Source organism: Pongo abelii, chromosome X (genome assembly GCF_028885655.2).
Source record: "Pongo abelii isolate AG06213 chromosome X, NHGRI_mPonAbe1-v2.0_pri, whole genome shotgun sequence".
NCBI lineage: Eukaryota > Metazoa > Chordata > Mammalia > Primates > Hominidae > Pongo > Pongo abelii.
This window is the reverse complement of record NC_072008.2, coordinates 83,198,851-83,343,029: the sequence shown is the minus strand read 5'-3', so window position 1 is coordinate 83,343,029 and position 144,179 is coordinate 83,198,851. Positions and strand designations below refer to the sequence as shown.

General features: G+C 38.3%; 1 protein-coding gene across 1 annotated transcript; it reads left to right on the top strand.

Annotated features, from left to right (window-relative positions):
- Positions 1-47,338: 47,338 nt before the first annotated feature.
- CYSLTR1 (cysteinyl leukotriene receptor 1) lies at positions 47,339-99,503 on the top strand. The gene is made up of 3 exons (XM_024240816.3): positions 47,339-47,707; positions 87,464-87,550; positions 97,091-99,503. Exon 3 carries the CDS (start codon positions 97,118-97,120, stop codon positions 98,129-98,131), a length of 1,014 nt encoding a protein of 337 aa, XP_024096584.1. The 5' UTR covers positions 47,339-47,707; positions 87,464-87,550; positions 97,091-97,117; the 3' UTR covers positions 98,132-99,503.
- The last annotated feature ends 44,676 nt before the right edge of the window (positions 99,504-144,179 follow it).

Here is a 144,179-nt window from a genome sequence, read left to right as displayed (position 1 = left end):
TCATGGAGATTATATTCCAATGTGAGGAAAGCTATAACTAGCAAGTAAACAAATTAAAAGATAATTAGAAACCGTGGTGTGTACTACGAAGGAAATATAGAATGATGACACAGAGCATAACTGTTTAAGGCACTTTGGATATTATAACATAGAATCAAGTTATGATAATCAAAAGAGGGTGGTACAGAGTAGACTAATTAAGACAAATATAAAGTTCAAGAAGAGAGACTCAGAGTGAAATCAGCAAAATGTTAAAGTAGACGGCTCCAAATGCACGGTATCTTTACAAAAACATCCCCCCCCAACAAAAAAAAAAGACAGAAACTGTCAGAAACAACTTCATTAGACCTCTGGACACTAGTTAAAACTACAGCAAACAAATGAATGCTAAAGCAAGAAATAGATAAAAAGAGTAGGAAAAAAACCTTTGCATTTTTTACTTGCCCTTGCTCCACCCAGTCTCCAACTAAATTACAGTCTTAAAGATGGATGTATTATCCTGTGTATGGGACCCTGTTATCTGACTCTGGAAGAAACATAGCAGACCTTAATCATAAATTATTTCTCTCTTCTAACCTACTTGTGAACTATCTTAAAGACTGACAAAAGATATTCATCTTTATTTTTTTAAACATTTTCTTGAATTATTTTAATTACCTTCTATGGTTTTTGGAGCTTATATTAGGAGACTGCTGGAATTCCTTAAGTGATAGTATAATATTCTTTTTTTATTTTATTGTTATTATACTTTAAGTTTTAGGGTACATGTGCACAATGAGCAGGTTAGTTACATATGTATACATGTGCCATGCTGGTGTGCTGCACCCATTAACTCGTCATTTAGCATTGGGTATATCTCCGAATGCTATCCCTCCCCTCTCCCCCCACCCCACAACAGTCCCCAGAGTGTGATGTTCCCCTTACTGTGTCCATGTGTCCTCATTGTTCAATTCCCACCTATAAGTGAGAATATACAGTGTTTGGTTCTTTGTTCTTATGATAGTTGACTGAGAATGATGATTTCCAATTTCATCCATGTCCCTACAAAGGACATGAACTCTTCATTTTTTATGACTGCATAGTATTCCATGGTGTATATGTGCCACATTTTCTTAATCCAGTCTATCATTGTTGGACATTTGGCTTGGATCCAAGTCTTTGCTATTGTGAATAGTGCCACAATAAACATACTTGTGCATGTGTCTTTATAGCAGCATGATTTATAATCCCTTGGGTATATACCCAGTAATGGGATGGCTGGGTCAAATGGTATTTCTAGTTCTAGATCCCAGAGGAATCGCCACACTGACTTCCACAATCGTTGAACTAGTTTACAGTCCCACCAACAGTGTAAAAGTGTTCCTATTTCTCCACATCCTCTCCAGCACCTGTTGTTTCCTGACTTTTTAATGATTGCCATTCTAACTGGTGTGAGATGGTATCTCATTGTAGTTTTCATTTGCATTTCTCTGATGGCCAGTGATGGTGAGCATTTTTTCATGTGTCTTCTGGCTGCATAAATGTCTTCTTTTGAGAAGTGTCTGTTCATGTTCTTTGCCCACTTTTTGATGGGGTTGTTTGTTTTTTTCTTGTAAATTTGTTTGAGTTCATTGTAGATTCTGGATGTTAGCCCTTTGTCAGATGAGTAGGTTGCGAATATTTTCTCCCATTTTGTAGGTTGCCTGTTCACTCTGATGGTAGTTTCTTTTGCTGTGCAGAAGCTCTTGGGTTTAATTAGATCCCATTTGTCAATTTTGGCTTTTGTTGCCATTGCTTTTGGTGTTTTAGACATGAAGAACTTGCCCATGCCTATGTCCTGAATGGTAATGCCTACGTTTTCTTCTAGGGTTTTTATGGTTTTAGGTCTAACGTTTAAGTCTTTAATCCATCTTGAATTAATTTTTTGTATAAGGTGTAAGGAAGGGATCCAGTTTCAGCTTTTTACATATGGCTAGCCAGTTTTCCCAGCACCATTTATTAAATAGGGAATCCTATCCCCATTGCTTGTTTTTCTCAGGTTTGTCAAAGATCAGATAGTTGCAGATATATGGCGTTATTTCTGAGGGCTCTATTCTGTTCCATTGATCTATATCTCCGTTTTGGTACCAGTACCATGCTGTTTTCGTGACTGTATCCTTGTAGTATAGTTTGAAGTCAGGTAGCATGATGCCTCCAGCTTTGTTCTTTTGGCTTAGGATTGACTTGGCGATGCGGGCTCTTTTTTGGTTCCATATGAACTTTAAAGTAGTTTTTTCCAATTCTGTGAAGAAAGTCATTGGTAGCTTGATGGGGATGGCATTGAATCTATAAATTACCTTGGGCAATATGGCCATTTTCACGATATTGATTCTTCCTACCCATGAGCATGGAATGTTCTTTCATTTCTTTGTATCCTCTTTTATTTCATTGAGCAGTGGTTTGTAGTTCTCCTTGAAGAGGTCCTTCACTTCCCTTGTAAGTTGGATTCCTAGGTATTTTATTCTCTTTGAAGCAATTGTGAATGGGAGTTCACTCATGATTTGGCTCTCTGTTTGTCTGTTATTGGTGCATAAGAATGCTTGTGATTTTTGTACATTGATTTTGTATCCTGAGATTTGCTGAAGTTGCTTATCAGCTTAAGGAGATTTTGAGCTGAGACAATGGGGTTTTCTAGATATACAATGATATCATCTGCAAACAGGGACAATTTGACTTCCTCTTTACCTAATTGAATACCCTTTATTTCCTTCTCCTGCCTAATTGCCCTGGCCAGAACTTCCAACACTAAGTTGAATAGGAGTGGTGAGAGAGGGCATCCCTGTCTTGTGCCAGTTTTCAAAGGGAAGGCTTCCAGTTTTCGCTCATTCAGTATGATATTGGCTGTGGGTTTGTCATAGATAGCTCTTATTATTTTGAGATACGTCCCATCAATACCTAATTTATTGAGAGTTTTTAGCATGGAGCGTTCTTGAATTTTGTCAAAGGCCTCTTCTACATCTATTGAGATAATCATGTGGTTTTTGTCTTTGGTTCTGTTTATATGCTGGATTACATTTATTGATTTGCATATATTGAACCAGCCTTGCATCCCAGGGATGAAGCCCACTTGATCATCGTGAATAAGCTTTTTGATGTGCTGCTAAATTCGGTTTGCCAGTATTTTATTGAGGATTTTTGCATCAATGTTCATCAAGGATATTGGTCTAAAATTCTCTTTTTTGGTTGTGTCTCTGCCCAGCTTTGGTATCAGGGTGATGCTGGCCTCATAAAATGAGTTAGGGAGGATTCCCTCTTTTTCTATTGCTTGGAATAGATTCAGAAGGAATGGTACCAGTTCCTCCTTGTACCTCTGGTAGAATTCAGCTGTGAATCCATCTGGTCCTGGACTCCTTTTGGTTAGTAAGCTATTGATTATTGCCACAATTTCAGCTCCTGTTATTGGTCTATTCAGAGATTCAACTTCTTGCTGGTTTAGTCTTGTGAGGGTGTATGTGTCGAGGAATTTATCTACTTCTTCTAGATTTTCTAGTTTATTTGTGTGGAGGTGTTTGTAGTATTCTCTGATGGTAGTTTGTATTTCTTTGGGATTGGTGGTGATATCCCCTTTATCATCTTTCATTGCATCTATTTGAGTCTTCTCTCTTTTCTTCTTTATTAGTCTCGCTAGTGGTCTATCAATTTTGTTGATCCTTTCAAAAAACCAGCTCCTGGATTCATTAATTTTTTGAAGGGTTTTTTGTGTCTCTATTTCCTTCAGTTCTGCTCTGGTTTTAGCTATTTCTTGTCTTCTGCTAGCTTTTGAATGTGTTTGCTATTGGTTTTCTAGTTCTTTTAATTATGATATTAGGGTGTCAATTTTGGATGTTTCCTGCTTTCTGTTGTGGGCATTTAGTGCTATAAATTTCCCTCCACACACTGCTTTGAATGTGTCCCAGAGATTCTAGTATGTTGTGTCTTTGTTCTCATTGGTTTCAAAGAACATCTTTATTTCTGCCTTCATTTTGTTCTGTACCCAGTAGTCATTCAGGAGCAGGTTGCTCAGTTTCTATGTTGTTGAGTGGTTTTGAGTGAGTTTCTTAATCCTGAGTTCTAGTTTGATTTTACTGTGGTCTGAGAGACAGTTTGTTATAATTTCTGATCTTTTACATTTGCTGAGGAGAGCTTTACTTCCAACTATGTGGTCAATATTGGAGTAGGTGTGGTGTGGTGCTGAAAAAATGTATATTCTGTTGATTTGGGGTGGAGAGTTCTGTAGATGTCTATTACATCCACTTGGTGCAGAGCTGAGTTCAATTCCTGGATATCCTTGTTGACTTTCTGTCTCATTGATCTGTCTAATGTTGACAGTGGGGTGTTAAAATCTCCCATTATTATTGTGTGGGAGTCTAAGTCTCTTTGTAGGTCACTCAGGACTTGCTTTATGAATCTGGGTGCTCCTGTATTGGATGCATATATGTTTAGGATAGTTAGCTGTTCTTGTTGAATTGATCCCTTTACCATTATATAATGGCCTTGTTTGTCTCTTTTGATCTTTGTTGGTTTAAAGTCTGTTTTATCAGAAACTAGGATTGCAACCCCTGCCTTTTTTTGTTTTCCATTTGCTTGGTAGATCTTCCTCCATCCCTTTATTTTGAGCCTATGTGTGTCTCTGCACATGAGATGGGTTTCCTGAATACAGCATACTGATGGGTCTTGACTCTTTATCCAATTTGCCAGTCTGTGTCTTTTAATTGGAGCATTTAGCCCATTTACATTTAAAGTTAATATTAATATGTGTGAATTTGATCCTGTCATTAAGATGTTAGCTGGTTATTTTGCTCCTTAGTTGATGCAGTTTCTTCCTAGCCTTGATGGTCTTTACAATTTGGCATGATTTTGCAGGGGTTGGAACCAGTTGTTCCTTTCCATGTTTAGTGCTTCCTTCAGGAGCTCCTTTAGGGCAGGCCTGGTGGTGACAAAATCTCTCAGCATTTGCTTGTCTGTAAAGTATTTTATTTCTCCTTCACTTATGAAGCTTAATTTGGCTGGATATGAAATTCTGGGTTGAAAATTCTTTTCTTTAAGAATGTTGAATATTGGCCCCCACTCTCCTCTGGCTTGTAGAGTTTCTGTCAAGAGATCCGCTGTTAGTCTGATCGGCTTCCTTTTGTGGGTAATGCGACCTTTCTCTCTGGCTGCCCTTAACATTTTTTCCTTCATTTCAACTTTGGTGAATCTGACATTTATGTGTCTTGGAGTTGCTCTTCTCGAGGAGTATCTTTGTGACTTTCTCCGTATTTCCTGAATCTGAATGTTGGCCTGCCTTGCTAGATTGGGGAAGTTGTCCTGGATAATATCCTACGGGGTGTTTTCCAACTTGTTTCCATTCTCCCCGTCACTTTCAGGTACACCAATCAGACGTAGACTTGGTCTTTTCACATAGTCCCATATTTCTTGGAGGCTTTGTTCATTTCTTTTTATTCTTTTTTCTCTAAACTTCCCTTCTCACTTCATTTCATTCATTTCATCTTCCATCACTGATACCCTTTCTTCCAGTTGATCGCATTGGCTCCTGAGGCTTCTGCATTCTTCATGTAGTTCTCGAGCCTTGGCTTTCAGCTCCATCAGCTCCTTTAAGCACTTCTCTGTATTGGTTGTTCTAGTTATAAATTCGTCTAAATTTTTTTCAAAGTTTTCAACTTCTTTGCCTTTGGTTTGAATTTCCTCCTGTAGTTCAGAGTAGTTTCGTCATCTGAGGCCTTCTTCTCTCAACTCGTCAAAGTCATTCTCCATCCAGCTTTGTTCCATTGCTGGTGAGGAGCTGTGTTCCTTTGGAGGAGGAGAGGTGCTCTGCTTTTTAGAGTTTCCAGTTTTTCTGCTCTGTTTTCTCCCCATCTTTGTGATTTTATCTAGTTTTGGTCTTTGATGATGGTGGTGTACAGATGGGTTTTTGGTGTGGTTGTCCTTTCTTTTTGTTAGTTTTCCTTCTAACAGACAGGACCCTCAGCTGCAGGTCTGTTGGAGTTTGCTAGAGGTCCAATCCAGACCCTGTTTGCCTGGTATCAGCAGTGGTGTCTACAGAACCGCAGATATTCATGAACCGCAAATGCTGCTGTCTGATCGTTCCTCTGGAAGTTTTGTCTCAGAGGAGTACCCGGCCATGTGAGGTGCCAGTCTGCCCCTACGCGGGGGTGCCTCCCAGTTAGGCTGCTCGGGGGTCAGGGGTCAGTGACCCACTTGAGGCAGCAGTCTGCCCGTTCTCAGATCTCCAGCTGTGTGCTGGGAGAACCACTGCTCTCTTCAAAGCTGTCAGACAGGGACATTTAAGTCTGCAGAGGTTACTGCTGTCTTTTTGTTTGTCTGTGCCCTGCTCCCAGAGGTGGAGCCTACAGAGGCAGGCAGGCCTCCTTGAGCTGTGGTGAGCTCCACCCAGTTCAAGCTTCCTGCCTGCTTTGTTTACCTAAGCAAGCCTGGGCAATGGCGGGCACCCATCCCCAAGCCTCGCTACCGCCTTACAGTTTGATCTCAGACTGCCGTGCTAGCAATCAGTGAGACTCCGTGGGCGTAGGACCCTCCAAGCCAGGTGCGGGATATAATATCCTGGTGCACCATTTGTTAAGCCCATCGGAATAACACAGTATTGGGGTGGGAGTAACCCGATTTTCCAGGTACCATCTGTCACCCCTTTCTATGACTAGGAAAGGGAACTCCCTGAGCCCTTGCACTTCCCGAGTTAGCCAATGCCTGGCCCTGCTTCAGCTCACGCACAGTGCACTGCACCCACTGTCCTGTGCCCACCGTCTGGCACTCCCCAGTGAGATGAACCCAGTACCTCAGATGGAATTGCAGAAATCACCTGTCTTCTTCATCACTCATGCGGGGTGCTGTATACTGGAACTGTTCCTATTCGGCCATCATTATTTTACCTAATTCAGAATTTTCTCAGGACAGAAAAGAAGCATACATCTATAGAATAAAAGGCAAATAAAACCTGAAACTACCTGGTGAAAAATAATGCCATTAAGACATATAATAGACATGAAGTCCTTGCCCATGCCTATGTCCTGAATGGTAATGCCTAGGTTTTCTTCTAGGGTTTTTATGGTTTTAGGTCTAACATTTAAGTCTTTAATCCATCTTGAATTGATTTTTGTATAAGGTGTAAGGAAGGGATCCAGTTTCAGCTTTCTACATATGGCTAGCCAGTTTTCCCAGCACCATTTATTAAATAGGGAATCCTTTCCCCATTGCTTGTTTTTGTCAGGTTTGTCAAAGATCAGATACTTGTAGATATGTGGCATTATTTCTGACAGCTCTGTTCTGTTCCATTGATCTATATCTCTGTTTTGGTACCAGTACCATGCTGTTTTGGTTACTGTAGCCTTGTAGTATAGTTTGAAGTCAGGTAGTGTGATGCCTCCAGCTTTGTTCTTTTGGCTTAGGATTGACTTGGCAATGCAGGCTCTTTTTTGGTTCCATATGAACTTTAAAGTAGTTTTTTCCAATTCTGTGAAGAAAGTCATTGGTAGCTTGATGGGGATGGCATTGAATCTGTAAATTACCTTGGGAAGGATGGCCATTTTCATGATATTGATTCTTCCTACCCATGAGCATGGAATATTCTTCCATTTGTTTGTATCCTCTTTTATTTCCTTGAGCAGTGGTTTGTAGTTCTCCTTGAAGAGGTCTTTCACATCCCTTGTAAGTTGGATTCCTAGGTATTTTATTCTCTTTGAAGCAATTGTGAATGGGAGTTCACTCATGATTTCGCTCTCTGTTTGTCTGTTATTGATGTATAAGAATGCTTGTGATTTTTGCACATTGATTTTGTATCCTGAGACTTTGCTGAAGTTGCTTATCAGCTTAAGGAGATTTTGGGCTGAGACAATGGGGTTTTCTAGATATACTATCATGTCATCTGCAAACAGGGACAATTTCATGTCTAAAACACCAAAAGCAATGGCAACAAAAGCCAAAATTGACAAATGGGATCTAATTAAACTAAAGAGCTTCTGCACAGCAAAAGAAACTACCATCAGAGTGAACAGGCAACCTACAAAATGGGAGAACATTTTCGCAACCTACTCATCTGACAAAGGGCTAATATCCAGAATCTACAATGAACTCCAACAAATTTACAAGAAAAAAACAAACAACCCCATCAAAAAGTGGGTGAAGGACATGAACAGACACTTCTCAAAAGAAGACATTTATGCAGCCAAAAAACACATGAAAAAATGCTCACCATCACTGGCCATTAGAGAAATGCAAATCAAAACCACAATGAGATACCATCTCACACCAGTTAGAATGGCAATCATTAAAAAGTCAGGAAACAACAGGCGCTGGAGAGGATGTGGAGAAATAGGAACACTTTTACACTGTTGGTGGGACTGGAAACTTGTTCAACCCTTGTGGAAGTCAGTGTGGTGATTCCTCAGGGATCTAGAACTAGAAATTCCATTCGACCCAGCCATCCCATTACTGGGTATATACCCAAAGGACTATAAATCAAGCTGCTATAAAGACACATGCACACGTATGTTTATTGCGGCATTATTCACAATAGCAAAGACTTGGAACCAATCCAAATGTCCAACAATGATAGACTGGATTAAGAAAATGTGGCACATATACACCATGGAATACTATGCAGCCATAAAAAATGATGAGTTCACGTCCTTTGTAGGGACATGGATGAAATTGGAAATCATCATTCTCAGTAAACTATCGCAAGAACAAAAAACCAAACACCGCATATTCTCACTCATAGGTGGGAATTGAACAATGAGAACACATGGACACAGGAAGGGGAACATCACACTCTGGGGACTGTTGTGGGGTGGGGGGAGGGGGGAGGGATAGCATTGGGAGATATACCTAATGCTAGATGACGAGTTGGTGGGTGCAGCGCACCAGCATGGCACATGTATACATATGTAACTTACCTGCACATTGCGCACATGTACCATAAAACCTAAAGTATAATAATAATAATAATAATAATAATAAAAGAAAAAAAAAATAAAAATAAAAAAAAAAAGACATATAATAGAGCACATAAAACATAGAAGGAAAAGCTGAAAAGAGCTTCACTGGGAAATTATAGTATTCAAAAGTGCCCTGAATACTAAGGATTTTAGAAAGCCATGTATGTGCCCAAGGTTTAATATATAATCAGAAAAGCCCCAAGAAGACCCTAAGTTTTCACTGCTTGCTGATTTCTTTACTCATCTGCAAACAGAAAGTAAAGTATAAGGGATAGCTGTAAACACTTTAGCTACGTGTTAAACAAGTGTCTGAACAACATGGAAAGCCTGAGAGAGAAATTTTTGTTGTGTTTTATTTTGCTTTTGTCATTCAAGGATGTCTATAAAAACACTAACTGAACATAACTTAAAGGAATAGAAACTTCAATGATCTCAGGGAAGACAATCTCTACAAAATGAGTTGGAAAAAGTCATAAACAAGTGGATGATTGCAGACTTTAACAATTTAAAATAGAAAATCTTGGGGAGAATAATCTGATTTCCAGAGTCACCATATTATAATATTGAAATGGCCACTTCTCAACAAAAAGAATCACAAAGTATACAAAGAAAAAGGAAAGTATAATCTATTCAAAGAAAAAAATAAATTAATGAAAGCTATTACTAAGGAAGCCCAGACATTGGCTTACTCTACAAAGATCTTAATTCTATTGTCTTAAGACAATATATATCAAAGAATTGAAGCAAACTGTGGAGAAAGAACAAAAGAAAACCAGGAAAGCAATGTATGACAATTAAGAATATAAATAAAGGAATATAAATTACTTTTTTGAATAAAATAAAAATTCTGAAATTTTGAAATAAGAAATTCACTACAGAAGTTTAACAGAGGGTTTCCACAGCAGATTTGACCAAGTAGAGGAATCGGGGAACTTGGTAAGACAATGGAAATTATGCAGTCTGAGAAGCAGAAAGAAAAATGAATTTAAAAAATAAACAGAGACTAAAAGACTTGTGGCACACCATCAAGCAGAGCAGCTTAGGAGATCGAGACCATCCTGGCTAACATGGTGAAATCCCATCTCTACTAAAAAATACAAAAAATTATTCAGGCATGGTGGTGGGTGCCTGTAGTCCCAGCTACGTGAGAGGCTGAGGCAGGAGAATGGCATGAACCTGGGAGACGTTGCTTGCAGTGAGCCAAGATCATGCCACTGCACTCCAGCCTGGGTGACAGAGTGAAGACTCCATCTCAGAAAAAAAAAAAGAATATAACTTACACATTACACACCAGAAGGAGAAGAGATAGAGAAAGGAACAGAGAGATTATGTTAAAAAAAAAAAAAGACTGAAACTTTCCTAAATTTATGAAACACATGAATCTACACATTCAAGAAGCTTGATTAACTCCAAGTAGAATAAACACAAAGAGATTAACCTGAAGAAACATTATAATCAAACTGCCAAAAGAAAAAGACAAAAAACCTTGGAAGCAGCAAGAGAGGAGTGAATTGTCCCATCCGTGGAATCCTCAGTGAGGCAAACTGCTAATTTATCATCAGTAACCCTGGAAGCCAGAGGCAATGAAATGACACCTTTAAAATTCTGAAAGAAAAAAAAACTGTCAACCAAGAATTCTGTATCTGTAAAAATTATTCTTCAAGAATAAAGGATAAATTAAGACTTTCTCAGATAAACAAAAGTTGAGAGATTTGGGTTAACCAGAGCCTTACAGATTGAACTGAAAGGACACTAGACTTAACTCAAAGCTATTCAAATGTATAAATATCACTAATAAAGATACTACATAAATAAATAACAAAAGCCTATATTATCATATTTGGGGTTGGCAAAATCACTTTTTATTTCCTACATAATTTAAAAGACAAGTGCATAAGGACCATTTACAAATATATTTTATTGGGCACACAGTATGTAAAGATGCAAATAACGACAATAACTTAAAGGGGATAATGGAGATGTATAGGTGCAGAGTTATTGTATTCTATTGATGATAAGTTGGTGTCTATTCAAACTAGGTTGTAATAAATTTAGGATGTAAAATATAATCCCCATGTAACAACTAAAATATTGACAAAATATTTACATAATAAAGTGAGAAGAAAAATTTTAAAGTACAGTAAAAAGTCAACTAAATACAAAAAGGGCAGTGATAAAAAATGACCAAAAATTATGAGAGATCATAAAAACAAATAGCAAAATGAGAGAAATCTTTTCTTATCAGTAAATGGAAGTAAATTACACTCTCCAATTAAAATGTATAGATGGGCAGAATGGATACAAAGAAATAATCCAAATATATCTTATCTAAAAGTGATTTACTAATCCATAAATATATACACCTACTATGTACTCAAAAAAATTAAAAATATTTTTTTAAATTTAAAAAATACAAATAATGTGATTTACTTTATAGATCCAAACACACAAACAGGTTGAAATTGAAAGGTTGGAAAAAAAGACATTTCATTCAAATAGCAGCCAATTAGAAAACCCAGAAATAAATTCATACGTTTACAGGCAGCTAATTTTCAACAAAGGCACCAAGAACATAATTTTGGAAAAGGACAGTCTCTTCAATGAATGATTCTGAGAAAACTGGATATCCATATGCAGAAGAATAAAATTATACCCCTTATTACTCATCATTCCAATGTTAAACTCAAAATTTATTAAAAACCTCAAACATAAGACCCAAAAGTATAAAACTACTAAAAGAAAACATGGGAGAAATGCTTCACTTCATTGGTCTGGGCAAAAGTTTATGGATACAACCTTAAAAGTGCAGGCAACAGGGCAACCCCCTTTGGGTCCCCTCCCATTTTATGGGAGCTCTGTTTTCATTCTGTTAAATCTTGCAACTGCGCACTGTTCTGGTCTGTGTTTGTTACAGCTCGAGCTGACCTTTAGCTCACCATCCACCACTGCTGTTTGCTGCCATTGCAGACCCGCTGCTGACTTCCACCCCTCCGGATCCTGCAGGGTGTCTGCTGTGCTCCTGATCCAGGGAGGTGCCCATTGCCACTTCTGATCAGGCTAAAGGGTCGCCATTGTTCCTGCACAGCTAAGTGCCTGGGTTCATCCTAATCAAGCTGAACACTAGTCTCTGGGTTCCACAGTTGTCTTCTGTGACCCATGTCTTCTAAGAGAGCTATAACACTCACCACATGGCCCAAGATTCCATTCCTTGGAATCTGTGAGGCCAAGAACCCCAGGTCAGAGAACAAGAGGCTTGCCGCCATCTTGGAAGTGGCCCACCACAATCTTGGGAGCCCTAAGAACAAGACCCCCCACCCGGTAACATTTTGGCAACCACAAAGGGACCTCCAAAGCAGTGAGTAATATTGGACCACTTTTGCTTGCTATTCTGTCCTATCCTTCCTTAGAACTGGAGGAAAATACTAGGCACCTGTCAGCCAGTTAAAAATGATTAGCGTGGCCACTGGACTTAAGACTCAGGTGTGAGGCTGTCTGGGAAAGGGCTTTCTAACAATCCCCAACCCTTCTGGGTTGGGAGCATTGGTCTGCCTGGAACCAGCTTCTGCTTTCAGTTTTCCTGGGGAAGCTGAGGGCTGACTAGAGGCAGAAAGCTGTCATTCGGAACTCCCAGCATTAGCCAGTTGAGATCATGTCACAGCCAGAAGTCTCTACTCAACAGTCACCCATGTGTGTGCCCCTACCTTTCCTTCTGACCCATACCTCCTTGGTCCTGACCATGAACTTCTTGAAAGTATAGCCCCAAAATTCTCCTGACCTCTGAACCTGCTTCCTGAGATCCCTGTCTCCTAGATACTAATGCTTCAGACTTTCACTTCCTCTCCCAAGTATTAGAGCAGTTTGTATCGCCAAAGGGATCTAAGGAAGCTCTATGCTGTGTCCTTAGGCCCCTAGGCTATGAACCCAGGGAGTCTTGTCCCTGGTGTCCCTCCCACTTTAGGCATACAGCTCTCAAAATGGGCAGTTATGTGGGACCCAAGCCCCACCACCATTGCCAGGGCCTTAGAACGGATAGCCCAGTACTTTAACAACTGGAACTGGGTCTACAACAACATAATAGATCAGGATGAAAGCAAATTGAGTAAATAAAAGGGAGGTGCATATTCCTATAGTGGCAAATGGGGGCAACGAGCAAACATCCTTCTACTGTGTTTCCAAAATCCATCTACAAAGACAGAAAGGAGAAAGAAAGAGAGAAAGAGAAAGATAGAAGTGGTAAAGAAAAAACAGTGTACCCTATTTATTTAGAAGCCAGGGTAAATTTGAAACCTATAATTGATAACTGAAAGTTTTCTCCATGACCCTATAACACTCCAATACCACTTTGTTATCAGTGTAAATAAGGGCATAGCCCGAAAACACTGAGGCCACTGACAACCAGTAGCCTTCCTATCAAAAATCCTTAACCCAGGAACCCACAGATGGCCCAAATGCATTAAATCTGTAGTGGCAACTGCTTTGCTAATGGAAGAAATTAGAAAATTAGCCTTTAGAGGAAACCTGTTTGTAAGCACACCTCACCAGTTCAGAATTATCCTAAGTCAAAAAAGCAAAAGGTAGCTTACTAACTCAAAAATCTTAAAGTATGGGGCTATTCTGTTAGAAAAGGATAATTTAACATTAACCACTGAAAATTCCCTTAACCCAGCAGATTTCCTAACAGGGGATTTAAATCTTAAATACCTCACAAAGGTCCGAGCAGACCTAGGAGGAACTCCCTTCAGGACAGGACAATAGATGGCTCCTCCCAGGTGATTGACAGAAAAACAAAATGGGTATTCAATAATTGAGGGAAACTTGTAGAAACAGTTAAGAAAATTGCCTAATAAATTGGTCTGCTCAAACGTGTGAGCTGTTTGCACACAGCCGAGCCTCAAAGTACTCACAGTATCAAAAAAATTTATCTCAATCCTGACTCAAAAGGTTACCTACACCCTCTCTGAAATGAATTTGCATAAGAACTGTTGTTTGTAGGAATGCATCTTGATGGGGCAACTGGGTTATTATGAAATACTCAGGAACACAGCCCAGCTCTATAACTCACCCTGAGGCAAAGGCAATGTTGGGCACGCTGGTAAAGGACCACTAGAATCCAGCAGCCTAGATCCCTTTCTTTGTGGTGAAGAAAGGCGGGAAAACAGGCACAGGACTGCTACATCAGTGAGCGTGACTAATCTGATAAGCAGAGGTCCATGGGTGGTTACACACCCTGGAAAGGAATAAGCATTAGGACCATAGAGGATGCTCTAGGACTAATGCTCATTGGAAAATGACTAGGGGTGCTGGCATCCCTATGTTATTTTTTTTTCCAGATAGGAAACATTCCCCCAAGGCAAAAACACCCCTAAGATGTATTCTGGAGCATTCAGCCCAGTCAGAGTGTATGTGCCTTTTTCCCTGTCAGACTTGAAGCAAATTAAAATAGACCTAGGTAAATTTTCAGATAACCGTTATGGCTATATTGATGTTTTACAAGGGTTAGGACAATCCTTTGATCTGACATGGAGAGATATAATGTTATTGCTAAATCAGACACTAACCCCAAATGAGAGAAGTGCCGCCATAACTGCAGCCTGAGAGTTTGGCGATCTCTGGTATCTCAGTCGGGTCAATGATAGGATGACAACAGAGGAAAGAGAACAATTCCCCACAAGCCAGCAGGCAGTTCCCAGTGTAGACCCTCACTGGGACACAGAATCAGAACATGCAGATTGGTGCCACAGACATTTGCTAACTTGTGTGCTAGAAGGACTAAGGAAAACTGGGAAGAAGACTATGAATTATTCCGTGATGTCCACTATAACAGGGAAAGGAAAAAAATCCTACTGCCTTTCTCGAGAGACTAAGGGAGGCATTGAAGAAGCATACATCTCTGTCACCTGACTCTGTTGAAGGCCAACTAATCTTAAAGGATAAGTTTATCACTCAGTCAGCTGCGGACGTTAGAAAAAACTTCAAAAGTCCACCTTAGGTCTAGAGTAAAACTTAGAAATCCTATTGAACTTGACAACCTCGGTTTTTTATAATAGAGATCAGGAGGAGCAGACGGAATGGGACAAACGATATAAGAAAAAGGCCACTGCTTTAGTCATGGCTCTCAGGCAGCAGACTTTGGAGGCTCTGGAACACAGAAAGCCTGGGCAAATCGATTGCCTAAAAGGGCTTGCTTCCAGTGCTGTCTACAAGGACACATTTAAAAAGATTGTCCAAATAGAAATAAGCTGCCCTCTCGTCTATGCCCCTTATGTCAAGAGAATCACTGGAAGGCCCACAGCCCCAGGGGATGAAGGTCCTCTGAGTCAGAAGCCACTAACAAGATGATCCAGCAGCAGGACTGAGGGTGCCCAGGGCAAGTGCCAGCCCATGCCATCACCCTCATAGAGCCCAGGGTATGCTTGACCATTGAGGGCCAGGAAGTTAATTGTCTCCTGGACACTGGCATGAGCTTCTCAGTCTTACTCTCCTGTCCCGGAAAACTGTCCTCCAGGTCTGTCACTATCCGAGGGGTCCTAGGACAGCCAGTCACTAGATACTTCTCACAACCACTAAGTTGTGACTGGGGAACTTCACTCTTTTCACATGCTTTTCTAATTATGCCTGAAAACCCCGCTCCCTTGTTAGGGAGAAACATTCTAGCAAAAGCAGGGGCCATTATAAACCTGAACACAGGAGAAGGAACACCCATTTGTTGTCCCCTGCTTCAGGAAGGAATTAATGTGCATTAATGCTCACCATTCTAACTGGCATGAGATGTATCTCATTGTGGTTTTGATTTGCATTTCTCTGATGACCAGTGATGATGAGCTTTTTTTCATATGTTTGTTGGCCGCATAAATGTCTTCTTTTGAGAAGTGTCTGCTCATATCCTTTGCCCACATTTTGATGGGGTTTTTTTTTGTAAACTTGTTTACAAGTTCCTTGGAGATTCTGGATATTAGCCCTTTGCCAGATGGGGAGATTGAAAAAATTTTCTCCCATTCTGTAGGTTGCCTGTTCACTCTGATGAAAGTTTCCTTTGCTCTGCAGAAATTCTTTAGTTTAATTAGATCCCATTTGTCAATTTTGGCTTTTGTTGCTATTGCCTTTGGTGTTTTAGTCATGAAGTCTTTGCCCATGCCTATATCCTGAATGGTATTGCCTAGGTTTTCTTATGGTTTTAGGTCTACATTTAAGTCTTTAATCATCTTAAGTTAATTCTTGTATATAGTGTAAGAAGGGGTCCAGTTTCAGTTTTCTGAATATGGCTAGCCAGTTTTCCCAACAACTTTTATTGAATAGGGAATCCTTTCCCCATTGTTTGTTTTTGCCAGGCTTGTCAAAGATCAGATGGTTGTAGATGTGTGGTGTTATTTCTGAGGCCTCTCTTCTGTTCCATTGGTCTATGTATCAGTTTTTGTACAAGTACCATGCTGTTTTGGTTACTGTAGCCTTGTAGCATAGTTTGAAGTCAGGTAGCATGATGCCTTCAGCTTTGTTCTTTTTGCTTAGGATTGTCTTGGCTATGCGGGATATTTTTTGGTTCCATATGAAATTTAAAGTAATTTTTTTAATTCTGTGAAGAAAGTCAATAGTAGTTTCATGGGGATAGCATTGAATCTATAAATTACTTTGGACAGTATGACCATTTTCACGATATTGATTCTTCCTATCCATGCACGTGAAATGTTTTTCCAATTGTTTGTTTCCTCTCTTATTTCCTTGGGCAGTGGTTTGTAGTTCTCCATGAAGAGGTCCTTCACATCCCTTGGAGGTTATATTCCTAGTTATTTTATTGTCTTTGTAGCAATTGTGAATGGGAGTTCACTCATGATTTGGCTCTCTGATTATCTATTATTTGTGCATAGGAATGCTTGTGATTTTTGCAAATTGATTTTGTATCCTGAGATTTTGCGGAAGTTGCTTGTCAGCTTAACTAGATTTGGGGCTGAGATGATGGGGTTTTCCAAATATACAATCATGTCATCTGCAAACAGAGAAAATTTGACTTCCTCTCTTCCTATTTGAATGCATTCTATTTCATTCTATTCCTGATTGCCCTGGCCAGAAATTCCAATACTATGTTGAATAAGAGTGGTGAGAGAGGGCATCCTTGTCTTGTGCCGGTTTTCAAAGGGAATGCTTCCAGCTTTTGCCCAATCAGTATGATATTGGCTGTGGGTCTGTCATAAATAGCTGTTATTATTTTGAGATATGTTCCACCAATACCTAGTTTATTGAGAGTTTTTAGCATGAAGTGGTGTTAACCTTTATCAAAAGGTTTTTCTGCATCTATTGAGATAATCATGTGGTTTTTGTGATTGGTTCTGTTTATTTCATGGATTACATTTATTGATTTGCATATGTTGAGCCAACCTTGCATCCCAAGGATAAAGCCAGCTTGATCGTGGTGGATAAGCTTTCTGATATGCTGCTGGGTTCGGTTTGCCAGTATTTTATTAAGGATTTTCGCATCAATGTTCATCAGGGATATTGGCCTGAAATGGTCTTTATTTTCTTGTGTTTCTGCCAGGTTTTGGTATCAGGATAATGCTGGCCTCATAGAATGAGTAGGGAGGACTCCCTGTTTGTCTATTTTTTGGAATAGTTTCAGAAGGAATGGTACCAGCTCGTCTTTGTACCTCTCGTACAATTCGGCTGTGAATCCGTCTGGTCCTGGGCTTTTTTCGTTCGTAGGCTATTAATTACTGCCTCAATTTCAGAACTTGTTATTGGTCTATTCGGGGATTCGACTTCTTTCTGGTTCAGTCTTTGGAGGGTCTATGTGTCCAGGAATTTATCCATTTCTTCTAGATTTTTTAGTTTATTTGTGTAGAGGTGTTTATAGTATTCTCTGATGGTAGTTTGTATTTCTGTGGGATCAGTAGTGATATCCCCTTTATCATTTGTTATTGTGTCTATTTGATTCTTCTCTCTTTTCTTCTTTATTAGTCTGGCTAGTGGTCTATTTTGTTAATCTTTTCATAAAACCAGGAGGTGTCCTGGATTAATTAATTTTTGAAGGGTTTTTCATGTCTCTATCTCCTTCAATTCAACTCTGATCTTAGTTATTTCTTGTCTTCTGCTAGCTTTTGAATTTGTTTGCTCTTGCTTCTCTAGTTTCTTTAATTCTAATGTTAGTGTGTCAAATTTAGATCTTTCCTGATTTCTTTTGGGCATTTAGTGTTCTAAATTTCCTTCTAAACACTGCTTTAGCTGTGTCCCAGAGATTCTGGTACATTGTGTCTTTGTTCTCATTGGTTTCAAAGAACATCTTTAATTCTGCCTCCATTTAGATATTTACCCAGTAGTCATTAAGGCACAGGTTGTTCAGTTTCCAGGTAGTTGTGTGGTTTTGGGTGAGTTTCTTAATCCTAAGTTCTAATTTGATTTCACTGTGGTCTGAGAGACTGTTTGTTATGATTTCCGTTCTTTTGCATTTGCTTAGAAGTGTTTTACTTCCAATTATGAGGTCAATTTTAGAATAAGTATGATATGGTGCTAAGAAGAATGAGTATTCTGTTGATTTGGGGTGGAGAGTTCTGTAGATGTCTGTTAGGTCCACTTGATCCAGACCTGAGTTCAAACTCTGAATATCCTTGTTAATTTTTTGTCTCATTGATCTGTCTAATATTGACAGTGGGGTGTTAAACTCTCCCAGTATTATTGTGTGGGATTCTAAGTCTCTTTGTAGGTCTCTAAGAACTTGTTTTATGAATCTGGGTGCTCCTGTATTGGGTGTATATATGTTTAGGATAATTAGCTCTTCTTGTTTCATTGATCCCTTTACTATTATGTAATGCCCTTATTTGTCTTTTTTGATCCTTGTTGGTTTAAAGTCTGTTTTATTAAAGACTAGAATTGCAACCCCTGCTTTTTTTTTTTTTTTTTTTGCTTTCCATTTGCTTGTTAAATATTGCTCGATTCCTTTATTTTGAGCCTATATGTGTCTTTGCATGTGAGATGCATCTCCTGAAGACAACACACGGATGGGTTTTGACTCTATCCAATTTGCCAGTCTGTGTCTTTTAATTGGAGTATTTAGCCCATTTACATTTAAGGTTAATATTGTTATGTGTGAATTTGATCCTGTCATTATGATGCTAGCTGGTAATTTTGCCCATTAGTTGATGTAGTTTCTTCATAGTGTCAATGGTCTTTACAATTTGGTAGGTTTTTACAGTGGCTGGTGCCATTTTTCTTTTCCATATTTAGTGCTTCCTTCAGGAGCTCTTGTAAAGCAGGCCTAGCAGTGATAAAATCTCTCAGCATTTGCTTGTCTGTACTGGATTTTATTTCTCCTTCACTTATGAAGCTTAGTTTGGCTGGATATGAAATTCTGGGTTAAAAAAATTTTTTAAAGAATATTGAATATTGGTCCCCACTCTCTTCTGGCTTGTAGGGTTTCTGCTGAGAGATCTGCTGTTAGTATGATGGGCTTTTCTTTGTGTGTAACCCGGCCTTTCTTTCTGGCTGCCCTTAACATTTTTTCCTTCATTTCAACCTTGGTGAATCTGACAATTATGTGTCTTGGGGTTGTTCTTCTTAAGTAGGCTGTGCGTACTTGCAGAGGGCATTATTAATATAGAAATTACAAGGAATCTTAAAAGGTCCTAGAACTAATAAGTGAGCTTATCAAGTCCATAGGATACAAGGTCAACATATAAAAATCAACCATATTTTTATACTAACAATGAACTCATGAAACAAAATTTTAAAATACAATCACATTTACAATTACTCCAAACAGAATTAAATACTTAGTTATGAATCAAAAAACACATATGCAGGACTATTATGCTAAAAATTACAAGTGTTGACCAAAGAAGAACAAAGAAATTGATGAAGCGACAAATTATATTCATGGAGTAAATGATTAAACATAGTAAAGATGTCATTTTTCTGCAAATTAATCTATAGGTATAACACAATATCAAAATCTCAGCAAGGGTTTTTGTAGACAGAGAAAAGTTTATTCTAAAATTTATGTGGAAACACATGAGACTTAGAATATCTAAGACAATATTGAAAAGGAAAATAAAGTGGAACAATCACTCTACCCAATTTTATGAATTTATAAATTGCTAGATTAATAATCACAATGTGCTATTGGCATATGTATAGACATGTGGATCACTGAAAATAAACAGAAACTTCTAGTAGATCCATACACTTATACCCACCTGATCTTTGACAAAGGTACAAAAGCCAGTCAGTGAAGGAAGATAGCCTTTTCAACAAATGATACCAAAACAATTAGAATCCACAGACAAAATAACAATAATAATCTCCATCAGTGCCTCATACCTTATACAAATATATATATATATATATATATATATTTTTGAGATGGAGTCTTGCTCTGTCACCAGGCTGGAGTGCAGTGACATGATATCGGCTCACAGCAACCTCCGCCTCCCAGGTTCAAGCAATTCTACTGCCTCAGCCTACCAGGTAGCTGGAATTACAGGCACACACCACCACGCCCAGCTAATTGTTGTATTTTTAGTAGAGACAGGGTTTCACCATGTTGGCCAGGATGGTCTCAATCTCTTGACCTCATGATCTACCCACCTCGGCCTCCCAAAGTGCTGGGATTACAGGTGTGAGCCACCACGCCCGGCCACCTTATACAAATATTAACTCAAAATGGGTCACAGAGTTAAATATAAAACATAGAACTATAAAATCTTTAGAAAAAAGCACAGGAAATCTTCAGGATCCAGGATCCTGGATCTTCAGGATCTTCAGGATCTTCAGGATCCAGGGCTGAGCAAAAATGTCTTAAAGTTGACATCAAAAGCATAAGCCATAGGAGAAAAAATTGATAAATTGGACCTCATTAAATTAAAAATGTTTGTTCTGCAAAATAGCCTGTTGAGAATAAGAAAAGACAAGCTACAGATTTAGAGAAAATATTTGCCAAGACATATCTGACAAAGGACAGGTGTCAAAAATATATAAAGGATCCTCCAAATGCAATAATAATAATAGCAATCCAATTAGAAAATGGACAATAGGGGAGAAGCCAAGATGGCCGAATAGGAACAGCTCCGGTCTACAGCTCCCAGCGTGAGCGACGCAGAAGACGGGGGATTTCTGCATTTCCATCTGAGGTACCGTGTTCATCTCACTAGGGAGTGCCAGACAGTGGGCGCAGGTCAGTGGGTGAGCGCACTGTGCGCCAGCCGAAGCAGGGGCGAGGCATTGCCTCACTCGGGAAGCACAAGGGGTCAGGGAGTTCCCCTTCCAGGGGTGACAGACGGCACCTGGAAAATCGGGCCATTCCCACCCGAATACTGTGCTTTTCCGACGGGCTTAGGAACCGGTGCCCCAGGAGAGTATAGCCCGCACCTGGCTCAGAGGGTCCTACGCCCACGGAGTCTCGCTGATTGCTAGCACAGCAGTCTGAGATCAAACAGCAAGTCGGAAGCCAGGCTGGGGGAGGGGCGCCCGCCATTGCCCAGGCTCGCTTATGTAAACAAAGCAGCCTGGAAGCTTGAACTGGGTGGAGCCCACCACAGCTCAAGGAGGCCTGCCTGCCTCTGTAGGCTCCACCTCTGGGGGCAGGGCACAGACAAACAAAAAGACAGCAGTAACCTCTGCAGACTTAAATGTCCCTGTCTGACAGCTGTGAGGAGAGCAGTGGTTCTCCCAGCACGCAGCTGGAGATCTGAGAACCGGCTGACTGCCTCCTCAAGTGGGTCCCTGACCCCTGACCCGTGAGCAGCCTAAGTGGGAGGCACCCCCCAGCAGGGGCAGACTGACACCTCACAGGGCCGGCCAGGTACTCCAACAGACCTGCAGCTGAGGGTCCTGTCTGTTAGAAGGAAAACTAACAGAAAGGACATCCACACCAAAAACCCATCTGTACATCACCATCATCAAAGACCAAAAGTAGATAAAACCACAAAGATGGGGAAAAAACAGAGCAGAAAAACTGGAAACTCTAAAAACCAGAGTACCTCTCCTCCTGCAAAGGAACGCAGTTCCTCACCAGCAACGGAACAAAGCTGGACGGAGAATGACTTTGACGAGCTGAGAGAAGAAGGCTTCAGACGATCAAATTACTCCGAGCTACGGGAGGATATTCAAACCAAAGGCAAAGAAGTTGAAAACTTTGAAAAAAATTTAGAAGAATGTATAACTAGAATAACCAATACAGATAAGTGCTTAAAGGAGCTGGTGGAGCTGAAAACCAAGGCTCGAGAACTACGTGAAGAATGCAGAAGCCTCAGGAGCCGATGCGATCAAATGGAAGAAAGGGTATCAGCCCTGGAAGATGAAATGAATGAAATGAAGCGAGAAGGGAAGTTTAGAGAAAAAAGAATAAAAAGAAACGAGCAAAGCCTCCAAGAAATGTGGGACTATGTGAAAAGAACAAATCTACGTCTGATTGGTGTACCTGAAAGTGACGGGGAGAATGGAAACAAGTTGGAAAACACTCTGCAGGATATTATCCAGGAGAACTTCCCCAATCTAGCAAGGCAGGCCAACATTCAGATTCAGGAAATACAGAGAACGCCACAAAGATACTCCTCGAGAAGAGCAACTCCAAGACACATAATTGTCAGATTCACCAAAGTTGAAATGAAGGAAAAAATGTTAAGGGCAGCCAGAGAGAAAGGTCGGGTTACCATCAAAGGGAAGCCCATCAGACTAACAGCAGATCTCTCGGCAGAAACCCTACAAGCCAGAAGAGAGTGGGGGCCAATATTCAACATTCTTAAAGAAAAGAATTTTCAACCCAGAATTTCATATCCTGCCAAACTAAGCTTCATAAGTGAAGGAGAAATAAAATACTTTACAGACAAGCAAATGCTGAGAGATTTTGTCACCACCAGGCCTGCCCTAAAAGAGCTCCTGAAGGAAGCGCTAAACATGGAAAGGCACAACCGGTACCAGCCACTGCAAAATCATACTGAAATGTAAAGACCATCGAGACTAGGAAGAGACTGCATCAACTAACGAGAAAAATATCCAGCTAACATCATAATGGCAGGATCAGATTCACACATAACAATATTAACTTTAAATGTAAATGGACTAAATGCTCCAATTAAAAGACACAGACTGGCAAATTGGATAAAGACTCAAGACCCATCAGTGTGCTGTATTCAGGAAACCCATCTCACGTGCAGAGACACACATAGGCTCAAAATAAAAGGATGGAGGAAGATCTACCAAGCAAATGGAAAACAAAAAAAGGCAGGGGTTGCAATCCTAGTCTCTGATAAAACAGACTTTAAACCAACAAAGATCAAAAGAGACAAAGAAGGCCATTACATAATGGTAAAGGGATTAATTCAACAAGAAGAGCTAACTATCCTAAATATATATGCACCCAATACAGGAGCACCCAGATTCATAAAGCAAGTCCTGAGTGACCTACAAAGAGACTTAGACTCCCACACATTAATAATGGGAGACTTTAACACACCACTGTCAACATTAGACAGATCAACGAGACAGAAAGTCAACAAGGATACCCAGGAATTGAACTCAGCTCTGCACCAAGCGGACCTAATAGACATCTCCAGAACTCTCCACCCCAAATCAACAGAATATACATTTTTTTCAGCACCACACCACACCTATTCCAAAATTGACCATATACTTGGAAGTAAAGCTCTCCTCAATAAATGTAAAAGAACAGAAATTGTAACAAACTGTCTCTCAGATCACAGTGCAATCAAGCTAGAACTGAGGATTAAGAATCTCACTCAAAACCACTCAACTACGTGGAAACTGAACAACCTGCTCCTGAATGACTACTGGGTACATCACGAAATGAAGGCAGAAATAAAGATGTTCTTTGAAACCAACGAGAACCAAGACACAACATACCAGAATCTCTGGGACGCATTCAAAGCAGTGTGTAGAGGGAAATTTATAGCACTAAATGCCCACAAGAGAAAGCAGGAAAGATCCAAAATTGACACCCTAACATCACAATTAAAAGAACTAGAAAAGGAAGAGCAAACACATTCAAAAGCTAGCAGAAGGCAAGAAATAACTAAAATCAGAGCAGAACTGAAGGAAATAGAGACACAAAAAACCCTTCAAAAAATCAATGAATCCAGGAGCTGGTTTTTTGAAAGGATCAACAAAATTGATAGACTGCTAGCAAGATTAATAAAGAAAAAAAGAGAGAAGAATCAAATAGATGCAATAAAAAATGATAAAGGGGATATCACCACCGATCCCACAGAAATACAAACTACCATCAGAGAATATTACAAACACCTCTATGCAAATAAACTAGAAAATCTAGAGGAAATGGATAAATTCCTCAACACATACACCCTCCCAAGACTAAACCAGGAAGAAGTTGAATCTCTGAATAGACCAATAACAGGAGCTGAAATTGTGGCAATAATCAATAGCTTACCAACCAAAAAAAGTCCAGGACCAGATGGGTTCACAGCCGAATTCTACCAGAGGTACAAGGAGGAGCTGGTACCATTCCTTCTGAAACTATTCCAATCAATAGAAAAAGAGGGAATCCTCCCTAACTCATTTTATGAGGCCAGCATCATCCTGATACCAAAGCCTGGCAGAGACACAACAAAAAAAGAGAATTTTAGACCAATATCCTTGATGAACATTGATGCAAAAATCCTCAATAAGATACTGGCAAACAGAATCCAGCAGCACATCAAAAAGCTTATCCACCATGATCAAGTGGGCTTCATCCCTGGGATGCAAGGCTGGTTCAATATACGCAAATCAATAAATGTAATCCAGCATATAAACAGAACCAAAGACAAAAACCACATGATTATCTCAATAGATGCAGAAAAGGCCTTTGACAAAATTCAACAACCCTTCATGCTAAAAACTCTCAATAAATTAGGAATTGATGGGACGTATCTCAAAATAATAAGAGCTATTTATGACAAACGCACAGCCAATATCGTACTGAATGGGCAAAAACTGGAAGCATTCCCTTTGAAAACTGGCACAAGACAGGGATGCCCTCTCTCGCCACTTCTATTCAACATAGTGTTGGAAGTTCTGGCCAGGGCAATTAGGCAGGAGAAGGAAATCAAGGGTATTCAATTAGGAAAAGAGGAAGTCAAATTGTCCTTGTTTGCAGATGACATGATAGTATATCTAGAAAACCCCATTGTCTCAGCCCAAAATCTCCTTAAGCTGATAAGCAACTTCAGCAAAGTCTCAGGATACAAAATCAATGTGCAAAAATCACAAGCATTCTTATACATCAATAACAGACAAACAGAGAGCCAAATCATGAGTGAACTCCCATTCACAATTGCTTCAAAGAGAATAAAATACCTAGGAATCCAACTTACAAGGGATGTGAAAGACCTCTTCAAGGAGAACTACAAACCACTGCTCAAGGAAATAAAAGAGGATACAAACAAATGGAAGAACATTCCATGCTCATGGGTAGGAAGAATCAATATCATGAAAATGGCCATCCTTCCCAAGGTAATTTACAGATTCAATGCCATCCCCATCAAGCTACCAATGACTTTCTTCACAGAATTGGAAAAAACTACTTTAAAGTTCATATGGAACCAAAAAAGAGCCCGCATCACCAAGTCAATCCTAAGCCAAAAGAACAAAGCTGGAGGCATCACACTACCTGACTTCAAACTATACTACAAGGCTACAGTAACCAAAACAGCATGGTACTGGTACCAAAACAGAGATATAGATCAATGGAACAGAACAGAGCCGTCAGAAATAATGCCACATATCTACAACTATCTGATCTTTGACAAACCTGACAAAAACAAGAAATGGGGAAAGGATTCCCTATTTAATAAATGGTGCTGGGAAAACTGGCTAGCCATATGTAGAAAGCTGAAACTGGATCCCTTCCTTACACCTTATACAAAAATCAATTCAAGATGGATTAAAGACTTAAATGTTAGACCTAAAACCATAAAAACCCTAGAAGAAAACCTAGGCATTACCATTCAGGACATAGGCATGGGCAAGGACTTCATGTCTAAAACACCAAAAGCAATGGCAACAAAAGCCAAAATTGACAAATGGGATCTAATTAAACTAAAGAGCTTCTGCACAGCAAAGGAAACTACCATCAGAGTGAACAGGCAACCTACAAAATGGGAGAAAATTTTCGCAACCTACTCATCTGACAAAGGGCTAATATCCAGAATCTACAATGAACTCCAACAAATTTACAAGAAAAAAACAAACAACACCATCAAAAAGTGGGCGAAGGACATGAACAGACACTTCTCAAAAGAAGACATTTATGCAGCCAAAAAACACATGAAAAAATGCTCACCATCACTGGCCATCAGAGAAATGCAAATCAAAACCACAATGAGATACCATCTCACACCAGTTAGAATGGCAATCATTAAAAAGTCAGGAAACAACAGGTGCTGGAGAGGATGTGGAGAAATAGGAACACTTTTACACTGTTGGTGGGACTGTAAACTAGTTCAACCCTTGTGGAAGTCAGTGTGGCGATTCCTCAGGGATCTAGAACTAGAAATTCCATTCGACCCAGCCATCCCATTACTGGGTATATACCCAAAGGACTATAAATCATGCTGCTATAAAGACACATGCACACGTATGTTTATTGCCGCATTATTCACAATAGCAAAGACTTGGAACCAACCCAAATGTCCAACAATGATAGACTGGATTAAGAAAATGTGGCACATATACACCATGGAATACTATGCAGCCATAAAAAATGATGAGTTCACGTCCTTTGTAGGGACATGGATGAAATTGGAAATCATCATTCTCAGTAAACTATCGCAAGAACAAAAAACCAAACACCGCATATTCTCACTCATAGGTGGGAATTGAACAATGAGAACACATGGACACAGGAAGGGGAACATCACACTTCGGGGACTGTTGTGGGGTGGGGGGAGGGGGGAGGGATAGCATTGGGAGATATACCTAATGCTAGATGACAAGTTGGTGGGTGCAGCGCACCAGCATGGCACATGTATACATATGTAACTTACCTGCACATTGCGCACATGTACCATAAAACCTAAAGTATAATAATGATGATAATAATAATAATAATAAAAGAAAAAAATATATATAAAAAAAAAATAGAAAATGGACAATAAAATTATAAATGAAAAAGGAGTCATTATAACTGTTACCACATAAACAGAAAGAACCATAAGAGATTACTATAAATAATTATATGCCAACAAATTGTATAACCTACAAGAAATGGATCAATTCCTAGAAACATACAACCTATGAAGGCTAAATAATAAAGAAATAGAAAATGTGAACATACCAATATGGAGTAATGAAATTGAATTGCTAATCAAAAACTTCCCAATAAAGAAAACTTTAGGACTAAATAGCTTTACTGGTAAATTCTATCAAACGTTTAAAGATTAATTTTTAACAATCTTTCTCAAGTTATTCCAAAAAAATTGAAGAAGAGGAAATCTTTTTAAACTAATTTTACAAGGCCAGAATTGCCCTCATACCCAAACCAGGTAAGAATGCTGCAATAAAAGAAAATTCTTTTTTCAAAGAAAAAAATCCAAAAGACAGAAACTTCAAAAACAAGGAACATAAGCCCATACAGGTGAGGAAAACAAAATATGCAAGAACTTTGGCAACTCAAGAAGCTACAGTGTCTTCTTACCTCCAAGCAACTGCACTAGTTTCCCAGCAATGGTTCTTATCCAGGCTGAAATGGCTGAAATGTCAGAATTCATAATATGGATAGGAACAAATGTAATTGATATTCAGGAGAAAGTTGAAACCCAATCCAAAGAACCTAAGAAATAAAAACAAAAAAATACTGGAAATAAAAGATGAGATGATCATTTTAAGAAAAAAAAACACAGATGATAGAGATGAAATATTCACCTCAATAATTTTATTATATACTAGCAAGTATTAACAGAAGAATCAATCAAGCCAAGGAAACAATATCAGAACTTGGAGAACAGTTTTTCAAATAAACGCAATCAGAAAAAAATAAAGAAAAACCAAAAAGAAGAATAAAGAGAACTTCTAAGAAACATGGGATTATGTAGAGAGACAAAATCTATGACTCACTGGCATCTCTGAAAGAGAGGGAGAAAAACCAAGCAACTTGGGAAATATACTTGAGGATACTATCGACAAAAATTTCCCCAACCTCACTAGGGAGGCCAACATTTAAATCTAGGAAATGCAGAGAACCCCAGCAAGATACTATACAAGATAACCATTCCCAAGACACATTGTCATTAGATTCTCCAAGGTCAATATGAAAGAAAAAATATTAAAAGCAGCTAGAGAGAAGGAGCAGCTTACCTACAAAGGGAACCTTATCAGGTTAACAGTGGACTTCTCAGCAGAAACTCTATAAGCCAGAAGAGATTTGGGGCCCATATTCAGCATTCTTAAAGAAAAGAAATTCCAATCAAGAATTTTCTATTTTTTTTTTATTTTATTATTATTATTATTATACTTTAGGTTTTATGGTACATGTATGCAATGAGCAGGTAAGTTACATATGTATACATGTGCCATGCTGGTGTGCTGCACCCACTAACTCGTCATCTAGCATTAGGTATATCTCCCAATGCTATCCCTTCCCCCTCCCCCCACCCCACAACAGTCCCCAAAGTGTGATGTTCCCCTTCCTGTGTCCATGTGTTCTCATTGTTCAATTCCCACCTATGAGTGAGAATATGCGGTGTTTGGTTTTTTGTTCTTGCGATAGTTTACTGAGAATGATGATTTCCAATTTCATCCATGTCCCTACAAAGGACATGAACTCATCATTTTTTATGGCTGCATAGTATTCCATGGTGTATATGTGCCACATTTTCTTAATCCAGTCTATCATTGTTGGACATTTGGGTTGGTTCCAAGTCTTTGCTATTGTGAATAATGCCACAATAAACATATGTGTGCATGTGTCTTTATAGCAGCATGATTTATAGTCCTTTGGGTATATACCCAGTAATGGGATGGCTGGGTTGAATGGAATTTCTAGTTCTAGATCCCTGAGGAATCGCCACACTGACTTCCACAATGGTTGAACTAGTTTACAGTCCCACCAACAGTGTAAAAGTGTTCCTATTTCTCCACATCCTCTCCAGCACCTGTTGTTTCCTGACTTTTTAATGATTGCCATTCTAACTGGTGTGAGATGGTATCTCATTGTGGTTTTGATTTGCATTTCTCTGATGGCCAGTGATGGTGAGCATTTTTTCATGTTTTTTGGCTGCATAAATGTCTTGTTTTGAGAAGTGTCTGTTCATGTCCTTCGCCCGCTTTTTGATGGTGTTGTTTGTTTTTTTCTTGTAAATTTGTTGGAGTTCATTGTAGATTCTGGATATTAGCCCTTTGTCAGATGAGTAGGTTGCGAAAATTTTCTCCCATTTTGTAGGTTGCCTGTTCACTCTGATGATAGTATGGTAGTTTCTTTTGCTGTGCAGAAGCTCAGCAAAATTAGAGTTGAATTAGATCCCATTTGTCAATTTTGGCTTTTGTTGCATTGCTTTTGGTGTTTTAGACATGAAGTCCTTGCCCATGCCTATGTCCTGAATGGTAATGCTTAGGTTTTCTTCTAGGGTTTTCATGGTTCTTCTCCTTCACTTATGATTCTTAGCTTGGCTTGATAGAAAATTCTTGATTGGAAAAGAACTTCCAATCAAGAATTTTCTATCAAGCCAAGCTAAGAATCATAAGTGAAGGAGAAGTAAGATCCTTTTCAGACAAGCAAATGCTAAATGCATTCATTATCATCAGACCTGCCTTATAAGAAGTCCTTCAGGGAGTGCTAAATATGGAAAGGAAACACGGCTACTTGCCACCACAAAAATATACTTAAGTATGAAGACAATGGACACTATAAAGGAACCACACAATCAAGTCTGTATAATAACCAGCTAACAATACAATAACAGGATCAAGCCTATACATATAAATATTAACCTTGAATTTAAATGGGCTAAATATCCCAATTAAAAGGCATAGAGTGGCAAGCTGAATAAAGAGGCAGGATCCAACTGTATGTTATCTACAAGAGACCTGTCTCACGTGCAGTGACATCCATAGGCTCAAAGTAAAGGGATGGAGAAAAATCTACCAAGCAAATTGAAAACAGAAAATAGCTGGAGTTCCTATTCTAATTTCAAAAAAGTCAGACTTAAGACCAACAATGATCTAAAAAGACAAAGAAGGGCATTACATAATGATAAAGGATTCAATTGAATAAGAACACCCAACTATCTTAAATATATATGTACCCAATACAAGAGCACCCAGATTCATTAAGCAAGTTCTTAGAGACCAACAAAGACACTCAGATAACCATACAATAATTGTGGGAGATCTGAACACCCCACTGATGGTATTAGATCATTGAGGTGGAAAACTAACAAAGATATTCAAGATCTGAACTCAACATTTGACCAAATGAACATCTACAGAAGAGACCAAGTAGACATCTACAGAACTCTCCACCTCAAAACAACAGAATGTACATTCTCTTCATCTGCACAGGGCATCTACTCTAAAACTGACCACACAATTGGCCATAAAACAATCCTCAGCAAATTCAAAAAACAAAACCAAACAAAATCATACCAAACACATTCTCATACCACAGTGCAATAAAAATAGAAATCAATACTAAGAAAATTGTTCAAAACCATACAATTACATAAAAATTAAACAACCTACTCCAGAATGACTTTTGGGTAAACATTGAAATTAAGACAGAAATCAAGACACTCTTTGAAATTAATGAGAACAAAGATATAATACATCAGAATCTCTGGGACACAGACAAAGCAGTAAGAGGGAACTTTATAGCACTAAATGCTCACATCAAAAAGTTAGAAATATCTCAAATTAACAACCTAACATCACACATAGAAGAACCGGGGAAGCAAGAGCAAACCAACCCCAAAGCTAAAAGAAGACAAGAAATAACCAAAATTAGAGCTGAACTGAAGGAAATTAAAATGCAAAAAAAAAAAAAAACCATTTAAAAGATCAATGAATCCAGGGGTTGCTTCCTTGAAACAATTAATAAGATTTTTAGATTACAGAATGCTGGCTAGATTAATGAAGCATAAAGAGAGAAGATCTAAATAAACATAATCAGAAATGACAAAAGAGACATTATCACCAACCCTACAATAATACAGAAAACCCTCAGAGACTGCTACAAACACCTCTATGCACTAAAATAGAAAACTTAGAAGAAATGGATAAATTCTTCAAAAGATACAAGATCTCAAGATTGAACCAGGAGGAAATTATATACCTGAATAGACCATAAAAGAGTTCTAAAATTGAGTCAGTAATAAAAAGCCTGCCAACCAGAAAATGCCCAGGACCATATGGATTTACAGCTGAATTCTACCAGATGTATAAAGAAGAGTTGGTACCATTCCTACTGGAACTATTCTAAAAAGTTGAGAAGGAGGGATTCCTTTCTTAATTCATTCTGTGAGGCCAGCCTCATCCTGATACCAAAATCTGGCAGAGACACAACAACAAAATAAAACTTCAGGCCAATATTCTTGATGAACATATATGTAAAAATACTAAAAAAAAAAAAAAAAAAATACAAGGAAACCAAATCCACCAGCACATCAAAAAGCTAGTCTACCATGACCAAGTAGGTTTTATCCCTGGAATTCAAGATTGGTTCAATGTACGCAAATCAAAAAAAGTGATTCACCACATAAACAATGAAAAACAAAAGCCGCATTATCATATCAATAGATGCAGAAAAAGCTTTTGATAAAATTCAACATCCCTTCATGTTAAAAACCCTCTACAAAGGAGGCATTGAAGAAACATACCTCAAAATAATAAGAGCCAACTATGACAAACCCATAGCCAACATCATACTGAATGGGCAAAACCTAGAAGCATTCCCTTTGAGAACCAGCACAAGACAGGGATACCCACTGTCACCACTCCTATTCAACATAATACTGGAAGTCCTGCACAGAGCAATCAGGCAAGAGAAAGAAATAAAAGGTAACCAAATAGGAAGAGAGGAAGTCAAGCTAGCTCTCTTTGCAGATTATATAATTTTATACCAAGAAAACCCTATAGTCTCTCCCCCACAGCTCCTAGCTCTGATAAACTTCAGGAAAGTTTCAGGATACAAAATCAATGTACAAAAATCAGTAACATCCAAGCTGAGAGTCAAATCAGAATGCAATCCCATTTACAATAGCCACAAAAAGAATAAAATACCTAGGAATAAAGTTAACAAGGAAGATGAAGGATCTCTACAATGAGAATTACAAAACACTGCTGAAAGAAATCAGAGATGACACAAACGGAAAAACATCTCAAGCTCATGGATAAAAAGAATAAATATTGTTAAAATGACAATACTGCCCAAAGCAATTAACAGTTTCAATGCTATCCATATCAAATTCCCAGTGGCATTCTTCACAAAATTAAGAAAAAAAAATTTTTTAATTCATATTGAAATGAAACAGAGCCCAAAACCCAAGGCAATCCTAGGCAAGAAGAACAAAGCTGGAGGCATCAGATTACCAACTTCAAACTATACTTCAAGACTACAGTGACCAAAAAAGGATGGTACTGGTACAAAAATAGACACATAGAACAATGGAGCAGAAAAGAAAGCCCAGAAATAAAGCCACACACCTACAACTATCTGATCTTCAACAAAGTCGAGAAAAACAAGCAATGGGAAAAGGAGTCCCTATTCAACAAATTGTGCCAGGATAACTGGCTACCCATATGCAGAAGAATGAAACTGGATCCCTTCCTTAATCCATATACAAAAATCAATTCAATATGGATTAAAGACTTAAACCTAAGACCTAAAACTATAAAAGCCCTGAAAGATACCTAGGAAATATCATTCTGGACATAGGCCTGGAAAAATTTCATGATGAAGATGCCAAAAGTAATTGCAACAAAAAGAACAATAGACAAATGGGACCTAATTAAACTAAAGAGCTCCTGCACAACAAAAGGAACTATCAACAGAGTAAACAGCCAGTCTACAGAATGGGAGAAAATATGCATTTGACAAAGGTCTAACATCCAGAATCTATGAGAAACTCAAACGAATTTACAAGCAAAAAACAAACAACTTCATTAAAAGGTGGACAAATGACATGAATAGACATTTCAAAAGAAGACATATGTATGACCAACAAGCATATTAAAAAATGCTCAACATCACTAATCATCAGAGAAATGCAAATCAAAACTACAATGAGATACCATCTCACACCAGTCAGAATGGCTGTCATTAAAGAGTCAAAAAATAACAGATGTTGGTGAGGTTGTGAGGAAGGGGGAATGTTTATATGCTGTTGGTGGGAATAAAAATTAGTTTAGCCATTGTGGAAAGCAATGTAGAGATTTCCCAAAGAACTTAAAATAGAACTACCATTTGACCCAGCAATCCCATTACTGGGTATATGCCCAAAGGAATGTAAACCATTCTTCCATAAAGAATATAAACCATTCTTCCATACACATATGAATGCCTATGTTCGTCACAGCACTAGTCACAATAGCAGAGTCATGGAATCAATGTAAATGCCCATCAACAGTAAACTGGATAACAAAAATGTGGTGCATATATGCCATGGCAGCTGTAAAAAAGAATGAGATGATGTCCTTTGCAGCAATATGGATGGACCTGGAGGTCATAATCCTAAGCGAACTAAGGTAGAAACAGAAAACCAAATACTGCATATTCTCACTTGTAAGTGGGAGTTAAAAATTGAGTACACATGGACAGAAAGAAGAGAACAACAGACACTGGGGCCTCCATGACTGTGGAGGGTGGGAGGAGGGAGAGGATCATAAAACAACCTATCTGGTACCATGAATATCACCTGAGTGATGAAATAATGTATACATCAATTCCCCATGACACATAATTTACCTATATAACAAACCTGCAAATGTACTCCTGAACCAAAAATCAAAGTTAAAAATACAAGAAAATTTCTGAAAAGGAAACCATAAATAGTCCATGAAAAAAAAACTGTTAAAACTAATAAACAAATTCAGTAAAGTTGTAGAATACAAAATCAACATACAAAAATCAGTTGTATTTCTATATACTAACAATGAACCCTCTGAAAAAGAAATTAAGAAAACTGTCCTGTTCATGACAGCATCAAAAAAATAAAATACTAAGGAATAGATTTAACAAAGGAGGTGAAAGATCTATATAGTGCAATCTATACAACATTGATGAAAGAAATCAAAAAGACAATTAAATGGAAAGATAGCCTATTTTCATGGATTGAAAGAATTAATATTGTGAAAATATCCATAATACCCAAGTGATCTACAGATTCAGTGCAATCCCTATCAAAATCTCAATGGTATATTCACAAAAATATTTTTAAAATTCTAAAATTTGTATGGAACCACAAAAGACCCTAACAGCCACATTCTGAGAAAGAAGAAAAAGGCTGGAAGGATTCCACTTCCTAATTTCAGACTATATTACAAAGCTATAGTAATCCAAACAATATAACATGGGCACCAAAACAGACACATAGGCCAATGGAACAAAATAGAGTGCCCAGAAATAAACCCAAGCATATAAAGTCAACTAATTTTTGACAATGTTGCTATGAATACACAAAAGGGAAAACAAATTCTCTTCAATACATAGGGCTTGAAAAACTGGACACCCACATGCAAAATAATTAAATTGGACCCTTGCCTTACATCATATACCAAAATTAATTCAAAATGAACTACAGACTTAAATATAAGACCCTGAAACTGTAAAAATCCTAGAAGAAAACATTAGTCTTATAATTATTTTTTAAATATGACATCAAAAGCACAGGCAACAAAAGCAAAAATAAATGAGTGAAACTACACCAAATGAACATTTCTGCACTGGAAGGGAGATTAATCCCTTATTGGATATATGGTTTGCACATATTTTCTATCTTCTTTCTCAGGATGTGGCTATTAGGGGTCTTTTGTGGTTCCATACAAATTTTAGAATTTTAAAAATATTTTTGTGAATATACCATTGAGATTTTGATAGGGATTGCACTGAATCTGTAGATCACTTGGGTATTATGGATATTTTCACAATATTAATTCTTTCAATTATAAAAAATTAATAAAAAATTATAAAATGAAGTCATACAACTCAATAGCAAAAAAAAAATAACTTGACTAAAATATGGGCAGAGAGCCTAAATAAACATTTTTCCTAAGACATAAAATGGCCTCCAGGTATATGAAAATGTACTGAACATCACTAATCATTAGAGAAGTACAAATCAAAACCATAATGAAATATCATGTCACAACTATTAGGATGGCTATTTATTGAAAAGACAAGAGATAATAAGTGTTGGTCAGGATGCAGAAATAAGCAAACCCTTGTACACTGTTGCTGGGAATGTAAATTGGTACAGCCATTATGTAAAACATTATGGGTGTTCCTCAAAACATTAAAAATAGAACTATTATACAATCCAGCAATTCTACTTCTGGGGATATATCCAAAGGAAATAAAATCAGTATCTCAAAGAGATACCTGCCTGCCCCCATTTTCACTGAAGCACTATTCACAATAGCCAAAATATGGAAACAACCTAAATGTTAACCACAGTGGATAAAGAAAATGCAATATATGTATATACAATATATTTATCCATATATATTGTATGTGTATATATACCATATACTACATAGTATATGCTATATACTATACTATATACACTATATAGTATACAGTGTACACACACACACACACACACACACACAATGGGATACTATTCAGCCATAAAAAGAAGGATATCCTGTCATTTGCAATGACATGGATGAACCTGGAGGACATCATGCTACTGAAATAATCCAGACAGAGAAAGGTGTATAATGTGTGATCTCACTTGTATTTGCCATCTAAAACAGTAGAACTCATACAGAGTAGAAGAGTGGTTGCCAGGGGCTGGGGGGGTTAGGGAGATAGGGAAATGTTAATCAAACGATACAAACTTTCAGTTATAAGAAGAACAAGTTCTGGGGACCTAATGTACTGCATGGATGATGATGGCTGTGTTAACTAATTTGATTACAATAATCATTACACAATATATATGCATTGTGTAATGCATATACACAATTTAAGTTAAATGATCGTGTTGTATACATTGAATATATATAATCTTTATTTGTCAATTAAATACTTTAAAATAAAAAGAGAAAAAAGAAAATGAGCAAAGGAGATGAACAGACATTGCACTAAAGAAGACATACAGATGACAAGTAAGCACATAAAATGTTCAACTTTATTAGCCTTTAGGAAAATGCAAATTTAAACAATAAAATGTCACTAAACACCTGTCAGAATAGCTAACATAAAAATAGTGACAACACCAAATGCTGGTTAGCATGCACAGAAATATTGCTGGTGGTAATGTAAAATGATATAACCACCCTGGAAAGCACTTTGACAATTTCTTACAAATCTAAACATGCAACTGGTATACAACCAAACAACTAGACTCTAGGGCATTTATCTCAGAGAAATGAAAACTTATGTCCACACAAAAATCTGTACACAAGTGTTCATACAGACTTGTATATAATAACCCCAAACTGGTTACAACTAAAATGTCTTTCAACGGCTGATTAATTAAACAAACTGTGGCATATCAGTATCATGGAGTAGTACTCATAAATAAAAAGATTCAAACTGTTGATCCACGTGACTTGAATGAAGTTCCAGGGAATTATGCTGAGTGGGAAAAAAAAGACAATCCCAAAAGGCTATATACTGTATTATTCCATTTATATAACATTCTTGAAATGATAAAATTATCAAAGCAGAGAAGAGATTAATGGTTGCCTGGAATTAAGGAGGGATAGGGTGAGAAACAAGTGGATATGGCTTTACAGGGCAACACAGATCTGTGTAGTGATGAAAATCTTCTGTATCTGATTGCGTCAATGTGAATATCCTGGTTGTCTTACTGTGCTCTAGTTTTGCCAGATGTTATCATTAAGGGAAACTTGGTAAAGGGCACACAGCATCTGTCTGTATTATTTCTTAAAACTGCATGAGAATCTTCAATTATCTCAACATAACATTTTAATTTTAAAAATTTTAGTGAAAAGAAACTGAGACAGAGAAAATATATTTAATGTTATAGAAATAAATTTATAATGTATTGTTAAATAAAAATAGGTTGCAGGCCGGCCGCGGTGGCTCATGCCTGTAATCCCAGCACTTTGGGAGGCCAAGGCAGGTGTATCACCTGCGCTCGGGAGTTTGAGACCAGCCTGACCAACATGGAGAAACCCCGTCTCTACTAAAAATACAAAATTAGCCGAGCATGGTGGTGCATGCCTGTAATCCCAGCTACTCGTGAGTCTGAGGCAGGAGAACTGCTTGAACCCGTGAGTCGGAGATTGCGGTGAGCCGAGATCACTGCACCCCAGCCTGGGCAACAAGAGTGAATCTCCATCTCAAAAAAAAAAAAAAGGTTGCAAAACAATATATATAAAATAACTCATTTTGATGAATATTTTATGTATATATGTGAAGAAATAAAGCATAAAAGGCTATACACATAAACATTAAGAATGGGTGGTATCATGGATAATTTATTTCATGTAACTAAAATAAAGTCATTTTAGAAAAAATTTTAATTTATTTACACTGAATCATTAGTGACTTCTCAAATCCACTTCCTTCAGTTGGAATCTCAGTTAGCATAAGAATAGAAGCACTGGTTATAAAAATAGGACAAGTTTTTTGAAAGGTATAAAGTCCATCTTTTGAAAATTAAACATATGGCAGTTATGAAGCAGCATATCATGCACAGAACAAAATAAAAGCAATGTTGGTCTAGGTTTTGAAAAATTATAGTGACCTGTTATTTTAGAAACATAGTATGGATAGAAATAGCACAATAACTTAAATCAAAAAAGGAAAATGGACTTAAAATTTTTTCTTAGTTTCATTTTATTGTATTTCATAAAAAATGTTTACAATGATGATATTTTAAATGGATAAGACAAAGCATACTTTATTTATGTAGGGTATATTTTTAGTTATAATTTAAAGAGTATGACATGAAATCTAAAATAAGGACTATAAGGCAGAATTATTCTCAGGTGCAAGTATAGTAAACATAATTAAGTAAACAACTGTACTTTTCAATTTGTAGACTGGACATTTTCTTTTAACTAAAATGATCTTTACGTGATTGCCTCATATTCTTTTTGATTTGCATTTGGAGGATGTAAAGCCACCAGATGACCAGTAGTTCTAGATGGTATTTTCAGTACTTCATATGCAGCTGTATATAAGATTATATTTTAAAGAAATGGATGTAGTATAGATTCTAGAAACATTAACTGTAATGAACATTTAAATAATAATCATAGAGATAAGATACAGTATTAATTTTCTAAAGAAAATAAATTTCACAGATTGAAGTTAATGAATGTATTTTTGTTGGTATACCAAAATAAGTTTCCAATTAAAAAGTAGAAAATACATGTGAATGAAGTATAATGTGATTAATCAATTGAAATTATTGGAAAAATATTTTTTTACCTCAGTATGTGTAAAGCAAGCACTAAAAGTGATGTTGTAATAAATATCTCATGCTGAGGGAGTGTGATGGTTGAGTGTCGATTTGATTGAAAGATGCAAAGTAGTGTTCTTAGGTGTGTCTGTGAGGGTGTTGCCAAAGGAAATTAACATTTAAATCAGTGGACTGGGAAAGGCAAACCCATCCTCAATTTGGGTGGGCACCATCTAGTCAGCTGCCAGCATGGCTAGAGTAAAGCAGGCAGAAGAACGTGGAAGGACTTCACTTGCTGAGTCTTCCGGCCTTAATCATTCTCTCATGCAGGATGCTCCCTGCCCTCTAACATCAGAGCCCTAGTTCTGCAGCTTTTGGACTCTTGGACTTACACCAATGGTTTGCCAGGGGCTCTTGGGCCTTTGGCCACAGACTGAAGACTGTCCGCTTCTCTACTTTTGAGGTTTGGGGACTCAGACTGGTTTCTCTGCTCCTCAGCTTGCAGATGCCTGTTGTGGGACTTCACCATATGATCCTGTGAGTCAATACTCCTTAATAAACTCCCTTTCATACACACATCTAGCCTATTAGTTCTGTTCCTTTAGAGAACCCTGACTAATACAAAAAGACAAATAGAAAATGAGTAGAGGCACTGGATGCCTGGGCAGCAGAAGATATAAAAGGGAGAAAAAATAGCTATTAATAAAAGAGAAGTCAGGAAGAACTCATTTCAATTATTTTCTAATTTTCTTCAGGGTGGACTCTGTTGGACTGACAAGTTTAGAGTTAATGTCACACATTTAGCAGACAAACCATACTTTCAAGAAGACATACACAGGATGGAGGAGATATTTCTAGCCCTTTTTCTTCATTTACAAAAACCTTCTGACTGGCTCTTGTGAGAACCTATTATGTGCAACAAGACTATCTGAGGCAGTCTTCAAAGTCTGAAAGGAGACAACCGTTATGCAACATGGAGTACTTATATAGAATGCTATCAGCACTTCCTGCTTAAAACAGGAAGAGAAGAACTGACAGTTATAAACCCAAAATGAGTAAAATGAGGCCTTTTAATCTCAGGAACAAAAAGACAGACTCTTACAGCTACCATTTTGACTACTCATGACTGCAGCTTGTTTGTTAGTTTGTTTAAATTATATTGGACTCAAGACAGCCTGGAGATTGAATAATTGTCAGATTCAAGAATGTGCTTCATTTAGAAATCAAAGTGAGTGTTAGAACCATTTCAGAGGAGAAAGAATGCCAATAATATCTTGCTGCAAAAAAAAAGTTCAATGTTACCTAACAAGAGCATTCCATAACTGACACTAAGCTGATAAATGATAGTCTTAGAATTTTATAATGCATTCCCATTTTCAAAGTGCTTTCACAGACCTCATTTGATCAATAGTGAGAAACATAAAAGCAATAGTTGAGGCTCTATGTTAAGAGATGTGACAAAAGTTATCAGTTTGAGTGCCTGAACACCATAATCTTTCACTCCTCATCCTATTAAGTGTGTTTTCCTATTCTCCTGGTTTTATTATTTCTATAAAGGAAAATGTTCAACCAACCAGTAACCACATATTTGCCCCCCGACCCAGCACACAACACACAATTTGGCCCACAGTTTTTCTGTATGGGTGAGAAATAAATTGTTAGGCACAACTTCATGGAACAAAAGGCAATCTACAAACTGACAAAACGAATCTGAGGTTGATCCACAGATGCATGACCCAAATCAAAAATGATGAAACTAAACAAGCTGAGCCCTTGTTCTATAACCATAGCTATTATACTTCTAGGGATCCAGCTCAGCCCGATGAGACACATATTTTTTATGTGTTCTCTGAAGTCCAGGAAAAAATATCTTCATTTTTGTTTGTTTTAGTCAAGGTCAAAGCCTTGACCAGGCAATACAGACTCCAACTGGCCAGTTGTGAAGAGCCCCTGGACAGAACAGGGATGCACATATTTATTAGGAAATAATCGACATCAGGAAAAGCACTTCTGATCATCTGTAAGCAAAACCAAAAGAAAAATCACCAAACAAGGATAAAATGAAAGGCCTGTGGAAATATTATCCCTCCCAAAACATCAAGATTATGTTTTGTATTCAAATTTGTAACCAATGTTCCCTGAAGACTCACCTGTACAAACTACCAAGTCAGCAGAGTTAAAATGTAAGTTCTTAATGCTCCAAACCAGAAATCATTCTTTCAGACAGTGTCTAATTCCAGTCTGGCAACTTTAAAATATAAATAACTCTGAGAGAGCAAAACCATAGTGTAAATAAAAATAAAGCTACATTTACTGGAAACATAATTTGTGCCAGGCACTGTTACATTTAAGGCTTTTAACCACCCCATAACATAGTCAAATTATTGGCCCCGTTTTACAGACAAGGAATCTGGGGAACCAAGAGCTGGAAGTTGGATAACTTGTCCAAAATCACAACCAGTAAATGGTGAAACAAAGATTCCGCCCAAATCTATTTACCTCCAAAGCATAAGCTATTAACAACTAAGGCATACTACCTCTCAGAATGCTGTTTCTTCTGCAGCACTCTACCTCCTGTAGGGGAGCAGATGCTGAAATGAAAAAAGAAAAAGAGGGAGTAGTGAAAATATATTTGATTTGCTTCAAAAATTTTGCCCAAGCTAGTACTGTTGGTATTTTTTGAAAGCCAGGATGTTTCATCAAGAGAGGTGAAGCTAGGTTAAGGGCTGGGCCCTAAAATCAAATATTTAAATCAATTTCCCTTGGCTAGAGGGTTAGCTGGTCCCTGCTGAGGTAAAGGAAATATGCCAAAGACAACTTCAGAGCATGTCTCTGGGGAATATCCCCTGTTACTAGGAAACAACCGAGAGGTTGTTTTTACAGCTATTTACAGTTCACAAGCACTTTCATGTGCATTAGCTCACTGTTCCCAGTGCAGTACAGGGTGGATAGCATTATCCCTTTAGTCTTATTAATTACAAACGAGAAAACTGAGACTCATAAGATGTAAGTGACTTGCTGTGCCCCAGGTCATACCAAAAGTGATGGAGCCAAAATAAACCTAGGTCTTGGGATTCCAATTTCAAGCCAAGTGAATGTTTTCCATTTACCTTCAGAGAACTTCAACAGCTAAGGCAGTTTTACAAATAGTACTTCAGTTGTCCCTAAGCCTTGTTCTTACACCACTCCCTAACACACAAAAACAAGCAGGAAATACATACAAATAACGCTTGGCAGATGCTGCCATTGTGGTAAACATAGCTCCATATGTAAAAGTGGTCCTTTGCAACTAGGTACTCAATGGCAATAATTCCCTGCCCTGGGAGGATAACACCCTTCAAGACCCCAAGTTATCTCAAAGTTACCCAAATATGTCTCTCCAAGAAAATGTTTATAAGAAGGCATGCAGTATTTTGGGTGAGAGAAGGCATTGGGTAGGAGAGGAGGATGAAGACATAGGCAATAAAATAATTTTATCTGCATAATACCTTACAGTTTATAAAGCCCTTTCATGTCTTTCATATTATTTGATTTTTAAATTCTGTGAAATAAACAGAGCCGAGATTATTGTGATTATTTTTTCTAATAAGAATACTAAGACTCAGAATGATGGAATAATCTATCCAAGGATGGAAAAAAAATCATCTTGAGGGAGCCTCAAGGCTTTTGAGGGATCCTCTCTGGATTCAGTTTCCTCATCTATAATATGAAAGGGTGGGACTAGATTTATTTATTCAACAAATTGAACAAAACAACACTACAACTAATTTGCATCATAAGTTTCCTCATGTGTAGAATAAGAGGAAGACATGGATGCTCTCCCTGGTTCTCTTCAGCGCCAACATTCTATGGAAATAGAATCTGCAGGACTCTAGAACTCACCCAGATTTGCAGGGCATGCTGAAATTTGGCCCAGGCTCTCTGTCTCCCCAACCTGCCTGGTGAGTAAGAGTGGGGGGGTTGACTCTATAATCTAAACATCCTCTCTCTATCCTTCCCATGTCCACCAACCCAGGGCGTTAAAGTTACCATTACCTCCATCTTCTCATTGTATAGTCTATGGTATGTTTTTCACATCCAATTCTCCCCATCGATAGTGGATGATCTCTCCTATGACAGTCAGTCTTTGGGCCAAATCTCGTTAATGAATCTGAATTTTTTCACAATTTTTTTTATTTTTACTTTTATATTTAGGTTCAGGGGTACATGTACAGGTTTGTTACATGGGTAAATTATGTGTTGCTGAGGCTTGGTGTACAAATGATTTTGTCACCCAGGTAGTAAGCATAGCACCTGATAGGTAGTTTTTTTACCCTTTTCCCCTCCCAAACTCCCCCCTCAAGTAGTACCCAGTGTCTATTTTTCCTATCTTTATGTCCATGTGTGTTCAATGTTTAGCTCCCACTTATAAGTGAGAACATGCATTATTTCTAAACTTAACACATTTTTAAGTGATTGTAGACAATCTCCCTAATTAAGGAAAGGCCTAGCTCTCACTGAAGGTCTTTGTCTAATTCCTCCATTACTGTTCCTCTCTTGTAGCAAAAGTTGAGGTAAGAGCAAGTCTAACTGGCTCCAGTTCCTAGGCTTGGAGACCATGAAGCAGGTTTCCTGACCACACACACCCGCAGACTCTCTGTCACCTCAGCTGCCAAAATTTCCTCCAACCCAGCCCACTTCCCCATCCATACTTATCTCCAGCTGAACTCAGGGGCAAACACTAAGCAGCAGGAAATAAAGCTGGAGCTCATCATAATCATGACAACTTTCATTTGTATAACTTTTTTGTTTTTTTGTTTTTTTTCATTGAACCTTTATGAATATTTTCTCTTTTGGTCCTGTCAGGAGAGAAAGGCAAGAACTGCAAAACTTTATGTAAAGGAGCTCTCTCATCCATGCTAACCAGATCCCATGCCCCCCAAAACACTTTAAAGCCCACAAATAGAGTCACACACACTCAATGTGCTTGAATCATGCTCAGAGATCCACACTGAATATAAATAAATATGCAGAGGTAGAAACAAATCTGCTTCCTCTTCATTAGATGCCCAAAAACCTGGGTTCTTTTTCCCAGCTTTGGCACTTAATTATATGAACTTGTACTGATATTCTTTACCCCAAGCTAGGTATTAATTTTAACATCTGTCCTAACTTTGTGCTGTTCAATGCAGTAGCCACATTCACATGTGGCTATACTACTGAGTGCCTGAAATGTGGCTAGTGTAATTAAAATACAGAACTATTTATTTATTTTATTAATTTACATTTAAATCTAAATAACCAGGTGTGGCTAGTGGTTACTGCATGGCTAGTGGTGACAGCACAGAATAATGTACATAGTAATGTAACATTACTTAGATGATCTGTACCATCTTTCCTAGGTGGTCTGTGCTGTTCTGTTAACAGGGTTCATTCAACCTCATCCAGCACTCTCAGTTAGAGGGTCCTTGCCTCACTAAAAATGACATTCCAGGGTTGTTTTATACCCATGGAATAGGCCCTGGGGCAAGAAAAAGGAAAGTTGTAATAGCCATATTTCCACAGCCAGCCTGATTTTTTTCATTGTCTCCGTGTTTCTATAAGCTGGAACTAAAAGGTGAATCATGGCTATTCTAGACTCTATGAATGAATGTGATAAAAGAAAAGCCTTAGACAAATTAAAGTTAACAGAGTTTAATTGAGCAAAGATCCAATTTGTGAATCAGGCAGTCTCTGAACCAGAAAAGGTTCAGAGAGGCTCCAGTGCTGAGGTATGGTTGAAGATTTATAGATAGAAAAAGGAAAGTGATGTGCAGCAAGTCAAAGTGAAATACAGAAACAGCTGGATTGGTTACAGCTTGGCGTTTTCCTTATTTGAACATAGTTGGAACAGGTGGTTACCTTCATTTGGTCAACCTTGATGACTGGTACAAGAGTAGGTTACAGTCTGTTTATACTTCTAGTTAGGTTATAGTTCACTATGTACAGAGAAACCTTTAGGCCGAACTTAAAATATTTCCAGGAGACAGCTTCAGGCTAAACTTAATTTAACAAGCATATATGTCTATATAGAGCTGGGCTTTGAGTATAGTCATGCTCTTTACCCTTCCAAAGTGCAATTAGTATTGGCTGTGAAAAAATTTCAGTCCTGGAGAAAGAGAAATTTCTATTTTTGATTTTGTGGTAAAATAACGGCATCTTGAGAGAGCCTCTTTCTAGCCTGCTTATTCATCTATAATATGAAAGGGTTGGACTAGATTTATTTATTCAACAAACCAAACAAGGCAATGAGCTAAGAGCTGAGGACACAATGATGAATCAGACATGTCATAACCTCAGGAATTCAATTTAATATAAAGTCTGAACCAGATGATGATTTTTCATTACCTCTTTCAGCTCTGAGTCCACATAATCTATGAATCCTGTCACTTACGTGTGAACGCTGTTGTGACTGAAAATTCTTTATCTTTCTACCCAAGTCTTACTTCATTGAGACAGATTTCCCATCCAACTGCATGTTATCCCCCCTCTCCCTCACCACTCCCTATTTGGTCTTCCCTACCTCAATAAGAAAGTAAGAACTGAAGGAGTCTGGGAAAATGAGCAAGAGTAGAGAGACAGCAGCAGACAGGTATCATTCTGGGCATTTCAACCTTTCCTAAAGTGAAGGAGAATGTGAGAGTAGATATGTAATGAAGACGGATGGATGGGAAGAGAAAAGATAAAGAGATGAAGAAAGGAGACAAGGAGTCTGATGTCATTTATAGCAAATGTGGTGTAAATTGATCCAGCTGTACAAGGCGAAGACCCATTTGGGAATGGGTGAATCACTGCCTTTCCCATTGCTCAAGAACAGAAAATTAGCTAATGAAAGAAACAAGTAGGGGAGCACAAAGAAGAACCACAAGAAACACCCTCTCTGCCACAGCTATTTTGGTACCAACTTGAAGCTCAAGGATTGAAGGGGGCCTGCCCCTCCACACCTGTGGGTATTTCTCATCAGGTGGTATGAGAGACAGAAAAGAAATAAGAAACAGAGACAAAGTATAGAGAAAGAATAGTGGGCCCAGGGGACCGGCAGCCTCAGCATGTGAGGACCTGCACCAGCGCTGGTCTCTGAGTACTCTCAGTATTTATTGATCATTATTTTTACTATCTTGGCAAGGGGAGTGTAGCAGGGCAACAGGTGGGGAGAAGGTCAGCAGAAAAACATGTGAGCAAAGGATCTGTATCATGCATAAGTTCAAGGAAAGGTACTGTGCCTGGATGTGAATGTAGGCCAGATTTATGTTTCACTTTATACAAATACCTCAGTGTAGCAAAGAGAAACAGAGCAGTATTTCTGCCAGCATATCTCGCCTCTAGCCACAGGGCAGTTTTCTCCTATCTCAGAATAGAAAGAATGGGAATGGTTGGCTTTACAGGAGACATTCCATTCCCAGGGAGGAGCAGGAGACAGAAGCCTTCCTCTTATCTCAACTGCAAAGAGGCACTACTCCTCCTCAGCAGAGACCCTTTATGGGTGTCGTGCTGGGGGATAGTATCAAAGCAGAAACAATTTTTCTTGGTACAGATCAAAATGGAATTTCTTATGTCTTCCTTTTCTACACAGACACAGTAACAATCTGATCTGCCTTTCTTATCCCCACAAAGGATCTAGCTCCTTTCTCTTTTCTTCATTTCCTGAGTATGAATTGCGCTTCCACTGTAGCTCAAAATGGCTGTAACATTTCAGACTGGAGGAAAAGTGATAATTCACTCTTTGTCTCACTTATAAACTTTCCTGTAGATATTTGGGGATCCAAACCCAGTTGAAGAAATACTAGTTTGAATGTCAGTTTAGTTACTAAAACTCCCTAGGAGAAGATTAGAAAGTCTAGTCTTGAATCCAAATGTTAACATCCTTTCAAATGTGGTTGGATAGCCTTTTCCTCCAACTATCACCATCACCACCACAATCCAGAACTCTGTGAAAAGCGATAAAGATTCAAGGGGCCTTAGAGCGATTGCCCCAGGTTGATTGTGAGGTAATTCTTGTACCTAAAGATACAAAATTTGAGTAAATGACTTTGTTCCTACAGCAGGTAGCAAGCCAGAAGGCTACTGCTGGGCTCACATTTTACAAGTACATAAAACTAGTTGTTAGTTATGGGGCATGTTTACAAAGTGTTAAAATCAACATATTTATGCCCATCTCCATATAGAATCTTCTTAATATAACTCAAGATAATTGATCTTATCAATTTGGTTTTTAACATCAAAGTGCTGCCCCAGGCTTCAATCAGCACATACCAGACTGCTATGTCCCTATTCTCCAGAAGCCATATTGAGCACCCCACAGCTCTAACACCTCAGAGCCTAGCCAAAGGCCAAGAACACTTGCCTGATCCCCCAAATTTCCAACACAGGACCATTGACAGCAAGCCCAGTCATTCCAGATCATCTTCAGTGGGACAAAAAAAGAAAAAAACAGTTTTAATCCAATGGAGGCAATTCATTGTTATGAAGATTTCAGGAAACAAAGCTCAAAAAGGAACCAGAAAGGAAAAGGCTTTTTAGAATGTGGATAGAGCCACAAGTGTCATTAAGGAGAGAGAGAGAGAGAAACAGAGAGATGAAATTTATGTTGCTTAAGATCAAGTTTCACATAATGTCAGTTATATTAGCATATACTGGCAGGATTATCTTTCCCCACCTACAAATAGCCTAATGACCTCACAGTCACAGAAATCACAGAGAACGAAGCTGAAGAGAGAACACTCCTCCCTGCTTCCCATCTTAGAGCAGCTGAATAATTTCCTGAGAATTCTATTCCTGAAGCTAGGAAGAAAAGTTTATTTATACATACACGCAACCTGCAAGTCTCCAGTTTCTATTCTTCCTTCCTCTCTGGCCCTTTCCCTCCCCCACTTTGCACCAGAGAAGTCAGACTCCGGGAGTGCTTTAACAGTTTGAAGGCTAATCTGAAAGAGGAAGAAGAATCTGTATATCTGTATATACTGGCTAGCAAATGTGCCCTGCTCTCTCCCCTCTTAAAAATAGCAGCAACCCATCTTTGCAAAGAAGCTTGCCTATAGAGCAGGCACTCTGTGAATGGACTGTGCTTTTATGACCCTACAGGGTATCAAGATACTGTGCAGCTCACCAACAAGGATTAGTTGCAAGGACTGGTAGATCGAATTTACTGAAGACTTGGAGTTTGCTTCTGAGAACAAACGCAAAAGGACAGTAAACTGTGGACCTTGAAGTTAGCAGGTAAGGAGACTCAGTATTCAGTACTAAGACCAGAACAGTATGTAGTAAAATGTTGCTGACGGTAAATTTTAGCAAATTCCCAGGAGTTTGGGGATAAGTTATCTGCCTTACCTGCTTTAACTTTGGGTGCTAGTATGAATTCTTTCTGCTTTATTTCTTAGCCAGAAATCTGATAATATGATCAGTCTGTCAACAAATATTGCTCAGTGCTTCTGCTAGGGCTCAACATGGCAAAATACAGAGGAGACACACTCTGCAAGCCTCCAGTGCCTTTGTAATTAAGCCAGAAATGTAAGATATATTTTCAAATCCCCATTTTGAGGGTTCAGTGGAGTTTCTCTAACGTAGTGGCATTTTCTTTCAATATGGAAAATAAATATGTAGTGATTACTGAAGGTAAACCAGTGGAGAGTAAAATTTTCACAAGATAATTTCACATTTGTTATCCCACCTGAACCTTTCAACATCCTATAATTTAGACAAGGTAAGTGTTACTGTCCATGTTTATGAATGAGAAAATAGACTCAGAGAGGCCAAAAAATTTTCTTGCAACACACTGTACAACTAGAAAGTGGCCAGTTCTGGCCAGAGACTGTAAAAATAAAGCTCTCTCAACTATAAATGAATAGAAGAAAATTGCATGATCTATTTAGTAACTCAGACACATCTGGTGTAGACTAAGTTTACACAGAGCCAAAAATTTCATACATTTTAATAAAATCTTTAGCCAGGAACATTTTTCTACTTAGCAACAAAAAAAGCTGTTTTCAAGAGGAAACAAATGGGTTGGTGAGTTCCACCTACTGAACTCAGTGGTTCTGCTTTCCAGTATTCTGATTATTTTGAAACCTAGAGAGAAGCTATGATACCATATGTCTAACAAATGATTATTTTAAAAGAAATTGTAACTAAATCTGAACTAGATTGTACACTATTTTAAAAACAAAAATATTTATATTTTTACAATGCATTATAAAATACAAAGGACTGCATTACATTTAAAATACATTAGGAAAATTTGTTGCAAGACAATTTTAACTTTATTACAGAAGTCTTAATCATTCAGAAATGTTTTCTGTTGTTCTTTTACTATTAATGGCTCAATTAGAAATAAAAGCTATCAGTTTTTACATCATAAACAACCTCAATGCTATATTTACATTCATCCATGATAAAAAATTGTTCCCCAGTTCCCCTAAGTATTGACTACACCAGCCAGTCAGGGTTCCTCCAAATAAAATAAGTCAGTTTGGGAGCCAGTAAGCACACAGACAATGGTAGGTTAAGAAAAGTTTGCTATTTGCTTTTAGACTTAATCTAGCATGTTAGTGTATTCCTAACCCAGAATCATCAATTCTCATTTTCTACTACCTCCCCTTAATGAAATTTTGATGCATTTAGAAACTATTTATCTGTCATGAAAGCAAGATTCTTCCACAGTATAGAAAATTATAAATTTGTATTTTCAGTATAATTGGCCAATAATAAAGGATAATAAAGGGAAGGTGCTGATTCTTAAGGTACATACCCAACCTTGTGAATTCAATACTATGAATGGTAACTATTATAATCTCCCAAATAACATTGCCCTGTATGGACCGCTACTTTGGTCCATTTTGTTATTCTCATATTCCTAACACCTAACAGTGGCTGCTCTAAACTATCTTGCTGCATGGATTTCAATGGGAGAGAAATGGGGTAACTGGGATAACTGGGAGTTCACCCTTGCTTTGACATGTAAACAACTGGATGTTCTCTGGCAAGTTAACAGCCATTAGTATTTCTTGGTTCGTTTGTATATCTAATGCAGTAATGAGCCGATAGGAATATTTTCTAAATCTCTTAAAATGATAAATACAAAATCTGAAAGCAACTTGAAAATACAAACCACCATCAGAAGGATTTTCTTTAAATTCCATTCATTCCAGGAGGATAAAACATATAACAAAACTGATTGCATGGGGAGACAGTAGGACTAGCTACACTCTACTCCCTAGACTATATTGCTAGGTCAGGGACATCACTCTAAGTCTCAGCAACCTCATCCTACTCTTAGGACCTGTCAGTAGCATCAAACGCTCTGGATTATAGTTGTCACTAGCCCTACAATAATTATGCACACCTCAATGTGAACTCTAAAAGGAATAAAATATTTAAGAGTAGTATTTAAGAAGTATTTCTGTGAAAGCACTGTCCACCTTTTGTTGTTACTACTTTAACCAAGCCCATTGATTCTTAGGATTATATGCTAAGGATTAAAATAGTTTTTTGCAGCAAGTTTTGAATGCAACACAATATCCCACTACTCTTTCATAAAACCACTTGTTCAATCACAGATTTGGATATAATACAAATCACGTTTTTAAAATATATATGTATGTATAGTTGTGTGTGTGTGTGTGTGTGTGTGTGTGTGTGTGTGTGTAAAATAGAAAGACCTAAAGTCACTTTTATCTCTCACTCCAGTGTTATTTGCATTTCAGGCCACATGAATATCTATGTGGTATGATTTAAGGGTCAGTGAGAAAAGCTTTCCCAGTTCAATCAGATATGAACAAACTGTTGAAAGATATATTTATATTAGTCAACCCTACAAAAGATAGATTAGTCAGTATGCCAATTTGTTGCTTTGCAGTGCAGAAATAAAACTGTTGGCTGGGTGTGGTGGCTCATGCCTGTAATCCCAACACTTTGGGAGGCTGAGGTGGGCAGATCATGAGGCCAAGAGATTGAGGCCATCCTGGCCAATATGGTGAAACCCCATCTCTACTAAAAATACAAAAATTAGCTGGGTGTGATGACGCATGCCTGTAGTCCCAGCTACTCAAGAGGCTGAGGCAGGAGAATCACTTGAACCCAGGTGGTGGAGGTTGCAGTGAGCTGAGCCGAGATCGCACCACTGCACTCGAGCCTGGTGACAGAGCGAGACTCTGTCTCAAAAAAAAAAAAAAAAAAACTGCTAAGAAGTCTAATAGACTCAGCAAGAAGTATATATCCTCATCCCTACAGAAAAGGCAATAAAGAAAGTCATTCCTTTATCTAATTTGATTAGATAAATACAGACATCTTAGGTCCATTAATTCATGTTACAATCAAGGTGCTAAAACACCCTCAGATGGCAATTACTTTTGCCTTTAATTAAGAATTCTTTATGGATTAGTAGAAAAAGCAACTGCATAAATTCTTCTATTCTGCTGCTTCATTCTGTCTCATTCCACTCCATCTCATCATGACCTCACCTTTCTCTGTGCCCCACAGTCCTTCTTCCAGATTGGGGGGGTGGGTACATATGGAAGAAAAGAGAAAGAAAAATACTTTAAATTTGGGGGATAAGTTAGGAAGAGGTCCTTATAGAAATAGAGGAAAAGAGATAGAAGAGTAAACATAAGCCCTTGGACATTTAACACACAGCTGATTTTCTTTTTGATGAATAAAATGTCATTTTATTGTTTAGAGTACTTTCAGAATCAATACAACCCAGACATTTGAGCTCCCACATACGTGTAACTGATAGAAAAGAAACAGGAGTTCAGATCTAGACTTAAGGTCCTTGAGCTAAAGAAAAAAGAGGAGACATTTCGGCATTCTTTTATTTTTCATCAATCCCTTTTCCCTAAAAGGGAAAGAAAAATCCAGTTTTGAATAGCATTTCAAGATGTCTAAAGTATATGACTTGTTAAGATTTCCCATAAATTTCAGATTAACAGTGTTTGTTTCTACAAAGGGTTGTCTTTGTGTTGTCATGAATTCACCAAGCTAAGTAGAATTGAGCTAATAATAACACCACTCAAACATCTCAGATGTGTCTTACATACTTATTCCAAAGTTCCTAGGAAATGTTCAGGCCTCAGAAGGTAATAAAGCTTCTTTTCATTCCAAATTGGTTACCATTTGTGTTTGATCTGAATTTGAATTCTTACTTAAGACAAAGGGCCTTAAATAAAAAGAAATCTCCTAGAGAACAATTATTTTGCAAGAGCCAGACATCTAAATGCCCAGATGATAGAAGCAGGCCTCAGAGTTAGCTGTGAGCAATGACCTCAGAACATCAGACGATTCCAAGCTGCTGGTAATTAGGTAGAGAGTTATAGAGGTATTCCTGGAAAAAGGCCCTCTAGTTAGTGCTTTACAAAAAGTTCAAAAGTATGTGTGTAGGTTGCAACACATTTCTATCACCCAAAATAGGGGTGAAAATATCCTCCACTATACACTGTCACCCACACTCATGCACTCCTCAAGATCTCTACTGCCTTTTGTTAACTTTCATTTCCCTTAAGTTCTGGTCTTATGCATCCTTTTAATCTGATTACACAGGATAAAGCATTTTTGGCACAGTACAATGGAAAGGGACACATTGTCATTAGTTCTGAATGCCACAGTCCAAGGTCCTTTTCGGTTTGATAGTGTCATGTGTTTAGATTCCAACTGTCTGACAACAGAATGGCCTGAATTAATAGGTTTGATGTTCTCCTCTTAAGGAGAATAAGAGACTACAGAAGAAACACCTGAGAGCTGTCAGCAACGAAGTATCAGTTCCCCCATAGTTTTTAATACCAATGAGAATACATATCCTTGGAAATGTACTCCCAAAAAGCATATCCCTGTGGGCAGCACATCCCTGGAAATACGAAGTAAGAAAGCTACTTATCGTAATGATAGGGCTAAAGTGATCACAGATGGAAGGATCATTCTGCCCTCCTCCCTGAAATCTTTTACTACGATGAAAGAAAGTCATTGGGATCATTAGTATAGCCTGATGGTTTGTAGATTAAATCTCCATAGAGGATGAGTAGCTTTACTCTAGTCAATCAATAAACAATCACTCAATAAACATCAAATACACATTTTCCTATGTGCAAAGAGAGATATGATTGTGGGGTGGTGTGGTCAAAGTAGGTGAGCCTTATATGAATAAGAAAGAGAATAATAAAAATTTACACTTTAAAGAGCTTTGTAATTTACAAAACACTCATATTTGTTGACTCTCCTATTCATTCAGAAATTGATTCAACAAACATTAATGAGTGCCTACTGTATCAAAAGATTAATACAGCATTGTCCCTAACCTCCCTGAGCTCAGAATTACAGGATGGCACAACCAACTTTTTTTTCATTTGACAGTAATAGGCTACATGGAGAGGAGGAAAGAGGGCACTTGGGAGTTGGTCAATTAAAAACAGGTCTCCACTGAGCTGCACCCTCTTTAAATATGTTTTCTGCATCCTGCCACTGCTCAGCAGCAGAAGAGGAAGTATTGGTTTTAGGAGCCCTGAGTCCCAGCCTCCCCACTTCCTCTTCTGCTTTGGCCCTGCCTTCATCACCCCATGCCTGTTGGCAGTCCTCCAACACATACAGACTATCCAGTGTATGCTAGTATTTACTAGAAAGGTAAAGGAAATCTTGGCAGGCATATAACTTAATAGAATCATAAAAGTACATCCAGATACTGATTTAATCTTTTTGTCTCTGCTGTTGGTTCAATCCAAAAACACCCATCAGTCTCATTCAGACCCTATAATCAAACACATCCTTAAGTCTTTGAATTTCCATTAGTCTCTGGCATATGGCACTTTTGAACTCTCCTCCAGCCCCACCAGACTACATATGCCTTTTTTTTTTTTGAAATGGGGTTTCACTCTTGTTGCCCAAGCTGGAGTGGAAAGGCAAAATCTCAGCTCACCACAGCCTCTGCCTCCCGGGTTCAAGCAATTCTCCTGCCTCAGCCTCCTGATTACAGCTGGGATTACAGGCATTTGCCACCACACCCAGCTAATTTTGTATTTTTAGTAGAGATGGGGTTTCTCCATGTTGGTCAGACTGGTCTCAAACTCCCGACCTCAGGTGATTCATCCACCTTGGTCTCCCAAAGCGCTGGGATTACAGGCATAAGCCACCACTATGCCTTCTTTGTTTTAAGATCTTTGCCTCCCTTTCTGCCCAAATGTGTAAATTCAATCTGCTTCACCCCCTTTCCTTTCTTCTCTGGTGATTTGTAAAGTGCCCATCCATGAGTCATGATCCCCTGCACTCTGTGAATTTTCAGGTTTCTTTTAAATAGATTCTACCCTACTAGATGTATCCACATTTTACTATCACTTTACAGCATTATTTAGATTATTGCATAACAGCATCTGCACTTACACACACACACACACACACACAGACAAACAGACACACACACGCTCTTTCCTCTGATCCTAGACATCCACCCTGGGAAATTAGATACTCTACTACTCAAAAGCTCTTAAAACCACACAGTTACTCTTCAAAGTAGCCCAATTAGGAGAGGAAAAGAGCAAAACATGAATAAAGCAACTCGCTGCTACTAATGAGCTATGAGCTTACTGTCTAAATGGGTGTGACAGACATGTAAGCAAAAAGAGTAATTACAGCAATAACAGAAAAACAGAGAGCCAAATCATGAGTGAACTCCCATTCACAATTGCTTCAAAGAGAATAAAATACCTAGGAATCCAACTTACAAGGGATGCGAAGGACCTCTTCAAAGAGAACTACAATCCGCGGCTCAATGAAATAAAAGGTACAAACAAATGGAAGAACATTCCATGCTCATGGGTAGGAAGAATCAATATTGAGAAAATGGCCAAACTGCCCAAGGTCATTTATAGATTCAATGCCATCCCCATCAAGCTACCAATGACTTTCTTCACAGAATTGGAAAAAACTATTTTAAAGTTCATATGGAACCAAAAAAGAGCCTGCATTGCCAAGTCAATCCTAAGCCAAAAGGACAAAGCTGGAGGCATCATGCTACCCGACTTCAAACTATACTACAAGGCTATAGTAAACAAAACAACATGGTACTGGCAGCAAAGCAGAGATATAGACCAATGGAACAGAACAGAGCCCTCAGAAATAATGCCGCATATCTACAACCATCTGATCTTTGACAAACCTGAGAAAAACAAGAAATGGGGAAAGGATTCCCTATTTAATAAATGGTGCTGGGAAAACTGGCTAGCCATATGTAGAAAGCTGAAACTGGATCCCTTCCTTACATCTTATACAAAAATTAATTCAAGATGGATTAAAGACTTAAACATTAGACCTAAAACCATAAAAACCCTAGAAGAAATCATAGGCAATACCATTCAGGACATAGGCATGAGCAAGGACTTCATGTCTAAAACATCAAAAGCAATGGCAACAAAAGCCAAAATTGACAAATCGGATCTAATTAAACTAAAGAGCTTCTGCACAGCAAAAGAAACTACCATCAGAGTGAACAGGCAACCTACAGAATGGGAGAAAATTTTTGCAATGCACTCATCTGACAAAGGGCTAATATCCAGAATCTACAATGAACTCAAACAAATTTACAAGAAAAAAACAAACAACCCCATCAAAAAGTGGGCAAAGGATATGAACAGACACTTCTCAAAAGAAGACATTTATGCGGCCAAAAGACACATGAAAAAATGCTCATCATCACTGGCCATCAGAGAAATGCAAATCAAAACCACAATGAGATACCATCTCACACCAGTTAGAATGGTGATCATTAAAAAGTCAGGAAACAACAGGTGCTGGAGAGGATGTGGAGAAATAGGAACACTTTTACACTGTTGGTGGGGTTGTAAAGCAGTTCAACCATTGTGGAAGTCTGGCCATTCCTCAGGGATATAGAGCTAGAAATACCATTTGACTCAGCCATCCCATTACTGGGTATATACCCAAAGGACTATAAATTATGCTGCTATAAAGACACATGCACAGGTATGTTTATTGTGGCACTATTCACAATAGCAAAGACTTGGAACCAAGCCAAATGTCCAACAATGATAGACTGGATTAAGAAAATGTGGCACATATACACCATGGAATACTATGCAGCCATAAAAAATGATGAGTTCATGTCTTTTGTAGGGACATGGATGAAGCTGGAAACCATCATTCTCAGTAAACTATCACAAGGACAAAAAACCAAACACTGCATGTTCTCACTCATAGGTGGGAATTGAACAATGAGAACACATGGACACAGGAAGGGGAACATCACACTCTGGGGCTTGTTGTGGGGTTGGGGGAGGGGGGAGAGATAGCATTAGGAGATATACCTAATGTCAAATGCGAGTTAATGGGTGCAGCACACCAGCATGGCACATGTATACATATGTAACAAACCTGCACGTTGTGCACATGTACCTAAAACTTAAAGTACAATAAAAAAAAGAAAAAAAACTTTTTTTTGATGCATACATTAAATTTTAATTACTGAATTATGTTGCCATCAAGAATTATTGTTTTTCAAATTTAACTGACATTTATAGGGAAAATACTTTTTTTGTTGTTTCTCTTTTTATGTTTTTTTTCTTTTTTATTATTATTATTATTATTATTATACTTTAGGCTCTATGGTACATGTGCGCAACATGCAGGTAAGTTACATATGTATACTTGTGCCATGCTGGTACGCTGCACCCACCAACTCGTCATCTAGCATTAGGTATATCTCCCAATGCTATCCCTCCCCCCTCCCCCCACCCTACATCAGTCCCCGAAGTGTGATGTTCCCCTTCCTGTGTCCATGTGTTCTCATTGTTCAATTCCCACCTATGAGTGAGAATATGCGGTGTTTGGTTTTTTGTTCTTGCGATAGTTTACTGAGAATGATGATTTCCAATTTCATCCATGTCCCTACAAAGGACATGAACTCATCATTTTTTATGGCTGCATAGTATTCCATGGTGTATATGTGCCACATTTTCTTAATCCAGTCTATCATTGTTGGACATTTGGGTCGGTTCCAAGTCTTTGCTATTGTGAATAATGCCGCAATAAACATACGTGTGCATGTGTCTTTATAGCAGCATGATTTATAGTCCTTTGGGTATATACCCAGTAATGGGATGGCTGGGTCAAATGGTATTTCTAGTTCTAGATCCCTGAGGAATCGCCACACTGACTTCCACAAGGGTTGAACTAGTTTACAGTCCCACCAACAGTGTAAAAGTGTTCCTATTTCTCCACATCCTCTCCAGCACCTGTTGTTTCCTGACTTTTTAATGATCACCATTCTAACTGGTGTGAGATGGTATCTCATTGTGGTTTTGATTTGCATTTCTCTGATGGCCAGTGATGGTGAGCATTTTTTCATGTGTCTTTTGGCTGCATAAATGTCTTCTTTTGAGAAGTGTCTGTTCATATCCTTTGCCCAATTTTTGATGGGGTTGTTTGTTTTTTTCTTGTAAATTTGTTTGAGTTCATTGTAGATTCTGGATATTAGCCTTTTGTCAGATGAGTGCATTGCAAAAATTTTCTCCCATTCTCTAGGTTGCCTGTTCACTCTGATGGTAGTTTCTTTTGCTGTGCAGAAGCTCTTTAGTTGAATTAGATCCCATTTGTCAATTTTGGCTTTTGTTGCCATTGCTTTTGATGTTTTAGACATGAAGTCCTTGCCCATGCCTATTTCCTGAATGGTATGGCCTATGATTTCTTCAAGGGTTTTTATGGTTTTAGGTCTAACGTTTAAGTCTTTAATCCATCTTGAATTAATTTTTGTATAAGGTGTAAGGAAGGGATCCAGTTTCAGCTTTCTACATATGGCTAGCCAGTTTTCCCAGCACCATTTATTAAATAGGGAATCCTTTCCCTATTGCTTGTTTTTCTCAGGTTTGTCAAAGATCAGATAGTTGTAGATATGCGGCATTATTTCTGAGGGCTCTGTTCTGTTCCATTGATCTATATCTCTGTTTTGGTACCAGTACCATGCTGTTTTGGTTACTGTAGCCTTCTAGTATAGTTTGAAGTCAGGTAGTGTGATTCCTCCAGCTTTGTTTTTTTGGCTTAGGATTGACTTGGCAATGTAGGCTCATTTTTGGTTCCATATGAACTTTAAAGTAATCTTTTCCAATTCTGTGAAGAAAGTCATTGCTAGCTTGATGGGGATGGTGTTGAATCTATAAATGACCTTGGGCAGTATGGCCATTTTCACGATATTGATTCTTCCTACCCATGAGCATGGAATATTTTTCCATTTGTTTGTATCCTCTTTTATTTTATTCAGCAGTGGTTGGTAGTTCTCCTTGAAGAGGTGCTTCACGTCCCTTTTAAGTTGGATTCCTAAGTATTTTATTCTCTTTGAAGCAATTGTGAATGGGAGTTCACTCAAGATTTGGCTCTCTGTTTGTCTGTTATTGCTGTATAAGAATGCTTGTGATTTTTGTATATTGACTTTGTATCCTGAGACTTTGCCAAAATTGGTTATCAGCTTAAGGAGATTTTGGGCTGAGACAATGGTGTTTTCTAGATATACGGTCATGTCATCAGCAAACAGGGACAATTTGACTTCCTCTTTTCCTAATTGAATACCCTTTATTTCCTTCTCCTGCCTAATTGCCCTGGCCAGAACTTCCAACACTATGTTGAATAGGAGTGGTGAGACAGGGCATCCCTGTCTTGTGCCAGTTTTCAAAGGGAAGGCTTCCAGTTTCTGCCCATTCAATATGATATTGGCTGTCAGTTTGTTATAAATAGCTCTAATTATTTTGAGATACGTCCCATCAATACATAATTTATTGAGAGTTTTTAGCATGAAGTGTTGTTGAATTTTGTCAAAGGCCTTTTCTGCATCTATTCAGATAATCATGTGGTTTTTGTCTTTGGTTCTGTTTATATGCTGGATTACATTATTGATTTGCGTATATTGAACCAGCCTTGCATCCCAGGGATGAAGCCCACTTGATCATCGTTGATAAGCTTTTCGATGTGCTGCTGGATTCAGTTTGCCAGTATTTTACTGAGGATTTTTTCATCAATGTTCATCAAGGATATTGGTCTAAAATTCTCTTTCTTGGTTGTGTCTCTGCCCGGCTTTGGTATCAGGATGATGCTGGCCTCATAAAATGAGTTAGGGTGGATTCCCTCTTTTTCTATTCATTGGAATAGTTTCAGAAGGAATGGTACCAGTTCCTCCTTGTACCTCTAGTAGAATTCAGCTGTGAATCCATCTGGTCCTGGACTCTTTTTGGTTGGTAAGCGATTGATTATTGCCACAATTTCAGAGCCTGTTATTGGTCTATTCAGAGATTCAACTTCTTCCTGGTTTAGTCTTGGGAGGGTGTGTGTGTTGATGAATTTATCCATTTCTTCTAGATTTTCTAGTTTATTTGTGTAGAAGTGTTTGTAGTATTATCTGATGGTAGTTTGTATTTCTGTGGGATCAGTGGTGATATCCCCTTTATCTTCTTTTATTGCATCTATTTGATTCTTCTCTCTTTTTTTCTTTATTAGTCTTGCTAGCAGTCTATCGATTTTGTTGATCCTTTCAAAAAAACCAGCTCCTGGATTCATTAATTTTTTGAAGGGTTTTGTCTCTATCTCCTTCAGTTCTGCTCTGATTTTAGTTATTTCTTGCCTTCTGCTAGCTATTGAATGTGTTTGCTCTTGCTTTTCTAGTTCTTTTAATTGTGATGTTAGGGTGTCAATTTTGGATCTTTCCTGCTTTCTCTTGTGGGCATTTAGTGCTATGAATTTCCCTCTACACACTGCTTTGAATGTGTCCGAGAGATTCTGGTATGTTGTGTCTTTGTTCTCGTTGGTTTCAAAGAACATCTTTATTTCTGCCTTCATTTCGTTAAGTACCCAGTAGTCATTCAGGAGCAGGTTGCTCAGTTTCTATGTAGTTGAGCAGTTTTGAGTGAGTTTCTTAATCCTGAGTTCTAGTTTGATTGCACTGCTGTTTGAGAGATAGTTTGTTATAATTTCTGTTCTTTTACATTTGGTGAGGAGAGCTTTACTTCCAAGTATGTGGTCAATTTTGGAATAGGTGTGGTGTGGTGCTGAAAAAAATGTATATTCTGTTGATTTGGGGTGGAGAGTTGTGTAGATATCTATTAGGTCTGCTTGGTGCAGAGCTGAGTTCAATTCCTGGATATCCTTGTTAACTTTCTGTCTTGTTGGTCTGTCTAATGTTGACAGTGGGGTGTTAAAGTCTCCCATTATTATTGTGTGGGAGTCTAAGTCTCTTTGTAGGTCACTCAGGACTTGCTTTATGAATCTGGGTGCTCCTGTGTTGGGTGCATATATGTTTAGGATATTTAGCTCTTCTTGTTGAATTGATCCCTTTACCATTATGTAATGGTCTTCTTTGTCTCTTTTGATCTTTTTTGGTTTAAAGTCTGTTTTATCAGAGACTAGGATTGCAACCCCTGCCTTTTTTTGTTTTCCATTTGCTTGGTAGATCTTCCTCCATCCTTTCATTTTGAGCCTATGTGTGTCTCTGCATGTGAGATGGGTTTCCTGAATACAGCACACTGATGGGTCTTGACTCTTTATCCAATTTGCCAGTCTGTGTCTTTTAATTGGAGCATTTAGCCCATTTACATTTAAAGTTCATATTGTTATGTGTGACTTTGATCCTGTCATTATGATGTTAGCTGGTTATTTTGCTCATTAGTTGATGCCGTTTCTTCCTAGTCTCGATGGTCTTTACATTTTGGCATGATTTTGCAGCGGCTAATACTAGTTCTTCCTTTCCATGTTTAGTGCTTCCTTCAGGAGCTCTTGTAGGGCAGGCCTGGTGGTGACAAAATCTCTCAGCATTTGCTTGTCTGTAAAGTATTTTATTTCTCCTTCACTTATGAAGCTTAATTTGGCTGGATATGAAATTCTGGGTTGAAAATTCTTTTCTTTAAGAATGTTGAATATTGGCCCCCATTCTCTTCTGGCTTGTAGAGTTTCTGCCAAGAGATCCGCTGTTAGTCTGATGGGCTTCCCTTTGTGGGTAACCTGACCTTTCTCTCTGGCTGCCCTTAACATATTTTCCTTCATTTCAACTTTGGTGAATCTGACAATTATGTGTCTTGGAGTTGCTCTTCTCAAGGAATATCTTTGTGGCGTTCTCTGTATTTCCTGAATCTGAATGTTGGCCTGCCTTGCTAGATTGGGGAAGTTCTCCTGGATAATATCCTGCAGAGTGTTTTCTAACTTGGTTCCATTCTCCCCATCACTTTCAGGTACACCAATCAGACACAGATTTGGTCTTTTCACATAGTCCCATATTTCTTGGAGGCTTTGTTCATTTCTTTTTATTCTTTTTTTCTCTAAACTTCCCTTCTCACTTCATTTCATTCATTTCATCTTCCATCACTGATACCCTTTCTTTCAGTTGATTGCATCAGCTCCTGCGGCTTCTACATTCTTCACATAGTTCTTGAGCATTGGCTTTCAGCTCCATCAGCTCCTTTAAGCACTTCACTGTATTGGTTATTCTAGTTATACATTCATCTAAATTTTTTTCAAAGTTTTCAACTTCTTTGCCTTTGGTTTAAATTTCCTCCTGTAGCTCAGAGTATTTTATCATCTGAAGCCTTCTTCTCTCAACTCGTTGAAGTCATTCTCCATTCAGCTTTGTTCCGTTGCTGGTGAGGAACTGCATTCCTTTGGAGGAGGAGAGGCAATCTGCTTTTTAGAGTTTCCAGTTTTTCTGCTCTGCTTTTTCCGCATCTTTGTGGTTTTATCTAGTTTTGGTCTTTGATGATGGTGATGTACAGATGGGTTTTTGGTGTGGGTGTCCTTTCTTTTTGTTAGTTTTCCCTCTAACAGACAGGACCCTCAGCTGCAGATCTGTTGGAGTTTGCTAGAGGTCCACTCCAGACCCTGTTTGCCTGGGTATCAGCAGCGGTGTCTACAGAACCGCGGATATTCGTGAACCGCAAATGCTGCTGTCTGCTCGTTCCTCTGGAAGTTTTGTCTCAGAGGAGTACCCGGCCATGTGAGGTGTCAGCCTGCCCCTACTGGGGGGTGCCTCCCAGTTAGGCTTCTCGGGGGTCAGGGGTCAAGGACCCACTTGAGGAGACAGTGTACCCATTCTCAGATCTCCAGCTGCATGCTGGGAGAACCACTGCTCTCTTCAAAGCTGTCAGACAGGGACATTTAAGTCTGCAGAGGTTTCTGCTGTCTTTTTGTTTGTCTGTGCCCTGCCCCCAGAGGTGGAGCCTACAGAGGCAGGCAGGCCTCCTTGAGCTGTGGTGGGCTCCACCCAGTTTGAGCTTCCTGCCTGCTTTGTTTACCTAAGCAAGCCTGGGCAATGGCGGGCGCCCCTCCCCCAGCCTCACTGCCGCCTTGCAGTTTGATCTCAGTCTGCTGTGCTAGCAATCAGCAGGACTCCGTGGTTGTAGGACCCTCTGAGACAGGTGTGGGATATAATCTCCTGGTGCGCCATTTCCTAAGCCTGTTGGAAAAGTGCAATATTCGGGTGGGAGTGACCCAATTTTCCAGGTGCCGTCTCTCACCCCTTTCCTTGACCAGGAAAGGGAACTCCCTGACCACAATAAGGGGCTTCTAAAAAGGGAGAAGGTGTGATCAACGTGGTGTTCAATCAGGACTACTTCTTCATTGCTGATATACTTTTCACAGTTGTACCAATTTTTCTCCTCTCTCTCCCACCTTCTCTCTCTAGCTCTACTTGCGACTAAACAGTACATTTCTTGACTGGTATTTGACAAACTACACAAATTTACTTGGCATTCACCTTAGCCATACCTCCTATCTCATTTAATTTTTCAAAGTTATTCAGATTTTTAACTCCCATCCACCAGTTGACAACATCTTCATAAAATAATGACTCTCTTTCCTTGCCTATAATTGAGGATATTAATAACACAGTGGTAGACAAAGGCCAATCCTGTGAAATATAGCTATATTTTCTCCCAGGGAAACACAGATCAGGTGTCATCCTCACACATAATCCCTGCCACCAATTCAATGCCAAGCAGTAACACCTAGTGAGGGCTTACCATGTCCCAAGCCCTGAGTTAAGCTCTAAGAGAGCACAAAGATGAGTGAAACCTGCTCCCTGTCCTAAGGAGTTTCAGTTAAGAAGTGCTAAGCGAAGTACATAAATGGACATAATAGAGGCTTAGAAAAATATTTTTGAATGAATGCATGTAATAATACTAGGCAGAAAGTAGTAAGTTCTATGGTTAGACCATATTTCATAAAATTTAAAGTTTCAAATCAGGCTGGTGGGCTCTTTACAATTCCAGTTTGATTTCTTCTTAGTACATCTTAGTATTTAATATAAGCTGATCTTGTCAGTATCTTTACCAAAATCTTTCTAGATATAAAAAATAAACTTAGAGCCTCCATTTCCAGCCCTATTATTTAAACTTTCACTTGAACCTCAGTAAATTTAGCTGAATTAATTAAATTAATAGTTTGGGGTAATTAAGGCTTAGGTAAACAAGATTCAGCAGACATTTCATTTATGACAAAACTATAAACCATTAATCATATAATCAAAATCAGTTCAATTCAATCCAATTTAATTCAATTAATAACTTTTCACATACCATTTACATACACAGTTATAAGGCCACTTCCATTTCATTCTACTCACTAAGAATGGATACATGGCTATGTATTTCTAAGAGGAATGTAACTACATTACTGTTTTCTGCAACACTTGGGGAAATAAGGTACAGTCTGCTCCTCCACACCAATCAGGCAACTGGACAGTTTTGTTTCCCCATTGAGTCCTTCCTTAATGGTACCGTGTGCTTTTTTTTCAAGAGCTTCTTTCAGCACTACAAAAACCTGCCTTTACCTTGGAAACCTCAACTGCATCCCCAGATTTTGCTATACTTTGGCATAGAAACCTCACCTGGACTCAGGCCAAACATCCCTGGTAAACTCTTTCTGTTTGGAGCATTTATATGCAGACTCTACACTGTTTCACTCCCACTTTGCCAGAAATATGTCTAAGTAAATATTCACCTGAAGCACCTTGACTAATCACTCAAACATTTTTATTTACAAGTCCACACTTCTGCAGCTGCCACTCTTAAGGATTTTTATAGCTTGGCTTTAGCACACATTTTCCTCCTTAGAAAATCCCTCCTAGACATTCACTCTTTGGTAGGCAAAATTCAAAGATGACCCCAAGTATTCTTGTCCCCTGATGTACAAGTCCTATATAATTTCCTCCCCTTGAGTCTGAGTGGGACCTGTGGATATAATGGGATTTCATTCATTTCTTGATTAGGTTACTAATTCATTGATTTTCAGTTTATCAGATAGTGGATTATCCTGGGCCTACTATTCAGATGAGCCCTTTAATAGGAGGTCTAGACATCAGAGAAAGTATCAGAAAGATTTGGAGGAGAGATATCTCTCCTGATGGCCTGGAAGAAAACAATCAGCAATGTTGTAAGATAATAAGACCATGTGTCAAGGGCCTGAGGGTAGCCTTTAGGAGATGAGAGTCATCCCTGGTCAACAGCTAGCAATAAAATGGGACCTCAGTCACACAACTGCAAGGAAAGAATTCTGCTAATGACAAATCATCTTGGAAAAGGACCTTAAGCCTCGGAGGAGATACTAGTTCTGGCTGACAATTTGATTGCAGTGTTATGAGATGCTAAGCAGAAGATCCAGTTAACATTTAACTAAACTCCCAACCCATAGAAACCATGAGAAAATAATTGGATGTTTTTTTTAGTTGGTGGTAATTTGTTACACTACAGAAAACTAACACATCTTCACATCTTCTTTCTTTCTTTTTCTCTTTTTATTCACAATGACAATCCAAACAGAGGTCAAAAAGTCACATTAAAAGTTTTAATCCTTGTGATTTAGTTAAAAATTTATTACTTCATTGAAAATATTTACTCCCAGATCACCACTGGCCTCCTAATTACCAAGTCCAATTGTCATTTTACAAACTTCATTCTCTTTGGTCTTTTGGAACATTTCAAACCAATGACCACATTCTTTCTTAAAAACTACTCCTTTGGATTCTACAATACTACACATTTTTCATTTTTTTCCTCTCTGATACCCTTTTGCTGTCTTTTCTCCTTTATTATCTTCATTTTACAGATGAGGAAACAGTATCAGAGAAGTTAAGTAACTTGCTCAAGGTCACACAGCTAACTGAAGAAACAATGATTCAAACTCAGACCAATCTTGGACAAAGACTATTGTGTTATTGACACTTTATCCATATTTTCTTTGCTTCATTAGAAAATTAAGCTAATTTTTCTCCTTTCTTAAAGGAGAAGTGATTTAGTATAACTAAAAAGAAGTCTTTATTTATAAAACAGGGCACTTACTATAAATAAGAGATGGTATGGAATAAAACTAAAAACCCTCAATGGAGGCTGGGCACAGTGGCTCATGTGTGTAATCCCAGCACTTTGGGAAACTGAGGCAGGCAGATCACCTGAGGTCAGGAGATCGAGACCAACCTGGCCAACATGGTGAAACACGGTCTCCACTAAAAATACAAAAATTAGCCTGGCATGGTGGCGGGCACCTGTAATCCCAACTACTCAGGAGGCTGAGGCAGAAGAATTGCTTAAACCTGGGAGGCAGAGATTGCAGTGAGCCAAGATCATGCCATTACACTCCAGCCTGGGTGACAGAGCGAGACTTCCTCTCAAAAAAAAAAGAAAAACCCTCAACGACCGTAAGTTCTAGTGTTTTGATTTTTAGATCCCACAAATAAGTGAGAACATGTGATGTCCGTCTTTCTGTTCCTGGCTTATTTCACTTTTCACTTAACGTAATGATCTCTAGTTCTATATATGTTGTTGCAAATTACTGGATCTAATTTTATGGCCAAATAGTATTCCACTGTGTATATGTACCACATTTCCTTTATCCATTCATCTGTTGATGAACACTTAGTTTGCTTCCAAATCTTAGCTATTGTAAATAGTTCTGCCAAATGCCCATTGGCAGATGAATGGGCAAAGAAAATGTGGTATATGCATAAAATTGAATGTAATCCAGCCTTAAAAAAAGGAAGGAAATTCTGTAATATGCAACTGCATGGATGAGCCTTGAGGGCGTTATGCTAAGCAAAATAACCCAATCACAGAAAGATAAATACTGCACTTATTCCACTTAAATGAAATATCTAAAATAGTCAAATTTATAGAATCAGAAACTAGAATGGCACTTGCCAGGGGCTGCTGGGAAGGTGAGGAATGGGCATAAAATTTCAGTGAAGCAAGATGAATAAATCTTAGGGTCATCTTCTAAGCAATGAAATATCCATTTTGATGTTGCTATTTATCCAATCTAGAAAAAAATAACTTTTTTTCCTTATAAGTAATATCTTGGAAGGTACTCAAGTATATCTGATGTCTCCAACAACCCTAATCAGGGGAGCTGTCAGGGACAACTTTGATCAGCAGGGTGAGGGTGGAAGTTTGTTTGCTTTTAGGTATTTGGACTCTAAAACAATCTCAAGAGATTGCCTTAATTCTGGAATTTGGTTCCCAGAAGACTGTGAGAAAATTTCCAAAAATATACAAAAAAGAGCAGCTGTTTTACTAAAGTCAAAGGCTTTATTCATTGCACTTTGTTGGAGCAAAACAAATTACAAACATTTTTACTTGGGGCAAAGGGGATTCATTCGTTTAGGTTATTAAGGGCCCAAGAACCAAAATGGTCCACATTAAGGAAGAGATATACTTTCCCAGGAATCAAAGCCTGTTAGAAACTCTATAGAGTAGATTTCAGGCATCAGCTAAGATATGAACAAATGGATCATTGGATTTGGAATCCTGAAGCCATACTGTTTCCAGACCAAACTGAGGGTTGGGCTGATATTTCTCGTGGCCCATTAACAAGATGTAGATGCACTGGGGAGGAAGAGAGCTTTTATTTCTGTAACCGATTACAGGGAGAAGGCTTAGAAATTATCACCAGACCGACTCAAAATTACAAAGTTTTCCAGAGTTTATATACCTTCTAAGGTATATGTCTATGTGTAAGTGTGCATTCATCTAAAGACATAGCAATTAACTTATTTGAATCTATAACTAAAGTCTGAGTTTTGAAGATCTTCCTCTGGAGCCTCAGTAAATTTACTTAATCTAAATGGGTCTAGGTGCTGGGGTGATTACCCTTATCTCATCTCCTGCTAAATCACGGAGGTTTGGGGAGTTCCTTTAGACCCCAATAAACTTATTTGTGGAGGCCTGGGGAGTTTCTTCAGACCCCCAATAAAGTTTGTTTAATCCTAAATAGGTCCTGTTAAGAATTCCTTCATTATTTTGTCATGCTTTAAGGCCCAGGAAAAGCCTAGGCAAAACTCTTGGTGGACTCTTTGTTAAATTCCAGCCTTCACATAAGGGCACTGGCTTCTAATATTTAACTTAACCACTCAATCAGTATTGAAACAGTTATTACAGAGGCCTGCGTTAGTGAAACCTGGCATGCCACAACATGATCAGACAGGATGGGCTTCTCATACAACAAATGATAAAAATGAGCTATCAAATATGATTTCAGGAGTTTCTCTCTTAGAAGGCCTGAAGAATGGTGGTGCTATAGTCAGAACCAGAGATGGTATAACTTGTAAAACAAAAAGGATAAGCCCAGGGAGAAAGACCTGTGGGCTTTGACAAGTAAGACAACTTTAAATCATAAATTTAGCACTTTGTTTAGAAATCACTTTCAAATCTAGAACTGTGCTGCCTTTAGAGTGCCTGACCAAGCCTGTATTCTGAGCACAGCTAATACACTCAAAGAAGAATTGAGTCTTTCCCTCAGATGTCACCTAGAAGAAGTTCAGGGAACATCTAGTAGTCTTAAGTCAAGATCACAAACAACTTACGTCCATGTTTCTCTTCATTGAAGCTATAAATCTCTTATCCTACAGTTCTTAAAAAACAGAAATACCCTGATTCACAGATTTATAGTATGGTAGGCTAGAAGGGACTTCAGAGATCATATAATTCAAGCCCTATTGTATAACAGATAAGTGAAGAGATCATAAAAAAAGTGATTTGCCCAAGATCACTCAATTAACCATCCACTGAAGCCTGAGGTATAACCCAAATCTTTGGCCTAACAGTCCTATGAATTTTCCACTATGTTTATTGTCTTTCTCCACGCAAGGATTCTCACTGATTCTGACAATACATCAATTAAATCATACAGAAAATGGATTAACTCAAATAAATTAATATTTAAAGGGCACTGTACTACATACAGCAGGATATACCAAAAGAATGACTTATTCATTGCCTCGACAGTCTAGTGGGACTGGGGTAGGATTAATGGGGAAGTTTAAATTGAATGACCAGGGACTCGAGGTGGAGCAAGATGGTAAAATAGAAGGCTCCACTGATTGCCCCCACACACACCTCACAAGGACACCAATTTAACAACTATCTACATAAAAAAAAAACCACCTTCGTAAGAACCAAAAATCAGGTGAGCACTCACAGTACCTGATTTTAACTTTGTAATGCTGAAAGAGGCACTGAAGAGGTAGAAAAAACAGTCTTGAATTGCCAATGCATCCCTCCAACATCTAGCAGTGGCAGCATGGTGCAGAGAGTATTTCTTTGTGCTCAGGAAGAGAGAGAGCAGCAATTGTGAGGCATTGAACTCAGTGCTGTCCTGTTAGAACAGAAAGGAAAACTGGATCAAACTCAGCTAATGGCCACCCATGGAGGGGGCATTTAAACCAGCCCTAGGCAGAGGGGAATTACAGACTGCAGCAGTCAGAACTTGAGTTCCCACAAGTCTTGATGCTTTGGCCTACAGTGTTCTGGGGCTTGAAGTAATTTTGAAAGACACTCCAGGCCACAAGGACTGCAACTCCTAGGAGAGTCCTAATGCTGAACTGGGACCAGAAACAGTGGACTTGGGGGGTGGTCTCATGACATACTGAGACAACAGCTGGGGTGGCTAAGAGAATGCTGGCATCATTCCTCTCCTAACCCCCGGCTACACAGTTCATGGCTCCAAAAGAGACCCCTTACTTCCACTTGAATAGAGGAGACAGAAGAGTTGGGAGGACTTTGTCTTGCATCTTGAATACCATCTCAGCCACAGAGGATAGGGCACCAGTCAGAGTCGTGAGGCCCTTTTCCAGATCCTAGTTCCTGGACATTTCTAGATACACCCTGGGCCTGGAGGAAGTCTGTTGCCTTGAATGGAAGGACCCAATCCTGTCAGTATGTACCACCTAATATCTAAAGAGCCCTTAGGTCCTGAAGAATCAGCAGTAATACACAGCTACTATGTCAAGGGCCTCTGGTGACACTCTGAGACTTGCTATCTTCAGATGAAACTCGGCACATTATCAGCTGTGGTGGCTATGAGGCAAGACTCCATCTGCTTGAGAAAAGCAGAGGGAGAAGTAAAAATGACCTTGTCTTGCACCTCAGGTACCAGCTCAGCCAGAAAAAAATATAGGGCCCCAATGTGGTCTTTAAGGTTCCCTGATTACAAAACTTGGCTCTTGGATAGCATTTCTGGACCTTCCCTGGCCAGAGGGGAGCCCACTGACATGCAGGGTGAGTTCAAGGCTAGGCAGCATTCACCACAAGCTGGTAAAGAGCCTTTAGGCCTTAAGGGAACATTGACAGCAGTCTGGGAGTACACCCTTTGGGCTTGAGGTGGCAGTGACCATGGGGTAAGGCTCCTCTGCCTTTGAAAAGGGGAGATGATATGGTTCGGCTGTGTCCCCACCCAAATCTCATCTTGATTTGAAACTCCCACAATTCCCGTGTGTTGTGGGAGGAACCTGGTGGGAGGTAACTGAATCATGGGGTTGGGTCTTTCCAGTGCTGTTCTTGTGATAGTAAATAAGTCTCATGAGATCTGATGGTTTTATAAAGAGGAGTTCCCCTGCACAAGCTTTCTCTCTTGCCTGCCACCATGTAAGGTGTGGCTTTTGCCTTCTGCCATAATTGTGAGGCCTCTCCAACCACTTGGAACTGTGAGTCAATTAAACCTCTTTTTCATTATAGATTACCCAGTCTAAGGTATGCCTTTATCAGCAGCATGAAAACAGACTAATACAGAAACTTGGTACTGGAAGAGTGGGGTGCTGCTATAAAGATACCCAAAAATGTGGAAGCAACTTTGGAACTGGGTAACAGGCAGAGGTTGAAACAGTTTGGAGGGCTCAGAAGAATAAAGGAAGATGTGGAAAGTAGAACTTCCTAGAGACTTGTTGAATGGCTTTGACCAAAATGCTGATAATAATATGGACAATCAAATCCAAGCTGAGGTGGTCTCAGATGGAGATGAGAAACTTGTTGAGAACCAGAATAAAGGTGATTCTTGCTATGTTTTAGCAAAAAGACTCATGGCATTTTGCCCCTGCCATAGAGATTTGTGGAACTCTGAACTTGAGGGAGATAATTTAGGGTAACTGAGAGAAGAAATTTCTAAGCAGCAAAGCATTCAAGAAGTTACTTGGGTGCTGTTAAAAGCATTCAGTTTTAAAAGGGAAACAGAGCATAAAGGGTCAGAAAATTTGCAGCCTGATAATACAATAGAAAAGAAAAACCCATTTTCTGAGAAGAAATTCAAGTTGGCTGCAGAAATTTGAATAAATAATGAGAAGTCAAATGTTAATCACCAAGACAATGGGGGAAAATGTCTCTAGAGCATGTCAGAGACCTTTGCAGCAGCCCCTCCCATCACAGGCCCAAAGACCTAGGAGGAAAAAATGGTTTCATGGGCGAGGCCCAGGAACTCCCTGCTTTGTGAAGCCTAGAGACTTGGTGCCCTGCATTCCAGCCACTCTAGCCATGGCTAAAAGGAGCCAAGGTACAGCTTAGGCTGTGGCTTCACAGAGTGCAAGCCCCAAGCCTTGGCAGCTTCCATGTGGTGTTGAGCCTGTGGGTGGACAGAAGTCAAGAATTGAGGTTTGGAAATCTCCAGCTAGATTTCAGAGGATGTATGGAAATTCCTGGATGTACAGGCAGAAATTTTCTGCAGGGGCAGGGCCCTCATGAAGAACCTCTGGTAGAGAGGCCTCATACAGGGGAACTCCAATTTAGAAAAACATCAGATTTCAAAAGACTTATTCACTATCATGAGAACAGCATGGGATAGACCTGCCCCCATGATTCAATTACCTCTCACCAGGTCCCTTTTATGACACATGGGAATTATGGGAGCTACAATTCAAGATGAGATTTGGTTGGTGACACAGCCAAACTATATCACTGTTTGTTTGGAAGAAAGTAAAGGAAGAGAACAAGTCTCTGTCTGGTAATCTAGAGAATTCTCCTGGATCTTGCACAAGGAACCTCTATATGTCTGAAAGAACCAAAACATTGCTGGGCTTGGGGTGCCCCCTAAAGCAGATACAGTTTAGATTTCAACACCCAAGTGCTCTCAAATATCTGGAAAGCCTTCCCAAGAAGGGCAGGTAAAAACAAGCCCAAACTGCAAATGCTGAAATAAATACCTAATTTTTCAATGCCCTGACACAGATGAATACACGGGTATCAAGACCATCCAGGAGATCATGACATTGCCAAATGAACTAAGTAAGTTTCCAAGGACCAATATTGGAGCAACAGAGATATGTGACCATTCACACAGATAATTCAAAATAGCTTTGTTGAGGAAACTCTAAGAAATTCAAGATAACACAGAGAAGAAATTCAGAATTCTATTAGGTAAATTTAACAAAGATTAAAATAATTTAAAAGAATCAAGTAGAAATCCTGGAGCTGAAAAATGAAATAGACATGTTGAAGAATGTATCAGAGTCTTTTAATAGCAGAATTGATCCAAAGAAAGGATTAGTAAACTTCAAGACAGGCCATTTGAAGATACATAACCAGAGGAGACAAAAGAAAAAATAATGAAAAACAATGAAGCATGCCTACAGGATCTAAAAAATAGCCTCAAAAGGGCAAATCTAAGAGTGATTAGCTTTAAAGAGGAGGTAGAGAAAGAAATAGGGGTAGAAACCATGTTCAAAGGGATAGTATCAGAGAACTTACTATATCTAGAGAAAAATATCAATATCCAAGTGCAAGAAAGTTACAGAACACCAAGCAGATTTAACCCAAAGAAGACTACCTAATGGCATTTAATAATCAAAATTTTCAAAGGTCAAAGATAGAGAAAGGATATGAAAAACAATAAGAGAAAAATAACATACAATGAAGCTCCAATACCTCTGGCAGCATACTTTTCAGTGAAAATTTTACAGGGCAGGAGAGAGTGGCATTACATATTTAAAGTGCTGAAGGAGAAAAATTCTACCATAAAATAGTGTACCTGGTGAAAATATCCTTCAAACATGAAGGAGAAATAAAGACTTTCCCAGACAAAAAAAAAATGAGAAATTTTTATTATTATCAGACCTGTCCTATAAGAAGTGTTAAAGTGATTACTTCAATTATGAAAAGAGGACATTAATGAACAATAAATAATCACTTGAATGTACGAAACTTACTCGTAATAGTAAGTACACAGAAAAACACATATTATTATAACATTATAACACAGTGTGTGAACTACTCATATACTAAATAGAAAGATTAAACAATGAACCAATCAAAAATAATAACTACAACAACTTTTCAAGACATATTTGGTACAATAAGATATGAATACAAACAACAAAATGTTAAAAAGTTGGGGGACAAAGTCAAGGCATAGAATTTTTATAAGTATTCTTGCTTTTTCGTTTGTTTGTTTATGCAAATAGTGTTAAGTTTTTATCAGGTTGAAATAATAAATTATAAGATAGTATTTACAGGCCTCATGGTAACCTCAAACCAAACAATGTACAATGGACATACAAAAAATAAAAAGCAAGAAACAATCATATCACCAGCAAAAATCACCTGCACTGAAAATGGGAAGAATAAAAGAAGGAAGAGAAGAATATAAAACAACCAGAAAACAATAACAAGATGGCAGGATTATCTCCTTATTTATTAATAATGACATTGTATGTATATGAACTAAAGTCTCCAATCCAAAGACACAGACTGGCTGAATGGATGAAAAAACAAAATCCACTGACCTGATGCTTACGAGAAATACACTTCACTTATAAAGGCACACATAGACAGAAAATAAAAGAATGGAAAAAAGACATTCCATGCCAATAAAAAACCAAAAAGAGCAGGAGTCACTATACTTACAACAGACTAAATAGATTTCAACCCAAAAATACAAAAGACAAACAAAGTCACCATATTATCTTAAAGGGGTCAATTCAGCAAGAGGATATAACAATTTTAAATATATATATGCATCCAACAAGGGAGCATCCAGATATATAAAGGAAATATCATTAGAGATAAAGACAGACATAGGCCCCAGTACAATAATTGTTGGAGACTTCAACACCCCACTTTCAGCATTGGACAGATGTTCCAAACAGAAGATCAACAAAGAAAATCAGACTTAATCTGCACTACACACTAAAAAAATCTAACAGATATTCACAGAATATTTCATCCAAGAGCTGCAGAATACACATTCTTTTCCTCAGTACGTAGATTATTCTCAAGGATAAACCATATGTTAGGTCACAAAACAAGTCTTAAAACATTCAAAAAATTGAAATAATATCAAGAATCTTCTCTGTCCACAATGGAATAAAACTGGACATTAATAATAGGATGAATTTTGGAAACTATACAAATACATGGAAATTAAACAATATGCTCCTGAGTGACCAGTTTGTCAAGAAAACAATTAAGAAGGAAATTGAAAAAATTTTTGAAACAAGCGATAATGGAAACACAACATACCAAAACCTATGGGATATAGCAAAAGTGATACTAAGAGGGAGGTTTATAGCTACCAGTGCCTACATTATAAAAAAGGGAAAACTTCAAATGAGCAATCTAACAATGCATCTTAAACAATTAGAAAAGCAAGAGCAAAGCAAACCCAAATTAGTGGAACAAAAAGAATAATAAAGATCACATAAGAAATAAATGAAATTGAAGTGAAAAAACAGTATGAAAGATCAATGATACAAAAAATCAGTTTTTTGAAAAGTTAAACAAAATTAACAATCCTTGAGCTAGACTAAGAAAAGAGAGAGATCCAAATAAATAAAATCACAAATGAAAAAGGAGACATTACAACTGATACTGCAGAAATTCAAAGGATTATTAGTGGCTACTATGAGCAAGTATATGCCATGAAATTGGAAAATCCAGAAGTAATGGACAAATTGATAGACACACGCAACCTACCAAGATTGAACCAGAAAGAAACCCAAAACTTGAACAGATCAATAACAAATAACAAGTTTGAAGTTATAATAAAAAGTTTACCAGTAAAGAAAAGCCTGAGACCTGATGGCATTACTGATGAATCCTACTAAATATTTAAAGAACTCATACCAATCTTCTTCAAACTATTCCAAAAAATAGAGGAGGAGGGAACACTCCCAAATTTATCCTAAGAGGTCAGTATTACCTTGATACCAAAACCAAACAAACACACATCAAAGAAGAAAACTAAAAGCCAATATCTCTGATGAATATTGATGCAAAAATTATCAATAAAATACTAGCAAACCAAATTTGACTATACATTACAAAGATCATTCATCTTGACCAAGTGGGATTTATCCCTGGAATTCCTGATTCAACATGTACAAATCAATCAATGTGCTACATCATATAAGAGAATAAAAGACAGAAAACATACAAACATTTTCATTTTATGCTGAAAAATTTTTTGATAGAATTCAACATCCCTTCATGATCAAAACTCTCAAAAAACTAAGTATAAAAGAAACATGCCTCAAGTAATAAAAGTCCTATTACAACAGACTCACAGCTAGAATTTTATTGAATGAGGAAAAACTAAAAGTCTTTCCTCTAAAATCTGGTACACAACAAGGATGCCCACTTTCACCACAATTATTCAACATAGTACTGGAAATCCTAGCTAGAGCAATCAGAAAAGAAAAAGAAATAAAGAGCATCCAAGTTAAAAAGGAATGAGTCAACTTATCCTTGTTTGCAGATGATATAATCTTATATTTGGAAAAACCTAAAGATTCCACAAAAAAAATCATTAGAACTGAAAAATAAATTCCATAAAGTTGCAGCATACAAAATCAACATACAAAAATCAGTAGCATTTCTATAAGCCAATAGTGAACAATGTGAAAAAGAAATTTTAAAAGTAATCCTATTACAAGAGCCACAAATAAAATTAAATACCTAGGAATTAACCAAAGAAGTGAAAGATTTCTATAAGAAAACTATAAGATACAGGTGAAAGAAATTGAAAAGGATACCAAAAAATAGAAAGATATTTCATTTTCATGTTTTGGAATAATCAATATTTTTAAAATGTCCATACTACCCAAAGCAGTCTATAGATTCAATGCAATTTCTATCAAAATATCGATGACATTCTTCACAGAAATAGAAAAAACAATGCTAAAATTTATATGGAAGCACAACAGACCCAGAATAGCCAAAGCTGTCCTAAGCAAAATAACAAAACTGGAGGAATCACATTACCTAACTTGAAATTATACTATTAAACCATAGTAAACAAAACAGCATGGTACTGGCATAAAAATAGACAGGTAGACTAATGGAACAGAATAGAGAACCCAGAAATACAACCACTCACCTATAGTGAACTCATTTGCAACAAAGTTGCCAAGAACATACACTGGGGAAAAGACACACTCTTCAACAAATGGTGCTGGTAAAAATAAATATCCATAGGCAGAAGGATAAAATGTGACCCCCATCTCTTACCATATACAAAAATCAAATCAAAATGGATTAAATACTTAAATCTAAGACCTCAAGCTTGAAACTACTACAAGAAAACATTAGGGAAATGCTCCAGGACATTGTTCTGGGCAAAAAAAATTATTAAGTAATACCCTACAAGCACAGGCAACCAGAGCAAAAAATGGACAGATGGGATACTATCAAGTTAAAAACCTTCTACATGGCAAAGGAAACAATCAACAAAGTGAACAGAAAACCCACAGATTGGGAGAAAATATTTGCAAACTACCCATCTGACAAGAGATTTATAACCATAATATATAAGGAGTTCAAACAATTGTATAGGAAAAGAAATCTAATAATTTAACCAAAAAATGGGCAAAAGATTTGAAAAGACATTTCTCAAAAGAAGACATACAAATGTTAAATAGGCATATGAAAAGGCGTTCAACATCATTTATCATCAGAGAAATACAAATCAAAACTGCAATGAGATATCATCTCTCCCAAGTTAAAATTGTTTATATATAAAAGACAGGCAGTAACAAATGCTGGTGAGAATGTGAAGAAAAGGAATGTCTTATACACTGTTGATGAGAATGTAAATTAGTACAACCACTATGGAGAACAGTTTGGAGTTTCCTCAAAAAACCAAAAATGGAACTCCCATATGAGCCAGCACTCCCATTGCTGGATATATACCACCACCCCCCGCAAAAAAAAAAAAAAAAAGGAAATCAGTATATCAAAGAGATATCCACACTTCTGTTTGTGTCAGCACTATCACAATAGCCAATATCTGGGAACAAACTAAAGGTCCATCAACAGATGAATGGATAAAGAAAAAGATGGTACATATACACAATGGAGTACCATTCAGCCATAAAATAATGACTTTAATACTGTCATTTGCAACAACAGGATGGAACAGAAGATCATTATTTAAGTGAAATAAGCCAGGCACAAAAAGATAAACATTGGTTCCATTCCAAGATGGCCAAATAGGAACAGCTCTGGTCTGCAGCTCCCAGCATGATCAATGAAGAAGATGGGTGATTTCAGCATTTTGAACTGAAGTACTTGTTTCATCTCATTGGGACTGGTTGGACAGTGGGTGCAGCCCATGGAGGGCAAGCCAAAGTGGGGCGGGGCATCACCTCACCCGGGAAGCACAAGGGGTCATGGGATTTCCCATTCCTAGCCAAGGGAAGCTGTGACAGACTGTACCTGGAAAATCAGTACACTCCCACCCAAATACGGTGCTTTTCCCATAGTCTTAGCAACTGGCAGACCAGGAGATTCTCTCACGTGCCTGGCTTGGCAGGTCACACGCACACAGAGCCTTGCTCACTACCAGCAATGCAGCCTGAGATTGACCTGTGAGGCTTCAGCCTGGTGGGTGGAGGGGTATCCACCATTGCTGAGGCATGAGTAGGTAAACAAAGCATCTGGGAAGCTTGAACTGGGCAGATCCCACTGCAGCTCAGCAAGGCCTACTGCCTCTATAGACTCCACCTCTCTGGGCAGGGCGTAGCTGAACAAAAGGCAGCAGACAACTTCTGCAGACATAAATGTCCCTGTCTAACAGCTCCAAAGTAAGCAGGGTTTCTCCTAACATGGTGTTTGAGCTCTGAGAATGGACAGACAGCCTCCTCAAGTGGGTCCCTGAACCCTGTGTAGACTAACTGGGAGTCGCCTCCCAGTAGGGGCCGACAGACACCTCATACAGGTGGGTGCCCCTCTGGGATGAAGCTTTCAAAGAAAGGATCAGGCAGCAATATTTGCTGTTCTGCAATATTTGCTGTTCCACAGCCTCCACTGGTGATACCCAGGCAAACAGAGTCTGGAGTGGACATCCAGCAAACTCCAGCAGACCTGCAGCTGAGGTTCCTGACTGTTAGAAGGAAAACAAACAGAAAGGACATCCACACCAAAACCACATCTGTACGTCACCATCATCAAAGACCAAAGTTAGATAAAACCACAAAGATGGTGAGAAACCAGAGCAGAAAATCTGAAAATTCTAAAAATTAGAGCACCTCCTCTCCTCCAAAGGAACGCAGCTCCTCACCAGCAATGGAACAAAGCTGGACGGAGAATGACTTTGACGAGTTGAGAGAAGAAGGCTTCAGAAGATCGATAATAACAAACTTCTCCAAGCTAAAGGAGGATGTTTGAACCAATCACAAAGAAGCTAAAAACCTTGAAAAAAGATTGGATGAATGGCTAACTAGAATAAACAGCATAGAGAAAACCTTAAATGACCTGATGGAGCTGAAAACCATGGCACATGAACTACATGATGCATGCACAAGAATCAGTAGCTGATTCAATCAACTGGAAGAAAGGTTGTCAGTGATTGAAGATCAAATGAATGAAATGAAGCAAGAAGAGAAGTTTAGAGAAAAAAAGAGTAAAAAGAAATGAATAAAGCCTCCAAGAAATATGGGACTATGTGAAAAGACCAAATCTACGTCTGATTGGTGTACCTGAAAGTGACGGGGAGAATGGAACCAAGTTGGAAAACACTCTTCAGGGTATTATCCAGGAGAATTTCTCCAACTTAGCAAGGCAGGCCAACATTCAAATTCAGGAAATACAAAGAATGCCAAAAAGATACTCCTCAAGAAGAGCAACTCCAAGATACATAATTGTCAGATTCATCAAAGTTGAAATGAAGGAAAAAATGTAAAGGGCAGCCAGAGAGAAAGGTCGGGTGACCCAAAAAGGGTAGCCCATGAGACTAACAGCGGATCTCTCAGCAGAAACTTTACAAGCCAGAAGAGAGTGGGGGCCAATATTCAACATTCTTAAAGAAAAGAATTTTCAACCCAGAATTTCACATCCAGCCAAACTAACCTTCATAAGTGAAGGAGAAATAAAATACTTTACAGACAGGCAAATGCTGAGAGATTTTCTCACCACCACACCTGCCCTAAAAGAGCTCCTGAAGGAAGCATTAAACATGGAAAGGAACAACCAGCACCAGCCACTGCAAAAACATGCCAAATTGTAAACACCATTGATGCTCTAAAGAAACTGCATCAAGTAATGGCCAAAAAAACCAGCTAACATCATAATGGCAGGATCAAATTCACACATAGCAATATTAACCTTAAATGTAAATGGGCCAAATGCCCTCAATAAAAAGACACAGACTGGCAAATAGGATAAAGAGCCAAGACCCATCAGTGTGCTGTATTCAGGAGACCCATCTCATGTGCAAAGACACACATAGGCTCAAAATAAAGGGATGGAAGAATACTTACCAAGCAAAGGGAAAGCAAAAAAAAAAAAAAGCAGGGGTTGCAATCCTAGTTTATGATAAAACAGACTTTAAACCAACAAAGATCAAAAGAGACAAAGAAGGTGATTACATAATGGTAAAGGGATCAATTCAACAAGAAGAGCTAACTATCCTAAATATATATGCCTCCAATACAGAAGCAGCCAGATTCACAAAGCAAGTCCTTAGAGACCTACAAAGAGACTTAGACTCCCACACAATAATAATGGGAGTCTTTAACAACCCTCTGTCAATATTAGACAGATCAATGAGACAGAATGTTAACAAGGATATCCAGGACTTGAACTCAGCTATGCATCAAGCGAACCTAATAGACATCTACAGAACTCTCCACCCAAATCCACAGAATATACATTCTTCTCAGCACCACATTGCACTTATTCTAAAATTGACTGCATAGTTGGAAGTAAAGCACTCCTTAGCAAATGTAAAAGAACAGAAATCACAAGTTGTCTCTCAGACCACGGTGCAATCAAATTAGAACTCAGGATTAAGAAACTCACTCAAAACTGCTCAACTACATGGAAACTGAACAACCTGCTCCTGAATGACTACTGGGTACATAACGAAACGAAGGCAGAAATAAAGATGTTCTTTGAAACCAATGAGAACAAAGACACAACATACCAGAATCTCTGGGACACACTTAAAGCAGTTTGTAGAGGGAAATTTATAGCACTAAATGTTCACAAGGGAAAGCAGGAAAGATCTAAAATCGGCACCCTAACATCACAATTTAAAGAACTGGAGAAGCAACAGCAAACAAATTCAAAGCTAGCAGAAGCCAAGAAATAACTAAGATCAGAGTAGAACTGAAGGAGATAGAGACACAAAAAAACTCTTCAAAAAATCAATGAATCCAGGAGCTTTTTTTTTTTTTTTGAAAAGATCAACAAAATTGATAGACCACTAGCAAGACTAATAACGAAGAAAAGAGAGAAGAATCAAATAGACACAATAAAAAAGCAATAAAGGGGATATCACCACCGACCCCACAGCAATACAAACTACCATCAGACAATACTAAAAACATCTCTATGCAAATAAACTGAAAAATCTAGAAGAAATGAATAAATTCCGGGACACATACACCCTCCCAAGACTAAACCAGGAAGAAGTTGAATCTCTAAATAGACCAATAACAGGTGCAGAAATTGAGGCAATAATTAATAGCCTACCAACCAAAAAAAGTCCAGGACCAGATGGATGCACAACTGAATTCTACCAGAGACAAAAAGAGGAGCTGGTACCATTCCTTCTGAAACTATTCCAATCAATAGAAAAAGAGGGAATCCTCCCTAACTCATTTTATGAGGCCAGCATCATCCTGATACCAAAGCCTGGCAGAGAGACCAAAAAAAAAAAAAAAAAAAAAAAGAGGTTTTTAGACCAATATATCTGATAAACATCGATGCAAAAATTCTCAATAAAATACTGGCAAACCAAATCCAGCAGCACATCAAAAGGCTTATCCACTATGATCAAGTCAGCTTCATCCCTGGGATGCAAGGCTGGTTCAACATACGCAAATCAATAAACATAACCCATCACATAAACAGAACCAACAATAAAAACCACATGATTTTCTCAATAGATGCAGAAAAGGCCTTCAACAAAATTCAACAGCCCTTCATGATAAAAACCCTCAATAAATTAGGTATTGATGGGATGTATCTCAAAACAATAAGAGCTATTTATGACAAACTGACAACCAATATCATACTGAATGGGCAAAAACTGCAAGCATTCCCTTTGAAAACTGGCTGAAGACAAGTATGCCCTCTGTCACCACTCCTATTCAACATGGCTTTGGAAGTTCTGGCCTGGGCAATCAGGCAAGAGAAAGAAATAAAGGGTACTCAATCAGGAAAAGAGGAAGTCAAATTGTCCGTGTTTGCAGATGACATGACTGTATATCTAGAAAACCCCATCATCTCAGCCCAAAATATCCTTAAGCTGATAAGCAACTTCGGCAAAGTTTCAGGATACAAAATCAATGTGCAAAAATCACAAGCATTCCTATACAACAATAACACACAAACAGAGAGCCAAATCTTGAGTGAACTTCTATTCACAATTGCTAAAAAGAGAATAAAATACCTAGGAATCCAACTTACAAGGGATGCGAAGGACCTCTTCAAGGAGAACTACAAACCACTGCTCAATGAAATAAAAGAGGACACAAACAAATGGAAGAACATTCCATGCTCATGGATAGGAAGAATCAATATCGTGAAAGTGGTCATACTGCCAGAGATAATTTCAATGCCATCATCATCAAGCTACCAATGACTTTCTTCACAGAATTGGAAAAAAACTACTTTAAAGTTCATATGGAACCAAAAAAGAGCCAGCATTGCCAAGACAATCCTAAGCCAAAAGAACAAAGCTGGAGGCATCAAGCTACCTGACTTCAAGCTATACTATAAGGCTACAGTAACCAAAACAGCATGGTACTGGTGCCAAAACACATATACAGACCAATGGAACAGAAGAGAGGCCTCAGAAATAACACCACACATCTACAACCATCTGATCTTTGACAAACCTGACAAAAACAAGAAATGGGGAAAGGATTCCCTATTTAATAAATGGTGCTGGGAAAACTGGCTAGCCATATGTAGAAAGCTGAAACTGGATCCATTCCTTACACCTTATACAAAAATTAATTCAAGATGGATCAAAGACTTAAATGTAAGACCTAAAACCATAAAAACCCTAGAAGAAAACCTAGGCAATACCATTCAGGACAAGGGATTGGCAAAGTCTTCATGACTAAAACACCAAAAGCAATGGCAACAAAAGCCAAAATTGACAAATGGGATCTAATTCAACTAAAGAGCTTCTGCACAGTAGAAGAAACTACCATCAGAGTGAACAGGCAACCTACAGAACGGGAGAAAATTTTTGCAATCTACCCATCTGACAAAGGGCTAATATCCAGAATCTACAAATAACTTAAACAAATTTACAAGAAAAAAACAAACAACCCCATCAAAAAGTAGGCAAAGGATATGAACAGACACTTCTCAAAAGAAAACATTTATGCAGCCAACAAACACATGAAAAAATGCTCATCATCATTGGCCGTCAGAGAAATGCAGATCAAAACCACAATGAGATACCATCTCACGCCAGTTAGAATGGCAATCATTAAAAAATCAGGAAACAACAGATGCTGGAGAGGATGTGGAGAAATAGGAACACTTTTACACTGTTGGTGGGAGTGTACATTAGTTCAACCATTGTGGAAGACAGTGTGGTGATTTCTCAAGGATCTAGAACTAGAAATACAATTTGACCCAGCAATCCCATTACTGGGTATATACCCAAAGATTATAAATCATTCTACTATAAAGACACATGCACACATATGTTTATTGTGGCAATATTCACAATAGCAAAGACTTGGAACCAACCCATATGTCCATCAATGAGAGACTGGATAAAGAAAATGTGGCAAATACACATCATGGAATACTATGCAATCATAAAAAAGGATGAATTCATGTCCTTTGCAGGGACATGGATGAAGCTAGAAACCATCATTCTGAGCAAACTATCACAAGGACAGAAAACCAAACACCACATGTTCTCACTCATAGGTGGGAACTGAACAATGAGAACACTTGGACACAGGGCAGGGAACATCACACACCGGGGCCTGTCAGCGGGTGGAGGGCTGGGGGAGGGGATAGCATTAGGAGAAATACCTAATGTAAATGACAAGTTGATGGGTTCAGTGAACCAACATGGCACATATGTACCTATGTAACAAACCTGCACGTTGTGCACATGTACCCTAGTACTTAAAGTATAATTTAAAAAAAATAAACATTGCATGTTCTCACTTATTTGTGGGATCTAAAAATCAAAACAATTTAACTCATGGATATAGACAGTTGAAGGGTGGTTACCAGAGGTTTGGAAGGGTAGTGGGAGGAGGTGGGGATGGTTAATGGACACAAAAACATTAGTTAGAGAGAATGAATAAGACCCAGTATTTGACAGAACAACGGAGTGACTACAGTGAATAATAAATTTGTACATTTTAAATAACTAAAAGTAAAATTGGATTGTTTGTAACACAAAAGACAAATGCTTGAGAGGAAAGATACCCCATTCTTCATGATGTGATTATTATGCATTGCATGCCTGTATCAAAACATTTCATGTACCCTATAAATATATACAGCTATTATGTCCCCACAGAAATGAAAAATAATAAAATTTAAAAACATAAATTGAATGACCACAGAGAACACTAATGACAAAGCAACAAATGGAAATTATCATGAAAGGTACAGACAAAATACTGCAGCATTTCAAAGAAGAGAAATGTAAAATTGGGTTAAAAGGATCAAGAATGGCTTACTATTTCACTAGAAACAAAAAAGAAGTATTATTACAATTTCATTTAGTAGAAGACACCAGTCTGGGGACTACCTGGGGACACTTTTGGGTCAGTAGCTGTTCCTGGACCTCACTTAGCACAATAGTATATAATTGATTCTTGTTCATACACTTCTATTGCAGCAACAATATAGTTGTATGGTATATGTGTTGGCACCTTATTTTTTTTTTTTCAAGAGACAGGGTCTCGGTCTGTCACCAGGCTGGAGTGCACTGGTACAATTATGGCTCACTGCAGCCTTGACCTCACGGGCTCAAGTAATTCTCCCCCCTGAGCCTTCTGAGTAGCTAGGACTACAGGCACTATGCTGCCATACCTGGCTAATTATTTTATCATTTGTTTTTTTGTTCTTTGTTTTTTTCTGAAAGAACTAATTTTTTTTGTAAGTATCTTACCATTCATGTCCCTTAAAAACAGCTGTACTGAGGTAGAATTGACATGCAGTAACCTGCACACATTTAAAGTGCACAATTTGATGAGTTTTCACACATGTATATACTTATGAAACCATCATCATAATCAAGATAGTGAATATATCCATCACCCCAAAGTATCCCCTTGGTAATTTCTCCCTCCTGTGTCTAGTTATGGGCTCTCCCCTTCCTACCCTGTTCCTATTCCCAGGGATCTGCTGATTTGCTCTTCATCACTATGCACTATTTTATCTAGTATTTTATATAAATGGAATCACACAATATGGATTATTTTTTGTCTGGCTTCTTTCACTCAGTATAATTGTTTTGAGATTCATCCACATTGTTGACTGTATCAATAATTTCTTCATTTTTAGCGGAAACTCCAGCTTTTTAAAGGTATAATTTATACATCATAAAATTCACCCATTGTAAGTGTACAATTCAATTATTTATAGTAAATTTCCAGAACTGTGCAGTCATCACCACAATGCAATTTTAGAACACTTTCACCACCCCCAGAAGATCCTTTGTGTCCAGTTGCAATTACTCCCTGCTCCCACGTGTGGATTCAGGCAACTATCACCTCTCTATATAGTTTGTCTTTTTGGGATATTTCAGATAAATGGAATAAGCAAAATGTAGTATTTTGCATATAGCTTTTTCATTTAGCAAATGTTCTTGAGTTGATCCATGTTGTAGCATGTATCAGTACTTCCTCGTGACTTTGAGTAAAGCAAAAATTTCTTAGATATGGCACCAAAATCACAATCTATAAAAGAAAAGTTGATAAATTGGATGTTATCACAATGAAAACTTCTGTTGTTTGCAAGACACTGTTAGGAGAATAAAAATGCAACCCATAAAATAGTAGCAAATATTTGCAAAGCATATATTTGATGTAGGTATTGTGTCCAGAACATATAAAGAACTTTCATACACAATAATAAGAAAATAAACAACCTAATGAAAAATGTGTGAAATATTGGAATAAGCATTTCACCAAGGGAAATATATGTATGGCAAATAAGCACATGAAAAGGTGCTCAATATCATTCATCATTAGAAAAATGCAAATCAAAATCAAAATGAGATATCACAACACACATATTAGACGGATATAATTTAAAAGACTGACCATACCAAGTGTTAGCATATGGAGATATGGAGGGGATACCAAGTAGTATACCCACATTACTCACCTTAAAAAGCAGTTTGTCAGTTTTTTTAAATTGTAACATACACCTACCTTGTAATCCGGCTACCCAAGAAAAGTGAAAACATGCCCATATAGAGACTTGTACATAAATGTTTGTGGCAGCTTTATCTGTAATAGCCAAAACTTGAAAGCAACTCACATGTCCATCAATGAGTAAATGTATAAACAATTTGTATATCTATATAATGAAATCCTATTCAGCAACAATTTTTTATTTTTTGTAGAGTGGTCTTGCTGTGCTGCCCATGCTTGTCTCGAATTCCTGACCTCAAGCAATCCTCCCATCTCACCCTCCCGAAGCACTGGGATTACACAACTAATCTGGGGCCTGATATTCTTAGAAAACCTCTGGGCTCTCTTATTTACCTTGTACACTAGAGCTTGACCAGGTTATAGGTTCAACAGATGCTAAGGGCTGATGCAGAAAAAGTATCCTCTTCCTTATAAAAATAGGGGCTCCTTAAATATTTGTTAACCTGAACTGAATTGGACTTAACATGAGCCGAATAAAAGATCTGAGTAGTTCATGAATTAAACAATTAAAATCAAAATCATACAACCACATTTGACTTCATTAACCCACCTTTACCCTCCCTATCACCCAGATAACAATGGTAGAGCCCGGTATTGGCAGAGCTCCTGTCAGAGACAAGAGTCCTCAAGGAACTGAAAAGGAAAGAGAAGCAAGGAGTGAAACTATTGAGTGCCTACTATGTGCAAGGCTAATTCATAAAGGAACCATAGAAGACCCTTCAGAATCCCAAACTTGAAAAATACTACATTGTTGCCGAGACAATGTGACATTTACTCACTTGTGTATGTAAAGATTGGACTAAATTGTAATTGCACAGCCACCATGGAAATGGATAACTAGATAGTGCATTAAGCCGGTAATATTAAACTTCTCATAGGTGGGTCTTAGAAATTCATAAACTTTCTTTCTTGTCCCACGCTAGGGAAAAATATAAGCTTTGTCTAAACACAAAACCAGGACAGAGCCAAGTTAATTTTCTTCACAGATGAGTAGAATCATATAATTTCAGGATCAGAAAGGAATTTTTTTTTTTTTTTTTTTTTTTTTTTTTTTTGAGACGGAGTCTCGCTCTGTAGCCCAGGCTGGAGTGAAGTGGCGGCTCACTGCAAGCTCCGCCTCCCGGTTTCACGCCATTCTCCTCCGAGTAGCTGGGACTAAAGGCGCCTGCCACCATGACCGGCTAGTTTTTTGTATTTTCAGTAGAGACGGGGTTTCACCGTGGTGCCTATCTCCTGACCTCCTGATCCATCCGCCTCCGCCTCCCAAAGTGCTGGGATTACAAGGTGAGCCACCGCGCCCAGCCAGAAAGGATTTTTATAAATTCAACATTCAGTCACTAGAACTTTATTGATGTACGGAGACCCAGGACAAGCTAAACAAACTTAAAAAAAAATATGTTTATTGCCTGATTGACAAAATATAAAAGACAACTCTGAGTAATTTTGCACCGGCAACACACACTTTACCCAGACTGTAGCAGGTTACATATGTCAACTTCTTACCTAGAGAAAAAGGAACAATTTGGAGAGGGAGAAGAAAGTGGAGATCTAAGAAATGATTATCTGAGTACAAGGGGGGTTCGAACTGCAATATTGCAGCTGTAGGTTCAGGTTTCTACTTTTAACACTAGACTACATTTTTTATTTTTGCATTTCTTTTATTTTCCTTTTGAATTTTTTTTTAGTTGAGTTCTAGAAAGTTCCAGCCTGTTTCTACTGGTTAAGAATAAACTGAAGGGGCCAGGTGTAGTGGCTCATGCCTGTAGTCCCAGCACTTTGGGAGGCTGAAGCGAGCAGATCACCTGAGGTCGGGAGTTCGAGACCAGCCTGGCCAACATGGTGAAACCCCATCTCTACTAAAAATACAAAAATTAGCTTGGTGTGGTGGTGTATGCCTGCAATCCCAGCTACTCAGGAGGCTGAGGCAGGAGAATTGCTTGAACCCGGGAGGCGGAGGACGGAGTGAGCAGAGATCACGCCACTGCACTCCAGCCACTCCAGCCTGGGCAGAGTGAGACTCTGTCTAAAAAAAATAAATAAAATAAATAAATAAATAAAAAGAATAAACTGAAGGAAAGTGTTTATTTTGTTAGCGCTTGGACCACAGATAAAGGAATAGTAGCTAGCCTCTGGAGGCCTTGCAGGCAGGAATTAAAGTTGACATAGGACAACAAAAACTTAGAAGAAAAGCATTCAGGTTGCTCCTCCTTCAAGAAACCCCATCTCTGCTCATCTCTTGGAGATTTATTATACTTTGTTAGATTATTGAACATAATTTAATTGAAGAGAAGAGATATATGCTTATGAAAAGTTAACTACAAACAGTTAATCTCCAAAAGTATATAATATATGACAAATTAGTGATATAAATATTATATGCTATTATAGTTTATAAGGAGAAGAGTGCAAGGTTCTTTAAGCCATTCGTCCTTTAAGGAAAACTATTTCTAAGCCATCCCAGACAATATACTTGATATTTGTAATATTCTAACACCTATTCCTAGCAATACAGATCCCTGGATGTAAAGTTCCAAATTACTTCCCCTCTTAACTTTATAACCAAGTGTTTAGAAGAGAAGATAGAGGAAATATCCTGGTTTCATAGAGAGAGGAATATTTTATAATAGTGTGTTCATTTTTAGATACAGATGCTACATGCACACAGCAGCAAACATCTGTGATGAGCCCTTGTCTGTATGCCAAGTTTCCCCCTGGGAATGTAAAAACAGATGGAGAAAAAAGGAGACGCAGAATTCAGTGACTAGCCCTAAATCTGTCAGTAAAGATTTGATGACCCATTACACACTCTGGATCTGTACATAAGGCTGCTAAGTTCTCATGACCCTTCTGGACTGCTTCTACAGTTGTTAACTTCCTTTTCAATCTTATGATTTCAGCGTGGGCTTCCTCTGATACTACACTGTAAAAGGCATTGATCACCATAAGAAGGAACATTTGTGAAGGTACTCCAGTGCCAGAAAGAGGTATACCTGAATTTTCCAAATGAACTTTGCTTTTTCAACTTGCAATTATCTTAACAAAGTAACTTACTTCATTATTCTCATGAAAATAAAATCAATTCTATTTATGTTTGTTGCTAGCTTTTATTAACCCATTTGTTTTCTGCTAAGATGGCTTTTACAATACTGTATTGTAACCTCTTCACACTTCTAAGCTATCATTCCTATCCCCCACTAGAAAATGAGCTGCTCGAAGGCAGGGATGAGGTCTTAACTATCTTATATTTCCAAAGAAACTCTCTGTATTCATCTAGTGGAGGGTAACATTATTGGGGGATCATGGTAAATTCTAAAAAACAAATTAAATGCTGTTTCATACAAGTAAAGCCATAATCTGTGAAATGAGTGGCTTGTACTAAATGATCTCTACCACTCTAGGATTCACTACTTGCTTAAAAGTTTTACAATCTTCTTTTTATGGCTTAATACAAATTGTTGACTTCATTATAAATAAACAACTGAACCTAAATATTGAAATTTTAGAAAAGTTTATTTTGGTCTGCAAGGACTGGGAAGTTATTAATGAGACTATAGACCATCTGTTTCTTTGTATATTTTTATAGTTATTTATCAGTTTTATTTAGCATCTTTCAAAGATGTGAGAATTTCAAATTTAACTATAATATAATGGACAAATGATTAGTCTATATCAATGATATGGGTGGGATTTTTTATTTTTTAGATACAAGGTCTCACTGTTTTGCCCAGGCTAGTCTCAAACTCCTGAGCTCAAGCAATCCTCCTGCCTCAGCCTCTTGAGTAGCCAGGATTACAGGCATGTGCCACCACAACTGACATTATCTGTGTTTTTTAACATTATGGTTAGCCTTATGACTTAGTACTTTCCTTGATATATTAGGAAGCAACTTTACTTACACAGCAACTTCAGACTCTGACATTGGAAAGATTTTAATTTATATTGGAATGAGAAGATAACTCCAAATAGTTTTAAATGACAAATAATACCTTCAAATGTTAAACTTGTCCTATCATTAATTTAGTATTCACTCAACACTTACTGAGCACTTATGGGCAAGTTACACATGTGCCAGGCTCTGTGTGGGATGCTTTTTTATATATCAACCAGATAGTCTGGCAGATAAGATATTTATACAAATCATTGATTTGCAAGATAGATTTAAGTTTCTCTAGAAGTTCATCAAAGATAGAAATTACTTCAGATAGAGGCTGAGGGAAGACTTAGTCAAGAAAGTGTAATTTGAGCTGAATGATGAGTAGTTTTTGCATATGCAAAGAAGGAGGAAAGGGCATTTCAGGAAGGAGGAAAGGCCATTTCAAGAAGAAAAAAAGACAGTGAAAAAAGCCAGGTGGGAAAGCTTATGGCACATGTCACTGGTATACTAAAATAGTTGTTTCTTCTAACTATACAGTGCACAAAAGAGAGAAGTGAGAGAGAAACTTGGAAAGGTAAATTGCACCCAGACTATAGAGAGCCTTAAATATCAGGCCAAGAAGTCTAGATGTTATTCTGAAGGCATTCTAAATCACTGAAGATTTTAAGGAAGACATGTCATAATTGAAAACTACAATGTGTAAAAAATTATTCCGGAAGGGGTTTGTAGCAAGACAGATTGAGAGTTGATAGTGGTGGGAAAGCCTGATGGTAATTATCTAATACTTTTCAAGTGTGGCTCATCTATAATATGAACAAGTTCTGAGGAGTTAATGTACAGTATGGTGGCTGTAGTTAACATTATATTATTTACTTGAAATTATATTATTTACTTGAAATTTGATATGGAAGATCTTATTTCAAAACCACAATGAAATACCATCTCACACAAGTTGGAAAGGCTATTATTTAAAAATCAAAACATAAGGCAGACCAGGCATGGTGGCTCACACCTGTAATCCCAGCACTTTGGAAGGCCAAGGCAGGCAGATAACCAGAGGTCAGGAGTTCAAGACCAGCCTGGCCAACATGGTGAAATCCAGTCTCTACCAAAAAAATACAAAAATTAGCCGGGCGTGATGGCACACGCCTGTAACTGTAATCCGTTACTCAGGAGGCTGAGGTGGGAGAATAGCTTGAACCCGGGAGGTGGAGGTTGCAGTGAGCCGAGATTGTGCCATTGCACTCCAGCCCAGGTGACAGAGTGAGATCCTGTCTCAATTAAAAAAAAAAAAAAAACCATAATAAAACATAGCAGGTGCTGGTGAGATTGTGGATAAATAAAAAACACTTATACACTGTTGGTGGGAGTGTAAATTAGGTCAGCCATTGTAGAAAGCAGTGTGGCAATTCCTCAAAGAGCTAAAAACAGAACTATCATTCCACCCAGCAATTCCATTACTGGGTATATACCCAAAGGAATATAAATCATTCTACCATAAAGACATGTGCATGCATGTGTTCATTGCAGCACTAGTCACAATAGCAAAGACATGGAATCAACCTAAATGTCCCTGAATAGAAGACTGGATAAAGAAAATGTAGTATGTATATACCATGAAATACTATGCAGCCATAAAAAAGAATGACATTATGTCCTTTGCAGGAACATGGATGGAGCTGGAGGCCTTTATTCTTAGCAAACTAACAAAGAAACAGAAAACCAAATACCGCATGTTCTCACTTATAAGTGGGAATTAAATGATGAGGACACATGGACACAAAGAAGAGAACAACAGACACTGGGACCTACCTGAGGGTGGAGGCTGTGAGGCAGGAGAGGATAAGAAAAAATAAGTAATGTGTACTAGGCTTAATACCTAGGTGATGAAATAATCTATACAACAAATGATTGTATAGATTAAAAAAACATATGACACAAGTTTACCTATATAACAAACCTACCCATGTACCCCTGAACCTAAAATAGAAGTGAAAAAGAAGAAAGTAGATCTTAAGCGTTCTTACCCCCCCCCCCAACACACACACACACACACAAATGGTATATGAGGTAATGGATGTGTTGATTAACTTTGTTAGGGAAATGATTTCACAGTGTATACTCACATGAAATCATCACATTGTACAACTTAGAATACGCAATTTCTATTTGTCAATTTATCTCAATAAAGCTGAAAAGGGCTATTACCAAAATTTTCAACAGCACTATCTAGTGCATTACAAGATAATATTGCCCGGTTTAGAAAAAACACTTGACATGGAACTAAGAAAAAGATTAACTTTAGGCAGTTTTTTTTCTTCCACAACTGCACCTGAGTTCACAACCAATGGTGAATGAGCCAGGTAACTAGAAAGGAAACTAAGAAATAATGCAGGAGTTTGGAATAGGAGTTACATTTTTCTCTATGGCCTCAGAATGATTCTTCTTCAATTTTGGCGGGTGGGGAGGATTCAGCGGCTACATGTGCAGGTTTGTTACATGGGTATATTGTGTGATGCTGAGGATTAGGGTACAAATGGTTCCATCACTGAGGTAGTGAGCATAGTGCCCAATAGGTAGTTTTTCAGCCCACAATCCTCTCCCTTCCACCCTACCTCCTATGGTAGTCTCCAATGTATACTGTTCCCATCTTTATGTCCATATATACCCAATGTTTAGCTCCCACTTACAAGTGAGAACATGCAGTATTTAATTTTCTGGTCCTGCATTAATTTTCTTAGGATAATGGCCTCCAACTGCATACATGTTGCAGCCAAGGACATTATTTAATGCTTTTTTATGGCTGCCTAGTATCAAATAGTGTATACATACCACGTTTTCTTTATCAGTCCACCATGGACGAGCATCTGAGTTGATTCCATGTTTTTGCTATTGTGAATTGTGCTGCAATGAACACATGAGTATATGTGTCTTTATAGAAGAACAATTTATACACCTGTGGGTATTTACCCAGTAATGGGATTGTTTGGGTAAAATGGTAGTTCTGTTTTAAGTTTTCTCAGAAATTTCCAAACTGCTTTCCATAGTAGCTGAACTAACATTCCCACCAGCAAGGTATATGTGTTCCCTTTTTGCAACCACTCCGACATCTATTATTTTTGTTACTTTTGAATAACAGCCATTTTCACTGGTGTGAGATGGTATGTCACTGTAGTTTTGACTTGCATTTCTCTAATTAGTGATGTTGAGCATTTTTTCGTATGTTTGTTGGCTGCATCTATGTCTTGTTTTGAGAAGTGTATGTTCATGTCCATTGCCCATTTTTTTAACAGGTTGTTTTTTTTGCATGTTGATTTAAGTTTCTTATAGATTCTGGATATTAGACCATTGTTGGATGTATAGTTTGCAAATATTTTCTCCCATTCTATAGGTTGTCTGTTTACTCTGTTGATAGCTTCTTTTGCTGTGTGGAAGCTCTTTAGTATAATTAGATCCCAATTGTTAATTTTTGCTTTGCTGCAATTGCTTTTGATGTTTTTGTCATGAAATCTTTGCTAGGTACTATGTTGAGAATGGTATTTCGTAAGTTTTCTTGTAGGGTTTTTATACTTTTAGGTCTTATGTTTACGTCTTTCATTCATCTTGAGTTTATTTTTGTATATGGTGAAAGGATGGGGTCCAGATTCAATCTTCTGCATATGGCGCTAGCCAGTTATCTCGGCACCATTTTTTTGCATAGGAAGTCCCTTCTCCATGGCTTGTTACTGTTGACTTTGTTGAATATCAGATGGTTGTAGGTGGGCAGATTTATTTCTTAGTTTGCTTTGGGTGTTCAGGCTCTTTTCTGGTGCCATATGAATTTTAGAAGTGATTTTCTTAATTCTGTGAAAAGTGATGTTGGTAGTTTCATAGGAATAGCATTAAATCTGTAAATGGGCAGTATGGCCATTTTAACAATATTGATTCTTCCCCTCCAGGAGCATAAAATGTATTTCTATTTGTTTATGTCATATCTTGTTTATTTGAGCAGTGTTTTGTAATTCTCAGTGTAGAGATCTTCCACCTCCCTTGCTAGCTGTATTCCTAAGAATTTTACTCTTTTTGTGGCTATTGTGAATGGGCTTGTGTTCTTGATGTTTTCCATGTTGCTTGCTCTCTCTCCCTGTCTTTCTGGGATGCCAATGAATCATGGATTCAGTCTACTTACATAATCCCATATTTCTCGGAGGCTTTGTTCTTTCTTTATTTTTTTCCTTATTTTTGTCTGACTGAGTTATTTCTGAGAACTGATCTTTGAGCTCTGAGATTCTTTCCTCACCTTGGTCTATTCTGCTATTAATATTTCCATTTGTATTATGAAATTCTTGAAGAGAGTTTTTCAGCTCTAGAAGATCAGTTTGGTTCTTTCTTAAAAGGGCTATTTTATCTTTAACTCTTGTATCATTTTATTGGATTCATGAGCTTCTTTGAATTGGGTTTCAACTTGCTCCTGAATTTCAATGAGCTTTGTTGCCATACATATTTTTTAATCCTATGTCTGTCATTTCAACTATTTCAATCTGGTTAAGAGTCATTCCTGGGGAGCTAGTGTGGTCATTTGGAGATAAGAAGATACTCTGGATTTTAGAGTTGTCAGAGCTCTCCCACTGATTCTTTCTTGTTTGTGTGGGCTGATGTCCCTTTAAGGTTTGATGTTGCTGTTCTTTGCATATGGCTTTTTGCTTTTATATTATTTGATGCCCTTGAGGGTTTGACTGTGGTGTAACTTAAGTTTAGTCAATTGACTTTGTTTCTGGATACTTTCAGGGGTCCGAGGTTCAGCCCACTCCTCCTGAGCTGTGTGTTTTAACCTTGGTGGGCTGGGACCAGGCGCACAATTTTTTCACTGGTCCCTCAAGATTAAGGACCTGCTGTGCTGGAGGAACCAAGGTGTTCCCAGTCTACTGACAACAACATGTCAACAGGGACTTCCAGCAAAAGCACTTCAGGGGGGTGGGGAGTTGGCAGTGGGGTCTTTGCACATGTACTGGTGAAGTGGTGGGGAGAGGCTGCAGGCAATTTCATGCTAGTGGCAGTCTATCTACAAAAGCTCTCCGACTGTTATGCAGGGTCATCTGGTGAAAGAGCTATGGTGGTGGCTGCTAGCAAGTTCTTTGGCTGGGCAGCTGAGGCTGTGCTGCAAGCAGGTGTGGCCAGGCAGGGACCCTGGGAGAGTCCAGCAGACAAGGGGGTCCTCAGATCAGACTACCCCTGTCCTATGAGCAAGATAGCCCTGCTCTGTCCAGGTCTGGCAGCCAACAAAGGATGAAGCTACTTAGAGGAGTATGGCAATCCTTGGGGTATGTGTAACCATGGCCATGCTCCACTATAGTCATTCTGGTGCCAAATACTCTGGGCTCTGTGAAGGCTGGATTTCTGTCTCTGCCAACTCTCTGAGCAGTTCTCCCTGCTAGCTCAAATGTCTGTGGAGATCATGGGGTCTCCTGCAGCTAAGATTCCAAATGTCCATGGCCCAAATGTCCTTGGGGCATTCCATGCCTATTTCACTCATCTCTTCCCCAGGAGCTGCTCTGGGCCAGGAATGAGTCCTAGTACTTGGTACCCCTGTGCAGTGTTCTCAGCTTCCTCCCCTTTCAGCCCAGGGTCTCCATCCTCCATCTGTCCACTTTCAATGCCTTTTTTCCAAGGATCAATTTGGAATGTGCCAATCTTCTTCACAGTCTGGTCTTTTGGTGGAAGAAGCTCTTTCTGACTGCATATAACTGGCCATCTTGGCTCAGATAATCTATCCAATTTTTATCTTATACCAAAAGTTCTTGGTAATAATAATAATAATAATCACTTTTTTAATGAAAGGGAAAAAATTGAACAACTATCTGGGATGGCTAGATGGATGGACGCTACATCCTCAATAGCAAATATAATTGTTAGCGGTAGTAAACCTAGGAAGTTACATCCTACCTGCAACAACTACCATAGCTATCTGTTTCTGTATCCCTAGTAAAGATCAGTCCCCTTCATGGCTGGCAGTTTTTGCATAATCAAGCAGTCTTCCCACCTTGCAAACCCCAACACCTCTCTTACAAGGGAGCAGGAGTTGTGTAAAAGGCCAACAACAGACTTAATCAAAGATTATCTGATATGTTACATATTGAGTCCCTTCAACCTTTGTAAAGAATAAAAGAGGATAATCTAGAGAAACATGAGAGAAATCACTACTTCTACACTACAGTATCTCATCTAAAGCCTTCTCTGATCAGAACTTATTGACTGCCCTCAGTGACAGAGCTGAAAAAGACTAGAGTAAGTATCAACTATAAGAGAAATCCTTCCTATAAGAGAAATAACTGTATATTGCTAAACAGTAAAGTCTAGGAAGTCTAGAAAGAGAACAAGAATGAATGGCTGCAACATTTTTCTCACCAAACAAGTATATTCCAACTATTGTACTACATCTTCCTTCAGAGCCTTAAATAATGGTGCAGATTTTAGAAATGTATTTTATCACTCTGAAATATTTTTCTCATCATTAAATAAATATATGGCTTCTAAGGTTTCTCTTACCATGGAGTTCTGCAGTTATAGGTAGAGTCAACCATGTTCTAGATTAATACTCTCCCCCAGGGGAGGGAGTTTCATTAACAGCAAATTAGATTATTTTCCATAGGTATGGGTGGCACTCAACAGATATTACCAAGGAAGCCCTCTTCTTGAGGGAACAAAACATTTTCTTTTTTAATTATTATTATTATACTTTAAGTTCTAGGGTACATGTGCACAACATGCAGGTTTGTTACATATGTATACATGTGCCATGTTGGTGTGCTGCACCCATTAACTCGTCATTTACATTAGGTATATCTCCTAATGCTATCCCTCCCCCCTTCCCCCACCCCACGACAGGCCCCGATGTGTGATGTTCCCCTTCCTGTGTCCAAGTGTTCTCATTGTTCAATTCCCACCTATGAGTGAGAACATGCAGTGTTTGGTTTTCTGTCCTTGTGATGGTTTGTTCAGAATGATGGTTTCCAGCTTCATCCATGTTCCTCCAAAGGACATGAACTCATCATTTTTTATGGCTGCATAGTATTCCATGGTGTATATGTGCCACATTTTCTAAATCCGGTCTATCATTGTTGGACATTTGGCTTGGTTCCAAGTCTTTGCTATTGTGAATAGTGCCGCAATAAACATATGTGTGCATGTGTCTTTATAGCAGCATGATTTATAATCCCTTGGGTATATACCCAGTAATGGGATGGCTGGGTCAAATGGTATTTCTAGTTCTAGATCCCTGAGGAATCGCCACACTGTCTTCCACAATGGTTGAACTAGTTTACAGTCCCACCAACAGTGTAAAAGTGTTCCTATTTCTCCACATCCTCTCCAGCACCTGTTGTTTCCTGACTTTTTAATGATTGCCATTCTAACTGGTGTGAGATGGTATCTCACTGTGGTTTTGATTTGCATTTCTCTGATGGCCAGTGATGATGAGCATTTTTTCATGTGTCTTTTGGCTGCATAAATGTCTTCTTTCGAGAAGTGCCTGTTCATATCCTTTGCCCACTTTTTGATGGGGTTGTTTGTTTTTTTTCTTGTAAATTTGTTTCACTTATTTGTAGATTCTGGATATTAGCCCTTTGTCAGATGAGTAGACTGCAAAAATTTTCTCCCATTCTGTAGGTTGCCTGTTCACTCTGATGGTAGTTTCTTTTGCTGTGCAGAAGCTCTTTAGTTAATTAGATCCCATTTGTCAATTTTGGCTTTTGTTGCCATTGCTTTTGATGTTTTAGACATGAAGTCCTTGCCCATGCCTATGTCCTGAATGGTATTGCCTAGGTTTTCTTCTAGGATTTTTATGGTTTTAGGTCTAACATTTAAGTCTTTAATCCATCTTGAATTAATTTTTGTATAAGGTGTAAGGAAGGGATCCAGTTTCAGCTTTCTACATATGGCTAGCCAGTTTTCTCAGCACCATTTATTAAATAGGGAATCCTTTCCCCATTGCTTGTTTTTGTCAGGTTTGTCAAAGATCAGATGGTTGTAGATGTGTGGTATTATTTCTGAGGGCTCTGTTCTGTTCCATTGGTCTATATCTCTGTTTTGGTACCAGTACCATGCTGTTTTGGTTACTGTAGCCTTGTAGTATAGTTTGAAGTCAGGTAGCGTGATGCCTCCAGCTTTGTTCTTTTGGCTTAGGATTGATTTGGTAATGTGGGCTCTTTTTGGGAGCCAAGCAGTTTCATCCAGATTTTATTATCTAAAATAATTCAGAGATTTTCCAATAAATAGGTATAGCTATAAATATATTCATACATGTGAAACTGCTATCTTAAAGCTTTTCTCTAATAGAAAAACAAGTTCATTTGAAAGGAAAACCTACTGAATTGTACTACAGTAGTATGATTTAAAATACAGGAGGGCTGTTTTACCTAGGTCTTGAAGATTTAGAGGAAGTCCATCAGAAAAACATGGGTGGGAAAGGACAAAAAAAGTTTTCTCAATGCCTGTAGGATACAGACTCTTCTCCAGAGGATAAGGTACAGCTGAATCCCTCCTCAATGCCTCACTACTCTTGCTTGCTGCTGTGGTCAAAAAGTATACATAGTGACACTATGAAATGAAACGTTAGTACTTCCTGTAATTTATGGTCTAGTTAAAATTGACAATTTTTTTTTATTTATTATAGGCACAAAGCAGACATTCGTAGAGAAACATGGATGAAACAGGAAATCTGACAGTATCTCCTGCCACATGCCATGACACTATTGATGACTTCCGCAATCAAGTGTATTCCACCTTGTACTCTATGATCTCTGTTGTAGGCTTCTTTGGCAATGGCTTTGTGCTCTATGTCCTCATAAAAACCTATCGTGAGAAGTCAGCCTTCCAAGTATACATGATTAATTTAGCAGTAGCAGATCTACTTTGTGTGTGCACACTGCCTCTCCGTGTGGTCTATTATGTTCACAAAGGCATTTGGCTCTTTGGTGACTTCTTGTGCCGCCTCAGCACCTATGCTTTGTATGTCAACCTCTATTGTAGCATCTTCTTTATGACAGCCATGAGCTTTTTCCGGTGCATTGCAATTGTTTTTCCAGTCCAGAACATTAATTTGGTTACACAGAAAAAAGCCAGATTTGTGTGTGTAGGTATTTGGATTTTTGTGATTTTGACCAGTTCTCCATTTCTAATGGCAAAACCACAAAAAGATGAGAAAAATAATACCAAGTGCTTTGAGCCCCCACAAGACAATCAAACTAAAAATCATGTTTTGGTCTTGCATTATGTGTCATTATTTGTTGGCTTTATCATCCCTTTTGTTATTATAATTGTCTGTTACACAATGATCATTTTGACCTTACTAAAAAAATCAATGAAAAAAAATCTGTCAAGTCATAAAAAGGCAATAGGAATGATCATGGTCGTGACTGCTGTGTTTTTAGTCAGTTTCATGCCGTATCATATTCAACGTACCATTCACCTTCACTTTTTACACAATGAAACTAAACCCTGTGATTCTGTCCTTAGAATGCAGAAGTCCGTGGTCATAACCTTGTCTCTGGCTGCATCAAATTGTTGCTTTGACCCTCTCCTATATTTCTTTTCTGGGGGTAACTTTAGGAAAAGGCTGTCTACATTTAGAAAGCATTCTTTGTCCAGCATGACTTATGTACCCAGAAAGAAGGCCTCTTTGCAAGAAAAAGGAGAAGAAATATTTAAAGTATAGTTTAAACCCATTTCCAGTCCAAACCAATGAAAATAGTTTCCCAAATAACTATTTTGTCAAATCATTTACCAAAAAAAATAAAAATTTTAATTAATATTTTACAAATACTTAACTATTTGGGCCTACAAATCGATCTCATTTATGCATCCACATGATTAGATATTTATAGATATTTTAAGTGCTAAAAATTCGGTCCACAACTATGAACTCAATTATAAATTATTTTGACCACTCACCAGAATTTGGAGAATATTTGTATCTTTGCACTATAAAATATGTCTTATATTAAAGTTTTCCTCTTCAAATAAAAGCTTTACAAAGGATAAAATATATAAAATTAGTCAATATAAAATATATGTAAGCTAAAAGTTATAAAATATAAAAATAGATATAAAATTGGCAGATAGTTCTGAATCATTCTAACATATTCCTTTGCATGCATGCCATCAGATGAGAACAGGAGATGACTCAGGAGCTACATAAAACATACTGTCACCCTTCTTTGTAGTACTGATTCACTAGGCAAATTAGGGCCATTTCTTCCAAAAGAGAATGTAAAAGGGCTAGAACAGACTAGTATTCAGCTAAAGAGTCCTAAAAGCACCATACAATGTTCAATATGGAAACAGGAGAAATCTGGTCAAAAGCCAGTTTGTCTCCAATTTTCTTCTGCCTTTGCCTCAGGCTCCCAAAATTGAATAGTGGAGTTTTAGCTGCTCAGTGAGGTTCCTGTAGAGATTTCTCTCCATCCATGACATATAATTCTTCCTTAAGAAGCCAGACAACTGGCACTCCTATATATAAACAGAAGTAATTAAAAATTTATCTGAAGAAGAGAAAAGGAAAAGGAATCTACTTTTCTATATGCCAATTGCTGGGATCAAAATAAACTACAAAGGATTTATGAAGAAAATTGTGAATGTTCATGTTACAAATTCTTTTAAGAAGGGCATACATTTATGAATATGTATACAACTATATGTAAGAGATTTTGCTGTATGATATGCATTATGGGTGAATGTTCACTATAAGTTTTATTATTGTTTATTACTTTTTATTGGTATGTTGACAGGAATATCATGGATATGTTTACAGTGACTTTTATATTACAGTGGATGCTTTGATCTTAAAACAGCCACAACAACTCATCTACGGCTGAAATATAATTTTCGTGGACAACCTTTTGCTGAAGTGTAGTGTGTCTTTTAACTTTGTTTTTTAAAAGGTACATTACCTCAGAGGAAATAAATGATAACTATAAAGAAAAAAGAAAGCTTTGGGAAAATTTTCTATCTGAATCTGCCATGTGTACATTATTTCTATTTCATTTCTAATGTTGTAGTCCTTTGGGGAAAAAATTACAAATCATAAACAGAAAGGACCTCTAAGGCATAGTAATAGCTTGTGCCCATTTATTTTTATTATTATTATTATACTTTAAGTTTTAGGGTACATGTGCACAATGTGCAGGTTTGTTACATATATATACATGTGCCATGTTGGTGTGCTGCACCCATTAACTCGTCATTTAGCATTAGGTATATCTCCTAATGCTATCCCTCCCCCCTCCCCCCACCCCACAACAGTCCCCGGTATGTGATGTTCCCCTTCCTGTGTCCATGTGTTCTCATTGTTCAGTTCCCACCTATGAGTGAGAACATGCGGTGTTTGGTTTTTGTCCTTGCGATAGTTTGCTGAGAATGATGGCTTCCAGTTTCATCCGTGTCCCTACAAAGCACAAGAACTCATCATTTTTTATGGCTGCATAGTATTCCATGGTGTATATGTGCCACATTTTCTTAATGCAGTCTATTGTTGCTGGACATTTGGGTTGGTTCCAAGTCTTTGCTATTGTGAATAGTGCCGCAATAAACATACGTGTGCATGTGTCTTTATAGCAGCATGATTTATAATCCCTTGGGTATATACCCAGTAATGGGATGGCTGGGTCAAATGGTATTTCTAGTTCTAGATCCCTGAGGAATCGCCACACTGACTTCCACAATGGTTGAACTAGTTTACAGTCCCACCAACAGTGTCAAAGTGTTCCTATTTCTCCACATCCTCTCCAGCACCTGTTGTTTCCTGACTTTTTAATGATTGCCATTCTAACTGGTGTGAGATGGTATCTCACTGTGGTTTTGATTTGCATTTCTCTGATGGCCAGTGATGATGAGCATTTTTTCACGTGCTTTTTGGATGCATAAATGTCTTTTTTTGAGAAGTGTCAGTTCATATCCTTTGCCCACTTTTTGATGGGGTTGTTTGTTTTTTCTTGTAAATTTGTTTGAGTTCATTGTAGATTCTGGATATTAGCCCTTTGTCAGATGAGTAGGTTGCAAAAATTTTCTCCTATTTTGTAGGTTGCCTATTCACTCTGATGGTAGTTTCTTTTGCTGTGCAGAAGCTCTTTAGTTTAATTAGATCCCATTTGTCAATTTTGACTTATGTTGCATTGATTTTGGTGTTTTAGACATGAAGTCCTTGCCCATGACTGTCCTGAATGGTAATACCTAGGTTTTCTTCTAGGGCTTTTATGGTTTTAGGTCTAACATGTAAGTCTTTAATCCATCTTAAATTAATTTTTGTATAAGGCGTAAGGAAAGAATCCAGTTTCAGCTTTCTACATATGTCCAGCCAGTTTTCCCAGCATCATTTATTAAATAGGGAATCCTTTCCCCATTGCTTGTTTTTGTCAGGTTTGTCAAAGATCAGGTGGTTGTAGGTATGTGGCATTATTTCTGAGGGCTCTATTCTGTTCCATTGATCTATATCTCTGTTTTGGTACCAGTACCATGCTGTTTTGGTTACTGTAGCCTTGTAGTATAGTTTGAAGTCAGGTAGTGTGATGCCTCCAGCTTTCTTCTTTTGGCTTAGGATTGACTTGGTGATGTAGGATCTTTATTGGTTCCATATGAACTTTAAAGTAGTCTTTTCCAATTCTGTGAAGAAAGTCATTGGTAGCTTGATGGGGATGTTGTTGAATCTATAAATTACCTTGGGCAGTATGGCCATTTTCATGATACTGATTCTTCCTACCCATGAGCATGGAATGATCATCCATTTGTTTGTATCCTCTTTCATTTCTTTGAGCAGTGGTTTGTAGTTCTCCTTGAAGAGGTCCTTCACATCCCTTGTAAGTTGGATTCCTAGGTATCTTATTCTATTTGAAGCATTTGTGAATGGGAGTTCACTCACAATTTGCCTCTCTGTCCGTTATTGGCGTATAAGAATGCTTGTGATTTTTGTACATTGATTTTGTATCCTGAGACTTTGCTGAAGTTGCTTATCAGCTTAAGGAGATTTTGGGCTGAGACGATGGGGTTTTCTAGATATATAATCATATCATCTGCAAACAGGGACAATTTGACTTCCTCTTTTCCTAATTGAATACACTTTATTTCCTTCTCCTGCCTAATTGCCCTGGCCAGAACTTCCAACACTATGTTGAATAGGAGTGGTGAGAGAGGGCATCCCTGTCTTGTGCCAGTTTTCAAAGGGAATGCTTCCAGTTTTTGCCCATTCAGTATGATATTGGCTGTGGGTTTGTCATAGATAGCTCTCATTATTTTGAGATATGTCCCATCAATACCTAATTTATTGAGAGTTTTTAGCATGAAGGGTTGTTGAATTTTGTCAAAGGCCTTTTCTGCATCTATTGAGATAATCATGTGGTTTTTGTCTTTGGTTCTGTTTATATGCTGGATTACATTTATTGATTTGCATATGTTGAACCAGCCTTCCATCCCAGGGATGAAGCCCACTTGATCATGGTGGATAAGCTTTTTGATGTGCTGCTGGATACTGTTTGCCAGTATTTTATTGAGGATTTTTGCATCAATGTTCATCAAGGATATTGGTCTAAAATTCTCTTTTTTGGTTGTGTCTCTGCCAGGCTATGGTATCAGGGTGATGCTGGCCTCATAAAGTGAGTTAGGGAGGATTCCCTCTTTTTCTATTGATTGGAATAGTTTCAGAAGAAATGGTACCAGCTCCTCCTTGTACCTCTGGTAGAATTTGGCTGTGAATCCATCTGGTCCTGGACTTTTTTTGTTTGGTAAACTATTGATTATTGCCACAATTTCAGAGCCTGTTATTGGTCTATTCAGAGATTCAACTTCTTCCTGGTTTAGTCTTGGGAGGGTGTGTGTGTCGAGGAATTTATCCATTTCTTCTAGATTTTCTAGTTTATTTGTGTAGAGGTGTTTGTAGTATTCTCTGATGGTAGTTTGTATTTCTGTGGGATTGGTGGTGATATCCCCTGTACCATTTTTTATTGCATCTTTTGATTCTTCTCTCTTTTCTTCTTTATTAGTCTTGCCAGCGGTCTATCGATTTTGTTGATCTTTTCAAAAAACCAGCTCCTGGATTCATTAATTTTTTGAAGGGTTTTTTGTGTCTCTATTTCCCTCAGTTCTGCTCTGATTTTAGTTATTTCTTGCCTTCTCCTAGCTTTTGAATGTGTTTGCTCTTGCTTCTCTAGTTCTTATAATTGTGATGTTAGGGTGTCGATTTTGGATCTTTCCTGCTTTCTCTTGTGGGCATTTAGTGCTATAAATTTCCCTCTACACACTGCTTTGAATGTGTCCCAGAGATTCTGGTATGTTGTGTCTTTGTTTTCATTGGTTTCAAAGAACATCTTTATTTCTGCCTTCATTTCATTATGTACCCAGTAGTCATTCAGGAGCAGGTTGTTCAGTTTCCATGTAGTTGAGTGGTTTTGGGTGAGTTTATTAGTCCTGAGCTCTAGTTTGATTGCACTGTGGTCTGAGAGACAGTTTGTTATAATATCTGCTCTTTTACATTTGCTGAGGAGTGCTTTACTTCCAACTATGTGGTCAATTTTGGAATAGGTGTGGTGTGGTGCTCAAAAAAATGTATATTCTGTTGATTTGGGGTGGAGAGTTCTCTAGATGTCTATTAGGTCCACTTGGTGCAGAGCTGAGTTCAATTCCTGGGTATCCTTGTTAACTTTCTGTCTCATTGATCTGCCTAATGTTGACAGTGGGGTGTTAAAGTCTCCCATTAGTATTGTGTGGGAGTCTAAGTCTCTTTGTAGGTCACTCAGGACTTGCTTTATGAATCTGGGTGCTCCTGTATTGGGTGTATATATATTTAGGATAGTTAGCTCTTCTTGTTGAATTGATCCATTTACCATTATGTAATGGCCTTCTTTGTCTCTTTTGATCTTTGTTGGTTTAAAGTCAGTTTTATCAGAGACTAGGATTGCAACCCCTGCCTTTTTTTTTGTTTTCCATTTGCTTGGTAGATCTTCCTCCATCCCTTTATTTTGAGCCTATGTGTGTCTGTGCACGTGAGATGGGTTTCCTGAATACAGCACACTGATGGGTCTTGACTCTTATCCAATTTGCCAGTCTGTGTCTTTTAATTGGAGGATTTAGCTCATTTACGTTTAAGGTTAATATTGTTATGTGTGTATTTGGTCCTGTCATTTTGACGTTAGCTGGTTATTTTGCTCATTAGTTGTTGCAATTTCTTCCTAGCCTTGATGGTCTTTACAATTTGGCATGATTTTGCAGTGGCTAGTACTGGTTGTTCCTTTCCATGTTTAGTGCTTCCTTCAGGAGCTCTTGTAGGGCAGGCCTGGTGGTGACAAAATCTCTCAGCATTTGCTTGTCTGTAAAGTATTTTATTTCTCCTTCACTTATGAAGCTTAATTTGGCTGGCTATGAAATTCTGAGTTGAAAATTCTTTTCTTTAAGAATGTTGAATATTGGCCCCCACTCTCTTCTGGCTTGCAGAGTTTCTGCCAAGAGATCCGCTGTTAGTCTGATGGGCTTCCCTTTGTGGGTAACCTGACCTTTCTCTCTGGCTGCCCTTAACATTTTTTCCTTCATTTCAACTTTGGTGAATCTGACAATTATGTGTCTTGGGGTTGCTCTTCTTGAGGAGTATCTTTGTGGCATTCTCTGTATTTCCTGAATCTGAATGTTGGCCTGCCTTGCTAGATTGGGGAAGTTCTCCTGGAGAATATCTTGCAGAGTGTTTTCCAACTTAGTTCCATTCTCCCCGTCACTTTCAGGTACACCAATCAGATGTAGATTTCGTCTTTTCACATAGTCCCATATTTCTTGGAGGCTTTGTTCGTTTCTTTTTATTTTTTTTCTCTAAACTTCCCTTCTCACTTCATTTCATCTTCCATCACTGATACCCTTTCTTCCAGTTGATAGCATCGGCTCCTCAGGCTTCTGCATTCTTCACGTAGTTCTTGAGCCTTGGCTTTCAGCTCCATCAGGTACTTTAAGGACTTTTCTGCATTGGTTATACTAGTTATCCATTCGTCTAATTTTTTTTCAAAGTTTTTAACTTCTTTGCCATTGGTTTGAATTTCCTCCTGTAGCTCAGAGTAGTTTGATTGTCTGAAGCCTTCTTCTCTCAGCTCGTCAAAGTCATTCTCCGTCCAGCTTTGTTCCATTGCTGGTGAGGAACTGGGTTCCTTTGGAGGAGGAGAGGCGCTCTGCTTTTTAGAGTTTCCTGTTTTTCTGCTCTGCTTTTTCCCCATCTTTGTGGTTTTATCTACTTTTGGTCTTTGATGATGGTGACGTACAGAAGGGTTTTTGGTGTGGGTGTCCTTTCTGTTTGTTAGTTTTCCTTCCAACAGACAGGACCCTCAGCTGCAGGTCTGTTGGAGTTTGCTACAGGTCCACTCCAGACCCTGTTTGCCTGGGTATCAGCAGCGGTGGCTGCAGAACAGCGGTTGCTGTAGAACACCAGAGCTTGGTGAACCACAAGTGCTGCTGCCTTATCGTTCCTCTAGAAGTTTTGTCTCAGAGAAGTACCCGGCCATGTGAGGTGTCACTCTGCCCCTACTGGGGGGTGCCTCCCAGTTAGGCTGTTCGGGGGTCAAGGATCTGCTTGAGGAGGCAGTCTGCCTGTTCTCAGATCTCTAGCTGCGTGCTGGGAGAACCACTACTCTCTTCAAAGCTGTCAGACAGGGACATTTAAGTCTGCAGAGGTTACTGCTATCTTTTTGTTTGTCTGTGCCTTGCCCCCAGAGGTGGAGCCTACAGAGGCAAGCAGGCCTCCTTGAGTTGTGGTTGGCTCCACCCAGTTGGAGCTTCCCAACTGCTTTGTTTGCCTAGTCAAGCCTGGGCAATGGCAGGCGCCCCTCCCCCAGCCTCGCTGCTGCCTTGTGGTTTGATCTCAGATTGCTGTGCTAGGAATCAGGGAGACTCCGTGGGCGTAGGCTCCTCTGAGCCAGGTGCGGTATATAATCTCCTGGTGTGCCGTTTTTTAAGCTCATTGGAAAAGCACCGTATTCGGGTGGGAGTGACTGGATTTTCCAGGTGCCGTCTGTCACCCCTTTCTTTGACTAGGAAAGGGAACTCCCTGGCCCCTTGCACTTCCCGAGTGAGACAATGCCTCACCCTGCTTCAGCTCGTGCACATTGCACTGCACCCACTGTCCTGCACCCACTGTCTGGCACTCCCTAGTGAGATGAACCTGGTACCTCAGATGGAAATGCAGAAATCACCCATCTTCTGAGTCGCTCATCCTGGGAGATGTAGACTGGAGCTGTTCCTATTCGGCCATCTTGGCTCCATCTCGCCCATTTATTTTTAATATACCTGTGACCTGGCCATTTCTATACTCTTACCCTATACTATTTTTCCCTTGCTGGAGACAAAGATCAAACATAATATTTATCACAAAATTCAATCCTCATTTCTCATTTACTGGGCCTTCTGCTATTCAGCAAGCAGCATAGTATGGTAGAAGAGCACTAGATTGGAATCCAGAAGACCTGGATGCTAACCTGGTGTCTATTGCTTACTAGTTATGTAACTTTAAGCAAATGACATAAACTCTAATCCTCAGCTTCCTTATTTGTAAAATGGTAATAATAATACTTAACCTGCATTTTTTATAGGGCATTTGTGAAACTCATATGAGATCAGGAATGTTAAAGCTTTTAAAAATATGTAACAAGATATAATGTTTAAGTATTTAGAGGTAGTTCTGTTACTTAAAATTACTGAGTCATATTTACTACATGGATTCTCAGATTTGAAAGTATTTGAACAAAAATAGCCACAGTTAAATCCTACTCCACATCAAAGAATCTTGTGGGTTATTTATTTCTTCCAGGCTTTTGCCTATGTTATCATTTCCAGTCATAGTCCCACTTCCTCCCATACAGCAACATACCATAAAACCTTCAATTACTTGCAAGCCCATGATAAATTTGCTTTTTTTCATGTCTTATGTACTTATAGCCTCTACCACACTGCATAGCACTTAATGTTTTCACCAATTTTTCCACGTGTTAATATTGTCTCCCAAAGTGGAGTTATCACTTTGTGGAGTTATAAATTCCTTGAGGTTGAAAATTATGTATTTAAGTGGTAGTATCTAACATTTAATAAACTCTAACTATATACTATATTCTATTTTAAGTGCTTTACCCATATCAATGCATTTTATGCTTACAACTGCACTGCAAGGTATGTACCATTATTATGCCTGCTTTGCTGAATTAAAAACTGAGGTGAGGTCATGGAACTTGCTCAGTCAGTCAGCTAGTAAGAACCAGAACCAAGGTTCAAACCCAGGCAGGCTGATTTCACAACCCATGTTCTTAATTTGCTATAATATCCTGCTGGACCATTTTCAGGCAAAAAGCTTCAGCTGTAGGAGAGAAATAGGTTCTACAGATCTGTTTTTCAACATTGTACCTATAGTTAACAATACAATATTGTATATTTAAAAGTTTGTTAAGAGGATATATTTCATGTAAGGTGCTCTTACCACAGTAAAAGGTATACAAATACAGAGAGAAAGAAAAATATAGAAAATTAAAGTTTATTTTTTACTGATGTTTCAATGACTTATTCATTTATTTTAAAAACTAGGTTTAATTAAATTACATGCTTATATTTGTTAATAATATAAACACATGAACCATGACCTAAAGCCTATTATTTTAGTTGGAAGAACATATTAAGAATATTATATCCTGGCCAGGTGCAGTGGCTTATGCCTGTAATTCCACCATTTTGGGAGACCAAGGCAGGTGGATCACGAGGTCAGGAGTTCGAGACCAGCCTGGCCAACATGGTGAAAACCCCATCTCTACTAAAAATACAAAAATTAGCTAGGCATGGTGGCACGCACCTGCAATTCCAGCTACTAGGGAGTCTGAGGCAGGAGAATTACTTGAACCCAGGAAGTAGAGGTTGCAGTGAGCCAAGATTGTGCCACTGCACTCCAGCCTAGGTGACAGAGCAAGGCTCTGTCTCAAAAAAAAAATATATATATATATATATAAATTATATCCTAAAACATTGACATTAGAAGGAGCTTCACATTTGAGATTCCTAATGGCCTTCACCCTCATTCTTTTGGTTGTAAATGGTCCTTTTAAATATTATCAGCTATCTAAACTCTCATTATATACTTAGTTTTTTATTTTGCTCAGCGAATATGGTTTATGTATATCAAAAAAAATTTCAAATCTTGAAAGAATACTCTGCATTTTCACCTACAAAATAAACATAAATAGTTCTGTGTACTCAACTGTAAACTTTGGCTTTCTTGGTTGTCAAAACCTCCTAGCCTTTCACCTTAGTGACATAATTTTGCATTTTAATTGTCCTTTTAAGATAATTAAATATTTATATATATATATATATTTCAATATCTACTTCTTACTAACACTTTAGTGACTCCAAAGGCAGAAATTTGGAAGCTTGAAAGGTGAGATTAGATCTCAGCAATGTAAATTTGTGGGCTCTTTTTGGTAAGCAGTACTGCACAGAAGGTAGAAAAAGAAGCTCATTTATCATATTCTACCTCATGTATACAACCCAGGTTAGATTGGCTTTGCATGATACTAAAATAGCAAAATGTTTCTGAGAACCAAATCCAAAACATTTTCTTTGATCCACCAAGAGCTCTGTTACTCCAGATAAATCACAAGACAACTTCTAACTCCTCATTCATCTGCTTATTAGTTCCCTTTTCTCTGCACTATATGTAATCCCTTCACATAATTCCCTCCATGGTAACTCTGCTAAATCCCAAAAATATATTTCTTTTCTAAATTACAAAGGCATAACTTAAACTTTATCAAACAGATTTACATGGAACACATGCTCAAATGACATTTAAATTTGTATCCCCAGGAAGCTGACCCTTACAGTGTCTCTTGATAGCTAGTCACTTGATCTAAGAAATGTTTTGCATGTCACTAGCACTATCTTAGAACTTTAACCCAATTAAATTGTCCTTATGGAAAACTGTCCTTTTGGTGCACAAAGTTATTTACTGGCAAAACAAAGTTTTACTGGCAAAACAAAGTAAAGTTATTTACTGGCAAAACAAAGTAAAAGTATGCCCTTGCCTCGTTGCATTGCACTCTGGGTAAATAAAAAGTAGCATATTTGTTTCTGAATACCCATAACTGCTTTTGGTTTGGTGTTTTTTCACCTTCCTAACTTGAAAGCGTAATGATCTCTTGAAGACCCAGACAGTTATGAAAATTAAAGAATGAAAAATAATGTTTTACATCCCATTAAAAACCAGATTATTCTTTCTGCAACTTGGCAAAGAATAATTCAAATTACTACCTAATTCTAGTTTCCCTTTTAAAAAAAGTTCAAACAACTGACAAGAAACCAAGAAAGTTTATCCCCTTTTACTCTTCCAAATAGTTTTCCCTTTTACTGGATAAAAGTTATAGTAGCTCAGCATAAGATTTAGCTGTTTATTCACTCCACAGGAGTTTTTGTCACTAAAACAGCACCAACAACTCTTCATGTATATCAGGTTTTGAATTTAAGTCTAATTATAAAAGCATTGCAAATCAGATCCTATAGTCCTGCAGGGCTTGATTTCTGATTCTGTGTCTTTTCCCACTATGCCACATTTAGTACTCAGCATAACTGGCATCTTGAATGAACCCTTTCTTCCCCTGTTTTGGGAAGGTCCTGTTGACAATCTATATTCTAATATTGTCAGTGTATTGGAAGAAGCCTAAAATTCCTTGATTCAACGGAGTGAGAAGCTAGTGTATTAACAGAAAAATTGGGCCTTTCTCAAGGCTAAAATAATTAGGAACCCTTAAGGTGAGTGTTCATATCATTATAAAACCCCAGGAAGCACCATGGAATGTTTGAAAGAAGCAGTTGAGGTGATATTAGGACAATATATGTACAGGGGCACTCAAGGGAGTGCCCAAATGGATGACAGGAGATCTGGTTAGTTTGTACAGTCTTCTCTCTTGTCAAGTGCATTATTTATCAATAAACTTTAGAATATCCATTTTTTTCCTTACTTGCCAGAAAGACAAAATATTGACTAGTTGACTAGAATATCATCTGCTTGGTTGTTTCACTTTTTACTATATATTATTCAACTAGTTTTCTGATACAGATTCTTTTCTGGTGAGTTTGGGCAACATGAGCTAGTTTCCTTGTGGCCCAACCTCCATACCCTTTCCTCTCAGTTCCAAACCATCCTTGAAAAAATAAATTGACAAAAGATAGAAGTTTCTAATATGAATGCATTGCAAGCCTCAACTCTGGGATAGAGAAATACTGCGACCTCAAACTCTTGTTTATTAAGCTATTACTCAATATTGCAAATATGGTTATGGTACTTTAAAAGTAGATACTATAAAAAAAGTAGATACTATAATCACCTTGACTGTGTCTCCATATAACTGTTGAATAATTTGACTAATTAAGAATCTTACAATCTGGGAATTGAAAGAGACACCAAAGATTATGTAGTTCAGACTCCCATACATTGTTTGATTACCCTCTAGAGCTTTCTACCAAGTGGCTACTTAACCTATTCTTAAAAATGACAGGAACTCAAAACCAGAAAAGGAGAAAAAAAGGGTGAAAGATCAAAAAAAAAAAGAAAAGAAGGAATTGGGGCAATGAATAGACAACAGTTATAAATATGGTAGTTATTAATCCAACTATATTGATAATCACCTTAAATTTGAATAGTAGTCTAAATACACAAACTAAAAGACAGAGACTGTAAGAGTGAATTTCTTGAAAGACCAACTCTATGTTTTCTACACAATACTCACTTTAAATATAAAGACAGAGATAGATTAAAATTAAAATAATGGAGAAAATATACCATGATAGCACTTATCAAAAGAAAGAACATACGTATATCAATTCTGAAAAGGAGACTTCAGAGGAAGGGAAATTATCAGGGATTAAAAGGGGCAGGGGTTTCCAAGATGGCCAACTAGAAACAGCTGTGGTCAGAGGCTCCCACTAAGAAGAATGAAAACAGTAAGTGAATCCTGCACCAGCAACTGAGATATTCAAGTTCTCTCACTGGGACTAACTAGGCAGTTGGCACAACCCATGGAGAATGAGGAAAAGCAGGGTGGTGCGACAGTCCACTTGGGAGCCACAAGGGGCAAGGGGAGCTCCACCCCTAGCCAAGGGAGGCAGTGAGCGATTGTGCTACCCCACCCAGGAAACCAGGCTTTTTTCCATGTATCTGTGCAACCTGTGGATCAGGAGGTCCCCCTCATGAGCCCATGCCACCAGGGTCTTGGGTTCCAAGCACAGAACTGTGCAGATTCTCAGCAGCCATTCAGCTGGAGACTGCCTAAGATTATGGAGTTCCCATGGGGAGGGTTGGCCACCATCACTGTGGCTGCCTGCTTCCTAAGACAACTGAGCTCCTCAAGGGAGGGGCGGCAGCCATCACTGCAGCTGCCTGTTGCCTGAGAGGACTGAGCTCCCAGGGGAAGAGGCAGCAGCCATCACTAAAGCTCCAGTCTGCCATTTTTCCCCTGCCAGAGCCAGGGAGATGGGGCAGTTTGGACCCAGGAGGAATTCCCCACAATGTAGCACCGCAGCTATGGCAGATCGTGGCCAAACTGCCTCTTTAGGCTGGACCCTGACCCATCCCTCTTCATCAGGTGGGGCCTCCCTGTGGAAATTTCAGCAACTCCAGCCAGGGGATTATGAACAGAATTCTGATCTCTCTGGAGTGGACCCCCTGAAGGGGAGGGTGGCCGCCATCTCCACAGATCAGCAGACTTAGTCTTTCCCCTGCTGGTACTGAGGAATCCAGGCCGTCTGAATGAGTGGAATTTTTCTACAGCACAGTGCACCCCCTCCCCCAATGGACAGCCAGAGTGCTTCATTAAGCAGGACCTTGATCACATGCCTCCTGACTGGGTGAGGCCGCTCAGCAGGGGTTGCCAGACAGCTTACATAGGAGAGTTCCCACTGGCATCAGGTTGGTGCCCCTCTAAGACGGATCTCCCAGAAGAAGGAGCAGGCTGCAATCTTTGCTATCTGCAGCCTCCAGTGGTGACACCTACAGGTGCAGGAGGGACCCAGGTGAATAGGGTCTGGAGTGGACCCCTAGCAAACCATAGAAGCCCTATGGAAAAGGGGCCTGACTGTTGAAAAACAAACAGAAACCAATAACAACAACGGCATCCACAAAAAAGTCCCCACAAAAAGCCCATCTGAAAGTCAGCAGCCTCAAAGATTGAAGCTAGATAAACTCATGAAAATGAGAAAGAATCAATGCAAAAACACTGAAAACTCAACAAGTCAGAGTGTATCTTCTCTTCCAAATGATCACAACACCTCCCTAGCAAGGGCACAGAACTGGGCAGAGGCTGAGATGGATAAATTGACATAAGTAGGCTTCAGAAGGCCACTAATAATGAACTTCCCTGAGGTAAAGGAGCATGATCTAACCCAATGCAAAGAAGCTAAGAACCATTATAAAAAATTACACAAGCTGTTAACCAGAATAACCAGTTTAGAAAGGAACATTAATGACCTGATGGAGCTGAAAAACAAAACACAAGAACTTCACAATGCAAATACAAGTATAAATAGCCAAATAGACCAAGCAAAGAATTTCAGAGCTTGAAGACTATCTTGCTGAAATAAGACAGGCAAACAAGAATAGAAAAAAAAAACAGAATGAAAAAGAATTAACAAAACATCTGAGAACTATGGATTATGTAAAAAGACTGAATCTATGACTGATTGGGGTACCTAAAAGAGACAGAAAGAACAAAACCAAGTTGGAAAACATACTTCAGGATATCATCCAGGAGAACTCCAACCTAGCTAGAGAGGCTAACATTCAAACCAAGGAAATCCAGAGAACCCCAGTAAGATGCTCTAAGAGAAGATCAATCCAAAGACTTATAATAGTCAGATTCTCCAAGGTCAAAATGAAGGAAAAATGCTAAGGGCAGGCAGAGAAAAAGGCTAGGTCACCTACAAAAAGAAACCCATCAGACTAACAGTGGACCTCTTAGCAGAAACCCTACAAGCCAGAAGAGATTGGGGGCAAATATTCAACATTCTTAAAGAAAAGAATTTCCCACCCAGAATTTCCCATCTGGCCAAGCTGAGCTTCATAAGCAAAGGAGAAATATTTTTTTTTTCAGACAAGCAAATGCCAAGGGAGTTTGTCACCACTAAGCCTGCATTGCAAGAACTCCTGGAGGAAGCATTAAATAGAGAAAGGAAAAATTGTTAAGAGCCACTTCAAGAACACACTGAAGTACAAAGACCTATGACACTATGAAGCAATTACATCAACAAGTCTGCATGGCTGGGCATGGTGGCTCACACTGGTAATCCCAGCACTTTGGGACGCTGAGGTGGGCAGATTACATGAGGTCAGGAGTTCAAGACCAGCCTGACCAACATGGTGAAAACCCGTCTCTACTAAAAATACAAAAAAATTAGCCAGGTGTGGTGGTGCATGCCTGCAGTCCCAGTTACGTGGGAAGCTGAGGCAGAAGAATTGCTTGAGCCCGGGAGGCGGAGGTTGCAGTGATCTCATATCATGCCATTGTACCCCAGCCTGGGCAACAGAGCAAGAAGGTGTCTCAAAAAATATATATATATATAGGCAAAATAACCAGCTAGAACCATTATGATGGAATCAAATTCACACATAACATATTAACCTTAAATGTAAATTGGCTAAATGCCCCAATTAAAAGACACAGAAGGGTAAGCTGTATACAGAGTCAAGATCCATCAATATGGTGTCTTCAGGAGACCTATCTTACATGCAAAGACACACAGAGGCTCAAAATAAGGGGATAAAGAAAAATTTACCAAGGGAGAAATAAAGATGTTCTTTGAAACCAACAAGAACAAAGACACAACATACCAGAATCTCTGGGTCACATTCAAAACAGTGTGTAGAGGGAAATTTATAGCACTAAATGCCCACAAGAGAAAGCAGGAAAAATCCAAAATCGACACCCTAACATCACAATTAAAAGAACTAGAGAAGCAAGAGCAAACACATTCAAAAGCTAGCAGAAGGCAAGACATACCTAAGATCAGAGCAGAACTGAAGAAATAGAGACACAGAAAACCCTTCAAAAAATCAATGAATCCAGGAGCTGGTTTTCTGAAAAGACGAACAAAATTGACAGACTGCTAGCAACACTAATAAAGAAGAAAAGAGAGAAGAATCAAATAGATGCAATAAAAAATGATAAAGGAGATATCACCACCAATCCCAAAGAAATACAAACTACCATCAGAGAATACTATAAACATTTCTACACAAATAAACTAGAAAATCTAGAAGAAATGGATAAATACCTCGACACATACACCCTCCCAAGACTAAACCAGGAAGAAGTTGAATCTCTGAATAGACCAATAACAGGCTCTGAAATTGAGGCAACAATGAATAGCTTACCAACCAAAAAAAGTCCAGGACCAGATGGATTCATAGCCGAATTCTACCTGAGGTATGAGGAGGAGCTGGTACTATTCCTTCTGAAACTATTCCAATCAATAGAAAAGAGGGAATCCTCTTTTATGAGGCCAGCATCATCCTGATACCAAAGTCTGGCAGAGACACAACAAAAAAAGAGAATTTTAGACCAATATCCTTGATGAACATTGATGCAAAAATCCTCAATAAAATACTGGCAAACCGAATCCAGCAGCACATCAAAAAGCTTATCCACCATGATCAAGTGGGCTTCATCCCTGGGATGCAAGGCTGGTTCAACATATGAAAATCAATAAACGTAATCCAGCATATAAACAGAACCAAGGATAAAAACCATATGATTATCTCAATAGATGCAGAAAAGGCCTCTGACAAAATGCAACAACCCTTCATGCTAAAAACTCTCAATAAATTATGTATTGATGGGTATCTCAAAATAATAAGAGCTATCTATGACAAACCCACAGCCAATATCATACTGAATGGGCAAAAACTGAAAGCATTCCCTTTGAAAACTGGCACAGGACAGGGATGCCCTCTCTCACCACTCCTATTCAACATAGTGTTGGACGTTCTGGCCAGGGCAATCAGGCAGGAGAAGAAAATAAAGGGTATTCAATTAGGAAAAGAGGAAGTCAAATTGACCCTGTTTGCAGATGACATGATTGTATATCTAGAAAACCCCATCACCTCAGCCCAAAATCTCCTTATGCAGATAGGCAACTTCAGCAAATCTTAGGATACAAAATCAATGTGCAAAAATCACAAGCATACTTATACAGCAATAACAGACAAACAGAGAGCCAAATCATGAGTGAACTCCCATTCACAATTGCTTCAAAGAGAACAAAATACCTAGGAATCCAACTTACAAGGGATGTGAAGGACCTCTTCAAGGAGAACTACAAACCACTGCTCAATGAAATCAAAGAGGATACAAACAAATGGAAGAACATTCCATTCTCATGGGTAGGAAGAATCAATATCGTGAAAATGGCCATACTGCCCAAGGTAATTTATAGATTCAAAGTCATCCCCATCAAGCTACCAATGACTTTCTTCACAGAATTGGAAAAAAACTACTTTAAAGTTCATACGCAACCAAAAAAGAGCCCACAGCGCCAAGTCAATCCTAAGCCAAAAGAACAAAGCTGGAGGCATCACGCTATCTGACTTCAAACTATACTACAAGGCTACAGTAACCAAAACAGCATGGTACTGGTACCAAAACAGAGATATAGACCAATGGAACAGAACAGAGCCCTCAGAAATAATGCCACATATCTACAACTATCTGATCTTTGACAAACCTGAGAAAAACAAGCAATGGGGAAAGGATTCCCTATTTAATAAATGGTGCTGGGAAAACTGGCTAGCCATATGTAGAAAACTGAAACTGGATCCCTTCCTTACACCTTACACAAAAAGTAATTCAAGATGGATTAAAGACTTAAATGTTAGACCTAAAACCATAAAAACCCTAGAAGAAAACCTAGGCAATACCATTCAGGACATAGGCATGGGCAAGGACTTCATGTCTAAAACACCAAAAGCAATGGCAACCAAACCCAAAATTGACAAATGGGATCTAATTCAACTAAAGAGCTTCTGCACAGCAAAAGAAACTACCATCAGAGTGAACAGGCTACCTACAGAATGGGAGAAAATTTTTGCAATCTACTCATCTGACAAAGGGCTAATATCCAGAATCTACAATGAACTCAAACAAATTTACAAGAAAAAAACAAACAACTCCATCAACAAGTGGATGAAGAACATGAACAGACACTTCTCAAAAGAAGACATTTATGCAGCCAAAAGACACATGAAAAAATGCTCATCATCACTGGCCATCAGAGAAATGCAAATCAAAACCACAATGAGATACCATCTCACACCACTTAGAATGGCAATCATTAAAAAGTCAGGAAACAACAGGTGCTGGAGAGGATGTGGAGAAATAGGAACACTTTTACACTGTTGGTGGGACTGTAAACTAGTTCAACCATTGTGGAAGTCAGTGTGGTGATTCCTCAGGGATCTAAAACTAGAAATACCATTTGACCCAGCCATCCCATTACTGGGTATATACTCAAAGGATTATAAATCATGCTGCTATAAAGACACATGCACACATATGTTTATTGCAGCATTATTCACAATAGCAAAGACTTGGAACCAACCCAAATGTCCAACAATGATACACTGGATTGAGAAAATGTGGCACATATACACCATGGAATACTATGCAGCCATAAAAAATGATGAGTTCATTTCTTTTGTAGGGACATGGATGAAGCTGGAAACCATCATTCTCAGCAAACTACCACAAGGACAAAAAACCAAACACCGCATGTTCTCACTCATAGGTGGGAATTGAACAATGAGAACACATGGACACAGGAAGGGGAACGTCACACACTGGGGCCTGTTGTGGGGTGGGGGGAGTGGGGAGGGATAGCATTAGGAGATATAACTAATGTTAAATGATGAGTTAATGGGTGCAGCACACCAACATGGCACATGTATACATATGTAACAAACCTGCACGTTGTGCACATGTACCCTAAAAGTTAAAGTATAATTTAAAAAAAGAAAAGAAAAATTTACCAAGAAAATGGAAAGAAAAAAAGTAAGGGTTGCAATCCTAGTTTCTGATAAAGCAAACTTTAAACCAACAAAGATCAAAAAAATACAGAGAAGGGCATTACATAATGATGAAGGAGTCAATTCAACAGGAAGAGCTGACTATCCTAAGTATATATGCACCCACTAGAGTGGCAACCAAATTCACTAAACAACTTCTTGGAGACCGATAAGGGGATTTAGACTCCTACACAATAATGGTGGGAGATTTTAACACCCCACTGTCAATATTAGACAGATCGACAAGACAGAAAATTAACAAAAATATTCAGGACTTGAACTCAGCTCCAGATCAAATGGATCTGATATCTACAGAACTCTCCACCCAAAAACAACAGAATATACATTCTTCTCGGTGCCACATGGCACTTACTCTAAAATCCATCATATAATTGGAAGTAAAACATTCTTCAGCAAATGCAAAATAACTGAAATCATAACAGTCTCTCAGACCACAATGCAATCAAATTAGAACTCAAGATTAGAAAACTCACTCAAAACAAACAACTACATGGAAATTGAATAACCTGCTCCTGAATGACTCCTGGGTCAATAATGAAATTAAGGCAGAAATCAAGAAGCCATTTGAAACCAATGAGAACAAAGAGACAATGTACCAGAATCTCTCGGATGCAGCTAAAGCAGTGTTGAGTGAAATTTATATATCGCAACTAAAAGAACTACAGAACCAAGAGCAAACAAACCCCAAAGCTCACAGAAGATAAAAAATAACCAAGCTTATAGTGGAACTGAAGGAAATACCGACATGAAAAATCCTGCAAAAAAATCAATGAATCCAGGAGCTGAGCATTTGTAAAAATTAATAAAATAGATCACTATCTAGACTAATAAAGAAGAAAACAGAGAAGAACCAAATAAATGCAATAAAAAATGATAAAGTGGATATAACCACTTACCCCACAGAAATACAAGCATCCGTCAGAGAATACTATAAACACCTCTCTGCAAACAAACTAGAAAATCCAGGATAAATGGACAAATTCCTGGACACATATACCCTGCCAAGACTGAACAAGGAAGAAGTGGAATTTCAGAATAGACCAATAACAAGTTCTGAAATTTAGGCGGTAATAAATAGCCTACCAAGCCAAAAAGAAAAGGCCAGGACCAGACATATTTACAGCTAAATTCTACCAGAGGTACAAAGAGGAGCTGGTACCATTTTTTTCTGAAACTATTCCAAACAATTGAAAAGGTGGGACTCCTCCCTAACTCATTTAATGAGGCCATCATCATCCTGATACCAAAACCTGGCAGAGATACAACAAAAAAAGAAAACTTTAGGCCAATATTCCTGATAAACATTGATGCAAAAATTTCTCAATAAAATACTGGCAAACCAAATCCAGCAGCACGTCAAAGATGATAATCTAAATCTTCATCTTAAAAAGCTAGAAAAAGAAGAGCGAATTAACTCCAAAGTAAGAAGAAGAAAAGAGATGGAAATTAGAGCAGAAATCAATGAAATTGAAAAATAAAAAGTAAAGAGAAAATCAACATAACCAAAAGCTGGTTCTTCAAGGCCAGAGGCATCACATTACACAACTTCAAACTATATGTAATGCTACAGGGACCAAAACAGCATGGTTCTGGTTAAAACAATAAAGCAGACACGTAGGCCAATGGACTGAATACAGAACCCAGAAATAAACCTACACACCTACAATGATTCGATCTTCAACAAAGTCAACAAAAATAAGCAATGGGGAAGAGACTGCCTATTCAAAAATGGTGCTGAAATTACTGGCTAGCCATATGCAGAAAAATAAAACTGGACCCCTACTTTTAACCATATACAAAAATTAACTCAAGATGGATTAAAGATTTAAATGGAAGACCCCCAAACTATAAAAATCCTATAAGAAAATCTAAAAAATACCATTCTGAACCTTGGCCTAAGCAAATAATTTATGACTAAGTTCTCAAAAGCAATTGCAGCAACAACAAAACTTGACAAATGGGACCTAATTAAGCTAAAAAGCTTCTGCACAGCAAAAGAAACTATTAACAGATTAAACAGACAATGCACAGAATGGGAAAAAATATTTGCACACTATGCATCTGACAGAGGTCTATCCAGAATCTATAAGGAATTTGTACAACTCAACAAGCAAAATACAAATAACCCCATTTAAAACTAGGAGGTGGAGATGAACAGACACTTCATAAAAGAAGACATACATGCAGCCAACAAACATGAAAAAATGCTCAACATTACTAATCATCAGAGAAATGCAAATCAAAACCACAATGAGATACCACCTTGCATGAATCCAGAATAGCTACTACTAAAAAGATTTTTTAAAAATAACAGATGCTGGTTAGGCTGCAAAGAAAAGGGAATGCTTGTAAACTCATAAACTGTTGGTGGGAATGTAAATTAGTTCAACCAGTGTAGGAAGCAGTTTAGAGATTTCTCAACGAATACTAAACAGAATTACCATTTGACACAGTAATCCCATTACTGGGTAGACACCCAAAGAAAAATAAATTGTTCTATAAACAAGACACATGTTTTCATATGTTCATTGCAGCACTATTCACAGTAGCAAATACCTGGAATTAACCTAGGGGCCCATCAACAGTAGGTTGGTAAAGAAAATGTGGTGTATATATACACCATGGAATACTATGTGGCCATATAAAAGGATAAAATTGTCCTTTGAAGCAACATGGATACAGCTGAAGGCCATAATCCTAACCAAATTAACAGAGGAACAGAAAACCAAATATCACATGCTCTCACTTATAAGTGGGAGCTAAACATTGGGTACATATGGACATAAAGATGGCAGCAATAGACACCAGGGACTACTAATGGAAGAAGAGAAAGCGGGGAAAGGGCCAAAAAACTACCTATTGCATCCTATGCTCACTTCTTGGGTGACAGGATCATTTTTAACCCAAACCTCAGTGTCACAAAATATAGCTATGTAACAGCCTGCACATGTACCCCCTGAACTTAAAATAAAAATTGAAAGGATATTTTTAAAAGAACCGGTTCTTGAAAAGTAAGTAAAATTAGAGAGACAGAGCAAGATAACAGAATAGACAGCTCCATCAATCGTGCTGCCCATAACGACACCACACAGAAAAAAAAAAAAAAAAAAAAAAAAAAACCCTGCATAAGAACCAAAAATCAGATAAGCACTCATAGGACCTCGTTTAAACGTCATATTGCTGGAAGGGGCACTGAAGAAATAGAAAAAACAAACCTCATTTGCTGACACTACCCCAGCCCCACCCCAGAGGTGCTGAGAGCATCTCTGGGCACAGGGGGAGGGAGAACACAGTAATTGTGAGGCTTTGAACTCGGTGACCTCCTGTTAGAGCAGAAAGAAAAAGGAGATCCAGCTCAGCTGATGCTCACCCACAGAGGAGGCATTTAAACCAGCCCTAGCCAAAGGAAAATCACCTATACCAATGGTCCAAGCTTGAGTTGTGCCTGAAAACCTTGCCACCGAGGGCCAAAGTGCTCTTGTTCTCTAAGTAAACCTGAAAGGCAATCTAGGCCACAAGGCCTGCAACTCTTAGGTGAGTCCTAGGCCTGAACTAGGCCCAGAAACAGTGGACTGGGAGGGCACATGACATACTGAAAGACTGGCTGGGGCAGCCAATGGTGTGCTGGCATCACCCCTTCCCTAACCCCAGGCTGCACAGCTCCCAGCTCAAGAAAAGATCCCCTCCTTCCGCTTAAGGAAAAGAGACAGAAAAGTGGGGAGGACTTTGTTTTGTATCTTGGATACCAGCTCAGCCACAGCAGGATACGGCTCTGGTCAGAGTCATGACACCATCGTTCCAGGTCCTAGCTCCCAGATGACATTTCTAGACACACCCTGAACCAGAAGAGAACCTGGTGCCTTGAAGGAAAAAACTCACTCCTGCCAGCATTTATCATGCTAACTGAAGATTTCTGGGGCCCTGAATAATCAGCAGCAATACCAAGGTACTACATCCAGGGCCTTGTGTGAGCCCCTGAGACTTGTTGGCTTCAGGTGAGACTCAGCACATTACCAGCTGTAGTGGCTATGGGACAAAACTCCTCCTGCTTGAGAAAAGCAGAGGGAAAAGTTAAGGGAACTTAGTCTTGCACATTAGTTACCAACAATACCACAGGGTGTGGTAAAGCACCAAGCAGGCTCTTAGGGATCCGCAATTTCAGGACATGAGTCTTGGATGGCATTTCTGGACTTGCCCTGGGCCAGACAGGAATCCACTGCCCCGAAGGGTGAGTCCTAGGTAGGACAGCATTCACCACAAGCTGACCAAGAGACCTTGAGCCTTAAGGAAACATCAGTGCTAGTCTGGTAGTATTCCTCATGACAAGAGTTGGTGGTAGTCATGGGGTGTAACTTCTCTGCCTTTGGAAAGGTGAGAGAAGAGTGAGAAGAACTGCAACTTGTAGTTTGAGTGCCAGTTCAACTGCTATACAGTAAAATACCATGTAAACTTCTAAGGATTTTTACACTAGTCCCTGACTCCCTGCCAGATGGCACTCCTGGACCCACCCAGGGCCTGGGGGTCCTCTCCAGCCTGAAGGGAAAGACATAGGCCTGGCTGGCTTTGCCACCTGCTGATTTTAGAGCCCCAGGGCATCAAGTGAACATAGGCAATAATGAGGGGTGGTTACAGCAGGTCTCGGGTGAGACCCAGTGCTGTGCTAGTTTCAGGTCTGACCCAGAGTGGTCATAGTGGTGGTGGCCACAGGGAGTTTTGTGTCACTTCACCCCAAGCATTACATGACTTAGAACAGAGAGGGAGACTGTTTGGGAGAAAGTAAGGGAAGGGAACAGTCTCTGCCTGGTAATCCAGAGAATTCTCTTAAATCTTATCCAAGACCATCAAGGCAGTATCTCTATGTTTCCGCAAGAAACACAGCATTACTAGGCTGTGGGTGCTCCTTAAAGCAGATATATCTTCGATAACACATAAGTTCTTTCAAATATCTAGAAAGCCTTCACAAGAAGAACAGCTACAAATAAGCTCAAACAATAAAAATTACAATAAATACCTAACTCTTCAGTGCCCAGACACTGAAAAACATCTACTAGCACCAACACCATCCAGGACAATATGACCTAACCAAATGAAATAAATAAGGCACAAAAACAGGTCAAAATTCTGGGACCAATCCTGGAGAAACAGAGATATGGTACCTTTCAGATAGAATTCAAAATGCAATTAGCTTAGTGAAGACTGCATCAGAGTCTTTTAATAGCAGAAATGACCAAGCAGAAGAAAGAATTAGGAAGCTTGAATACAGGCTATTCAATAATAGAGGAGACAAAGAAAAAAGCATTTTAAAAAATGAAGCATGCCTACAGGATCTATAAAATAGCCTCAAAAAAGCAAACCTAAGAGTTACTGGCCTTAAAGAGGAGGTAGAGAAAGAGATATGGATAGAAAGTTTATTCAAAAAAATCAGGTAACTTCACAAACATAGAGAAAGATAGCAATATTTATGTACAAGAAGGTTATAGAATGCCAAGCAGGTTTAACCAAAATAAGACTACCTCAAGGCATTTAAATAAAACTCCCAAAGGTCAAGGACAACAAAAGGTTCCTAAAAGCAGCAACACATAAGTAACAAACAACACACAATGGAGCTCCAATAGTTCTGGTAACAGACTTTTTGCTGGAAACCTTATAGGTCAGGAGAGAGTGGTGTGAATTATTTAAAAGTGCTAGAAGAAAAAAAATCACTACCCTAGAATAGTACAGCCAGCAAAGATATCTCTTAAGCATGAAGAAATAGAGATTTTCCAGACAAACAAAAGCTGAGAGATTTTATCAACGCCAGACGTATCCTACAAGAAACACTAAAAGATTTCTTCAATCTGAAGGAAAAGGATGTTAATGAGCAAGAAGAAATCACATGAAGGTACAGAACTACTGGCAATAATAAGCACACAGGAAAAAAAACAGAAAAGTATAACAGTAATTGTAGTGTGTACACTTTTCTTAAGTAGAAAGACTAAATGATGAACCAATCAAACAGTAACTTCAACAACTGTTCAAAACACATATAGTTTAAAAAAGACATGAAGAGAAAAAACAAGAAGTTAAAAAGTAGTGAAAGATAGTTAAAGCTTAGAGCTTTTGTTTTCTTTTTAAGTGTTTTTTTATAAAATCAGTGTTAAATTGTCATCAGTTTAAAATAATGGGCTACAGGATAGTAGTTACAAATCTCATAGTAACCTCAAATTGAAAAATATACAACAGATATGAAAAATCAAAAGTAAGAAATTAAATTGTACCACCAGAGAAAATCACCTTCACTAAAAGAAAGCCAGGAAGAAAGGAAAGAAGGAGGTGAAGAAATAACAAAATGGCAGGAGTAAGTCCTTACTTATCAATAATACCATTGAATTTAAAGGTACTAAACTCTCCCATCAAAAGACATAGACTGGCTGATGGAATAAAACAATAAGACCCAATAGACTGTTGCCGACAAGAAACACACTTCAACTATAAAGACAAACACAGACTAAAAATAAAGGGATGGAAAAATATATTCCATGCCAGTGGATACCAAGAAAGAGCAAGAGTTACTATATTTATATCACATAAAATATATTTCAAGAAAAAAACTATAAGAAGAGACAAAGAAGGTCACTATATAATGATAAAGGGGTCAATTCAGCAAGAGTACATAACAAGTTTAAATACATACATACTCAATCATAAAATACCCAAATATATAAAGCAAATATTATTATAGAAAAAGAGAGAGTGCCCACTACAATAACAGTTGGACACTTCAACACCTCACTTTCAGCATTAGACAGTTCTTCCAGACAAAAATATCAACAAAGAAACATCAGATTTAATTGATGCTATAATACAAATGGACCTAATAGAAATTTACAGAATATTTTATCCAAAGGCTGGAAAATACACATTCTTCTCCTCAGCACATAAATCATTCTCAAGGATAGGCCATATGTTAGGTCTCAAAACAATTCTTAAATCATTCAAAAAACTCGAAATAATCTCAAGTATCTTCTCTGGCCACAATGTAATACATCTACAAATCAATAACAAGATGAATTTTGGAAACTAAACAAACACATGTAAATGAAAAGTATTCCATGTTCATGGATTGGAAGAATCAACATTGTCAAAATGTCCACACTACCCAAAGCAGTCTACAAATTCAATGCAAACCCTACCAAAAAACCAAAGACATTCTTCACAGAAATAGAAAAGAAGATCCTAACATTTATATAGAACCACAAAAGACCCAGAATAGCCAAAGTTATTCCTAGCAGAATGAAAAAAACTGGAGCAATCACATTACCTGACTTCAAATTATACTACGGAGCTATAGTAATCAAAATGGCATGGTACTGGCATAAAAACAGACACATAGACCAATGAAACAGAATAAAGAACTCAAAAGCAAATCCACATAAATACAATAAACTCATTTTTGCCAAAGTTTCCAAGAAAATACACTGGGGAAAAGACAGTTTCTTCAATAAATTGTGCTTGGAAAAATGGATATCCACATGCAGAAGAATGAAACATGACCCCTATTTCACACCATATACAAAAATCAAATCAAAATGAATGAAAGATTTAAATCTAAGACTTCAAAACATGAAACTACTATATGAAAACATTAGGGAAACGCTCCAGGACATTGGTCTGTGCAAACATTTTCTAAATAATACCCCACAAGCACAGAAAAACCAATTTAAAAGCTCCTGCACCACAAAGAAAACAATATAGTGAAGAGACAACCCACAGAATGGGAGACAATATTTGCAAACTACCCATCTGACAAGGGATTAATAACCAGAATATATAAGGAACTCAAACAACTGTATAGGAAAAAAAATCTAATAATCCAATTTTAAAATGGGCAAATGATTTGAATAGACATTTCTCAAAAGAAGACATACAAATGGCAAATCAGCATATGAAAAGGTGCTCAACATCATTCATCATCAGAGAAATGAAAATCAAAACTAAAATGAGATATCATCTCACCCCAGTTAAAATGGCTTTTATCCAAAAGACAGACATTAAAAAATGGTGGAGAGGATGTGAAGAAAAGGTAACACTCATACATTCTTGGGGGGAATGTAAATTAGTATAACCACTATGGAAAACCGTTTGGAGGTTCCTCAAGAAACTAAAAATTTAGCTACCATGTGATCCTGAATTCTTACTGCTGGGTATATACCCAAAAGAAAGAAAACTGGTATATTGAAGAGATATCTGCACTCCCATGTTTGTTGCAGTACTGTTCACAATAGCCAAATTTGGAAGCAAACTAAATGTCCATCAACAGATGACTGGATTTAAAAATGTCGTATATATACACAATGGAGTACTATGCAGCCATAAAAAATGAGATCCTGTCATTTGCCACAACATGGATGGAACTGGAAGTCATTATGTTAAGTGAAATATGTTATACATAGAAATACTAACTTTGCATGTTCTCATTTATTTGTGGTTGCTGAAAATGAAAACAATTCAATTCATGGACATAAAAAAGTAGAAGAATGTTCACCAGGAGCTGGAAATCTTAGTGGGGGGTGGGGAGCAGGGGGAAGTGGGAATGGCTAACGGGTACAAAAATATATAGTTAGAAAGAATGAATAAGACCTAGTATTTTGGAGCTCAATGGGGTGATAATAGCTAATAATAATTTAATTGTACCTTTTAAAATAACTAAGAGAGTATAATTAGATCATTTATAACAGAAAAGATAAATGTTTAATGAGATGGATACCCCATTTTTCAAGATGTGATTATTGTTTGTTGCACGTCTGTATGAAATTTTTAATGAATCCCATAAATGTATACACCTATCATGTACCCACGAAAATTTTTTGAAAAAGAAAGAAAACATTATTACAAAAATATAGAGAGAAAGATTGGCAGAATAAATGTTTAAAATGTGATCCAATCATATGTTGCTCACAAAATCGCTCCTTATCTGTAAAAACACATAGATTGAAAGTAAAGAGATGGAAAAATTATTCTATGAAAACAGAAGCCAAAAGCAAGCAGGAGTAACAACACTCATATCAGATAAAACATACTTTAAATCAAAAACAGTAAAAATAGTAAAAGAAGATCATTATATAATGATAAAAGTGTCAATTCAGCAAGGGGCTATAAGAATTTTAAATATATGTGCAGCCAACACTGGAACATCCAGATTCATAAAGCGAATATTATTGGACCTAAAGAAAGAGATAGACAGGAATACAATAATAGTGGGAGACTTTAATTCCCTACTCACAGCATGGGACAGATCATCTAGACAGACAATCAACTTTAAATCAAATAAACCTAACAGACATTTACAGAACTTTCTACCCAACAACTACAGAATATGCATTATTCTCATCAATAGAACATTCTCCATGATAGACCATATGTTATGCTACAAAACAAATCTCAACAAATTTTTTAAAATCAAAATTATATCAAATTATCTCAGACCACAGTGAAATAAAAGTAGAAATCAATACCAAGAGAAACTCTGCAAACTATACAAATACGTGGAAATTAAACCACATGCTCCTGAATGATCATTGGATCGATGAAGAAATTAAGAAAGAAATTGAAAACATTTTTTAAAGCAAACGAAAATGGAAACAGAACATCCCAAAACCTATGAGATATGGCAAAAGCAGTGGTAAGATGGAAGTTTATAGCATTAAATTCCTACATGAAAAAAGAGGAAAAATTATAAATTAACAACTTAATATTGCACCTCAAGGAGCCAGAAAAGCAAGAACAAACCTAACCTAAAGTTAGCAGAAGAAAAATATAACAAACATCAAAACAGAACTAAATGAAATAGAGATGAAAAAACAATATAAAGGATGAACAAAACAAAAAGTTGGTTCTTCAAAAAGATAAACAGGCCAAGCACAGTAACTCATGCCTGTAATCCCAGCAATTTCAGAGGCCAAAATGGAAGGATTACTTAGCTCAGGAGTTCAAGACCAGCCTGAGCAACAAAGTGAGACTACTATCTCTACAAAAAATTAAAATAAAAATTAGCCAGGTGTGGTAGGACCTGTAGTCCCATTTACATGGGAGACTGAGGCAGAAAGATTTCTTAAGCCTGGGAGGTTAAGGCTACAGTAAGCCATGATTATGCCACTTCACTCTAGCCTGGGTGACAGAGCAAGATATTTTCTCAAAATAAATAAATAAACAAAATTGATAAACTACTAGCTAGACTAACCAAGAAAAGAAGAAAGAAGATTCAAATAAATAAAATCAGTTACAAAAAAGAGACATTACAATTAATACCACAGTAATAAAAAAGATCATCAAAGACTATTATGAAAAAGTATATGCTCACAATCTAAAAAGCCTAGAGAAAATGGATTAATTCCTGGAAACATATAATCTTCCAAGATTGAACCAAGAAGAGATACAAAAGCTGAACAGTTCAATAATGAGTAGTGACATTGAGTCAGTAGTTAAAAACCTCCCAACAAAGAAAATGCCAGACCAGATGAGTTAACAGCTGAATTCTAAAAAAGCAAACTAAAAGGAAAGCTAATAGCAATCTTCCAAAAACTATTTCAAAACACTGAGGAGAAAGGAATTCTCCAAAACTAGTATCACTATGATACCAAAACCAGGAAAGAACATACACGAAAGAATAAAACTGCATGCCAATATCACTAATAAACATAGGTGCATAAATTATCAATAAAATACTACCAAACTGAATCCAACAGCACCTCAAAAAGATAATACACCATAATCAAGTGTATTTCTTCCCAGGAATGCAAGGTTGGTTCAACATACACATATCAATAAATGTAATACAACACATGAACAGAATCAAGGACATAAACCAGATGATAATTTCAATAAATGCATAAAAAGCATTGATAAGATTATTTTCTATTTAGAAAACACTAAAGACTCTGCCAAAAAAAAAAACTATTAGATTTGACATGTCAGTTCAGTGAAGTTTCAGGATGCAAAATCAATGTGCAAAAATCAGTAGCATTTCTATACACTAATAATGATCAACCTGCGAAAAAAATCAAGGAGGCACTGCCCCTTACTAAAGCTACAAAAAAAAAAAATACCTAGGAATATATTTAATCAGGGAGTTGAAAGAGATCTACAAAAAAAAAAACTACAAAACACCAATAAAAGGAATTACAGATGAAAAAAAGTGGAAAAAACATTCGTTTTCATGGATCAGAAGAATTACTATTGTGAAAATGAACATACTGCCTTAAGAAATGTAGAGATTCAATGCAATCTCTATAAAAACCAATGTCATTTATCACAGAATTAGGAAAAACAATCCTGAAATTCATATGGAACCAAAAAAGAACTTAAATAGCCAAAGCAATCCTAAGGAAAAAAGAAAAAAAATAGCTACAGGCATTCCATTGCCTGACTTCAAATGGCACTTCAAAGCTAGAGTAATTATAACAGCATCATGCTGGTATAAAAATAGATGAATAGATCAGTTGAACAGAATAGAAAACCAAGAAATAAAGTCACATGAATAGAGCCAACTGATCTTTCACAAAGTTGAAAAGAACATACACTGAGGAAAGGACACCCTTTTCAATAGGTGCTAGGAAAATTGGATTGCCATATGCAGAATAATAAAACTGGACCCCTATTTCTCACCATGTACAAAAGTCAACTCGAGATGGATTAAAGACCCAAATGTAAGACCTGAAACTATAAAAATACCAGAAGAAAACCTAGGAAAAAGTCTTCTGGACATTGGTCTAGGCAAAAAAATTATGAATAAGACCTCAGAAGCACAAGCAACAAAAACAAAAATAAGTAAATGAAACTTAAACTGAAAATATTCTGCACAGCAAAGGAAACATAAACAGAGTTAAGAGAAAACATACAGAATGACATAAAACATTTGCAAACTATGCATCCAATAGGGGACAGATATCCATAATTTACAAGGAACTCAACAAAATGAAAACAACCCCATTAAAAAGTTTAAAAAGGGCATGAATAGATATTTTTCAAAAGAAGACATACAAATAACCAACAACCATATGAAAAAAATGTTCAACATCACTTATTATTAGAAAAATGCAAACTAAAACCACAACGAGGTATCATCTTATAGGACTTAGAATGGCTCATTAAAAATAACAAAAAAAACATGTTGGAGGATTTGAGGAAAGAAAATGCCAATACACTGTTGGTGGGAATGTAAATTAGTACAGCCTCCATGAAAAACAATATAGAGATTCTCAAAGAACTAAAAATAGGACTACCAATCAACCCAGCAATCCCACCACTGGGAATTTACCCAAAGGAAAAGAAATAATTATATTTAAAAGATAGCAACATCTATATATAATATATATATATTATATATTTATAACAGCACTATTCACAATAGCAAAGACATGGAATCAACCTTAATATCCATCAATGGATGACTGGGTAAAGAAAATGTAGTATATATACACAATGGAATACTATTCAGCCTTTAAAAATAATGAAATAATGTCTTTGTCAGTAACATGGGTGAAACTGAAAGCCATTATCTTAAGCGAAACCACTCAAACATGGAAAGACAACAATCACATATTCTCACTTATAAGTGGGAGGTAAATAACGTGTATATGTGAATGTAGAATGTGGAATGATAAGACAATGGAGGCTCAGTGATAAGGGGGCTTGAGACGATGAAGGATGGGAAATTACTTAATTGGTACAATGTACATTATTTGGATAATGGACACTCTAAAAGCCCTGACTTCATCACTACACAATCTATTCATGTAACAAAATTACACTTATACTCCATAAATTTATATAAGCAAAAATTATTACTATTACAATTTAGAGTTTTACTGTAGATTTTAATTAATATTTTATAGGTTATTTATGGATTTATAACTTATAAACCACTAAATATCAATCAATAATTAAAGCAGATACTAAACCTTTTATTACTAAGCCATTGAAAGAGTTATTCCATTTTTATTAACTATTTATAAATTATTTTAGTCCACAGAGACAACATACTATTCAATTTAACTTAAATTTTTTAAGATTTGAAATTATTTGATTGTAGTATATAAACAATATTTGTAAAAAAATTTTTGAATAGATAATGCACTCATACGGTTCAAGAATCAAAAAACAGAATGAGTATTTGGTGCACAGTCTTCTCCACCTCTCTGTCCATCCACCCATTTTCCCCTTCTGGAAGCAGACAATATGGTCAGTCACCTGTGTATCTTTTCACAAACATATTAGCAAATGCCTACATATATATGTTTTTATACATTCACTCTTTGTACCTTTTTCAGAAAAAATAGTAGAAGACTGTAAATATTTCCCAATTTGTAAATGTGTGTTCAATTAACAATATGTTTTTTAAATATTTTAACTTTTATTTTAGTCAGGGGTACATCTGCTGGTTTGTTATATAGGTAAACTACTGACTCAGGGGTTTGGTGTACAAACTATTTCATCAACTGGGTACTAAACATAGTACGCAACAGGTTTTTTCCCAAACCTCTTTCTCCTCCTTTCTACCATTTCTACAATGGTAGAAAGCACTGTGGCAGAAAGCTTATACACCAGCAATGTATAAACATTCCTTTTTCTATGCAACCTCACCAGAATCTGTTATTTTTGTCTTTTTAATAATAGCCATTCAAACTGTGTGTGAGATGGTATCGCATTGTGGTTTTGATTTGCATTTCTTTAATGTTTAGGGATATTGAGCATTTTTTCATATCATTCTTGGCCGCATGTATGTCTTCTTTTGAATGGTGTCTGTTCATGTCCTTTGCCCGCTTTTTAATAGGGTTGCTTGTTTTTTGCTTGAACGTTTCAGTTCCTTATAGATTCTGAAAATTAGACCTTTGTCAGATGTATAATTTACAAATATTTTCTCCCGTTCTGTAGGCTGCATGTTGACTCTGTTGATAGTTTCTTTTGCTGTGCAGAGCTCTAGAGTTTAATTAAGTTCAATTTGTCAACTTTTGCTTTAGTTGCAATTGCTTTTGGCATTTTCATTATGAAATCTTTGCCAGTTCCTATGTCCAGAATGGTATTTCCTAGGTTATATTACAGAGGTTTTATAGTTTTGAGTATTATATTTAGGTCCTTAATTCATCTCGAGATGATTTTTGTATATGGTATAAGGAAGGCGTCCAGTTTCAATCTTCTGCATTGATAAGGTTTGGCTCTCTGTCCCCACTCATAATCCCATCACGAATTGCAATCCTCACGTGTCAAGGGAGAAACATGTAATCCCCACGTATCAAGGGAGGGAGGTGATTGGATCATGGGGTCAGTTTCCCCCATACTGTCTTTATGATACTGAGTGAGTTCTCATGAGATCTGATGGTTTTATACGTGTCTGGCATTTCCCTTCCTTGCATTTTTCTCTTCTTCCACCATGTGAGAAAGGTCCTTCCTTCTCCTTCACCTTCCACCATGATTGTAAGTTTCCTGAGGACCCCCCCGCCCAGCCATGTGGAACTGTGAGTCAATTAAACCTCTTTCCTTAAAAAATTACCCAGTCTAGGCTGGGCTCATGCCTGTAATCCCAGCAATTTGGGAGGCCGAGGCAGGCGGAACATCTGAGGTCAGGAGTTTGAGAGCAGCCTGGCCAACATGGTGAAACCCCAACTCTACTAAAAATAAAAAAATTAGGTGGGTGTGGTGGCATGCACATGTAATCCCAGCTACCCGGGAAGCTGAGGCAGGAGAATCGCTGGAACCCAGGAGGCAGAGGCTGCAGTGAGCCGAGATTGCACCACTGCACTCCAGCCTGGGTGACAGAGGAAGACCCCATCCCAAAAAAAAAAAAAATTACCCAGTCTCGGATATTTGTTTGTAGCAGTATGAAAACAACCTTTACATGCATATAGCTTGCCAGTTATCCTAGCATCATTTATTTAATAGGGAGTTCTTTCCCCATTGCTTGTTTTTATCAGCTTTGCTGAAGATCAGATGGTTGTAGGTGTGTAGCATTATTTCTGGGTTCTCTATTCTGTTCCATTGATCTATGTATGTTTTTGTCCAGTTTTGATCTATGTGTATGTTTTTGTACCAGTAGTATGCTATTTTTATTACTGCAGCTTTGTAGTACAGTTCGAAGTCAGGCAATGTGATACTTCCAGCTTTGTTCTTTTTGCTTAGGATTATCTTGCCTATTTGGGCTCTTTTTGGGTTCCAAATTAATTTTAGAATAGTTTTTTTGAGTTCTGTGAAGAATGCCATTGGTAGTTTGATGGGAACAGCATTGAATTTGTACACTGCTTTGCTTTGGACAGTATGGCCATTTTGATTATATTAATTTTTCCTATCCATGGGCAAGGAATGTTCTTACATTTGTCTATGTCATCTTTCATTTCTTTGAGCAGTGTTTTGTAATTCTTATTGTAGGGATCTTTCATCTCCCTGGCTAGCTGTAGTCCTAGGTATTTTATTCTTTTGTGGCAATTGTAAAATTTCACTTCTGATTTGGGTCTTGGCTTGGGGGTGTTCATGTATAGAAATGCTACTGATATTTGTCCATTGGTTTTGTATCCCAAAACTTTGCTGAAGTTTCTTATCAGCTCAAAGAGCTTTTGAGCTGAGACTGGGGGTTGGGGGTGGTTCTTGGTATAAAATCATGTCATCTGCAAACAGGAATAGTTTGACTTCCGCTCTTCTTATTTAAATGTTGTTTATTTCTTTGTCTTGCCTGATTGCCTTGGACAGAACTTTCAGTATTATGTTGAATAGTAGTGGTGAGAGTTGGCATCCTTGTCTTGTGCCAGTTTTCAACAGGAAAGTTTTCAGATTTTGCCCATTCAGTATGATATTGGCTGTGGGTTTGTCATAGATGGATCTTATTATTTTAAAGTATGTTCTTTCAGTGCCTAGTTAATTCAGGGGTTTTAATGAGAACAGATACTGAATTTTATTGAAAGCCTTCTCTGTATCTATTGAGATAATCATATAGTTTTTGTCTTTAGTTCTTTTATGTGATGAATCACATTTATTGATTTGCATATAGTGGATTAACTTCTTGATATGATGCTGGATTTAGTTTGCTAGTATTTTGTTGAAGATTTTTGCATCAATGTTCATCAGGGATATTAGCCTAAAGTTTTCTTTTTTGTTGTGTCTCTACTAGGTTTTGGTATCAGAATGATGCTGGTCTCATAGAATGAATTGGAAATGAATTCCTCATCCTCAATTTTTTTGAATAGCTTTACTAGGAATGTTACCAGCTTTTTTTGCACATCTGGTAGAATTTGTACGTGAATCCATCTGGTCCTAGGCTTTTTTTTGTTGGTAGGATATTTATTATTTATTCAATTTCAGAGTTCATTATTGGTCTGTTCAGGGATTCAATTTCTTTTTGGTTCAGTCCTGGGAAGACGTATGTGTCCAGGAATTTATCCATTTCTTTTAGATTTTCTAGTTTGAATAGAGGTGTTCATAGTAGCCTCTGATGGTTATTTGTATTTCTGTGGTGTAAGTTTGGTAACATCTCCTTTGTCATTTCTAATTATCTTTATTTGGATTGTCTCTTTTTCTTCTTTACTAGTCTAGCTAGTGGTCTATCTTATTAATTTTTTTCAAAGAACCACCTTCTAGACTCATTGATCTTTTATAAGGCTTTCTGTGTCTCTATCTCCTTTAGTTCAGCTCTGATTTTGGTTATGTCTTCTCTTCTGCTAGCTTTGAGGTTGGTTTGCACTTCCTTTTGTAGTTCTTCTAGTTGTGATGTTAGGTTGTTAATGTGAGACCTTTCTAACTTTTTGATGTGGTTGTTTAGTGCTATACATTTCTCTCTTAACACTGCCTTAGCTGTGTCCCAGAGATTCTGGTATGTTGTGTCTTTGTTCTCATTAGTCTCAAAGAAATTCTTGATTTCTGCTTTAATTTCATTATTTACCCAGGGGTTATTCAGGAGCATGTTGTTTAATTTCCAAATAATTGTATGGTTTTGAGTAATTTTTCTGGGCTTGATTTCTATTTTTATTGTGCTATGGTCCAACAGGTGGTTGATAGGATTTTGGTTTTTTTGAGTTTGCTGAGAATTGTCTTATGTCCAACTTCATGGTCGATTTTAGAGTATGTACCTTATGGCAATGAAAAAATGTATATTCTTTTGTCTTTGGGTAGAAAGTTTTATGGATGTCTATTAGGTCCATTTGGTCAAGTGTGGAATTCAGGTCTGGAATCTCTTTGTTAACTTTCTGCTCAATCATCTGTCTAATAGTGTCAGTAAGGTTTTGAGGTCTCCCACTATTATTGTGTGTAAATCTAAGTCTCTTTGTAGGTCTCTAAGAATTTGCTTTATACATCTGGGTGCACCTGCATTGGGTGCTAAGAGATTTAGGATAGTTAGGTCTTCCTGTTGGATTGAATGCTTTACCATTATGTAATGCCCTTGTCTTTTTTATCTTTGTTGGTTTAAAGTCTGTTTTGTCTGATATTAGGATTGCCACCCCTACTTTTTTTCTGTTTTCCATTTGCTTGATAGATTTCTCTTCATTCCTCTATCTTTGAGCCTATGGGTGTCTTTGCATGTGAAATGGGTCTCTTGAAGAGAGCATACCATTGGGTCTTGCTTCTTTATCCAATTTGCCAGTCTATGACTTTTAATTGAGATACTTAGCCCATTTACATTTAAGGTTATTATTGATATGTGTGGATTTGATCTTGTCATTGTGTTGTTAGCTGGTTATTATGCATACTTGTTTGTGTGGTTGCTTCATAGTGTCACTAGTCTGTGTACTTAAGTGTGTTGTAGTGGCTGGTAGTGATCTTTCCTTTCCATATTTAGTACTTCTTTCAGGAGCTCTTGTAAGGCAGGCCTGGCAGTAACAAATTGCCTCCAAATTTGCTTCTCTGTAAAGGATCTTATTTCGTCTTTGCTTAGGAAGTTTAGTTTGGCCAGATATGAAATTATTGGTTGGAATTTCTTTTCTTTAAGAATGTTGAATATAGGCCCCCAATCTCTTCTGGCTTGTAGGGTTTCTGCTGAGAGGTCTACTGTTAGTCATGGGTTTCTCCTTTTAGGTGACCTGTCCTCTTTCTCTAGCTGCCTTTAACATTTTTCTTTCATTTCAACCTTGGAGATGATTATGTCTTGGGGATGGTCTTCTTGTGAAGTATCTTGTGGGGTTCTCTGCATTTCCTGAATTTGGATGTTGACCTCTTTAGCTAGGTTGGGGAAGTTCTCATGAACAATATTCTGAAATATGTTTTCCAAGTTGCCCCCTTTCTCCCCATCTTTTTCTAGGACATCAATGAGTTATAGATTTGTTCTCTTTACATAATGCTACAATTCTCTGGGGTTTTGTTCATTCATTTTTTTCCTTTTTCTTTATCCTTGTATGACTATCATATTTCAGAAAGCCAGTGTTCAAGTTCTGAAATTCTTTTCTCAGCTTGGTATATTCTGCTGTTAATACTTGCAATTGCATTATGAAATTCTTGTAGTGTCTTTTTCAGTTCTATCAGGTTAGCTACATTATTTCTATATTGGCAATTTCATCTGTCAGCCCCTGCATCATTTAATTGTGATTCTTAGCTTCCTTGGATTGGGTTTCAATGTTCTGAATCTCGCTGCTCTCCATTCCTATCCATATTCTGAATTCTATTTCTGTCATTTCAGCCATCTCAGCCTGATTAAAAAACCTTGCTGGAGAATTACTGTGGTTGTTTGAAGGAAAGAATGCACTCTGGCTTTTTGAGTTGCCAGAGTTCTTATGCTGTTTCTTTCTCATTTGTGTGGGTTAATGTTTCTTCAGTCTTTGAAGTTTCTGTCCTTTGGATAGGTTGCTTTGATTTTTTTCTTCTTTGATGCCCTTGGAGGTTTGATAAAGATATAAGGTGGGTTTCATCGACTGGCTTCAATACTAATCTGCTCCTGGGTCTTGAAGGAACCCCCTCCAATTACTGTCTCTGTGCCCATGTTTCTTTTCTTAAGAGTTCTAGTCCACAGGGCTCCCTCAGGCTGGGGATAAAGTTGCCCAAGTTGTGTCCTTGCCAGGTTGCCCCTAATTTGCCATTTGTTTGCTTCCTGGGGCAACATATGGTTATGTCCACCCACAGAGTTCAGCTGGATGTGAAACTGCTGGGTTGGAAACTCCAACGGGTGTGGCCCATCTGGCTATGGGAATGAGTGTGGGTGGGGTTGCCAGTCTTACTGTTTAGGGTTTTCCAGGGCAATAGGAGGCTGTGCCCCCAGGGCACATTCAGGCAGATGTAGAACAGTTGGACTGGATGCTCTAGTAACTGTTGTCCACCTAGATATTAGTAATGGGGTTCCATAGGTTTATGCACCCTGACACTGGGACAACAGAAGGCTGCACCCTTCAGCTGAGTTCACACAGAAGTGGGGCTATTGGGTCAAAAGCCTGATGAAGTGTTGCCCACCTGGCTACCAGCAGTGAGGGCAGGTGGGGACTCATTCTTTATCATCCAGGTGTTTCCTGGAACATCAAAAATCTGTGCCCTCTAGTCAAGCTCACACAGAAGCAAGGCCACTGGGATAGAAGCTGTAGAAGGTGTTGCCTGCCTGGATACCAGTGGTGGGGGTAGGTGGGCTCTCATGCTCTGCTGTCTGAGTGTTTCCTGTGACAATAGGAAGTGGCACCCTCCAACTAAGTTAACTAAAAAAGCATGCCTACTGTTCTGGAAGCTCTAGAAGGCTTTGCCTACCTGGCCACCAGTGGCAGAGGCAGGTGGGGTCTCAGGCTCTGCCATCCAAGTGTTTTCCACTACAACAGTAAGCTGCACCCTCCAGCTGGGTTTATGCAAAAGCAAGGCTGCTAGGCTGGAGGCTCTAACAGCTGTCACCCCCACTGGCTACTAGTGGCAGGCATGAGTTGGGTCATTTGCTCTGCCATTGTGGTATTTCCTGTGATAACAGGAAACTGACCCTCCAGCTGAGTTCACATAAAATTGGGACCACTGGGCTGGAGGGTCTAGCAGTTGTTGTCCACCTGGCTACCAATGGCAGGGGAGGGTGAGGTCTCATGCTATGCCGTTGGGGTATTTCCTGTTACCGCAGGAGCTATGCCTTCCAGCTAAACTCACACAAAGGCAAGACTGTTGGGCCAGAAGCTTTAGCAAGTGCTGCCCGCTCCTACCAGGGCAGAGTGGGTGGGGTCTCATGCTCTGCCATTAGGGTATTGCCTGTGAAAAGAGAAAGCTGCACCTTCCAGCTGAGTTCACACAAAAGTGGAACCACTGAACTGAAGGCCCCGGCAAGCATTACCCAGCTGGATATCAGGGGCAGAGATGGGAGGGGTGGCCAGATGAGTTCAGGCCAAAGCAGGACTGCTGGGCTAAAAGCTGGTGCTGAGCCCTGGCCCTGAGCCCTGGTGGAGCAACGTGGCACTGCACCTGTGGCCTCTATTGGAGACGTGGCACCACTGCTGGTCTGCTCCAGGGCCCAAGGCTTGTGGAAGTCCCAGTGGACTCAGGAGTTGCCCCCACAAAATGTACAGGTGTCTCTCTGCTTCAGTCTAGAATCATGGTGGGGGTGGGTGCGTGGGAGGGCCAGGGTGGTTCTCCTATTCCAGTCTTACACAGGTGCCTCTGAAAGTGTGAATCCCCCTGGAGGCTCTCATTCACTCACCCTTTCCTGTGTTGAAGAGGTTCTCCTGGCTCTGTGCTGAGCCCAGACAGGCTGATGCCCAGCTTTGCTCCTCTCTGTTCTCTGTGTTTCTTTGCTGCCCTGATGGATCCTGCTGTGGTTTCTCAAATAATAGGCCTGCAGGGTCTATGTTCAGTAGCCCTTTAATTTTCTCTCTGTGAGAGTGGTGAACATGAGCTCCTTCTAGTCAACCGTCTTAGCCCTGCCACCCCGAATATTTTAATTAGTAAAGGAACATTATTTATGCTTCAGCTAATTAAAATTCAATCAACCTTAGTTTAAGATTCAATTTATATATTTTAGGAATCTCCTGTTTAATGGTTAAATTATCTGTAGGTTAACAAATCTCTCAATTCACATTCTCTGAGTCTTTCAGAGAGATAGTCCCAAACTAAGGCTAAATCCAATCTCTTTGTCTAGGTGGTTTCTGTAGCCTGCATGACAGATGAACCTTCATCTAGAAATAATACTCCTTTCTCCCTGCTTTTCATAACAGGTTTACAGATCAATAGCTCCAGAGGCTTAAAAAACAGCACTGGAATATGGGAGTTCTCACAGTAGCATTTTGTGATAGCTAGTTGACACCTCTACCCTAATCCCATGATGACTCTAGGACTCTTCCAGAAAGGACCCACTAGTCCTAAATACTTCCCATTCATTTTGGCCTGCCTCCCTACCAAACATTCTATGCATGTACATAAGTTATTAGCTACCCAGAAAGAACATTTAGGCTACCCAGAAGATGACATAGACAAGAATATTCTTCCATGAACTTAGAAATCATATGTTTCCATGAGTGTAAGGGAAGACAGAACTCATTAAAACTCAATTTAAGTACTTTTTGTAGTGATTTATTTTATAACCTCAGTTAAGCCAGCAGTAGTTTTTTTGAGCAGTCATTTTATTACTTAATTTGTTAGTCTTCATATGCAAAATATGCTATAGCCAGACATGCACAGCCCAATGTGTACAGTAAATCAATTATTTAAGTGTAGTTACAGTCTAGAGTCTATAAAAAGTGACCACAATCATTCATAAAACACAGTTGTCTTTAAGAGCTTATTTACCTTATCATGAAGTGAAACAAACTGATATGTGAAAATTGACCATGAATTCAGAAAATAAAATAATATTGTCAGGTATATAAGATCCCAGCCATGGCTGCATTCTCAGTGACAGCCACCAGTAAATTTGTTCTCTGACAAATATAAAGAAACATATTCAAACCTTTTCCTAAACTACACTTACATTGCTGATGATTGTCAATAATACAGAGTAAAACCTCATTACAAAATGGTTTTTAGAGAAGTGGAGCAAGATGGCAGAATACAAGCTCCACCAATCATCCCCTTCTACAAGTACACCAAGTTAACAACGATCTACAAAGAAAAAGAAAAAAACCTTTATAAGAACCAAAAATTAGGTGCACATTCATAGAACCTGATTTTAACTTCATATCACTCAAAGAGACACTGAGGAGATAGAAAAAACAGTCTGAAGTCACTGACGACACCCCTCTCTCACCTCCAGTGGCAGCATGGTGTGGAGTGCAACTCTGGGCACTAGAGGAGAGAAAACACAGTAATTGTGAGGTATTGAACTCAATGTTCTCCTGTTAAAGCAGAAAGAAAAACCTGATCAAACTCAGCTTATGCCTGCCCTTGGAGGGCACATGTAAACCAGCCCTAGCCAGAAGAGAATCACCAATCCCAGTGGCTGGAGTGTGAGTTCCTGCAAACATCACCACTGAGGCTACTGCACCCTGTGTCTCAAAGTAAATTTGAAAAGTAGCCAAGGCCATAAGAAATGCAACTCCTAGGTGAGTCCTAGTGCTGAACTAGGCCATAGACTGTGATTTGTGTGGGGGGACATGTGACATACTGAAACACCAACTAGGGAAGTCAAGGAAATGCTGGCATCACCCCTCCCCTAACCCCAGGCTGCACAGCTCACAGGTCCAAAAGAGACCCCTTCCTTTTTCTTGAGGAGAAGAGATGGAAGAGTGGGAAGGACTTTGTCTTGCATCTTGGATACTAGCACAGTCACAGCAGAATAGGGCACCAGATAGAGTCATGATGCCCCCATTACAGGCCTTAGCTTCCAGACAACATCTCTAGACACGCTTTTGCCAGAAAGGAACCTGCCACCTTTAATGAAAAACCCAGTCATGGCAGCATTCATTATCTGCTAACTGAAGAGCCCTTGGGCCCTGAATAACCAGCAGTGACACCCAGGTACTATATCAAGGGCCTTGGGTGAGCCTCTGAGGCTTGCTGGCTTCATGCGAGACTCAGCACATTACTATCTATGGTGGCTATGAGGCAAAACTGCTGTTTTGAGAAAAGCAGAGGGAAAAGTAAATGGACTTTGTCTGACACCTTAGGTACCAGCACAGGCACAGTGGGACAGAGCACCAAGCAAGTTCCTAGGGCCCGTGATTCCAGGTTGTGACTCTTGAATGGCATTTCTGGACCTGCCCAGGGCCAGAGAAGAGCCCACTACCATGAAGGGTGAGTCCCAGGCCAGACAGCATTCACCACAAACTGACTTAAAAGCCCATGGGCCTTAGAGGAACATTGGCTGGTAGTCTGCCAGTACTCCTCATGGCCTGAGATGGCAGTGGCTACAGGGTGAGGCTACTCTGCCTTTTGAAAGAGGAGGGAAGAGTGGGAAGGTCTGCATCTAGTTGTTTGAGTGTCAGCTTAGCTGCAATACAACAGACCAGCAGGTAGACTTCTAAGGTTTTTTACTCTCATCCCTGACTCCCAGACAGCATTTCTGAACCCAAATGAGGACTGGGGCCCTCACTGCCCTGATAGGAAAGACACAAGCCTGGCTGGCTTTGGTACCTGTTGAATGTAGAGCCCCAGGTCCTTGAGACAACATATGCAGTAGCCAGAAAGTGGTTACAGCAGGCATTGGGCAAGACCCAGTGCTGTGCTGGCTTCAGGTCTGACTCAGATCTGAAGGACAAGGATACCCACTTTCATCACTGTTACTCAACATAGTACTGGAAGTCTTAGCTAGAGCAATCAGACAAGACAGAGATAAAAAGAGCATCCCAACTGGAAAGGGAGAAATCAGATTATCCTTATTTGCAGATGATGTGATCTTATATTTGATAAAACCAAAGTCGCCACAGGAAAACTATTAGAACTGATCAACAAATTCAGTAAAATTTCAGGACAAAAATTTAACATACAAAAATCATAAGCATTTCTATATGCCAATAGTGAAAATGTGAAAAACAAATGTTAAAACTAATCCTGTTTTCATTAGCTACACACAAAATTAAATACGTGGGAATTAACCAAAGAAGTGAATGATCTCTGTAATAAAAAGTAAAAATACTGATAAAAGAAATTGAAGAGGAAACAAAAAATAAAAAAAATTATATGTTCATGAATTGGAAGAAGCAACATGCTTTTTTTTTATTATTATACTTTCAGTTTTAGGGTACATGTGCACAACGTGCAGCTTAGTTACATATGTATACATGTGCCACGCTGGTGTGCTGCACCCATTAACTCGTCATCTAGCATTAGGTATATCTCCCAATGCTATCCCTCCCACCTCTCCCCACCCCACAACTGTCCTCAGAGTGTGATGTTCCCCTTTCTGTGTCCATGTGTTCTCATTGTTCAATTCCCACCTATGAGTGAGAATATACAGTGTTTGGTTTTTTGTTCTTGCGATAGTTTACTGAGAATGATGATTTCCAATTTCATCCATGTCCCTACAAAGGACATGAACTCATCATCTTTATGGCTGAATAGTATTCCATGGTATATATGTGCCACATTTTCTTAATCCAGTCTATCATTGTTGGACATTTGGGTTGGTTCCAAGTCTTTGCTATTATGAATAATGCCGCAATAAACATACGTGTGCATGTGTCTTTATAGCAGCATGATTTATAGTCCTTTGGGTATATACCCAGTAATGGGATGGCTGGGTCAAATGGTATTTCTAGTTCTAGATCCCTGAGGAATCGCCACACCGACTTCCACAATGGTTGAACTAGTTTACAGTCCCACCAACAGTGTAAAAGTGTTCCTATTTCTCCACATCCTCTCCAGCACCTGTTGTTTCCTGACTTTTTAATGATCGCCATTCTAACTGGTGTGAGATGCTATCTCATTGTGGTTTTGATTTCATTTCTCTGATGGCCAGTGATGGTGAGCATTTTTTCATGTGTTTTTTGGCTGCATAAATGTCTTCTTTTGAGAAGTGTCGGTTCATGTCATTTGCCCACTTTTTGATGGGGTTGTTTGTTTTTTTCTTGTAAATTTGTTTGAGTTCATTGTAGATTCTGGATATTAGCCCTTTGTCAGATGAGTAGGTTGTGAAAATTTTCTCCCATTTTGTAGGTTGCCTGTTCACTCTGATGGTAGTTTCTTTTGCTGTGCAGAAGCTCTTTAGTTTAATTAGATCCCATTTGTCAATTTTGGCTTTTGTTGCCATTGCTTTTGGTGTTTTAGACATGAAGTCCTTGCCCATGCCTATGTCCTGAATGGTAATACCGAGGTTTTCTTCTAGAGTTTTTATGGTTTTAGGTCTAACGTTTAAGTCTTTAATCCATCTTGAATTGATTTTTGTATAAGGTGTAAGGAAGGGATCCAATTTCGGCTTTCCACACATGGCTAGCCAGTTTTCCCAGCACCATTTATTAAATAGGGAACCCTTTCTCCATTGCTTGTTTTTCTCAGGTTTGTCAAAGATCAGATAGTTGTAGACATGCAGCGTTATTTTTGAGGGCTCTGTTCTGTTCCATTGATCAATATCTCTGTTTTGGTACCAGTACCATGCTGTTTTGGTTACTGTAGCCTTGTAGTATAGTTTGAAGTCAGGTAGTGTGATGCCTCCAGCTTTGTTCTTTTGGCTTAGGATTGACTTGGCAATGCGGGCTCTTTTCTGGTTCCATAGGAACTTTAAAGTAGTCTTTTCCAATTCTGTGAAGAAAGTCATTGGTAGCTTGATGGGGATGGCATTGAATCTGTAAATTACCTTGGGCAGTATGGCCATTTTCATGATATTGACTCTTCCTCTGCATGAGCATGGAATGTTCTTCCATTTGTTTGTATCCTCTTTTATTTCATTGAGCAGTGGTTTGTAGTTCTCCTTGAAGAGGTCCTTCACATCGGTTGTAAGTTGGATTCCTAGGTATTTTATTCTCTTTGAAGCAATTGTGAATGGGAGTTCACTCACAATTTGCCTATCGGTCTGTTATTGGTGTATAAGAATGCTTGTGATTTTTGTACATTGATTTTGTATCCTGAGACGTTGCAGAAGTTGCTTATCAGCTTAAGGAGATTTTGGGCTGTGATGATGGGGTTTTCTAGATATACAATCATATCACCTGCAAACAGGGACAATTTGACTTCCCCTTTTCCTAATTGAATACCCCTTACTTCCTTCTCCTGCCTAATTGCCCTGGCCAGAACTTCCAACACTATGTTCAATAGGAGTGGTGAGAGAGGGCATCCCTCTCCTGTGCCAGTTTTCAAAGGGAATGCTTCCAGTTTTTGCCCACTCAGTATGATATTGGCTGTGGGTTTGTCATAGATAGCTCTCATTATTTTGAGATATGTCCCATCAATACCTAATTTATTGAGAGTTTTTAGCATGAAGAGTTGTTGAATTTTGTCAAAGGCCTTTTCTGCATCTATTGAGATAATCATGTGGTTTTTGTCTTTGGTTCTGTTTATATGCTGTATTACATTTATTGATTTGCGTATATTGAACCAGCCTTGCATCCCAGGGATGAAACCCACTTGATCCTGGTGGATAAGCTTTTTGATGTGCTGCTGGATTCGGTTTGCCAGTATTTTATTGAGGATTTTTGCATCAATGTTCATCAAGGATATTGGTCTAAAATTCTCTTTTTTGGTTCTGTCTCTGCCCAGCTTTGGTATCAGGATGATGCTGGCCTCATAAAATGAGTTAAGGAGTATTCCCTCTTCTTCTATTGATTGGAATAGTTTCAGAAGGAATGGTACCAGCTCCTCCTTGTACCTCTGGTAGAATTCAGCTGTGAATCCGTCTGGTCCCGGACTCTTTTTGGTTGGTAAGCTATTGATTATTGCCACAATTTCAGATCCTGTTATTGGTCTATTCAGAGATTCAACTTCTTCCTGGTTTAGTCTTGGAAGAGTGTATGTGTCGAGGAATTTATCATTTTCTTCTAGATTTTCTAGTTTATTTGCATAGAGGTGTTTGTAGTATTCTCTGATGGTAGTTTGTATTTCTGTGGGATCGGTGGTGATATCCCCTTTATCATTTTTTATTGCATCTATTTGATTCTTCTCTCTTTTTTTCTTTATTAGTCTTGCTAGCGGTCTATCAGTTTTGTTGAACCTTTCAAAAAACCAGCTCCTGGATTCATTAATTTTTTGAAGGGTTTTTTGTGTCTCTATTTCCTTCAGTTCTGCTCTGATTTTAGTTATTTCTTGCCTTCTGCTAGCTTTTGAATGTGTTTGCTCTTGCTTTTCTAGTTCTTTTAATTGTGATGTTAGGGTGTCAATTTTGGATCTTTCCTGCTTTCTCTTGTGGGCATTTAGTGCTATAAATTTCCCTCTACACACTGCTTTGAATGCATCCCAGAGATTCTGGTATGTTGTGTCTTGGTTCTCGTTGGTTTCAAAGAACATCTTTATTTCTGCCTTCATTTCGTTATGTACCCAGTAGTCATTCAGGAGCAGGTTGTTCAGTTTCCATGTAGATGAGTGGTTTTGAGTGAGATTCTTAATCCTGAGTTCTAGTTTGATTGCACTGTGATCTGAGAGATAGTTTGTTATAATTTCTGTTCTTTTACATTTGCTGAGGAGAGCTTTACTTCCAAGTATGTGGTCAATTTTGGAATAGGCGTGGTGCTGAAATAAATGTATATTCTGTTGATTTGGGGTGGAGAGTTCTGTAGATGTCTATTGGAAGAAGCAATATTCTTAAAATGTCCATACTATACAAAGCAATCTACAGATTCAGTGCAATCCCTATCAAAATACCAATGACATTCTTCAC

Excerpts from the sequence above, each read along its gene's own strand:
- CYSLTR1 (XM_024240816.3), top strand. The coding sequence starts at position 97,118 with ATGGATGAAACAGGAAATCTGACAGTATCTCCTGCCACATGCCATGAC.